At 34.0% G+C, this 144,179-nt stretch overlaps 10 protein-coding genes across 10 annotated transcripts; 5 read left to right on the top strand and 5 right to left on the bottom strand.

Moving 5' to 3' along the window:
• Nucleotides 1-31,012: 31,012 nt before the first annotated feature.
• Nucleotides 31,013-39,061, bottom strand: LOC123656963 (zinc finger protein 287-like). Its single transcript, XM_045592570.1, has 10 exons — nt 38,768-39,061; nt 38,237-38,366; nt 38,015-38,144; nt 37,713-37,909; nt 37,016-37,194; nt 35,718-35,913; nt 34,891-35,006; nt 33,541-33,800; nt 31,926-31,953; nt 31,013-31,658 (listed from the first exon to the last, which is right to left on the bottom strand). The coding sequence occupies exons 1-10, from the start codon at nt 38,890-38,892 to the stop codon at nt 31,589-31,591; spliced, it is 1,431 nt and encodes a 476-aa protein (XP_045448526.1). The 5' UTR covers nt 38,893-39,061; the 3' UTR covers nt 31,013-31,588.
• Nucleotides 39,062-40,352: 1,291 nt separating this feature from the next.
• Nucleotides 40,353-47,108, top strand: LOC123656964 (zinc finger protein 681-like). The gene is made up of 8 exons (XM_045592571.1): nt 40,353-40,660; nt 40,773-40,902; nt 41,061-41,190; nt 41,760-41,902; nt 42,677-42,822; nt 43,837-44,038; nt 45,251-45,369; nt 46,568-47,108. Exons 1-8 carry the CDS (start codon nt 40,572-40,574, stop codon nt 46,707-46,709), a joined length of 1,101 nt encoding a protein of 366 aa, XP_045448527.1. The 5' UTR covers nt 40,353-40,571; the 3' UTR covers nt 46,710-47,108.
• Nucleotides 47,109-47,962: 854 nt separating this feature from the next.
• Nucleotides 47,963-56,021, top strand: LOC123656949. Its single transcript, XM_045592557.1, has 2 exons — nt 47,963-48,227; nt 55,360-56,021. The coding sequence occupies exons 1-2, from the start codon at nt 47,963-47,965 to the stop codon at nt 55,956-55,958; spliced, it is 864 nt and encodes a 287-aa protein (XP_045448513.1). The 3' UTR covers nt 55,959-56,021.
• Nucleotides 56,022-56,193: 172 nt separating this feature from the next.
• On the bottom strand, nt 56,194-58,364 carry LOC123656943 (zinc finger CCCH domain-containing protein 10-like). Its single transcript, XM_045592550.1, has one exon. It carries the CDS (start codon nt 58,280-58,282, stop codon nt 56,771-56,773), a length of 1,512 nt encoding a protein of 503 aa, XP_045448506.1. The 5' UTR covers nt 58,283-58,364; the 3' UTR covers nt 56,194-56,770.
• Nucleotides 58,365-59,184: 820 nt separating this feature from the next.
• Nucleotides 59,185-63,850, top strand: LOC123656948. Its single transcript, XM_045592556.1, has 6 exons — nt 59,185-59,370; nt 59,440-59,754; nt 59,860-59,965; nt 62,227-62,342; nt 62,998-63,059; nt 63,697-63,850. Exons 1-6 carry the CDS (start codon nt 59,185-59,187, stop codon nt 63,770-63,772), a joined length of 861 nt encoding a protein of 286 aa, XP_045448512.1. The 3' UTR covers nt 63,773-63,850.
• Nucleotides 63,851-65,361: 1,511 nt separating this feature from the next.
• On the bottom strand, nt 65,362-91,300 carry LOC123656956. The gene is made up of 4 exons (XM_045592563.1): nt 90,867-91,300; nt 76,322-76,456; nt 69,790-69,976; nt 65,362-67,462 (listed from the first exon to the last, which is right to left on the bottom strand). Exons 1-4 carry the CDS (start codon nt 91,039-91,041, stop codon nt 67,405-67,407), a joined length of 555 nt encoding a protein of 184 aa, XP_045448519.1. The 5' UTR covers nt 91,042-91,300; the 3' UTR covers nt 65,362-67,404.
• A 3,443-nt stretch (nt 91,301-94,743) lies between these two features.
• On the bottom strand, nt 94,744-105,996 carry LOC123656962 (E3 ubiquitin-protein ligase SMURF2). Its single transcript, XM_045592569.1, has 14 exons — nt 105,844-105,996; nt 105,707-105,745; nt 102,548-102,689; nt 101,663-101,763; nt 101,131-101,383; nt 100,758-100,967; nt 100,139-100,245; nt 99,486-99,769; nt 98,957-99,139; nt 97,913-98,152; nt 97,260-97,447; nt 95,630-96,981; nt 95,359-95,360; nt 94,744-95,229 (listed from the first exon to the last, which is right to left on the bottom strand). Exons 1-12 carry the CDS (start codon nt 105,896-105,898, stop codon nt 96,333-96,335), a joined length of 2,451 nt encoding a protein of 816 aa, XP_045448525.1. The 5' UTR covers nt 105,899-105,996; the 3' UTR covers nt 94,744-95,229; nt 95,359-95,360; nt 95,630-96,332.
• Nucleotides 105,997-107,798: 1,802 nt separating this feature from the next.
• LOC123656959 (probable isoaspartyl peptidase/L-asparaginase GA20639) lies at nt 107,799-115,573 on the top strand. The gene is made up of 6 exons (XM_045592566.1): nt 107,799-107,997; nt 108,085-108,281; nt 108,362-108,475; nt 109,073-109,241; nt 114,900-115,001; nt 115,358-115,573. Exons 1-6 carry the CDS (start codon nt 107,811-107,813, stop codon nt 115,528-115,530), a joined length of 942 nt encoding a protein of 313 aa, XP_045448522.1. The 5' UTR covers nt 107,799-107,810; the 3' UTR covers nt 115,531-115,573.
• Nucleotides 115,574-117,366: 1,793 nt separating this feature from the next.
• Nucleotides 117,367-122,264, top strand: LOC123656946 (CDP-diacylglycerol--glycerol-3-phosphate 3-phosphatidyltransferase, mitochondrial). Its single transcript, XM_045592554.1, has 7 exons — nt 117,367-117,973; nt 118,120-118,281; nt 118,368-118,576; nt 118,852-118,922; nt 119,093-119,188; nt 120,275-120,401; nt 121,369-122,264. The coding sequence occupies exons 1-7, from the start codon at nt 117,397-117,399 to the stop codon at nt 121,492-121,494; spliced, it is 1,368 nt and encodes a 455-aa protein (XP_045448510.1). The 5' UTR covers nt 117,367-117,396; the 3' UTR covers nt 121,495-122,264.
• Nucleotides 122,265-125,093: 2,829 nt separating this feature from the next.
• On the bottom strand, nt 125,094-130,222 carry LOC123657156 (rhomboid-related protein 1). Its single transcript, XM_045592734.1, has 5 exons — nt 130,110-130,222; nt 128,620-128,737; nt 126,890-127,075; nt 125,953-126,225; nt 125,094-125,324 (listed from the first exon to the last, which is right to left on the bottom strand). The coding sequence occupies exons 1-5, from the start codon at nt 130,220-130,222 to the stop codon at nt 125,094-125,096; spliced, it is 921 nt and encodes a 306-aa protein (XP_045448690.1).
• Nucleotides 130,223-144,179: the final 13,957 nt, after the last annotated feature.

Genomic DNA, 144,179 nt, shown 5'->3' with positions numbered 1-144,179 from the left:
CCGTAACTTTGGCATTTATCGCAAAGCATTAAATTTTCTTTTATAAATTACATTGTCACAATTTTTTTTGACATTGTATCTTCTTCGGAAATCGTTAAAATAACTATAAAATTTCCATCGGGAATTAAGTATTTATAGTGTTCAGAATACACCATAATTTTTTCAAATTAAAAATATATTAAATACCTTAAATAAATTAATTAATGATCAAACTCGCTTTTGACTCTGCGCGCGCAACCTAAAAATGTCACGCGGAGAGCTATTTTTAGTATTAAAATAAAATTATAAATAATGGATATAGAGTTCCAAAGCTCAGGGTTTTTTTATTGAAAATTTCCTCTTCTTTCAGAACCTTCTTTGGAAATTTCTTAAATATTAATATTCTATAAAATATTAGCAAAAAACGAAATGCCATTTTTTGTTCATCTATAATTGTTTATAGCTATTGCAAATTTTTATGTGATAATACACGCTTTTAGAACATTTTTTTCGGCTTCATTCCGGTTCCAATGAGCTATAACACGTAATTTTAAGAGTAGTATCTCTATTTTCGACCATTTTCAACTTATCGACTAGACTGAGATTCCTGCAGTTGGAAATTATATTTTATTAATATTCGTGTTGTTTATTTTCTATTCAATTCAATTGTTAATGGTATGGTTTAACTGAGGTAGGACACAGCAGGAGTTTCCTGCTCAAAATATGACCAGACCGACTGGGTTACTACCTCGACCTTACAGAAGATCACAGCTACTCGTAAATAATACTGTTATCAAGCAGTATTGTGTTCCTATTGGTGAGTGAGGTGACCAGAGCTCCTGGGGGGGCAACGTGCTTGCGATGCTTTTGGTGTTCCAGAAAAACTGGCTGCGTGTCCGGCGTCGAAAGCTTTGACTGTCAGCTGCGGTACAACGCAATTACGAGCTGCAATCTACGTCCACAGTTATTAGATTCTCTCGTTTATTGGCTTCTCGAATTAAATTTTCTATGAGACGTTATTTTCTATATACATTATATATCAAATACGGTATACAATTATTAGAAATAGTTTTTGAATTTGTTTTAGCGTATTTGTACTAACATAAATATTAATATACATAAACGTACATGTCGATTTTGAACCATTGCCTTTGTTACAGGATGATCATGCGATTGAAGTGATACATAATCAGAGATTTAATCTCTATTATACTAAAATTCATTTATGTACAAAAAATTAGAGAGATGTTCTGATGCGGTTCATATATAGCTTGCTAAGGATATTCTGGAGAGATATAATAAAGAACGTATTTGTGCTAAGTCATGTGAAGAAGAAAGCGGAAGTTGTGTACGCGGTTAAGAAAAGAAAGCTTGTATAATTCGGCCACATCATGAGGAACTCAAAATACCAGCTGCTTCGACTTATTATCCAGGGTAAGATCCAAGGCAAGCGCAGTGTGGATCATAGAAGAACATCTTGGCTACAAAATCTACGCCAATGGTTTGGGAAAAGCACCCGTTCGTTATTCAGGGCCGCGGTCAAGGCTGCAAGTTGGCAAAATAATCGCCAAACTTTGTTAGAAGACGGCAATTTAAGAAGAAGAAGATATAGCTTGCGGAAATAGTACCTATTATATTTCGGAATATCAGTAAATTGCAATTATCTTTAAAATTCTCATATTTTCTCACTACTGTTGAATGAGATTATCTGGAAATCGCCTCGTTGTTTTTTTTTTTTCTTTGCTTTTAGCGCTACCTATTAACATATTGGAAAACAATATTTTCTAACAACTCAGAATTTCCTTGCAAATATGTACCTACTTATGTGTCTTGATTGTATACCTAGCAATTTGTAACTTTATTTTGTATTGTATTCATATATAAATCACAATACACGATATTTTGTTATTATTTAAAGAGCTGATCGTGTCTTAGCAAATAATTTATGGGTTGTCCGTCAGCCCGTTGGACCATCGATCTGTGCGAAAATGAGGGCGTGAGGTTAGGAACACTTTCATCCAGCAACGGATAACAATAGGTTGAAACTTACTCCACAAATACTAGTTTGGCTAAGCGTCATAATATAGAAAAATACCGTTACCTGTTAAATCATGCACTACATGTTTGCATTGAAGATGTCTCGTGTTTTTGTCCAAGCTCGTATTTCGACTTGCTAACTTTTATACATAAATAAATAGTGTTCAGCTAAAACGAAACAGTGCTCTCCAAATTATTATTTGATATTATAACAACACAAACATTGTGTAATCCAAAACCGTAATATATGAAAACAAACAATAATTTCAAAGCCTTGAAGCTGTTTTCATAAAACGCTTCAGTAAATGTTAGTATGTACAAGGTTTCTGTATAGACGTACAATTTGCTGAAGAATTGTTTACAAAATTATAAAATACCTGTTAATTTAATTCGCACCCCAGAGACTACATTATCAAACTTTAGGAACAGGGTGTAATTGGACTGTAATTTCGGACGAATATTTGTATAGCCAAGAAATTTGTGTAAAAAAAATTACCCATTTCCATCTACCTAGATAGATACCAATCTCTAACCAGTTCATCAATAAAATTTGTTAAAAAAAAATAAAGCTTCAAATCTCATATCTTCATAATATTATAAAAGAAGAAAATTGTATTCGATTGTTATTTTTATTGCTGTTATAGGACGATTAGGGTTGTAAATGAGTAAGATTTTTTTTTCGCAATTGTGGATACATTTTTTGCAAATAACTGACAGTAAAGAGGTTCAATATGCCTGTATTTTATCCTAAGTCATAAAACAATAGCCACAGCTTACAAACAAATTGTACCTTTACTTTCAACTACTGTTTTTGAAATCAATTCCATATAAAATTATCTATAATAATCAATGCAATATAAAGAGCAAACATTCTACACTCGCTGTATTTCCTTCTAGCAATAGTTTTGTCGACGGTCATACTGATTCGCGCTAACGTGGAGTAATTTAATTGAATTTTCACAACAATGAAGTCAAGTAGCGGTAGCCGGAAAAGTTTGTCGTTCCATCAAACAAGTAATCAACCCTGTGAGACAAACTAATTTTACGATTGAAGAATTATTTGTTAACCTCAAACGTTCCTATAGAATACCGTATGACAAAATGCACCGAATAAGGTAGTGTGCTAAATGGTAACATTTGATTGATCTTTTTTATACATGGATTCTGAAGTATAATTATGTTCCAACTCTTCTCCTGAATAGAAGAAAAGTACTTTTGTCAACCAGTGAGAATCTTACAGGATGGCAGGCAAATATATTTATTTGTATTAAATATAAAGTAATGAAAAGAGTGAAATCGACGTACAGAACATGATATTATTTAGAATACATGTAGAAAAACAGTACGTGTTCAGAAATAGGTACGTGAAAAATGAACAGAAATATTAAATTTTCGCAACAATCTTGAAGTTTATAATAGAGACTTGATGAGAGAGCGTTCCTATAATAAATTAAGATGTTTATTGAAGTCATGTTCACACTGTGTTACAAGTTAAAACTTTTGGATTTTGGCACAATCATGTTATACCATTTTTTATTTTAGTAATGAAAAGAGTGTTAATAAAATATCATCTAATGTTTTCTTTAAAAATTTGAAACTAAAACTTACTCTTAGTTGAAACAGTTAATCAAAAGAAAAAGATTAATGTATTAAATTCCTTTAAAAATAGCGTTTAACGTAAGATAACTCTTGGATGCTTTTTTATAAAATTAATTATTGGTGAATCTTAGTATTCTAAGTACGTGAAATTTTAAACTCTTATTTTGAAATTTTACAATATTATACTATATGGTAAAACCGGGAGAGATGCCGCTGTGGGATAGATGCCTCATGTTCTCAAAACCTAACATCCCGAACTCACAAATAAAAATTTATCGCATAAGTAGGAGTCGAAGACACCCCGTACCTCGGATAACCACAGATACTGTGTGGCAAGGACGCGTTTGGATCGTGTATGTAATTTTCTCCGTGGCGAAATTTAAAAACACGTCACCTTGTCACATACCGTAGTGGTCTACACTCTACCCAAATTGACTACATTCTTTTAAGAAGAAACAGGCTAAAATCGGCCAAGGACTGCAAGGTAATACCGAGTGAGAGTCTTGTCTCCCAGCATAGGCTACTGCTCCTGGATTTAACTCTGAGAGTTCAGAGTTTAAATAAGAGCCCGAAGCCCCCAGTTAGAACGAAATGGTACAGACTGGATGATAGGAAGATGGCTGCAGAATTCCGGGAAAGAGTGATTGGTAAACTGATAGAGATGGGAGATATGGTGGGGATGGGAGTAAACGAGTGCTGGAGTGAGATGGCAACGTGGGTGCGAAGTGTAGCAAGGGATGTCCTAGGGGAAACGAAAGGGAAAAGAAAGATAGAGAGGGATACATGGTGGTGGAATGAGGAAGTACAGACGATTTTGAAAGAAAAGAAGAATGCTTTCAAAGAATGGAAAAGAGTGGAAGATGGAAATGACAGAGAAAAGAAAATAAAAAGATTAGAATATCAAAATAGTAAAAAGAAGGCTAAGAAAGCAGTCGCAATCGCAAGGGCCAAGGTTCAAGATAAGTTGTATGATTCTTTAGAGAGCCCACAAGGTCAAAAAAATCTTTTTAGAATAGCGAGAGAGAGAGAGATGAATGCAAGAGATGTAAAACATATGAAATGTATAAAAGACGAAGCGGGGAAGATCTTGACGGACAATGAGGAAATAAAAGAACGCTGGAAGAGATACTTTAATAACTTGATGAACGAAGAAAATGAATGGAGCGGAGTGTTAGAAAATGTACGAAGTAATGAAGGAATGGTGAAAGAGGTAAGTATAGAGGAAGTGAAGATGGCAGTGCAGAGTATGAAGAATGGAAAAGCAGTTGGGCCAGATGGTATACCAGCGGAAGTGTGGAAGTTTTTGAATGCGGATGGATGGAAGTGGCTGACTTTATTTTTCAATAAGTTGCTGCAAGAAGAGGTTATACCCGAGGAATGGTGCTACAGTTCACTGGTGCCCATTTTTAAAAATAAAGGTGACATACAGGACTGCAGCAGCTATCGGGGAATAAAGCTCATGTCACATAGCATGAAGATATGGGAGAAAGTGATAGAGCGACGAATGAGAGAAGAATGTGAGGTCACACAGAACCAATTTGGATTTATGCCGGGCCGGGGAACTACGGACGCCATATTTGCACTCCGCCAACTCTGCGAAAAATATCGACTCGCACAAAAAGACTTGCATATGGTGTTCGTGGATCTGGAAAAGGCATACGATAGGGTCCCCCGTAAGGTTCTGTGGTGGGCTATGAAAAGGAAAGGAGTGCCAGAGAAGTATGTACGACTTGTTCAGGCGATGTATGATAGAGCTAGCACCCACGTCCGGTCCGAAGCCGGGGTAACTGACAAGTTCAGTGTGGCTGTAGGTTTGCACCAGGGGTCGGCTTTAAGCCCGTATCTATTCCTCCTGGTAATGGATGTTCTAACATCAGACATACAGGAGGAAGCACCCTGGTGTATGTTGTTTGCTGACGACGTTGTTCTTGTCGGAGATAATGTCCTTGAGGTACAGAGCAGACTGGGAAAATGGCAGGAAAGACTGGAGGGCGCGGGATTGAGGATAAGTAGGTCTAAAACCGAGCACCTGTTCTGCGATTTCAGCGGTTCGTCCAGTTTTTCCCATATTGCCTTGGATGGTGTATCCCTACCAGTCTGCTCCGACTTCCGCTACCTTGGGTCATTAATACAAAATGACGGCAACATAGACCGTGACGTGAAAAATAGAATAAATGCGGGATGGATGAAATGGCGACAGGTCTCTGGAACAGCTTGTGATCCACGAATGCCCCTTAAACTTAAGGGGAAAATCTATAAAACGATCATAAGACCTGTCGTAATGTATGGATCAGAATGTTGGGCAACAAAAGTGACGGATGAAAGAAGAGTGCACGCAGCCGAGATGAGAATGCTAAGATGGATGTGTGGAGTAACGAGGAAAGATCGGATTAGAAATGAGTATATAAGGGGAAGTTTGAAAGTAGCACCTGTGACAGAGAAAATAAGGAGCAATAGGTTAGCGTGGTATGGGCATGTAATGAGGAGGGATGACCGCTATGTCGGTAAAAGAATGTTAGGGATGAATGTCGAAGGACGAAGAGCGATCGGCAGACCGAAAAAGCGATGGATGGATTGTGTGAGTGAGGATATGAGAAAGAAAGGAGTAAGCACTGAAGTGACGAATAATAGAGAGGAATGGAAGAGAAAAACATGTTGTGCCGACCCTACATAAGTGGGATAAGGGCAGGAAGATGATGATGATGATGATGATGTCAAAGTTTTAAAGGTTAATATTTAAGGTTGTATAATTTTATAAATAGTAATAAATTCCGTTATATTTTTTATCACGTCTATATACTGGGTCATTGAGTCTGCATATAGTTGTAAATAGATGCTATTTTGTTTATAATTTACTTAAAAAATACGTGGGCATTTATCCCAATCACAAAGGATAGTTGCCCTGATTTTTTGAGGTATAGGTGCCTTTAAACTTGACGCAGAGTGATAAAAGGTACAGAAAGGGCTCTGAAATTAACTTTTCATAAATAAAAAATTCATTATATATTTGTACGAGTATTTTTTATTTTATGTTCCTAAATTCGTTTTTTTTTTGGGGTTCGTATATTCTATTACAACCTCTCAGTGGCTCATGCAGCCATGTATGCTCCTAAACATTGAGAGTTTGCTAATTCGATTCCCGCCCGGAAGGGGTGCTTGCATTTGTACAAATATTTCTTTCCAGTTTGTAAGTCTAGTCTTTAGCGTCTCCCAACTGTGCCTCGTAGATTACGTTAAGCTGTCTGTCCCGGCTGTTTTCATATACATCTGGTAGCGATCGTTACTGTCTATCCCTTCATTCACCATATACAGAGTAAGTTTATATGTATTTTTTTTTGTGTCTGTTAAATTTTTTATGTATTTAGGTATATTTATGTTTGGATGTTTTACTGATTCTAGCAGAACTATGCCACGAAAATATAAAAGAAAGGAAGAAATGCGAGCTCGAGTATGTTCTTGGACTATAGAAAACCTACAGTCAGCTTTCGATGAGAAAGTATGATTGTGCAATGTGCATGTTGACACTTGAAATGAATATTTTAGACCAACAATTAAGAATTTATACTTTTGTTGAATAAATGCTTGTAAAATTTAATTAAATTTATATATATATATATATATATATATATATATATATATATATATATATATAGTATAATCTGTGTGATATAAAAATTATATTCTAATTATAACAATTAAAAGATATAAAAAAACACAAAAGTTTTTTCATTGCCATGGCCCATGTTTCTTGGAGACAATCGATGTTTTAGGAGTAGCCTAACCTAATATTTGGTTTTTGGTTTTTCGTTTACACGGTTTAAAGGGCATCTATCCTACTCACTATTTTCATGGTGAGGCAACTATCCATATAGGCATATATCCTCAAAAAAAAGGGTTCACGAAAAGTTAATTTCTGCTTAATCTGCATTGGCTAGGTTGAAAAAAAATAGTCATAATTCAACATAAAGGATTGAGCTAGCTACATTAATAAAAATTATTCGTATAAAAATCATATTTTTAAAATTAGGTGACTATTTCAAAAAGTGAGGCATCTATCCCGGTTTTACCCTACATATTTACAATTCACAGCTTAAAAATATATAACAATTTTTTCGTTATTATTAAATATTATTCTGGTACGAATTATCTTTAAAATAGGGCAGAAATTTCTGAAAAGGTCACGACCTGATCTAATAAGAAATTATCTCAGGCATATTCGACGTACCTACCTTTGAGTATTATCGCTCTTAAAAGCCAAGCATTGAGTCTACATTCCGAGTTGGCGATGGTTTTGTATTAACATAACAGCCTTGAAGCGTAAAGCGTGAATAACGTATATTATGAGCTGTGCCCGCGACTTCGTCCGTGTGGAATTTAACAAAAAAGTTATTGTTCAGTTTGCTGAGTTATGAAATAAATAAATTTCAAAAAAAAAAAGTTGCCTAGGTTACTCCTTATTACATCAGCTATCTGCCAGTGAAAGTCCCGTCGAAATCGGTCCAGCTATTTCAGAGATTCATCATCATCATCATTTCAGCCTACCACAGTCCACTGCTGGACATAGGCCTCCACAAGTTCACGCCAAAAATGGTGTGGACTCATGTATGTTGCCCATAGTCACCACGCTGGGCAGGCGGGTTGGTGACCGCAGGGCTGGCTTTGTCGCACCAAAGACGCTGCTGCCCGTCTACGGCCTGTGTATTTCACACGTCCACGTGTCACACGTTCACGTGTCACACATTCATGTGTCACACGTTCGGCTGTTCCTAAGCTAAGCTGCTTAATGCTTTTGCTTTAAGTAATAGCCGACTGTTATAAGAATTTTTTGATAAGTAATTTAAATATATAAATACAAATAGTACACCGAGACTGAGGCAGGAATCGAACCCGCAACCTGCAGAACAGAAAGCAGAGCCACTACAAACTGCGCAAACGGATTAGTCACTTCTTAATTACTTACTTCGTTGTACAAAATCTACAATAATGTACAATATTTATTGATATACGTAATTTTTACTTTAAGTTATGACTTCATACGCGAAATAAATTTGTTATAATTTTACTACAATTGTTTGTAGAATAAATCCTCACAATGATCAGTTTTTCCGAATATCTCTCAAACACTAACAACGACCGGTTACAATTTTATTACATACATAAAAAAACATTTACTCTCAACTCTAGTATATTTTATATAATTTAAACCATTTGACTCACGACGTTACGAGTATATTATTTTGGTCACCGTGTCTGTTGGTTTATAAGACACAAACGTTTCAATCATTTTCTTTGATACCCGACATTGTTTGTAAATCTCATCAAATAGTTGAACGATATCTTGTGACGTTGTTATTTTACCGAAGTCGATTTGAGTCTTATTTGAATAAATTGACAAAGGCTAAAAGAGACGAACTTGTATAGGTATGTATTCTTATATAGAGATAAATTTTATAGGTTTATTTGTTTACAATTGATTCAGACAAAAAATTATTCCGCATTGATTTCAAGAAACGTTACTATAGATTATGTACCACAAAAAAACGTTGAATTTTAAAAAATAAATACAGCACAGCGGTTTCCCTTTCAATGTTCTCAAAGTATTAGAAATAATATAGTGAATTTCAACCATGGGGTAACATAATGAAGTCTTTATGAGAACATGACTCAGCCTCTAACATCTCACAGCCGGAAATCCGCCCTTTTTCTTCTCCACAAAAACGGACACCCAGACCACACACACATAACCCACTACACCAGAGCGATCTTTAAAAGAACATTGTAGAATAACAATATTAATAAAAAATTACGTCTGATAATTTCGTACAAGTATTTCTAAAAATGAATAAATATTATATTTCGTGGAATAACGTTAATGAACTTCCTAATATATAAAACATTTATTTGAATAAAAAACAAATACACATGAAATCATATTTGATTCAATAAGGATTATTTTTAGTGTCGTTCCGAAAAATTGTTTCCCAATAAAGAAAAGAATAAATGGAAATGGATATTGCGGGATCGTATAATTTTTTTGTTTCGTTTTTTTCGAGCTTTTGTTTTTTAAGCTCTCGGCAAAACTCTTTGTAGCAACGTTATATTTAGAAGTAATTCGCGCTAAGTGATTTTAAAAATGTAGAACTGCATTTTTTTCAAAATATCTCCTTATCTTCTTTGTGTGATATGATATTTATGCATTGTGAGTTATGTTGAATTTTCGAGGTTTATATTTTTAATTAGACACATATTTGTAGGTTTGATGAATATTTTTTTATTTAGAATACACATTTTTGTAACTACGTGTATTGCAGTTTTGTACAATAAAGACATAAGTAACATATCCACGTTATATTTATCTTAAAATTTCGATTTTAAATGTAGTAAAAAACTTTTCAAATACACACATTTTAATACAAAGCATTATAAAACTTTCTAAATTACTGTGAAAACGATTGGAAATTCACTGGAAAGACGGTGATCATATACCACCCCATCGACCCCGGTAAATCCGCATTAAAAGGGATCTTAAGACTTATAATGGTTCTCAAGCTCGTAAGCTATATTGAAGTATAATAGAATTCGCAATCAATTTCAAGCAACCTCTCACTTCTTTATCGAAAATCAGTAAATTTCTTTCATTTCTCGCGAATGTAAATTCAGTATGAAAGCCAGATGATTATATGAGGAAATCCTTGCAGCTAAGAATTAGACCAATAATCTTGAACCCTTTACTATTTACTAATAATATAAATAGCATAATTGGGTCTTTCACCGTTATGGCAATTTGCAAACATTCTAAATTCCTTATTTTAATAATACAAATCTTATGCGAGGTTGTACGTGTGTTATAAACATTTTTAAATCATTTGAGTTTGGTACATGTTAGGTTGTACTAAAAATGTTGAGTAAATATAAGCTACTGTGAAAATGTTAATGACAAATCTTAGTAATTATAGTATTTGAGTTCTACTGTGGCAAAAGTCTCTTCGCCTTGGTATAATGACACGCAGTAATCCGTACTTGACACCGCAATAAAACCTAAGATGTCAAGATTCATTATACCGAGATGACAATCCTCTCATTTGACATCGAATTTTTGGTTTAAATGTTGATGGATCGTGGAGTACAAGTAAAGTTACCGCGTGTGCGTAATATTATGATTTTATGAAGAACGTTAGTGTTCGTGTGCTTCTTGTAATGTGTTCCAGATACGGTTTCTCAATTTTAAACATTATTTCTAAATCGAATAAATTTTGTTAATCTAATGATTTAATTTAAATACAACAATCTAAAAAATTAAAATGCCTTTTTACGATGAATATTTTAAGCTTTCGCTTGCATCGACTCTTAAATAAGGTTTTTACTGTCATGGGAAATATTAAGAAATTATATTTATTTATTAATTATTCTCTATCCTCTAAACCAGCGTAAAAAGGTTCATAGTCCGTAAATTGTGAACCGTATTTGATTGATTACCAAATGATATGGATTAGGTACGGTCGGGTTGATCTTTTATAAGCATCCCAATCGAATCCGCGAAGCAAGTATTTATACCGGTGCGGTGCCCGTTTGCTACAGAAGAATATTAATCATTAAACAACTGTATTTGACTGCGATGTCAGAATCGATATTACAAACTAAATATGCTACTTATTTGCCCGAATCTTTTAATAAAATAATAAAATTATTTATTAAATAATTATTTTATACAAAATTTCTGTAATTTGTACGTTAGTGTCGGGTCACTGACCGAGTTACCTAAGTTTTACAGTTAGGTTGGTTATTTATAGCCATTTTCCCATGTCCTCTCACATTTTTTTTGTCGATTTTAAAGTTACGTAGTAACGAGCTGTACTTACTACTGCTTCATTTAACCTACATTGATTGATGTTCTCAGTTTATTACTCGTCGATGTAAATTGAAGATGATTTTTTTTTGTTTTTTACAAGCGTACGAATCACCTGATAGTAATCGATTCGTAGTTTATGACCTGCAACACCAGAAGCATCGCAAACGCGTTACTGACACAAATCCCAATCCTCCCCGGGAGCTGTTTGTGAACAATCACAATAATTAATTAGATTTCATTTTCATTTTCATTTAGGTTTCATATTAATACTATTAAAATTAATTTAAATCTCTCATGTTCGGTAAGTAGGTTCTTATTACCTCCAAATGGGGCTTGTAGGTGACTAATTAGCACTCTAGGGTAGTAATGTAGCTAGAAAAGCCCTAGGGCTGTAAGTAATTAAAAAAAATGACCAACAAATATCACAATCTCAAACTATTCCTATGTCCTTAAAATTTGAAAATTGTTCTCATTTCACTATAAATTTCAACAAATGAAATGTTTTATTCTTGTAATGCCGGTTTTTTTCTACTTACCTCACAATCGAGACGTAAAGCAGAATAGTTAGCTCGGGTGTAAGTATCAATTGCACCCTCGAACTATAGGCGCACGAGCGCAGCGAGGTTAAGTATCTCGGGCTGCAATTGATGCCTTACAGCCCTTGGCTACTAATCTACTGTTAATACAGGTATTTTTTTAATGTTATTATAACAGAAAAGATACGATAACAGTATTGTGTCAAAATTTCAAAGTTCTAACTTGTAACACTGTGAACACGATTTCAGCGACATACGTTGATTGCAATAAACATCTTAATTTAATAAAGGAACGCTCTCTCATGAAGTCTCTTTAATATAATTTACTTCAAGATTGTTGCGAAAATTTAATATTTATGTTCATGTCTCAAGTACTACGTCTGAACACATACTGTCTTTCTACATTTAGTCTAAATAATATCCTATTCCGTAAGTGTATTTTTCTAATGCTGCTAATGGAAAAGCCCATCAGGCCGAGAGTAAAATTAACATAAAGCACTTTGAAATAGAAAACTTGAAACAAAACAATAGGAAATGTTCGCAATTATTCCGAAACTAGGATAAAGCTTTTTGAATTATTTTAGGAGCATTGGATATTCCGCTACGAGTTCCGTTTATGAATTTTTTAATAATGTTTGCATAGTTTGTGAATTCGAATACAAGGTAAAGTTTTGTATTTATATTCACGTACCTCGCCTCACCTGAAAATACGAGTTTTATGCTGCATCAGTTATATTTTGTTTTCCACTTTTGTATTTATTTAGAGACGATGTCGGTCGCGACGATTTTGGTTTTGTCAACAACACAAAACTAACTTAATTTAAAATTCTATTTAAATCTCCCTTTAGATTTGTCAAACAAAACTGAACAGACATTAAAAATGTTGAGTTTATATTTTAGTTAGACTATAAATCTAACTTAAAATTAAAATACATGTAAATTTCCTATTTGAAAAGTGAAGACAACCCCGTTATCATTATACCCAAATCAAATTTAAACATTTTCAATTATACACACAAACACACGTGTGCTCCAACGTACAAACGCATGCACAACAAACACACACACGCACACACATATATATACCAAGACTAGTTAATCGATAGTACTAGAGTAAAAGCAATTCTCTGGATATCGTTAGTCAGTCTTAGAACGCTTAGAAAACATCTAAAATTTCTGCTTTCAATTTACGATTAGTAAGTAGGTATTTTGATCTGAGTCTAAAAATCTATTTTTTTTCCATGAATATTTTTTTTTAAATGTAAACCTTGTCCTAAGAATAACGAAAATAAAAAAAGAATTATCCGATTTGGTGTAATCAACAATTAAATTCATTCTTATTCAGAACGCAAGAACTTTATCTGTTTTTTCATTAATCTATAAACTAACATAGATGTTAAAGTTTCAGAAAAGTTGCTATCGTTCGTTTAACTAAAGCAATTAGTCAAAGTTTCTGGACTCAGTATTTAAAAGTGAAGGCCAAACGTAATCATTATAATCTATGCGACAGCGTGGAGATTATCTTTGTAATTTTTTTAATTAAAACTTATTTATTTTAACTCCGATGAGAAAGAGTAACAGATCCCAGTAAAACATAAATTATCACCATAAGCGTATCAATTAACCCATTGACAAAACGAATCGTTAAAAAAAGTAAATAATTGTGTTTGGTCGCAAACAAAAAAAAGCCGACTTCAAATTAGATTGACAAGTAATAACAAAAAAATAATCAATTAAAAACTATTAGGGATAACTCGAAAATTACTCGTCTGATCTTAATTAAATTAAAATAGGACCACATGACAAGTACTAGCTTTAATTAAAAAAAGAATCATCAAAATTGGTACACCTAGCTAAGTTATAAGCATACATATAAAATATAGTCGAATTGATGAGAACCTCCTCCTTTTTTGAGGTCGATTAAAAATAAGTACCTCTTATTTATACTCTTCAAACTTATTTTGAAGCACGCAGTCTGGAAAGTTTTATTGGCCGATAAGTGGGGTGTACTTAAACAAAAAGTGAAGAATCAAGAAACATTTGAGCGCGTAAGTATGACGTGTGGCGAGTGAGTATGATGATAGGGTAATGTAAAAATATATATATATAGTACATATATGCACTATAAGAAATATTCTTTTAGTCAGTCAGTCATTTCAGCCTATTGCAGTCCACTGCTGAACATAGGCCTCCCCAAGAAATTAAAATGGAAATTGGAATACAGAATTTATTGAAATTAAACGCCGCCCTCTTGTTGTTGAACATCTTCAAAGCACCTATGAATTTTTCATATAACCTATCACTTCTGTTTTAATGATTTTGGTCACTCTTTTTTTGGCTCTGTTCATTACTTTTGGTTCTATTTCACAATCTTTTTCACTGAAAAAAATATAATAGAGAATTTCCATCGCCTCTACTATACATACGATGAAAATTCCAATGAATAAAAAGACAAGTATTTTATTGTAGTTTTAAAAGATATTTTCTCCCTCGCTAATTTTTTTATGACAATTATTTACCAATGTAGTATCGCTGAAATTAAAATTCGCTTAAAAACTGAATTATGTTTCGGAGTAGAGTTCATTTCAATAAAGGATTCATTGCTTGCAGCTGTTACGCGTAGTTTAATTCCGACTATCACAGAGAGATTCTTTTCTTTTGATAAATAGCTTAATTTAACTGCGCAGTTTAGAAAGGGGGACATGTTACACTGAATTTTTAAATGTATTATTTGTAAAATAATTGATATGAACTTTAAAAATAATTCATGAACAAATATTAATGCTACACTGAACGGATGGTGTATAAATAATACGATTGTCAAATTATAACATGACCTACACAATTTACTGTTTGTTATAAAAATGTTAAATGTAGCAATTTATGCTATTTTTATTTGAAAAACTCTACTCAACTCACACTGTTTACCCGCGTTGTTATTCACAAGTGAAAGCTCAAAAATAAAAATCTCAGTCTGTCACGTACAGCTCATTTCATATTTAAAATAATTTCTATCTCGTAGCTGAATTATTTTTTAGTAAAAAGTTTATTATTCTGTCTTTAGCTAATAAAAAATATTTAACTGAACTGTAACAGTCTGTAATTATTCGACTGCTATGCAAAGTCTTTTTCTTAATATTGGAATAATCGAATCTTAGTCAGCCATGTTACACTTCAGACTCGTAGATTATTTCAATTATTTCCGTACTAAGAGTAACGATCTTTGTTAGTTATTATTTTATTTATTTGATATTATAGTACGCGACCTTTGATGTCAAAGGAACATTAGTACCTTTGCACAAGAACAAAAAGTGGAAATGTGGTTTTTTTTACAAACTTTCTATTTTACTTTTTCTAATATCTGGCAGATTTAAGGTATTAAGTTTAAAAAATTTTTCGAAACGAATCGTGTAGAATTTGACAAATCGAAAAATTTATACGAGAATTTTTTCTTGTACATTTTTCTTATAAAGAAATCAAAATCTCATTTGTTAGAATACAAGGGATGCGACATTTGAGACTTGACAAATAGCAACATAAATTACATCGTCTTTTTTAGCTTTTGTTATATTTTACTCCGCAAAATAAGCATTTAAGTAAAACTATTTTATATCCGATAATTTTATTACAACTTAAGCTGATTAGACTTTCTGTATTTAAAATGTATACAACAAGAACGGTAAGAATTAATTAAAATATTATAATACGATTTCTGTGTTTATAAATGTATTTTTTTTTATACTCACAAAAATAAAACAAGAAAAAAAACGCTATTTGACGCTACGCTTGACTTTAATGGTAATCAGTACGTTAATTAACTAATAAAGCGTCATGTTATACAGCCTATATAATATATTGCGTCTAGCAACAGTGATAATGTGTTTGTGTATCTAGGGTAGATTGCTAGTTTGAAATAGACGAAAATCAAAGATAACCAAGCAATAAATGAAATTTATTTGACCACTATTGTTCGTATATAAACGACTTGTGTTAATTGACACAATACGCGGTTAAATATCGGTGTAATGTTGCGTGTTAAATACACGGCGCTAATGTGATGATTCGCATGTACAATTTTACATTACATTAAAAAATTAGTTAAATAGAAGTAGTGCTTATTTTCCGTATAAGTAAGCCTATCTTGTGCCTAAACCGCGGCTTTGTTTAAGACAATTAGTTTTAGCTTAGTTTACGTAGTTTAATGGAATGCCGTTCGTCAGCTTTGCCCCTATTTACCTTGCTTACTTTGTTTCTAAATTTATTTATTTATTTATACTTTATTGTACACCACAACTACATTTTAAACAATAAACACACTTAAAAAAACATTTACAGACTGTGAAGTACAATGGGCGGACTTATGGCTATTTACTTTTAGTAAAAGTACTAATATCGTAGATAATAGAAGAGTCATTAGGTCCAATAAAATATTGTTATAAAAGTCTGTGACGAAATTTCTGGCCAGTCTTCATGGTAGTGATATATTTTTAAAAATTTTAAAGTTGTCAATTTTTTTTAAAAAATTTTTTTTAAAGAAAAAACAAATATTTGTGTTTTTTAAATTTAGAATTTTAATACGAATAAAAACGCTTCTCTTATTGTTCACTTATTTTAAAACGAAACGAAACCCACTATGATAAAATTCTAATATAAAGCTAAGCTGATATAAGTCTCATGCTTTAACAAGCTATTTCGTATTATCTCCAATGCTCGAAGCTAGAGATGATTTTCTACAAACGATATTGTCTAGCACAAAGCGTTTATTAGCACACTGTCCACTCTTGTATAGTAAACAACATCTCTCACGGATCCTGTAAAAATGGATTTCGAGAAAAATCTATGTAACCCTTAACGGGCTTTCAAAAGGGTGTAAGAATAAATTTAAATACAAAAATGCATAATGTACTTAGAAACACCTTAAGTTAAATTATCTAGGTACTCCTGTGATCAAAAAAAAATATATTTACTTAACTATTGTTTATTCAAACATAAACCTATATACTAATAGTTAATAATATTTATTTTAAAACTTCCCTGCTATTACCATTTGATTAAAAAAACAATAATCGAATTTGGTCGATCTAGTAAAAAGGTAAGAGGTATAATATAGACGTAGATCGACGAAAAAATATTCAAGTAAACACACATAATTAGCGATAACTGAAAAAAGTACGTGTCAGATCTCAATTAAATTCAAATGAGAATGCATGGCACGCACCACATTTCGATTAAAAAAAATTTAAATCGAAATCAGTCCACCCTTTCATATAAAGTAACATACATAAAAAACAGTCGAAAAAAACAGCATATGATCGAGTGAAGACACTTTATAGAAAATGTTAAAACCTGTTATGAGACGTATCACGTGCACATTCGTGTGCCCACGGACGTGTTCATGACAGCCGCAATCCATTTTTTGCCGTGTCTTTTATTTGTGAACTAGCTGTGCCCACGACTGTGTCCGAGTGGAATTTAAAAAATATTATTGTTCAGTTCGCAGAGGTACAAAATTTATTTCTTAATTAAAAGTAGCCTTAGTTACTCCTTATTACATCAGCTATCTGCTAGTGAAAGTCCCGACGAAATCGGTCTAGCAGACAAACGGACAGACAGCCAAAAATGGTAAAAAATGTTATTTTGTTATATGTACCGTTTATACATTTTTATTTATTTTATTTTATTAGAAAAGCATACAGTGATACATTACTAACAATTGCTTAAAAAAATGGAAATATCTAAGCACCATTTAGTTGCTTTCGCAAGTACATCCATATGCATTTAGTAAAAAGCGGTTATTTTAATATTACAAACAGACACTCCAATTTTATTTATCTGTATCGATATGTTGCTTTAATTTATATGATAATGATGACGTGCTAGTCGTCATTTTTTAAACATGAGCACTTACTCGCTTTGATATGCCAATACATTTTTATGCGATGCTCTACAAATCAAACACATATGGGTATCTTATGGGTGTTTGCAATCGATATTATCGAATAATACAGGGTTTACAATATAGTACAATAAATTGGTTAAATTGATATTTTTCCTTTTATTCATAAAAAAATATTTTTAAATTATTAAAACGAGCTAGACAGAAGACGAGCTAGACGCCGCGTTGGCGCAACGGTTACAGCCATGTAATGTACCTGTTGCGCTGGCGGTTGCGGGTTCGATCCCCGCACATGACAAACATTTGTATTGGCCATACAGATGTTTGCCGTGGTCTGGGTGTTTGTGCAGTCCTTGTGGGTCTCCCCACCGTGCCTCGGAGAGCACGTTAAGCCGTCGGTCCCGGTTGTTATCATGTACACTGATACTGATAGCGATCGTTACTCATAGTAGGGAATATATCCGCCAACCCGCATTGGAGCAGCGTGGTGGATTAAGCTCTGATCCTTCTCCTACATAGGGGAAAGAGGCCTATGACCAGTAGTGGGATATTACAGGCTGAAGAGATAGACAGAAGAGAAAGAGAAAGAGAGAAATTCAGTGACTCACCTCATACACTCATAAATAACATGTTAATATGAACCACGTTCTTAATTATAATTCGACTATTTATGGGCAGAGTACGTGGTGATGACAGTCATGTTGGCGTTAATAATCTATCATCACTGACATACTCTAAAAGTAATTAGAATTACTTATTGAATTACCTATTTAAATTTCCCACGATACCGCTTAAAATATATTCAATATATACATTAAATTAAATATTATTTTTATATTTATTTATAATATAGTAATAGTTTTTTATCATTCTATAAAAAACAATCTCAACAGGTGTTATTGGCTTATAATTTTAGTCTAAATACTTTTAAATAGATTTATTTTTCATTATTTAAAAAATAAAAAATAAAATCATTTTAAAATCATATTTCAGTTAAGTTATTGTTTGAATAGTGGCACTAGACCATCAGCTTTCTCAGTTTCCTGTTACCTGTAGAATATTTGAATTGACTGGCGCGGAGCCAAATAGACCTTATTATAGTTTCAATCGTCTCCGTCGGATTTGTATGAAGTATTCTTTGGTACAGTGACTACGATATTACAATTTGGAATTCTCAAGTTATGTATTGTCAAAAACGAAGAATTTCACATAAATAATCATTTTAAAATATTGGTAAATTCAAATATTAAGACGACGAGTTGATAAGGTAGTGGTTAACAGGCTGATGCCCTAGTAGTTGCGGGTTCGATCTTCGCTTGCCGTGGTCTAGACGCTTATTTTTATAGTCGATAGAAAAAAAGTAAATTATGATAACGTGAACAGTTCCCTATCACGAATTGGTTCAAGTACCAAACCAAGTGAGTTGTTTTTTTAGGGTTCCATACCTCAAAATGAAAAAACGGAACCACTTATAGGATCACTTTGTTGTTCGCTTGTCTGTCAATACCTTTTTCTCAGGAATGCTTAGAAATTCATACCAAATAATCAAATCTACTGTCCCTTAGAACTGTGACAAAAACAAACTTCTAAGCCAATGCAATCAAAAGATACAGTGGGTTATGCTGCAAATTTACGACACTCGCAAGGAAATAAAACCTAAAGGGCACTTTCCGTGAACTCAGAATCTTGAAATTTGGTACGAAGCAACGTCTAATAGCACAGATAAAGGAAAGATTGCGAAAAACTAGTTGACTCGGCAAACGTTGTCTTGTCGCTAAACGCTATTTAGAAATAGAGGGCTAGGTGGTAGAAGGGTGAAAATTTAGGTTTGTGTGTATTTTTCAACGTCAAATCATAATAAAGTAAAGAATAAATAATTTATCTAAAAATTAAAAAAAAATTTAGGGTGGACTACCCATAGGGGGATGAAAAATAGATATTGTTTGATTCTCAGACCTACTCAATATGCACACAAAATTTCATGAGAATCGAAAAAATTTCGAGAGAATGGAACCCTCGGTGTGCGAGTCCGACTCGCACTTGGCCGCTTTTTTTCTATAACATTTGTTGTGTTCGCTTTGACCAATGTTAAGCCTCCTAATAATAAGTTGGCAATAAATAACTACAGACTTATTATCAACGATAATACAGTTTTCTTAGGTATAAATTTGGATTCGAAACTTCAGTGGAATTCCCATTTGTCATCCTTCAATGGTAGACTCAGTTTGCTCTACAATTAGAAAGGTCAACAATATATCAACATTGTTACTGCGCATTTAATATATTTTAGCTATTTCCATATTGTTACGGATTTTGAGCGGCCATTCTCGCAGTAGTGCAGGATGTTTTTCATAAGGTAATATAAAATCCATCATTAAGAACACCAGAATAACGTTTTCATGAAACGCCCGAATAATCTGAAATCTAATATAGAAGCTGTCTGCATTGACGTAAAACTCAAAACTACTCTCTACGAACTTTATTATTTGAAAACAGAAACACAGGCGGATTCCATTCACACGCTTCAGCAACCACTGCCAAACTTGAGAAATTAATAAAACCAGAATTTAATAACGATAGAAAAAACACATTCCGACAAGTATGTACTAAATTATACTCCGCAAATATTACCAGGTAGTTTTGTTCAGGATAGAAGACTTAGACAGGAAAAATAAAAATAAAATGTTATTTATAAACGACAATTTAAATGACTTAGACTGTTTTAAATACCTATATAACAATATACGAATCAGACTACCTATAGCTTGAGGCGATCATTCCCGCGTCCGGCCCCTCAATTTTGTTAAAATTATACAGGATTACTTATAATATGTCACGATCCCAATTTCAATTAATTTTGAATATGGGACTCTTCATTACGAATATTTGTTCAGCAGCATTAATAATGCGAGTTTTCAATATTTCAGTGGTCGCAACAGGTGACTCATCATACACTATACTCTTTGTGTGACACCAAACAAACTCAACGGCCCATATTTTCTGCCTAAGGAGTCCAGACCTCACTCCTATGGACTATTACGTTTGGGGTAACAACGCTCCTCGCTGGCCATGGTATAGGGCCCCTTCGGCCGATCCAGCGATCGGAAAATTCCAGATCTAACCATTCTCTCACTGATCTGTATGTATCTTAAAGAAACATCTACTAAAAGATCTAATAATCTATTTAAAAAAAATCATAGTTTTCCCCGTTCAAATTGTTAGGTTAGGTTAGGTTAGGTTAGATCCTGACAGCCATGCTTGACAGCGAGAGATCGTGGCAGGCGGTGGTCTCCTTCTGCGAAGAGGTAATGACGCAGAAGGAGACCGCGGAGCGGGCCAGAGAGGAAGACGCCTCTGCTGGCGGCGCAGACGTACGGGGGCAAGGAGAAGGCGGTTTGCCCACCTCCTCCCCCCCTCGTAATAGTGGGGTCGGCGGCCGATAGTCGGGGGACTTCGGCCGGCTGGACGACACGACCCCATACGTCTGGGGGTGGCCTTGTTGTGAGCGAGGCCACCCCACCATCATGCCGGGGCCCGGAAGCTTTGTCCGGGCCTACCGCTGAGGCGAGATGGCGAATGCTAGCGCGACCCCTCTCGCCCCACCCAGGCGGATGACTGCTAACACGTGGTGGTTTTTAGTCAGTAGGAGTCTGACATAACCCTCTGGCGCCCCCGCGCGGGAGGGTATCCATGATGGATTTTCCCCGCGTTAAAAAAAAAAAAAGGTTAGATCCTGACAACCCCTTAAAGGGATCGTGACATATTACAAGTAACACTGTATATTGATTATTGTTGAAATTTACTGTAGCCGATGGAACTTATTAATTACTCAAAATTAAATTACGATTAAATGTATGAAACCTATTCGATTAAGGAACTAGGAATGACAAATTTTATACAAAAAAATTATCATCATTCATTATTACAGCCTATACAGTCTACTGCTGGACTTAGGCCTACACAAGTTTACGCCAAAAATAACGTGAACTCATGTGTCATGACTACTCCGACTCCGAACATCACTACGAGGAAAAAGGCTTTCAATGGTCTGAACTGACAGATTGACTGAATTAATTTCTCTTTTGATGAATTAATGATGAAGATGGCACAAAAACAAGCCAATTGAGTTTTACAACTTTCGGTCAAAGTTTTTATGAGATGTGTCTAATCGCATATATTAATCTTAAGGTTGCAGTTTATTAATTGAGGAGGAACAGGTCTTAATAGCTTATCCTACCTCACATTGTCAAAATTTATTTGTATCGGCATTCGTCAAATAGCGTTACCCACAACTGGCGAAAAAGACTCTAAATAATATTTATAACGTACCTTTACTTTGGTCAAAGTATGTTCCTTTGACGGTCGCTAAGTCATTTTCTCTCTACTATTATAAAAGCAGTTAAGATTTACAAACAGTAAGTTTAATTGCATAAGGCAAAGTATAAATCAACATACACAACACAACCACGTTTACTAATTGTTTTAATGCATAGTTTTTAAAAGGTTTGTGTTTATTTTGCTGCAACTGCGATAATGTTAAAAAAAGGCTTAGAGCTTGTAATGTAATAGAAATTTGATAAATATCACTATGTAGACGAGCATCATCAGAAACATGCTTATTTATTCAATCTACTTAAACATATCAAGAACATTATTAATTAAAATCCAAACCAATATTCAAAATTCTTGGATTTAGCCATCAAAGTAAGCCAATGAAAAGTTATATTGCTCCTTTCGAAGACGACTCAAGCAACCGCGACTCGTAGAGAGCGAAATCAACAGATTCAGGATAAAAGGTCTATTATATAAAATTCACGTATCACAATGTTAGTTACAATACTCCTCTGAAACGGGTGGACCGATTTTTATACAATTTTTATGAGGTTAGCCAATTCTCAGACCTACCCGATATGTACACAAAATTTCACAAAAATCGGTGCAGCCACTTCGGAGGAGTATTGTAACTAACATTGTGACACGAGAATTTTATTTACTCGTATAAGATAAATTTATAGACAATTGAGGCAATATATCTCAAACGCTTCACAAGATTTTCAATAACAAGGTATCGATGCTTAGACATTTATTTACAAAGCCTTTTTTTCAACCGGGTTTTTCCATGTTTTATTCATCAGACTTTATATAAAGTAATGTAAAAGATAAAATATTTTTTCGTCGAAACGTTACTCTCGTAAGAAAACTGTTTGAAAACTAAACCGATTTACAATTATTGTCCTTATTAATTTAGTTTTCGTGGCTACAGTGTTACAACATTTTAGTTCATAGTGTGTTCTTACCGACTATTAATATTTCAACCTGTAATATCCCACTGATGGGCATAGGCCTCTTTCCCCATGTAGGAGAAGGATCAGAGCTTAATCCACCACACTGCTCCAATGCGGGTTGGCGGATATATTCCCTACTATGAGTAACGATCGCTATCAGGTGTACATGATAACAACCGAGACTGACGGCTTAACGTGCTCTCCGAGGAACGGTGGGGAGACTCACAAGGATTGCACAAACACGCAGACCACGGCAAACACCTGTATGGCCAATACAAATGTTTGTCATGTGCGGGGATCGAACTCGCAACCGCCAGCGCAACAGGTACAATCCATGGCCTTGTCCGCTGCGCCAATGCGGCGTCACTAATATAATCTATACGAATAAATAAAATTAAGTGCCTGTTTGTTATTACAATAACTAAATTAAACTAAATGCATTTTGATGTATACACGGTACATATACCAAAATAACATTTTTTACCATTTTTGTTTGTCTGTCTGTTTGATCCGGCTAATCTCTGAAACAGCTGGACCGATTTTGACGGGACTTTCACTGGCAGATAGCTGATGTAGTAAGGAGTGACTTAGGCTATTTTCCTTTTAGAAATTTATTTATTTTATAACTCTGCGAAATAAACAATAAGTTTTTTGTTAAATTCCACGCGGAAGAAGTCGCGGGCACAGCTTAATATTATTCAAAACCTTTTGCACTTTTGCGAAAAATGATGAGAGTAAATTTTTACTATTCGCGCACACAACGTCACAAGAAACAACACCTGAAGCTAGTTACTCAACGAAGAAAAAGTTAGCAACGTTAGATAGCCAATGAAGTTTAACTTCTAACGTGCGTACAGAAGTATACACACACTTTTTTTCAACTACATTTTTAAAATGATACACATACATCTTTGTGTATAGAGAAGCTCGTATATTTGAAATTACCTAAATTCCCACTCCATGGTATATTAATTAATTTCTTAAATATCTAAAAATGTAACGTTATATTTTTAATCAAAAGCCAAAAAAAAGTATCATTTGTTGGCACTGAAAAATGGGACACAACAGACAACCTACGTAACTTTCTTTTCCTATTCCCATCTTTTAAAGGTGATTTTTTTTAAATGAACAACAAAAGTATCTTAACACCAAACAATATACCCTTTCATCTCCCATTTTACTGTCATATATGGAATTTACAAGGGTAGGGTTTTCTATGAAAAAAGATAATTCGATAAAACACAAAGGTTTTAGGTTTTGTATGGTAAGAATTTTTTCGGGTCACCTGCACACCAATAAAATTCTACGTTTTACTTTCAGACCTATCTAATTTTATTCTGATAACAACTTAACAAATCAAACACATATTTTAAAAAGTTATGTCAGAGTTCAAAGTTTTAATAATTATTCTCTAAATGTAGCTTTATCTCTGGGCATTAAAATTATCGTAATATCAACTTGGTTTTTTTTTCACCACTGAATAGATTAATAGATTGGCAAAATAATGTGTGCTTTCTTTGCACTAATTAAAACCATTCAATTCAATTCATAATTTCTATTTATAATTTATAATTTACCTTTAATAAAAAACAGTTACATATAACAGATAAATATACTAATGCCTTTCTGACCCAACGCAAGTTAGTCGCGACGTAGGTACTGTCACAAGTGTATATAGTATTCTACATGAGCTTTATAGTACGAGTATTTCCCGAGAGAAATTCCTCTATTCAGTGTGATAACGAGGTGATTTCGTTTTCACTTCCCGTCGTATGTCTTAGTCCTCGTGAAATACGGTAGACTAAAATTATGAAGAGATTACTGAAGCTTTTTACATGTTTCAATACTTTATGTAAGTTTTTCTTTTACGTAGGATAAGTTTACATATTTTTTTAGACACATAACCGTACTTATATGAGATAAACTATACTAGTATATACATATTAACTTATTTATGAATAAAGCAAGATTATTCTTTCTACATCAACACATATGCAGTACAGCTCTACGTAAGCGTAAAATATATAGATACTTCATAATTTATTTCCCTACATCCTAATGTAATGTAGCTAAAGATGAAGGTTTTGATTAAAATGTTTCTGTAAATAATAAAAATTATCGGGGATGCAACCGCTAGTGACATCTAGTTTCATATGAGTAAAGTAAAAAAGTAATATATCATATATGGTATATATAGTAATGTATGTCACACTCGACACCGCCGGAGCTTCTGAATAAACTTTAAATTTTATCTGTCAACTGAAATATACTGCAGCTTATTCCTTTGATTGGAAAAGTGATTACTATTCTAACTGCATACTTTACTAACACTATTTGAAAAAGTAATTAAAGATTTGCTATCATTTAGTTAGATATACTTACTTATCATTATTAATTATATGTAAAACGGGATATTTCCGTGTTTATTATTGATCGTTTCGATTTCAGCACTATGATATAAATGTTTCGGATGTCTGATATATGTTTAAAAACTTATATAGGTATTGTAGTCGATAAAAATCAAACAACAAATAATATTTTTTATAGTTTTTAATGACAAAAAATAATCCATGTATCATTCGACAATCGACAGATCCTTTTTCTTTTAAATCTGATTTTTTGATTAATCAAAATTGACAGTTCATAGGTAGATAATCGCAGTAACGAGCCGGTAACCTGTGTGGTCTCTGGCGAGCTATCGGTGTCGCCCGTGTTGCCTACATTACAATATATCATATTTAAAATATGTCTTAAAAAACAAAAAGAAATGCGTAGGTACGTAAGTACTGTGCGGGTTTATATATTTGAGAATATTATTTGACTGTGCACTTCTCTGTATAAAATATACGTTGAATATGCATGTTTAAAAAAAATACGGAACAGAAAACAAAACAAAGATATTAAAATAGATTGCTTAGATATAGTTACGTTATACAGTTGACAAGGATAAAATAATTAATTTTTAATTGCCAACAGTATAAAACTTCGCTTTAATTATGACCTTTTGTCTACCATCCACGGACAACTTACAGCACTGCAGTCACATAAATAATCTGAGAGACGAGTTACGACTTACATTTAGTAAAAATCCTCTTCCATTTGCCAACTGAAAACTCCCAAGGGAAATGGGTTAGTAACCCGGTCGTAAAGTCAACTAGAATAGATTTTCCCAACTTCCGCGTTTCTATTATATAATTTCGGTACAATGCTTGTCAATCAACGAAGTAGGTAAATAAATGCATTTGGTCACAAAGCATTCTGCTCTTTAACAATAAAAAAACTTATGTCTTTATTTTGTTTTTTAATTTAAAAACATGTTTTTTTTGTCGACAGTATAAAATTACATAAATAATTTAAAAAAAGTTTACTTGTAATATTTTAGTTTTACAAATGTCATATTATACAGTCGTGTGACTGATTTTACGTCACTTCCGTTATATATTTTTCTTACGGTTTTAGTATCACATTTTTTTCAGTTCGGTCGCCCAGCCAAATGTCAAGCCTGCCGTAAGGAACTTCGTTCCAACAATGATAAAATTAATACCGTATAATGAAATGATAGCGGTAGCTTTACTTGTCGATATTATATTCCGTGCGAGCTTACTTTCCACTGTGCAAATAAAACTGTAACAATGTCTGCATAATATGCATATGTATGTATGGTATGCATGTATGCGGTTTGCAAATATAGGCATATCTCGTCACCTTCGTAAACCTAACATTTATTGCGATACAGAGTTGTTTTTGCTTGACATTTATGAGCGTTTATAATCTCGAACAAGATAAGTATGTGTTTTATGTATCACTAAACATTAACGCGAGAGAGCTTCTTACTTTCCCTTATCTCGGCTACAAAATAAAATACGAATTACACAGGTATATTTTTTGACGCCCATTTTTTTGTTTTTTATTGATGGAACTATTTACCCTCCTCACCTTCTGTTTCCTTTTGGAAGTTATAAACGCTAAGATTTAATAGTTTATATATACTTTACGGAATATTTATCAATTTTTGAGAATTTTCTTTCATAACAGAGCATAATTACAAAAAAAAAAAAACAATACTAATTTATCGAAAAGTATGGCACAACATAGCCTATGATAGTTTTGTAGCAGCTACGAAAACGAATGTCTGTTTGGTAAATATATTTTTAAATAAAAGCTTGTAATGATTGAATTACTGGAATTTTAAAACTGGAATCAGCCATTATAAAGTAAAGATAGGCCCTTTATTACTAACGTAACAGTAGAAACTCCCGCTAAATATTCACAGCCACTTTTTTTATACACCTAGGTCGGCGCACGGCTCACCTGATGGTAAGCGATTACCGTAGCTTACAGACGTCTGCAACACTAGAAGCATCGCGAGCGCGTTCGACCCCTATCCTCGATTCCCCCCAGTAGCTCTAGTCACCTTACTCACCAACAGGAACACAACACTGCTTGAAAACAGTATTATTTAGCTGTGATCCTCTGTAAGGTCGAGGTACTACCCCAGTCAGGCTGCTCCATATTTTGAGCAGAAAATTCCTGCTGTGCCCTACCTCAGTTAGTCAGTTACGTTGCCGAATTATCGGGAGTTCCAAAATGACAATCGTAATAATTCCTGTATTAGTAAAAGCATTGATAGTGACCGTATAGTTTAAAACTTTTATATCAACTTTTAGTTAGTTCCTGTTTTATTAATTATTATAGGTACCTACATATTAATATACTGTGTGTGTGTGTATGTGTGTGTGTGTGTGTGTGTGTGGCTGTCACAAAGCCGCCTGCCAAGCGTGGTGACTATGGGCAAAACACATGAGTTCACGCCATTTTTAACACCAACTTATGGAGGTCTATGTCCAGCAGTGAACTGCGATAGGCTGAAAAGATGATGATGATGATGATTAATATTATATTATATACATTATATTATATATATTTATTTATATACGTTACAAAAATTGTTTAACGTATTAGCTCAATCAGGAAAACGGGCGAGTGAACGTGACCGCATTCATTATTCAGGAATCAAAATGATCAATGATCAAAACCAGACGAGCGTCCAGTTACGGTTGCGATTCGCTAATTTATGGTTACTAAAATATTACTAGAGGTCCATTAGCGAAGCACATTAGAGATTTATTTAACTTCGGTACATGCAAGTTTACGATAAAACACTCTCTATGTTAAAATTCGACAATAAAATCCTAACTCGAGATATACGAATGTACAGAAATTTACATTTATATTATAAAGAATATTATTTAAATAAATATATAGAGATTTATACCAATATCAAATTCTTTTATAACGTACTTTTATATTTATAGATCTAGCTGTACCCTGCGCGAGTTGCTACGCTTTTTTTATTTTATTTTTTTGGTCGTACCAACTCAGAAACCTTTGTAGACAACACTTTGCTGAAGATCATGACATGATCAAATGCATAGTTTACGATTCTATAAGGGACACACGGACAAATATTCATTATTTTATATATATAGATAATATTATGAGGCTGAAAAATTTATTTGTTTGTTTAAATGCGCGAACCTCAAGAGCTACTGGTTCGAATTGAAAATTATTTTTGTTCTTGGATAGCCTATTTACCGAGAAAGGCTATAGACTATTGTTTTCCTCAAATTAATGCGTGTGAAACCGCTTTTACAATTATAATTATACTGTACATTTCGCAAAAGGCGGATCTAAATCGTATCTACTTCGCAAATATAAGACGTGTGGTAGATGCGCAAAAGAAAATAGACTCGAAAATATACTATAAATAAAATAAGTAAAAATATTTTAAAGAAAGATTTATACCTACACTCGCAGTTCGCACTAACGTAATTACCTAAAAGGCAAACAAAACAATAATTAGGAGGTAAGTAGCGTCCATAAACTACATAGCTATGCTTTGTATAAAGAAGATATCCTAATAATCGATAGCTATAAATATAAAAATATTAGTTAGGCCCCGCGGTTTCACCCGCGTTGATTTGAGTAAAAAAAAATAGACTTCCTTCTTCTTAAAGCATACGTAACCTTCCTTTTTTAAATAATTTAAATTTTTTTGCTTAGATGCCGGTAGAGCATGCAATTATCTATAAAATGATATTAATTTATTATTTAAATATAATGTATAATATCGTAATATAATGTATAGTATCTACACAATACACACGGTCGTCTGTTGCTAATGCTTGCTTAATGCTTGTGTTATAGGTAACAGCTGACTGGTATAGCTACATATATATAATTTATGTGGAATAATTGTAAGTTTTTTTTCTAAAAAGAGAGGCAAACATCCTAACCTTAACGTATTAATATATATGATATAAATATATTAAGCAAAATTTATTATTATTCCTTTAATTTTTTTTTTAAATTAATGTAAAGTAAAAAGTAGTAAATCTCGCGAAAAAAACACGTTCCATTTTGTGACAGGAAAAGCTACGTTAGGCTGCATGAGGGAAGATAGGGGTGGAACTTCGGCTGGCTTGAGATCCCACGCGTCGTCGGGAGGGGTGGTTTTGTGGAGGCCGCCCCTCTCTGGGTGCAGGGACCCGGATGTTTTCATTCGGGCCGGCCGCCTGGGCGACGTGGTGCATGCTAACGCGACCCCATCTATCCTCACATAGGCGGAGGTCTGTTCACACGTGGATGGTCTTTATTCAGTAAGAGTCTGACTCCCGGAGGGTGTCCATGAAGGATTTTCCCCAAGATAAAAAAGAGGGAAATAGAAGAGGGGGTTAAAGAAGGGCTAATGACCACGTAGTTTATGGACACTCCATAATCAAGTGACTTACAAAAAATATGAGAAAAATAAATTTAAAAAAATTCAAAAGATAAAAGTTTTTAGGAGTGAGTATATCCGATATTACTGGTAACTCATTCAAAAGTCGTATCTAAGTAATAAATAACGAATCACCTATAAAATCAGATCTATGACCGGGAATAATATTGTTCTGGGAAATAGTACCGCTAGCAAATGTTTTTAAAATATGTTGTTTTATCATATTTTAACAGAAGCGCATTTTTATTATATTATCTACGTAACGTACAAGGGAAAAAGTAAATAAATGTAATTTAGGTAGTAATTTTCAAAAATAGTTACTTTTCCTAAATTCCAGATAACATTAAATGTTTATATTTTTATTTTATAAATTTATAAAGTTATAAGTAAACTCATTTTTGATAAATTTTTTTTTTTTTAATAGGGAAAACATATTTTAGGCGTTAACATTTTATTACACTCGGTTGAAAAGACATTAAATCGGTTATAATACTTAATAGGTAAATCTGAAATATGATTCAGATTGGAATATCAAACTGCCGGACATCGGCCTCATTCTCCAAGTAGTCAAATTCACTATGATTCCTTTAAAAAAATACCTCCTCGATTATTCTTTTAATTGCCATATGAATGGGGTTCAAATAAACAAAAATAAATAATAGAAAATTATAATAATAGTTGAAGTACGTCACAAAATAAAACCGTCTTGTGAATTATGTAGGTTTACCTTTATTGTTTCCATTAAAATAATTTTTACAACGCTTCGTAGATATAAGTACTAAAAGTTTTACACACCCTAACTTACTACTACTGAGCAGTGTACATTACAATAATATTTTCTCATTTCTCATTTAAAAATCACTTATAGCATATATATATATATATATATATATATATATATATATATATATATATATATATATATATATATATATATATATATATATATATATATATATATATATATATAAAGCGTTCATTCGGACAAGACAATATTTCTTTAATTATTCGTAATTTTTTTTTTGTTCCACTTTTGCGTCTCCGTTCACCTGGAGGTGGCAAAGACCAAATCCAATCTTTCCATTCTGGCCTTTCCATATATATGGCATAAATATATAGAATAAAAACTAATTTCAGGTTATTAGAACATAACAACGATTTTTAAAAAAACATTCTTAAAATATTTCAATCAGTATCGTTTCTCGTTTCTAAAACAATAACATTCAAAAATTAATTGCTAGTAAAACGCGCCATTTCAAGTTCAAAAAACAGAATTGAAAAATTTTGTGCGTGAAAAGAGAACCACTATACTCTTCGTTTTATATTAATGTAACCCTAACAAATAGGAAAAAGACATAAACATAAGTCTGTCTCATGTTTATCGACTGCTACGGTATTTGGACACGAAATAAAAATTTTATTCCAACTTTTATGACATGTCCTATTCGCCCCAAACTTCCTTTTAGAATTAACATTGCACTAGTGTGTGTAGAAACACAGATAAAATAAGTACAAAAACATTTAACAACCAAATTAATTACATTATAAAAATTCATTCGTACAATTTGAAAATGGCACAAGATTATTACATTTGATAATTTTCTGGAACTTTCTTGGATTAATAGTCACTTAGAAATACGCCATTCCTTGTTGAGCTTCGTACATTTTCACCTCATCTTTCTTCAACGTCAGCTCAGGTCTGTAATTAAGATTATTTTCGTACTTGTAAAAGTTGAATAAAATTTTAAATAAATAATAAGGATTTAAATAGTGACTAACTGACATTTAAATTAGTAATTTAGTGTACAATTATTATTTTTTAATTGCATAAAAATATTTTTTTAAAAATAAAAATCAAATATCAAAAAGATTTCATAAATTTCACTCTAAGAATTTATCTACTGAACGGCAATCGTTTTATTCTTACTTTTTTCCTAGCAAGTTTCAAAAAACTTAAATTACTTACAAAGTTAGCTGAACAGTTTGCTGCTGGGCTGGAAGAGAAAAGTGTTGTTAGTTTAATAAAAGATTTAAAGATTAAAAATATTAGCAAAGTTCTTTCATAATAATTGAAGTGCAAAATCGTTTGTTTCGAACATTACCCTAATCCATCATTCGTAATATGATCTCGTTGAGAAATATTCAACAAATATATTATTCACATAATTAGATACTAATAGCCTGGTTTAAAATAAATTCATAATAAAATAACTTATTTATTTTGATATAAAATGTAAAATGCTCTCGAAAAATGGATCTAAATAAATAATTGTTAAAATACAATCAATACGTTAAAACTAGACAACCCGCGTTGACAAAATAATTGTGTATACAAAACAATATTATGACGTCACTATAATTTTCTAGAGGACGCCTATACCAGGTTTTAAATTAGACTTAAGATGACAACTGTACTAGATTATAAATTCACAATTGTAAAACAATACCCAATTTCATGAAAAAGAATTTGCACGATGCCGGAACAAACTCAGACACACACATAGACAGACAGACAGACAAATTTTCAGAAACAAATTATTTCTAGCTTCTATTTCGATCATAAAAATCCTGACATAACAGGTGTAACTGCACAAACATCGACAGGTTAGTTTTATTATATATATAACAGTTACCAATATCTAAAATTTATATTATATCTATAATATAAAAATCAGTCGCTGAATGTGTTGCTAAGCGCAAAACTCGAGAACGGTTGGACCGATTTCGCTAATTCTTTTTTTAAAATATTCCTTGAAGTACCAGGATGGTTCTTACGGAGAGAAAAATTCTAAAAAAAAATTAATAAAATTAAAGAATCGACTGTTAGGCGATACGAAGTTCGCCGGGTCAGCTAGTTAGTAATAATTATTCATATTAATAATAAGTATTCTCATTTCAATAACCTCTTAAATTATATTACTTATAAAATCGAAGGGCAATTTATTTTAACGACGCCAACACAAATATCCATTACCGACCCTTTTAGGGCCGAACTTTTTCATGTCCATTTACATAATACGCCGACCACGAAAAACAGACATTAAAGAGCTTAGAGAAATAGTGCTTATGTCGGTTCATTCAAATATATATTTTAAGGAGATATTCTAACAATAAGCCTTGAAACAGAGATGGACAGACGTTGTTTACAAACTCCGGAAGATAAAGTTAGAGAGCGGGCTTTAAAATTAAATAAACAAATCAACCTAAGATTTTCTCCTGAATAAATGTTTATAATATATGCATATCATTTCATTTCATATCATTTCATTTCATTTCATTATCATTATACTTATTATACTTATAATTAAAGTCCTTATGTAGGATATAAATATGTAGACACAAATATATATATTTTTTATTATAATCATATTGGCCGCTCCATAATTCTCAACCACATATGAGACATATCAGATACATTTCAAGATCAAGACAAGATTCACACTAATCGGTTGTATCTTGTTTTAAATCACAATGCATAAGAGAAAGAGAGAAATGAGAGGGGGGAGGATGTTAATTTGGAGATTTGGAGTTTGTAATAAGTTTTTATAACAAATTAAAATAATATTTCAGAAGACACATACCAATAGGTTGTTGTATGATCCCCGTTACATCAGAGACATACATTGGATGGGTTGTTTGTATGAAGTCTTTTGTCTGATCAATGAAGGTCGCTTGCTGTGGTTGCGTGACCACGATCTGCTGTTGCCGCCATTTCTCCATAGCTTCGTTATCTTCCTGCATCCGTTGAAGTCTTTCGACTTGCTTGTACGTCGGTTCCCCGCCGATGTAATCGCGCTTCACGCGGTTGTGGTTACGTATCTCGTGCTTCCGTAGGTCTGATCTGTTAATTGATATCATATTTTAACAAATACCTAAGACGTCTGCTTAACTCTATGAATTAAATTAATATTCAGTAAAGCTAAAAGAAACGAAAAAGTCCCGTGCCCAGTAATAGAAAGTTACAGAGTAAATTAATCTGTGGCGACATCTATCGCGCGAAATACGAACGGCTACAAACTACGTAATTAGAGAAAACTGACGTATGCTACATCGCGCTATCAGAGTTTTCAAAGTGATTAAGTATATATACAAGATCCCGACAACAACCGTCGGGGCGTTAGCCCGCCAGACACAACACCCGTCTGGTTGGAGGATCCTCCCTTTTCCTCATGCTTCCAAACTGGTGACCCCGACGTGATTCTTCATACTCCCAAAAATCAATCAAAAAATAAAGTTATTTTTAATAACAATAATTTATTACACGAGCTCACTCCTCGCTTGGGTTCTCAATTTTACTGTTTTCAATACATTAGATATTTTACTGCTGAACAAAAACATAGCATACAAAATACTGTTTTCAGCACCAAAATGCCTAGCACTAAGCACACTAACTGAGATAGGGCACAGGAGGAAATAGCCTGCTCAAAATCTAGAGCAGCCAGACTGGGGAAATACCTCGACCTTACAGAACATCACAGCTAAATAATACTAGTTTCTAGCGTGTTGTGTTCCTGTTGGTGAGTAAGGTGGTCAGAGCTCCTGGGAGGGGATTGGGGGTAGGGTCGACAACCTGCTTGCGATGCTTCTGCTATAGCAGAGGTTTATAGGCAGTAATCGCTTACCATAATGTAAGAAGCACGTTTGTTTGACGACCTAGTTGTATAAAAATCACTCATCTCTCATGATCATCATCATCACATCATAGTTGTATAAAAAGAACGAGTGTGATTTAGACCACACAACTGAAGTAGCTTCTGAAGTAGTTCTTTAGCTCCATCTAACTTATATCGCCCTCTCAACATCCGTTCGCCTCGCCCAAACACACTTTTCGTAACGCTCTCGTCGCGCATTCACCAGCTTACTACCAAGTCAAGCGTGCGTAAAAAAGTTTTAGTCCAAAACGCTAAGCGTAAATAAAGCAGGTAGCCCACTTGTAGCAGAAGTTCCGCCCGCAGTAGGAGCAGGTGTGCTTGATGTTCATGTGCTTGGCGTCGTGGTGCTCCCACAGCGCCGTGCCCGTGCGGAACGCCTTGTCGCACAGCATGCACTGGACAGTCACCATTATTTATTAGCGCAATCACAGCACTGGCTTATGCCTGTTTCGCTGGCGGTTAATATGGCATACATTTGTATTGGCCATACAGTTGTTGCGTAGTCTGGGCATGTGTGCTTATGTATTCTGTGTTTCCAGACACATGGAGCAATTCCTAGTGGAAACCATTGAGTGTAAGACGTTTATTTATTTTATTTACTTTACCAACAGCTGTGTTGCAGTGCCTAGGTAAAACCTTTCACTGCTTTTACATTTCTTTTATGATTATTATGTATTATGTGAGTAGATTGTTTAATATGTTTGATATTTCAGGGCCTGCTAACTTTATTCACAGATATTAGCGTATACAATTTTTCATGTCGGCTTATTTACAGAGGTTTAAAGAGAAAACGAAGAGTGAAAAATAATTTAAATGAAGAAAAATTTTGATATCCGTTTCTAACATGCTTTAACTTTAAAAAAAGGAGGAGGTTGTCAATTTGATTATTTTTTTATCTTATTTACCTCATATCTTATTTACTTTTTACTGGATGAACCGATTTTGATAATTCTTTTTATAATCGAAAGCTAATGCGTGTCTGTTGAGTTATCTCTAATAATGCGTACTCAATTAATTATTTTTGACTACCTGATGTAAATTTAAGTCGGTTTTTTTTTTATAATTTAAATATTATAACAAAATTGAGCAACTCATTCATAATATACCTTAAACTGTTTCTCTTGATGCGTGAGCTTGTGTTTGTTCAGATTTGAGGGATTGACGAAGGTAGCGGGACACTCGGCGCACTTGTAGGGCTTCTCGCCCGTATGTGTGCGCATGTGCATCACCAGGTAGTACTTGTGCTTGCATTTGTATGGACACAGGTCGCAGAAGAAGTTGAATGTGTTTGTGTGGACTAACCTTCAAACAATAATAAACTCATCAAGAACATAAAATATACAAAAAGTAATAACTTGCATTGGAAGTACTTCATAAGCATCATGTATCTTATTTTGTTTGATATATGTTTATTATACACCCCTATACTTATTGCTTTTCTTTCTCTTAACCCTAACCCTAAAGTTGCCTGGAAGAAATTGCTACCGAGCGATAAGGCCGCCTCATTGTGCATTATTTACAAGCTTTTATTTAACTTGCATGATTGTATGTAAGTTCGGATGAAATCTTGCAACTCAATTTTGAAGCAGATATCTTCAACCAATTGAACTGAAATTTTGTATACAAGTTCAATTTGGATGACAATACATGGTTAACTTTGTGACGTCATTCTAAATCCAACATGGCGGCATATCTAAGATGGCGGACTTGTTATTTTTAATGCACTTCTACAATATGGGTATCAAATCAAAGGGGTTGTAAAGAATAATTCGAATAAAGTTACGTCAGTCAGTAACTATTTTAGTTCAGCTATAATAACAGTTTTTGTTTAAATAATAAATTGAGAAACTTTCTAGCATTAACTAAAAAGTCAAAAATAAATTGAAAGTAAAAGACCTTTTCAAAAAAAATAAGCTTTTATTTGAATGAGTTAAAACGAAAAAAAATTAATATTTACTTTAAAACTTTTACTATTTACTTATAAAGTCATTATATAGTTTATATGTTATATGATATAAAAGCTGTCGCGATATTTATTTATTTTTATTTATTTACTTATTTTATACTTTATTGTACATCACAAATATATTACAAACAAAGCATAAAGATAGTTACAGACAGTAAAGTACAATGGGATTACTTCAGATAAACAAGTAAATTAAATAACTCGATGGATCGATTTTTTAACTATAAAATTTTCAAACTAAGGAAATACGAGTACTTCATTACAAACAAAGCATAAAGATAGTTACAGACAGTAAAGTACAATGGGATTACTTCAGATAAACAAGTAAATTAAATAACTTGATGTGATCGATTTTTTAACTATAAAAATTTCAAACTAAGTAAATACGAGTACTTCAAATCTCGTGTGAAGTGAAATGAAAGGCAAGCGATTCCTCACATGTGGTTCTTGAGGCGCGCCACGATGGGGAACTCCTTGCCGCACGTGGGGCACTTGTGCAGCGCGCCGCGCTCGTGGCTGTGGCGCATGTGCTGCGCGATGCTGCGCACCAGCTGGCCGCACACGTCGCACGCGCGCCGCGCGCACTGCCGCTCGCGCCGGTGCGCCGCCAGCTTCTCCTGCGCCGGGCCTTACCTTCACTCGTGTCACTACCCTCTCTAGGCTTCCGGGGTGGGGGCAGTCGACGACGCTTACAGTTAGCTTTTTTTTATGTCACTAGGTCGACAAACAAGCGTACGGCTCACCTGATGGTAAGCGATTACCGTAGCTTATAGACGTCTGCGACACCAGAAACATCGCAAGCGCGTTGCCGACCCAATCCCCAATCCCCCCCACGAGCTCTGGTCACCTTACTCACCAACAGGAACACAATACTGCTTGAAAACAGCATTATTTAGCTGTGGTCTTCTGTAAGATCGAGGTACTACCCCAGTCGAGCTGCTCCATATTTTGAGCAGGAAATTCCTGCTGTGCCCTACCTCAGTTAATAGTTAGCTACGGTAATCGCTTACTATCACGAGAAATAATATAATTGATTACAATATATTAAATTAAAAAAAGAAAAAAGAAATAACACTCTCCTCTTTATAATGCTATACATAAAATGACTTTTCCATGTAAATAATTGTAAGTTTACCTTATTCAGAAATGTCATATCGCATGGTGAGCACTTAAATTCCTTCGTTTTAGGGTCTTTCTTTTGGATCAGTCTTTCTCTTCTTCTCCTTTCCTTCTCCGCTTTTTGTTCAGTTTCCATTCTTTTCAATTTCATCTGATGTAATATTAATTGAAAATCATGTTTTGAATATGGATATGAGTGCAATAAAGGGTCACCTATAACCATTTAAGGATACTATATTATTTGACTTCTTACAAAAATTTAAATTTATTTTAAATTTAATAAAAGTTGGTAATAAATATATAAATATGTAAAATTACCCATAGGATTTAATATTTTCCTAAATTTTTTATCTGATACTTCACAATTTTTCTTAAATCTCATCGCAATCCTCAATGATTCAAGACACTCATTGCATATATATTTCGGTAATGAGTCATCTACGTTTATCTGCAAAAAAATTTAAATGAACATAAGTTGACTAAAATATATCATTATTTTAAGTATGTTAAATCGTAATAATGGTATTTTTGTTAACTTACAGTTATATTAGTTATGCTACGTATAGCTCCCATGATATCCCAATCATTTATTTTAGTGGTCAAAGGTGTACAGCCATTTCTTGCACAAACTCTACAGATCATTTCCTTTGACAATTTTACACCTATTTTACTAAAAATCATAAATAATACTACAAACATACATTTGATTTTATTCATTGCAGTAACTTATAGCTTTGCTCATATTTGTAATAGATTAGCGATGATTATTTCAGCAATGTCTTGTTATGTAACATATTCTAACTGAATGAACAAGAGATCACTTTTGAAACTAAACAAAAGAATATTACAGATTTTTTTTATGCACAGGTACTTATGTAGCTGCATATAACATAGAAAAACGTTGCTTGAAGGTATGTTATAAATGTCGTGCTTTATTGTTTTAAAAAAAAATAATAATAATAAAAAACAAAAGCCTGTATTTTAATAAGTATTTTTAAAGTTTGTGTAGTCATTAGACCATACTAGTAGGTTAAGAGCTAATTAAATTTTAAATGTTTACTGTAAATTTACCTGTCCATCATAAGTTTTTCCCATTGATCGTTATAATTATTAAATTCATCCTCTATTGAACTCGTACTTGGATAAGTAACTTTATTTAATCTAGACATCATTGTTTTCGTTAAATAAACAGCCATGTCTGCTTAAGTGTTGGTATATTTATGGAATTATTATTATATTTTATGTACATGTATAAATTTGATTTCGCAGCACCAGCACAAACTTCATTAGTAAATTCCTTTGCATATATGTATAATCATTGTTGCTAAAAATTCTATGCTATTCTATAGATATTTTAATTTTTACCGGAAACAATTTTATTGAAATGTAATGTCATTGTTTATTTATAAAATAATATAAAGCAATCGATAATATTGTCATTAAAATTAAATTGAAAATACCTTTACCTACAATCTACAAGTGACAGTAGCAGCATATAGAATAGAGAAAAATAATATGCTTATAGACTATAGTAGAAAAATATTAGTGCTGTCACAGATTCAATCGTTCAACAGCCTTCGACTATTCGATGTTAAAATTATCGATATTTTATTCTCTGTCGATAGCTAAATTTAAGTACCTAACCAATGTTAGTATTCTAATTCAAGTGACAAAAAGACACTTGCTATTTTTTAGCCAGAGGAAACCCACAACACAAATTGTAATTATGTACAATATTGAATAATTTCTAAATAAAAAAAAAATACCCTAATAAAAATGTATTGTATTCATTTTCAAGCTTTTAAAAATACATTGGTCAGTTCTACTACCAAATCGTTGAAAACATTCCTTAACAATTTATATTCTTAGTTATACAAATGTAAAAGTAAAATCGCCATTCATGAAACCTTTTTCATAAAAAAGTAAAAAAGAAACCAACTAACTCAAACGGACCTAATTCACTTTTTAATTAGATTAACTAAACATTTAAACCATGGTCAGATATTTGACAACACTTTGGTGTCGTGTTCGCTATAAGTGGCTAGTGTGCATTGTGCTAGTCAGGTTCAATCCCAATCATGACAAATGTTTATATATAGACCATACAGATATTTCACGCTTGTGATTATACTATATGTGTATTTCCGGACCCTCATTACAGGATCTACACTCATTAAATATGATGTCCTTATTACCCTACTATATTAACTGTAAAAAAGAAGAAGATTCTCAATTCAATTGTATTTTTTATGTTTGTTACTTCATAGCTTTTTGCTAGTTGTAATGATTTTGATGAATCTGTTTTAATCGAAAGCTGATGCTTGTCGTGTAGTCCCATTTAAATTTGATCGTGATCTGAATAGTAGGAACTATGTATTTGAATTTTTTAAAGTGTCAAAATTAGTATTTTACATGTATTTTAGTTGTTACTAAATCGACAACCCTAAAGAAGCATTGAGCCTATATAATGTTAAATAAGTTTGTTAAATTTAACACTGTTATAATAAAGTAATAATTTTACTCGAAAAACAAGAGTTGGTAAATATTTTATAAGGATATTAATACTCATTCCGATATTTTTTACGTACGTTTAGCAGTTGTACGTTCACTGTACATGCTAATAGTAAAAAACTTCTGAAGTATCGTACATAAAAAAAGAGCACCGCTTCTTTTTTTTAAGTTGGTTAAAAACAAAGCTCTGTGGGGCCTGAAATCCAAAACCAAATGTAATTGTCAAAGTGACAGCAAAACAGACGCAGCTTGAGTGTTAATATTTTTTAAAAACAATGTTTTTTATGTAGTAAAATTATCACAACTCACAACCGTTATCGCCTACATAATAATTGTACTGAATAGTTTTTATATTTGTGATACAATGACTTCCTTATTACTACTAAAATCAATGTTATTCGCAAGTGTTCTGCAAAAAAATAAAAAGAAAAAGAAAATAAAAACTAAAAAATTGTAAGTTTCATCTTTGAACTGTTTCGGCCTTTATTATGTTAATATTTTAAAAATGTAATAATTTCTAAAGTATTTGTGATTACATTTATGTGTTTTAATTTATGTTTACCAGGAATCTAATACAAGAAATCGACATAAAAATGTGCAGAATATGCAATGCAAGTAAAGGAGAGATTTCAATTTTTGATAACTTAGCACATCCTAACATATCAGAAGACATTAAACATTTTTCCGGTGTATCTGTAAGTAGTTATACTACTATAGTTTAAAAATTACTATCTATCTATTATTTTATTTACTATCTATCTACCTATTATACTATTTTTATATAAAATTTATGCTGAAATTATGAAACTCAACTGAATGGGATAAATGGTATTAATTATAATATTTATTGCAGATAAGTAAAACTGACCACTTACCTAAACATATATGTCAGAACTGTCTCAATTTATTGAACGGTTGTATTTTGTTCAGGGATATGTGCCAATCTAATAACAAAATGTTAATTGAACTTTCGATTAAGAAAGGTAAGTTCTTAAGTAAGGTAAGGTAAGCTAATAGTAAACGTATTATTATACTATTTAAATCACTAATTTTTCTTGTAAAATACAACTTTACATTAAAATTAAATAATTAGTAGACTTCCCTTCTTTTAAAATACTATATTAGTAATATAATATGTAAGAAAAGGATCAGAGCTTAATTCACCACGTTGTTCCAATGCGGGTTGGTGGATATATTTCCTACTATGAGTAATGATCTCTATTACACTTGATAACATGATAACAAAAGGGACCGACGGCTTAACGTGCTCTCCGAGGCACGGTAGGGATACCCACAAGGACAGACATCCAAACTGGAAAGAAATATTTGTACAAATACAAATTTCCATCCCTAAATAAAGAAAATAAATAAATAAATAAATAAATATCCTTAACATACACACACAGTCGTCAGTTGCTAAGGTAAGCAACTTAATGCTAGTGATATAGGTAACAGCTGACTGTACCCACAACCAAAACTTTTTAATTTATTCTAAAATAGAAAGAGAAATCCTATGAATGTTGTGTCTTAAAAGAATATTTCATAATTTCAGAGTCAGAAATAAATAACAGTGAAGTAAGTACAAAATTTACACAAGAAAGTGACGATTCATACAACATTCCATCTCCGACATTTTCAGAAGACAATTCTGAGACCTGGGGATGCACCACATGTAATAAAGAATTTTTTGACATGGTACAAAATAATTAAGTACTTTAAATATTATCTCCAAAGTATTAATGATTGAACGGCTACATTTCAAGTTATGAAGGTTTTAAATCAGTAATTATAGAAGCCTACAAATTTTTATAAATAAGACTGACATACACTCCAATTATGGTTGTTAACTATTTTCTGACGTATATTTTTGCAGCAATATTGCTGAATATCTAATTATTTAAATTACTTGTTCACGCTGTAACTTGAGAATGACTATACCAATATCTTTTTTTTTTTTAATATTTCTTAATACTTTGTAGAATGATCTAATGGAAACAAAATTGAAAAAAAAAACGAATGTGCTTTAGACTACATGACTGAAATAAAACTTCTTTTTAATTGCCCCGACTAATATACAAAACATAATTTTCTCTTTCTGTCTTCACTAACTTATATCTCCCTCTCAACTTCTGTTTGCCTCGTCCGATCACACTTTTCGTAACCGTCTCGTCAGGCATTCACCAGCTTACTCCCTAAGTCTCAAGTCTCAGTCAAGTTTGAAGTTTTACTTCAAAAAATAAAACTGGAAAATTTTTGGAATACTTAATGATTATTTAAATTTCACGCTTTTGACAGTTTTTAAGACAGGAAAATGTGTTGCTGAAAGAATATTTTAATATGATGTTGAAACAATTTTAACTCTTCAAACTGTAATCCATACTAGTATATTAATGATATATATTTTTTTTTAATTATAATTTATTATTAAGTATTCTAATAACTAATTATAATGATTCAAATTTCTCACAGGTCTCGTATAATACTCATTTAAAAAGTTGCAATAAAACAATATCAGAAGGGCCGAAAGAACAATCAGAAGATGGTCACAAAAAGACATTTCTATGTGATATCTGCGGAAAGACTGCTCGTTCAAATGCCAATCTCCTTGTTCACATGTATGTTTTTTTTAATCCATATAAAACAGCAATGTTTGAAGTTAGATAGCCATTTTTAAAAGATGGATATAGCTAATGCAGATATTCCTATAGACATTAGAGCTGTAAAAATGAAATAACTTCGCGACTATATTGTTTTCTTCCATCAATCAATTTACTTGTTAAAATTTATTACACCTTAACCTCCCTCAGGAATCTCTCTTATCATCATCATCATTCCAGCCTATTGCAGTCCACTGCTGGACATAGGCCTCCACAAGTTCGCGCCAAAAATGTGCGAACTCATGTGTGTTGCCCATAGTCACCACGCTGGGCAGGCGGGTTGGTGACCGCTGGGCTGGCTTTGTCGCACCGAAGACGCTGCTGCCCGTCTTCGGCTTGTGTGTTTCAAAGCCAGCGGTTAGATGGTTATTCCACCATCGGTCGGCTTCTTAAGTTCCAAGGTGGTAGTGGAACCTTGTTATCCCTTAATCGCCTCTTACGACATCCACGGGAAGAAAGGGGGTGGCTATATTCTTTAGTGCCGTAGCCACACAGCACATAAAAATTCGTTTAGTACTTTTTGAGTTTATCACGAACAGACAGACAGACTGACGCGGCGGGGGACTTAGTTTTATAGTATATGATAGAGATACAAAGATTTATTATACACGTTAAAAGTGACCATGCTTTTGCTTCTTAAAATAAAAAGAAATCGACCATTAACAGGTACAACGGAGTTATTCGGTAAATAGACAGTTAAACAGGCATTGTTAGGGATAACTCAAAATGTACTCGTCAGACCTAGATGACCTAGACCTACCACGTGACAAGCACTAATTTCCGATAAAAAAAGAATAATCTAAGTCGGTACACTTCGTAAAAAACTACGAGGTAATAACACATAATAAAATACAGTCGAATAAAAAACCTTATATTTTTTTTTTAAATCAGTTCAAAATACCTGGCAACACCAACTTTACTAATATATCATAGAGTAAGAGGAGACACCTAAATCTTAACTTTTATTTCTAGGGGTATCCATGAAAACATATTCCCTTTCAAATGCGACCAGTGTCCATACCAAGGCCGTACAATGGATCTGTTAAAAGTGCACAAACGTACACACTTGGCGGATAAGCCTTTCAAATGCACTCAGTGTCCGAAATCTACCACTACTTCGAGTAACCTCGCGAAGCATATGCGACACGTACATAGTACTACTAGGCCATATAAGGTATGATCGATGTATTTGTGATTTTTTAGAGTTTACTCCTTAAAAATGATATAAAGCCCGTTGTATGAAAAAATATACTAACATATATATTACTAACTATGTACCAAAACACATCTTACTTATTATTTTCAAATGAGTAACTACGGAGTTTCTTGCCGATTCTTCTCTGCAAAATCTACATTTCGAATCGGTGGTACCTTTACTTTTAAAAGTAATAATTTAAAATGATAAATTTAATAATATTAATTTGTGAAACGACGATTCGAATGTGTTTTTGAAGCCTATTTGAATAAAGTTATTTTTGATTTTATGGAGAGTGAAATCGTGTGAAACAGAAGAGCAGAAAGCGAGAGAGAGAGAGAGATAGATATGTTTCACTGCTCAATGTCTCTTACGAGAAAAAGACAAAAATATTTTGAAACGTCACAGTAGGTAATTGTTCTCAAGTAATTGAAATGGTACCGTACGAGAAACACTAGCTTTCCATTAAAAACTTATTTCCCAAAGTCAAGCGTGCGTGAAGAAGTTTTACTTCAAATATATCATCGTATTGAGAAACTCCTGTTTTTTTTTTTTAAATATCATATGATGGTATATCCTAATGGATGAATTTTTGACCCAAAAATATATGTTTATCGAATGCTCTAGACTTAATTTGCATCTTAATACCATTGTACAAAACCGCTTAACTTTATTGAAACGTAAAGTTGTTTCCGACTCAACGGAGACCATTCACATTGCCTGTTGATGCCAAATGAAGGATTTTTAGCATAATATTAATTTACTAGCTGACCCCGTAAACGTTGTTTTGCCTTGCCTTGTTTGTTTATGCACACAAAATTTCATAAAAATCGGTCCAGCCGTTTCGGAGGAGTATGGTAACTAACATTGTGACACGAAAATTTTACACATAAGATTGTTTCCGAGATGTTGATGACAGATTATATATGTTTTAAATAAACGATAACATAAAAGAATGTGACCACAAGTTGCCAGGTGGCACAACCTTTTATAGGAGTCCCACTCGACAGGCGAAGGAAGGAGACTAAATTGCAATAATAAAACTGATCTGAAATTTTTAAAACTACTGTTATAGCATTACTACTAAGAATTATCAAAATATTACGTTTTCGTTTTTAATAATATAAAAACTTTTTTTTTTTAATAAATACATAATATAACGATCCTTAATAAAATGCCATTTATTTCCAGTGCTCTTACTGTGATAAGGCTTTTTCATACCAACATGACATGAAAAGGCACATTCGAGACATACATTTAAGGCAAGGCACGGTTGAATGTGATGTGTGTTTCAAGAAGTTTAATACCAAGTAAGTTTAAGATGTTGTATTATGTTTTACCAGCTGTGTTCCCCTTGCCCCTTGTTTCAGCCGCGAATATAGCGTATACCCCGCGTTGGTAAATGGACTATCCAACATAAAAAAATCGATTCGAACAAGTATTTCCTGACATTAGCGCGTTCAAACAAACAGTCACAGAAATCTTCATCTTTATATTATTACTATATATACAGGATTTTCGGTAATTAATGGATAACCCCGCAGGTGCTTGTGGGCGAGGGGGCACGGCGCCCACTCAAAAAAATATAATAAAAAATCTATCTGCAATGGTCTAGGATTTTTTATTTAAGTACGAAATTTGATGTCTTTGGTGAAACTTTTGCGCACTACGGCTGCAAATTCATAAATAACGGATTGATTTTCTCTGGAAATAACCTTGGATAATCGATTTTACTATCGCGCACTGCAAAATATTTCTAGCCACAACTACTTCTTTTTTTCAAATACTTAAAAACAAAAAATAGTGTATTCGAATTTTTTGTGATTAAGTTTAAGCACCTGTGGTAAAAAAAAAAACATAGGTAGACCTAGGTGGCCCATAGTTTAAAAACCATGCCTAACTCATGAAGTTTCTGCAATGAACACTCAATTTTTTTATTGGCAAATTACCGAGTTACTGTTACCTCTGTTTCTCTAGCCCTATTTTCTTATAACCAAAACAAATAATAAAATAAGAACTTTATTTCGAAAATCAGTGAAAGTGTATTTTGGGGTGGTTGAGGTGTTATTAATAATTTAAACAACAATTTCAAATAGGTAGATTCATAATACATGTTCAAATTGTTTGCCACCTACTCTAATACAGGTTCTACATCTTCTTATGAACGACCTTTATAATAGGCGCGAATAACTTTAACGCGCTTATTATAACCCTTTTATCGTCATGTTTTACATATTTCCCTGTTTACTATTGTATGTAAAATGTAAAAAAAAGATTTTCGGAAAAGATATATGTGTATATTTTAATTTTAGTAACACAATGTTTTGAAGTAAAAATGAAAATAAAAGATCATAAATTTTATTTTCTTGCATCTTGTTTATTAAATTGTCTCATGTTTGTAAAAAAGTGACAAAACTTTTGTAATACACTGAAAATTTCTGTCACACGTCAATCATGTTCAATTTAATTTGAGCTGCAATTTTATAACGACAATGTTGTTGTTCACAGGAAGATATTACAAGGTCACCGATGGAAAATTCATAAAATAAAAGGCGAACGACATGGAAGGTTGCCTTCTTATCTGCAATGTCAATTAGGAGATGACAACGAAAATAAATCTAGCGATAATGAACCGATCGTATATCGATAACTTAAATTTACACTAATTTATAATCATCAATAAGGGGTCGTCCAGAAAATACGTTCGCAAATAAGGGAATAGGGAAGCTTTGCTTAGTGTGGCAAGATATAAAAAATAATAATAAAAATCTTTATTGAACAAAAAGTGATGTACAGACATTTGAGTTTCGCATAAAATTGCACACTCGTACTTATTCAATGCGTACTGGCGTCTGAATTAGGCCTAGCCTGTGTCTCAGACGCTAGTCCTTTCCGATTACGTATGTAGGATTATGTAGGTACAAGTTTAAAGGATATGACATAAGAGTGACATTCTTAGTTCTTATTTTTTTTTTTTTGTAACTTGACAGTTTTTTAAGGCCGATGGTTGTCATGGAGTAATTCACAGTTTCATACAAACTTAGAATATATATATATAAGTCTTTCACTGAGGTAGGGCACAGCAGGAATTTCCTGCTCAAAATATGGAGCAGCCCGACTGGGGTAGTACCTCGACCTTACAGAAGATCACAGCGAAATAATACTGTTTTCAAGCAGTATTGTGTTCCTGTTGGTGAGTAAGGTGACCAGAGCTCCTGGGGGATTGGGGATTGGGTCGGCAACGCGCTTGCGATGCTTCTGGTGTTGCAGGTGTCTATAAGCTACGGTAATCGCTTACCATCAGGTGAGCCGTACGCTTGTTTGCCGACCAAGTGACATAAAAAATATATATATATATATTATATATATATATATGTATGTGTGTAAATTTATATATATTATATCTAGAAATAATTTATGAGGAAGGTTGACATTTTGTGACGTAATATTTGCTAGGAGGTCGCTGAAAGGGTTAGTTAAGGTGATAAAGGGAGGAGGAGGGTAAAGTTTCGTGTGACGTATTTTATGGACGGCATCAGTATTTATTCTGACAGTACCTAGGTACTATTTTATATTTTTATATAAATATCACATTTTTTATTATTTATTAGGCATTAAATTTTGAAATAATTATATAAATAAATTATTGTTTTGTTTTCCACTGACTACTGATTTATTCGTTTAATACCTACCTATTACAATGAATATAATAGTGTTATCATATAATAATAGCACTAGACTTTTTATCTTAAATGAGTATTTTATAAGGACAATAACTTCAATTAGTGTTGTTTTTATTTCTTCTAATAAATCGATATTAATAATAATATACTTAATAAAGCTACTCAAGTCTAAGACACATTTGTCTCTGAGAGTCGGGAGTAGTAACGTCAAGAAAAAAAAATGAAATATATAATTTTGTTATTGTTCATACATAAATGTGTAACGTTTGATGTACCTAAAAGTGGTTGTAAAACGGACTTAACGATAGACGATGACCATTATAACGTGACCGAAACATATAATGTAGGCGATGTATATCCAACTGATGCGCACTACGATCCTTACGGAAATCTCTTCTTCGTCGAGTACGGTCGCAATTATAAGGGCTACTTTTTTAATATTAAAGTTATAAAACAGAACACAACTGATGCTCAAAATATTCCTGGTAAGTATATTACTTATTTTATTTTTTTCTAAATCTAGGATTATTTCTTTTACCTGAGAGCTCTTGGATGAGGGTTTTATAACTAACTAGTTGAACCGCGTCGAATCTGTCCGCATAGGCGTACCCAGAATCTTGTAAAAGCGGGGCCGGATTTAGGGGAGAGCAACCGGGGCTACAGCCCCGGGGCCTCCAAAAAAGAGGGACCCACAATAGACTTCGGAAAAAAAACACCAGTAAAGAACTTTCCCTTTCATATGTTTTTTTCGTGATTTAACTTTTAAAATTTTTTACATTTTATTTAGAAAATAATTTAGGTCCTATTTAGGTTATATTTTAGGTCCGAGACCTCCAGACCTCTAAATCCGACCCTGTGTAAAAGTGGGACCAAAACAAATAAGTGTAAAACTCGATAAGTAATAGAAAATTAAGTTATTTTTGTTTGCTGCAACTTCTCATATTTTTTTTCACTATCTACACTACTACCATAATAGCTTGCGGAGGTTTTGACTAAATCTACCCAAAATATCGTTATAAAAAAAATCTAAAATATCAGTACGTCTACCATGAGTTTTTGTTACAAGCGCACATGACATAACTACAGTAGTAAACGTAGAAACGCAACAGGAATAGTTATCTATACCATACCTATTATGAGTATTTCTAAATTTCACTATAGAGTCTATCGAGCACTCGATAAGACTTATAGTTTTAAATCCGTTATATTGGTATTAGTTACTAATATCTTTATCTCTTTCTTCCGTATAGAAAAAAGAAAGAGTAAACATGATGACTTTCGAATGAAGTGAGGTCTAAACGAAGTTTAAAATAATCCGACAAAAATGCAAAGCAGCATATTACAGTGTATTCATGCGAGCTCAAGAACTTCTAAATTTTTTCAATTTATTCCGTCAGTTTAAATGTCTAACTTAAGTTGTTGTCAAACACTTGTGAAACAATAATATTGTTTAATTGTTATACAATAATTCTAAAACAACAAAATATAAAAAATGAGAACTAATGCTTCTCAGTTCGAACTTATGGTGGATTATATGAAAAAGTAAGTGTTTATTTAAGTGTTATGGTTATTTATCTCTTTCTTTATTAACGCAAATCGTGATCATAATTTTATAAATAAATTGTATAATTTGTATTATATTATTATATTATTTCGTAAATTGAATATAGAAAATAATATTGTTATATCGTAAATTGTGTTTTAGGAACGGGACTATGTTCTACCAAATATAATGCAATTAAATAGTATATAAACCTAATAATTTTAAATTTCTCGCACGATTTTTTCAAGTGAGTGACGCAACTATAATAGTAACGTTAAACAGGGTGACATCTGTCAAATATGTTACTCATGGTAGCGAATTGTATGAAAATATCGCCGCTCTAGAATGACATTTACGATTGTAGTTAACTTAACTGTCCTGAGAAAACTTATGGTACCAAATATAGTAATGATAGTATCCGTTAGAGGCGCTGCTCAACTTGCCATACAAATTTTCTACTACACTCGCTAACGTGTATCGTCTCTGGAAACTCATGGTAGACGTACAGTTATTGATTTCGAGACAGGGTGGGGCAAATGACCTTACTCCCGCGTGGGTTCGCCTACGGCTGGGCGTCCAAATATTTTATGTAGACTTCGGATTTATTGACTACACGTTAATATCAGTGGCGTAGCGTAGTTGTCGGCCGCCCGGGGCGGAAGAAAATTTTGCCGCCCCCTTATTTAGGTATTTCAATTTAAAGTATACTAAAACTTACTGAGCTGAGTGGCTACGACATATAGAATTTAGCCACCCCCTTTCATCCCGTGGGTGTCGTAAGAGGCGACTAAGGGATAGAAAAGTTCCAATAATAATAATAATAATAATGATAAAGCTTTATTTAATTCATACAAAATTCATCAATCCTTATCTCAATTTGCCCAAATAAAAAAATAGCAATAGTTTATTAAACATTATACATGTGGTGACATCTATCACGCGAAATACAAACGACTACGAAACTACGTAATTAGAGAAAAACTGACGTATGCTACATCGCGCTATCAGAGTTTTCAAAGTAGTTAAGTATATATACAAGAACCCGACAACAACCGTCGGGGCGCGGTAGCCCGCCAGACACAACTTCCGTCTGGTCGGAGGATCCTCCCTTTTCTGCACGCTACATACATATTGGCATAGCGATTCGACGGGGAAATGCTGCCAGCATTCTTGGCACAATTCCACGCGGACATGATTTATACCAAAACTATCTGTAAATATTTAGTTCTTAAGTTGTGAGTTGTAAATTTGCCCAAATCAAAATTTCAATCAATTAAATAACAATACAAAATAATTAATAGTACTTATTAGATTTTATTAGATTAATGATCATTATTTAGACATACTATTTCATGTAAAATAAATAAATTAATCTAATATATAAAATTCTCGTGTCGCGGTGTTTGTAGTTAAACTCCTCCGAAACGGCTAGACCGATTCTCATGAAATTTTGTGTGCATATTGGGTAGGTCTGAGAATCGAACAACATCTATTTTTCATCCCCCTATAGTCCACCCCTATTTTTTTTTTTTTTAGATAAATTATCTATTTATTATTTATTTTTTTATGATACAACATTAAAATTTGTCTGAAGTTTGAAGAAAGGGCGAGGACACGATGATCCTGGACTCCGGGCACTGGTTCTACTTCCGTGAAGGTGATGGGCTTTCCCAAGGTGGACTCGATTTTCTGGTCCACAAGACTCTCACTAACAACGTTGTGGAAGTCAGCAATATGTCGACCCGGGTAGCGTACCTTGTACTTAAACTCACTGAAGGTACTCCCTAGAAGTGATACAGATGTTATATAGATGATAGAGTGATAGATATTACTAGGGCCATGCATGGGACTACTTCGGCCTTCTACAACGTTGTTATGGGAGACTTCAACGCTAAAGTGGGAATACAAGACCGCGACGAATCGAGAATCGGACCACACTGGTAGGGGCGCAGGAATCGCAGGAGGCAGATGCTCGTCAACTACTACGAGTCAGAGGGGCTCTTCTTGATGAATTCAATTTTTTGAGAAGAAGCCCCAAAGGACATGGCAAACCCCCGATACTGTGACGAGGAACGAGATAGATTTCATCATAGCGGATAAAAGGCATATATTCAGAGATGTCTCAGTGGTTAACAGGTTTAACACCGGCAGCGACCACCGGCTAGTACGGGGCACACTGTATCACTAGATATCTCGAAGGCCTTTGACAGGGTTTGGCACGCAGGTCTCCTTAGCAAACTTCTTGCTTACGGCATCTCTGCTGACTTTTGTAGCTGGATTTCAGACTTTTTGAGTGAACGGTCGATCAGAGTGGTCGTGGACGGCTGCTCCTTTGACCTGATGGATATAAACGCCGGCGTCCCTCAAGGTTCTGTTCTCTCTGCAACTCCTGCTCCATATTAACGACATGCTGCGACCAGGCATTGTTGGATACGCAGATGACAGTACGATTGTTGAGAGATATTTGTCCAGCGCAAGAGACAGCAGGGACGTAATACGTTCTCAGAGGGAGGCCATGGTTCAACGAACAAATTCAATACTGGGGCAAGTATCCCAATGGGGTGATTGCAAGCTGGTCACGTTCAACGCCGCCAAAACGCAGGCTTGTTTGTTCTCCGCCAAACGGAGTCCTTTCAACTTGACTCCTACTTTCCGTGGTACACCTGTCCCTGTGTCCGATACCCTCGACCTCCTTGGCATAGAGTTGAATTCTAACCTCAACTTTGGCAACTACATTGAGTCCAAAGCGCAAACTGCGGCCAGAAAGCTTGGCATCTTAAATAAGGTTAAGCGATATTTCACGCCTGAACAGCTTCTTATGCTGTACAAAACTCAAGTCCGATCGGGCATGGAATATTGCAGTCACTTGTGGGATAGCTCAGCTAAATATCAACTCGCCACACTAGACTCAGTGGAACGCAGAGCCAAGCGGCTAATCGGTAATGCCAGTTTGGTGAAATCTCTTCACACTCTGGCTCACCGAAGAAAGGTTGCCAGTCTAACGGTCTTTTACAGGTTGTACTTTGGGGAGTGTGCCCTGGAGCTGCACGAGCTCATACCCCCATCTCCTTTCTTCCATCGGACTTACAGACGTACCGCAGGCTTTCATCCCTACCTGATTGATATACCTTTCATACGTACAAAGCGCTTCGAATCATCTTTTTTAATGCGCACAGCCAAGGAATGGAATTCCCTGCCGGCGTCTGTATTTCCGAGTTCATACAACCCGAACATGTTTAAAACGCGAGTGAACAGGCTTCTTCTGGGCGAACTCGCTCCATCTTCGACCTCGTCTGTGCTCTAGAGCTAGACTGAGGTCAAGAGTAAGCCCATAACATAATAAAAAAAAAAATGTCTCCGAAAGGAGCGGACCCCGACGTACGCTGCTCCAATTACTATGTGGCTCCGAGCAGTTTCAATGGGAACTCCAAAACCGATTCGATTCGCTGGAAACTACTGGAAACGTGGAAGAGATGACCGACAACGTGGTGAAGACGGTATTTACACTAGGTCGTAGGCACTTTCCGCCGAAGAAGTCAACGAAGCAGTCCAACTCTTTTCCGAAGCCTTGGATCTAATGTGGCGGAGGCGCGAGTTGCTCACTGCTCAAGCAGCTTTGCCAGAACAGGCTCTTTCCAAGAAGATACGAAAAATTTGTACGCCGAGACCTCCACTGCTCAAATACGAGATAGATTGCTACTCTGATTGAGCAGAATAGGGATGACGTAGTTACGACTGAGCTACTTAAAGCCGCAGGGCGACCTACCCTAAAAGTCTTGGCGAGACTCTTTCACGCCGTCACCCACCGAGGTATCACGCCGGAGGTGTGGTCCAGTAGTATGTGGTGCTGTTCTTTAAGAGAGGCGACATGTCTCTGTCAAAGAATCACACATCGATCTCACTTCTGAGCCACATCTATAAGCTGTTTTCGAGTGTTGTTACGAATCGTCTCGCCAGAAGACTCGACGAATTCCAACTACCGAAATAGCGGGGTCTCAAAATGACTACAGCACTGTAGACCACATCCATACTGTTCGGTAGATTATACAAAAGACAGAAGAATATAATCAGCCGCTGTGTATGGCATTTGTGGACTACGAAAAAGCCTTCGACTATTGCTTCTCAAAATGGAAAAACAAAAAATACTATTTATCCAAATGTTTTGGATTAAGTTTTAAAATAGCTAACAATTAATATATTTTTTTTGTATTAATAAATGAATTTGATGTAATTTTTTTATTATTATTTCACTTTATATGTAGCGAAGCACGTACCGGGCCGCTAGTATTTACTAATTGTTTTTATTATTTAAGTGTTGTTCAATTTTGCCGCCCCCTAAAAAGTGCCGCCCGGGGCGGGCCGCCCCCCCCCCGCCCCCACTACGCTACGCCACTGGTTAATATTCTTACTACCTATTTCAAAAGGAAGATTAACCTTAATTACTATGCATTAAAATTATAAAACTAATGATGGTTTTAACGAAGTTTTACGAGTCTAAAATTCTTTCACACTTACTACATGTTTTCATATAGGTAACCAGATACTTAAACGTTATCTATACAAATAAATAAAATTGGAATGTCTGATTGTAATATTAAAATAGCCTCTTTTTACTAAATGCTTATGGATATTATATATGGACACGGTTACATATACCAAAACATTTTTTATAATTTTTGTCTGTCTGTCTGTTTATTCCGGCTAATCTCTGAAACGGCTGAACCGTATTTGACGGGAATTTCACTGATATAGTAAGGTGTAACTTAGGCTACTTTTATTTTAGAAATTTATTTGTTTTATAACTCTGCGAATTGAACAATAACTTTTTTGTTAAATTCCACGCAGACGAAGTCGCGGACACAGTATAATATATAAATACAAAAACGTTATATATTGTTTAAATTTAAGTAGGTACTTGAGAATATTTACTATTGAATCGGAAAGCAGGGTCATTGCACACCGCGACAACGGGATTTTATTAATATTCATTCATATTCAAAATTTGCGAGATACGCATCATATGATCAGAGAGTATTGAACTACTTAATTACATTTTGGCGTCGTCAAATGTGACTAAGGAAATTAACTAATATAGTAACTAAATAAGTAAACATAACATTTATTTTATACCAATATCATAAACACAATATTCATTTTATATTATATTTATAATAATTGTGTCTATTTAAAAGTAAAATAAAATTTATATTATACAAATCTAGTTCAGTTTGTTTTATATACATACTTTATATACGTACCTACTCGTATTAACAAACTGTAAATTATATACGTATTACGTATAGTGTTGTGGTCCAACACTTAACCATCTAATTTTCTGATCATCATAGCTCGTAATTGGTACTTCAAAAATATATGATTATCTATCTGCATGGGTCAAAGAAGTGGTTTATTGACTGCATATCTGCATTTCAGTCAGTCAGTCAGTTCAGCCTATCGCAGTCCACTGCTGGACATAGGCCCTTTACAAGTTCGCGCCAAAAAAGGCGTGAACTCATGTGTTTTGCCCATAGTCGCCAAGCTGGGTAGGCGGATTGGTGACCGCAGGGCCTGGCTTTGTCGTACCGAAGACGCTGCTGCCCGTCTTCGGTCTATTAAATCAGCAGTTGGATGGTTATCCCGCCATCGGTCGGCTTTTTAAGTTTCAAGGTGTTCGTGGGACTGTGTTATCCCTTAGTCGCCTCTGTGCTGTGTACTGTGTAGTTACGACATTAAAGAATATAGCTACCCCCTCTCTTCCCGTGGGTGTCGTAAGAGGCGACTAAGGGATATCTAAATTTAAGTGTTAAACTTACTGCAGGGAAAAAAAATTGGGATTGGCTATTTCTATACTATAGTATCCCTATTAACCACAGTTGTACCACGGTAACACAACGGTTGAGCGGGAGAGCTCGCTGCTAACTGAGGGAGTAGGGAGAGTAACTGTTGCGGCAACTAAATTTTAGCACGCACAGGGCGGCAACCTCGCATTTAAACAAATGAACGTGAATAACTTTTTACGAGTGGCTAACTGTTGGACTACCGATCCTATTATATAATATTCTTTCTTTTTTTAGGTTTACCTGATGGCGAAAGCTACTCTATCGCTGTGGACAAAAAGAACGCTAATGTATACTTTGGTACAAGTAAAGGAATTTTTGTTTTCAATTATTATCGGAATGAAGCCACTTTGGTCTCAAATCCTGATTTCAAATTAAACATGATTTTTATTGACAAGGATGGAAATAAATATATTACGGATAATCCTAATGACACTGAAGAATTGTACTTGTTAGCAGGTGATAAAAAAATTCGGTTCAGAAGTTTCGAGGCTCTTAATGAAATGGCGATTGATGACAAAAATAATTTTTACTACATCAAAGATGAAAAACTTTTTGTGTTAAAGTCTAATCTCTCAAAAGCTCAATTCATTGGAAATGTATCTTATAAAGGTTTTGCACAAATATCCTTTTATGAAGAAGTTGTTTTCGTTGCAAGTGAAACTTTAACGTATATCCACGAAAATGACACTGGTTCGTTGAAATTGGTCAAAAATATTCCAGGAAAAGTAACAGCCATATCGTTTGATAATTCTGGCAACTTTATACTTGGAACTTATGGAAAAATATTCAAGTACACAGCAAACAACAATGAGTGCTACCATAGGAAAAATTAAAAAATACATACATATATGCATATTAATTTGTGAATAAAATTTTGAATAATAAAAAAAACGTATTGGAAATACTCCTTTTAATAATACAAAATAAATTACCTATCTTACAACACAAAACAAAAATTAAAACCACATCATAAAATGTCAATTCAAGCAATTTTTTGAACATAAAAAGGTTCGTAAACCACGAAAGAAAAACTAAACTAAATGTAATTTTAATAAATGACAACAAATCTAAATTATCACAATTTATTTAGAAAAGCAAACAATGTAATTAGTACATATTTTGTAAGCTACATTATTTCTTTTCTATTATAGCAAGTATTCATCAAAAACTGTAACCTCGAACATTCAGTTTTAGCATTTCACTTACTTATACACAAAACAACATACTTTCACGACAGACAAATATGTAATAAAAACATTTACTAAGATAATAAGGCTTAGTTCCTACTTACTCAATGTTTATAATAAGAACATAACATATATTCCTTAAAATCTGTAGATAGTCTCATTAACTAGTTACAGCAAGACTTAATAATTTATCCATCTCTGACCCAACAGACTTCTGATAGATTTCTGACATTTTGAAAGGAGTTTATGTCAACATACTATCTCTATCAGTAAAATTAGAAAAAGATATATTATTAAGACCACACTTTAATCTCTTATGCAAAGATCAATTATTTTACTAACATGAATAATGTAAACAGGAATTTACCCATCTAAAAAGTATGGCTGCAAAAAAGAATTAATACAACTATAATTATCATCTAGCACTTACTCTACTATCCTCACACGTAAACTTTAGTTCAATGGGGCAAAATACTCTGTGAAATAATAGGGAATGTAAGTGGCTGAGCTTGTGAATTAGGCAAAGCCATTGGTTGACTAGTGCTAGAAATTGTTATTTGTTGTGTAGAAGTTTGATGCACCAACTGTGGCGCTCCAGGAACTAGCTGTTGTTGTGCAGATTGTTGAGCAGCCAACTGTTGTGCAGACTGCTGTGCTAATTGTTGAGCGGACTGTTGAGCTGCTGCAAGGTGTTGCGCAGATTGAGCCAAATGTTGAGCAGATTGCTGTGCAGCAAGGTGTTGTGCCGACTGCTGTGCTGCTAAATGCTGAGCAGATTGTTGTGCAGCGGCCAAATGTTGAACTGATTGTTGAGCCGCTGCATACTGGGAAGCTTGGTGTTGAGAAGCCAATTGTGGTTGGAGTGCCGATGTCTGAACCAATTGTTGTACGGCAGTTTGGGGCCCATTGCTCATTAATTGTTGTGTTGGGGGTGCTAAAGTTAGCTGAGCTGGTGTTACAGCAACTACAGTTTGTCCACCTCCCATCAATGTACCCGAATCACTAACTTGCATTAACTGTTGAGCCCCAGCACTTGTGACAATTAAAGCCCCTGAATTTCCTACAAGTTGCTGTGTAGTACTAACAGTGAGGATTTGGGGAGCTGGAGTTAATAACTGAGCTTGTGAAGCTGCTGGTCCTAGAGCCAAATTTGGTGTTGCTGCTGCAGGTACCAGAGTTGGTAGAGCACCAGCAAGACTTACAACTGGTGTTACACTAACTGTGGCCAAAGACACTGGGGCTGATGTTCCATGTCTTGAAGTTATCACACATCGTTGATCACTTCTAACAGATGAAGTTTGCTCTAACAAAAATTCATTCATTGTAGTTAACTGGACATTCTTCTCTGTCAAATCTGCCACTTTCTTTAACAACACACTTATATTATCATGTAACAATTTTACTTTATGATCTAAAACTTCACAGTTAGTGCACAAATTAGTAGCAGAGAGGGTTTGTGTATCTAAGCCTGATTCCTCATAGGCATATCTTCTAAATTTAGCCTCAGGTGGGGAGTCATCGTCTCTCATGTGGAGTTGATTTCTATTATACATAGTAGCCTGAATACTACGCTTAGCAACAATCTCATTACCAGGTCCATCCCTTACGTGTATGTATTTGCAGTCTTGATTTAAACAAATTCCATGGATATGCGCTTGACATATGGGAGGCGTGTTTCGAGGATCACGAGGAAATATTCCAGTAGCATAAAAATGCTCCTCATCTTTAACGGTACAATGCAAAAACTTACAGTTAGGTCGAAAACAGCCTTTGTTTTGAAAATCGTGACAAAATCGAAATAGCTCCTTTAAACAGGACTTGGGTGGTATTTCATGTATAAATCTACAATTATCACGAGGACAACAGCCTCTAATAAAATCTCTACAAAAGCTGCTGGCTGCTGGAAATGAATTGTCAGAATCTTCTAAGGAACTCATTGTATCTGAATTTGTTAAGCCTTTGCCAATCATGTTTTTATTGCTATATACTTCTAAATTAATATTTTAGAATGGATCTTAAAACCCGTTAGACCTTTAGATTAATTTGATGGAATCGAATCTTTCATATTTTATTTTTTCAAGCCAATCCATTTTAAAAAAAGATGCGCTTTAATTTTAATCATTTTGTTAATTTATAGTTGCATGCTTCATCATTACGTAAAATAAGTTCTTTGCAAAATGTTATGGATTTAAGCATCACTTTTTCACAAGGATATAGATAGTTGTTTGTACACCTTTTTATCTAGACATTTTATTTCAACTTTTAATAGGTATGAAAAAAAATCAGCGTGATTAAATTACGGAAACAGAATCACAGAATCCACAGATCATAACAGTTCACAGACGTTTTAGCCACAGACTATTGTAAATTCCTTCCCAATAGATTTGTATTTTAAAGTTTAAAATTGAAACTGTAGTCTGTTCTGTTGGGTTTGGGTATACCTAAGTTCCTTGGTTCTGTTATAGAATAGACCGTTGTCCTATTCTACCAAATACCAATTCACAATTGTATATTGTACTAGTTAACTATTTTCTTTCATGGCAGCATTAACTAAATATCAAAGAAAAGGAATTGGCCGTTGGCAACATTGCCAACATTTCAGAATCATTTAAAATGGCGTAGAAATATATTCATTATTCACTTCATAAAATGATTTCGTATTAAATACCAATTTTATTATTCACTTTACAATATTTATTTAGCATGAAAGGTATTTATTAAGTGTATAATAATATCGCAAAGTAAATAATTAAGTTGATTATATACAAAATATGATGAGGTAAACCGCATTACATATTTCAGTATTGGTTATTTTGTTGGAATTGTAAACAAAATATAATTATTTAAATTCTAGGTAGTGCAAGTATATAAAATGTTTAAACAACAATTATCACCGCGGAGTGTCCATCCTTACCAAACTACTGTGGTTCCACGTAGTGAGAAACAATTCGTATCGGCCATACAACAAAGAGCAAAATATCCTTGGGTAGAAGATATTAATACGCCAGTGTCACAATATTTAGGAACGGATAGTTCGAATTCTGAAAATGCCTATCATGTATGTTTTGTAAAGCTAATTTTAGTTTTAATACTATGCAATTGTATTGTAAGTCTGTTTTAACCCTAGGTTCCTCACTACCAAAGCACTCGAAGAGATTATGGCCCTCCATCGCCTGTTTACCAAACACCATATGCTACGGGAACATGGCATAATTATAAAAGAAGTGAGAAATCCCCTGTAAAACCGATCCCGTCCAGTACTTACTCATTTCCTCAGTGTTCATCTGCATTTTCACTGCCACTCTGTGATACGGGACATGGTATACCTGTTAATCGCTCCCCCGCCCCCACGGTGCCATCAGTTAGCCCTGAAGTTCCTATTATTGGTGCTTGTGGTGGACACTGTCCAGGATTTGAATATGTGTGCTATTATATTTTACAGGTAAATATGCAAATGTTATTTAATAATGTCAAAAATAAACTATCAAATAATATCCAACACATGTTATAAATATTGTATATTATATAATTTTATGTAATTTTTCAGGTCATTTTTGTAGTAGGAGTATTAACAGGAATCTCTTTATGTATTGCTGGAATTGTGTTAAGGAGAACAAATCGTAATGGTGATTTAGGTGTGTTAGTTTACATAGGCGAGTATTTTTAAACATGATATATATGATATTATTATTTTTATATAATATTATTGCTCAATAATAATTAGAAGTTACTCCAACAATAAATAATACTTTCTAATTAATGATTTAAGTATACTTAAACTACTAAAGTTACTTATATACAGCAAATTATCAATCCATTGATTTCTTATATTTGTTTAAAATCTATAATTTATTCGGTTAAAAATATGAACAATGTAAAAAATGTATTTTTAACTATATATAGGTAATAGGTAAATTATCAATGGTACCCAATATAAAAGGGCCACGGTTATTATTATTATGAAATAGCTTTTTTAGTGAAATACCTGTACTTTTGATAATTTTGTATTTTTTCATGTACAGACAATGTACAGATTGAACACGTGTCATTATTTAACATAAATGATGAAAAATGAAATGTAAGATTAAACATAATTAAAAATATATATGATCAAAATTAGTAATCAGCTGAAAAACTTCATTCACCTGATACACATAACTCTGTCACCGAAATCAAAATGGTTCTGTATCTATGCACTGCAATTGAGATTTAAAGGAATCGGAAAAGAAAGGAAACTGGATGCAAAATACACTGATCCTAAATAGACTAAAGTACTGTTAATTGTTTTTTGATGTAAAATTACATTTCGTGACTAATTTGATCTTTTCTTTTAAAAGATTTATAGATAAACTAGCGACCCGCCCCGGCTTCGCACGGGTGCATTGCTGATGCTAAATACACTACAGAAATACAATATATCTTTGGAATATACACTACGTTTTTTACTTTAGAAACAAAAGATAATCAACGATCATGAAAAACAAAAGATACCTATTCTATTCAGTTTTTTTTTAACTGAAATACCTCAACTTAAACTACGATTTTAATTTAATTAAAAATACTTTGCTATTCGTTCGACTAAAAACAAAAGATAATCAACAATCATCAACAACAAAAGATACCTATTCTATTAAGTTCTTTTTCTGAACTTACATACCTCAACTTAAATTACGATTTTTGAAAATAATTTCCCTAATATTAAATTGATCTAACTCTAAATTTTAACCAAGATCTTAATAGAAAATTCCAATACAAAAATTATGGTTAATCTTATCTAACCGTATGTACTTATACTAATTATTACTATAAGTGCGATTTAAAAATTAACCTTACAATAAAATGTAATTTATATTTTAAAACTACTATCATACAATTACTTATCGTAAGTTACTTATAATTACTGATACGTTGTCGCGCTGAAAAGCACTGTTTTATTAAGTATTGTTATTTTCCTCGCTAGAGAGCTCCGATAATAAACGCATCCGATCGCTGCTAAATTCAAACTTTGCCGCCACCGCCCGCCGGCCGGTGCCGCCGCAAACGCTACGTCCCGCAATTTTTAAATCTGTGATATCTTCGAAAATATTCATTTAAATCATATGCTGTAAAATGCCATATAGATCTATATTCAATCAACAATGTATTTAAGGTATTTAATTGGATAAGGATTAATGCTGTATTGGTTAAAATCGCTTCGAAAATTAGCCATTATTTGTCGTAAAAAGTAAATGACAAAAAAATGTTATTGTGGGATATCCATAAGAGATAGGTATATACCATCGCGGAGTTTTCTGTAGACCTTTTCAATGTATACAATACTTAGTACATTATTTTGATAAATCTCGTAGGGTTCAGCCTGCGTTTGCAATTTAAGCGAAAAAAATAATTATTATTTACGACATAACATTAGAAAACTCAAAAATAACTGTATTTCTCCACTATTTAATGGATGTTATTATACATATAAACCTTCCTCTTGAATCAATCTATCTATTAAAAAGAACCGCATCAAAATCCGTTGCGTAGTTTTAAAATTTTAAGCGTACATACATGTGCAGGGACAGAAAAAGCGACTTTGTTTTATACTATGTAGTGATATATTGAATTTCATGAATCAAATCAATTCAAAACTATAGGTGTTTTTATGTTTATATGTGGAATGAAATAATAAATACATTCTAACCGTCTCACAAAATGACTTCCTTTTTTGTCTCCTCGTCTACTTTTCATCATCTAACTCAATTGAACTGTATTTTTTTAGAAAACAATTATAAGTAACAATTTTAAATATTTTGTAGCAAAGTATAACGTTACTTCTTAAAAATTATGATTATTAAACGAATTTTTGGAAAAACATCGTATCTTATGAAAATGCCAAAAAGTAATCATGAACTAATATTTTTTATGTCCTTAGGATGCCTCTCATCGTGTGTATGTGGCGTCCTCCTCGGCGTGCAGTGTTGCGTGCGTCGCGAAATTAGACAAAGGAAACTCCGTGCCAACTTGCATATTCCCATGCAACCAATACAGGTATTGTATTTTTTTAAGTAAAAAATCTTTACGCACGCTCGACTTATAGAGAAAGCTGGTGATGGAGATGGAGCTAAAGAAGCTTTACTTTAGTTGTGTGGTCTAAAGCACATTCGTTTCCTTGTGCATATTGAGACATTGCTCTAGTATAGTGGTGCGTGAACCGTGTAGACACACCGGCGATTGCACTGGATAGCGATCTTTACTCATATTAGGGAATATATCCGCCGACACGCATTGGAGCAGTGTGTTAGATTAAGCTTTGGTCGTTCTCCTACATGGAGAAAGAGACCTATGAGATGTTACAGGCTGAGTTGTCGTCTATTGTATATTGAGCCGGTTGCAGTTCCTAGAATTTAGATGTTTTTCTTGGAGGTTGCACCTTATGAAACGATGTAAAGCCTGTGGTACGACAAAAATATGGGAGCAGAATTGTGTAAAAAACTAATGCTGATGTTCAGTGAGAGTAACGTTTTATAGCGCTTTAAGCTATTTATGTAAATATAGGTATAAAATATAGCCACATTTACTGTACCTATACTAATAGCAAGCGTCAATTTATATTTGTGATTGATAAATAGGAGGAAAATCACCTAATCTTAAGAATAGTTGTAGTACACGGAATTTGATTTTTTGTAATTATAATTTATTTCAGGAAGCACCAGTCCAAGTCTGCCCCTTACTGCCGTCTACTTTACCTCATAGTCAAGTTTACAGGTAAAATTTCTCAATGTATCTTGAAGAGAGTAAAAAAAAAGCACAAGAAAAATCACAGAAATAGAACTATATTTAAAATTATAAAAAATAAAATGTAAATGATATCACGATAATTAAAATACTTTAAAACTAGTTTGTTAAATGTTATAAAAAATAAAATAAAGAGTACAAGTCGTACTGCTTATTTTTATTTTTAAACAAATAGTATTAATTTGTTGTTCGTCACAAGCAAGTTGTTTATTGACTCCTATTTAAAAGTCAGTCTTTTTTTATATAAATTTTGTATTAATTCCTGATTTAATGACTGACTCAGTCATCAAATGTTCTGCTGGACTTCTATCACCTATATTAGGGAAGCATTGCAGCTTTATGTGCCAAACCATGGATTAACAAATAATTTACAACAACTGGGACCGATGGCTTTATGTTATGTGACAAACACCCAAACCATAAACAAAAATTTAAAGAAATATCACTAAATAATTCATTAATATTAATAATAATAATTGACATTTTTTCCAAAAGAGTCAACCACCATGGTTGGCTTTCCTGGCATTTTATATCAACACTCCATCAAATGATTTGGTGTTATGATTCTTATGATAACAATTAATGCATGTAATTTACCTTTTTTCAGACCATCCATTGCCAATGTTTACTCCGAAGAAGATATAACCGGTGTTCCATGGTGGCGCCGAACAACGAGAGACTGATTAGTTTTAAGTTTTTTTACAAATGAATACTTTTATATCATTAGCGCTAACATTATAAATAAAATAATATGCTTGTAACTCTCGTCTTTTTTTTCTTTGTTGTTTAAAGTACGTTGTTTATTTCATTACTATAGAGTGAATCGTTAAAACTGATCTTAATGAGATTAATAAATTTAACTGAGGTAGGGCACAGCAGCCCGACTGGGGTAGTAAGTACCTCGACCTTACAGAATATCACAGCTAAATAGCACTGTTTTCAAGCAGTGTTGTATTCCTGTGGTGAGTGAGGTGACCAGAGCTCCCGGGGGGAATTGGGGATAGGGTTTCAATTCGAAATTAAAAAAAAATAACATTTTCTTTTGAAGGTTATATAATAAAAAGGCTATAAGATACGGTGATATGAGCAAAAACATTAATGTCGACGTGCAGATCGTTGTTTTTAACGGACTTCAGAAAAGGAGGATGTATGTTCGAAGATAACTTCGTCGTTTGTGAACCGATTTTGATCATTCTTTTTTGTTAAAAAGGAGATATCCCAAGGGTGGTACCATGATAAGAAACTAGGTTCTGGTGATGGAATCCTAAAGAAATTAAGGGGAACACTCGAAAATCGTAGTGATAATCGATTTCTTTCGTCTACTTACGTTGGTATTACTTGTCGATGTAATTGAAGTCGGTTTTTTTCGTTTGCACACGAACACAATTAGTTATTCTGGTTTATGAAATACATCAATATGTTTGAGTTATTTTACATTAACAAAACCTTGTAAAAATAACTAAGAGAGCGTGTCTCATTAAGAAATTATTTGTGAAATCGGTCTTTAAATACATAATTACGCTATAAATGACGTTAGTCATTTTAAACAATAAATTCATTGTTACAAAACGCGAACACAAAAGTTTTTGCATAGTAATATTGCAGTGCAGGTTCAGTGCCTGATGTATAAAAAGGTGATGAAAAGTATCAAAAAAAAAATCAGCAGCAGTTTTAATCTATAAAATACGACAAAAATAAATTAACCTTCATTCAGCTGTTCTTTACTGTCTTTCTTGTAAATGAAGTCGGTACTTTGATCTTTTAGACTTTTGTGATTACACAGAAAAATAACAGCTGCTTCATTCGAGACATTTCCAAAGCAATAATTGAGTACTTATCAATAAAACAAAAAAGAAGTGTGTACTAACGTATCATTCTTTGTGCCTCTGTTACTGACTGGAAAACAATTGACTAAAAGCCGGGAAAATAGGATTTTAGGGCAATTATTTTTTTTTTAACGTAAATAATACAACATTGATTCTTTATTTATTTATTTATTTAAATGGAGATTGGAGACAGTAAGTACACATAAATATTATAAAATAATGTACTTTAAGTACTAAAATTAAGTATAACTTAATATAAATTTTCACACCATAAAAATCTCATATGCGCACCACAAACAAAAATTAAATAATATTGTATATAATGTAGCAGAATAATACATAAACAGTTTCTATTAACTTGATTAATAAAATATAATATGCTTATGGCTAACTTGTGATTCACTTAGCGAAATATTTTCTTTTTATTTACATCCTTAGTGACTTTCATTTCTTTTTGTCTACACAATTAAGTAGGTATATGTTTGTTGTTGTATATGAAATTCGAAATAATTTGCAATAATATTGAAGAGAGCCTAAATTAAATTTAATATCAACGATTACCCTTTTTTATTAAATGCTTAAGTACAGTCAACACCAAATTAATAAAGTTAGTTGTCACGCAGATACTAAAAGTATAAATCGAATCCCGTACATTATCGTTCATAAAACGTAATACCTATAGGTAGGTACGTGAATAGGAAATTGCACAATGCCGGTAAGGCGTACCTTTATATTTAAATATTCATCGGAATTCATTTGTATATTACGTCATCGGTTGGACATAAACAACCTACACTTAAAAACTAATCAGGACGGTCTCAACACAAAATTAACACAACATTTATATTATGTGTCTCAATTTACCTACAGCTAGTTCCAATCGAATAGAAATGTAAAAGATTATCAATAAAATAATATTAAAATATTGCAAATAAACTTATATAAGATAGCAACTTTGTTGATTAATTGTATTGTTTTAATCGTAAACTAAAATAATTATTAGTGATGTAGGAATATTGCAAAAAAATATATATATCGAGCCATTATAAAATTAGTCTCATTCTTGCTGATTTTAAAAATATTTATTACGTAACCACACATGATTTTGTCAAAAAATATGTATAATTCGGTGTATTTTTTTTTTACAATATTTCTTACGTCACAGAGTTAAGAGGATAGGCTTAATAGGTATTCTCGTTTTAATGCGTATTTTGCGCCAGCGCTTAAATAAGTTTGCTTTTCCGTATACTATATTCTTCCATTATAACTATTAAATACATAATATGTAAATGCCATTACTGCGCATAATAAAATTATTTATATTAGCTATGTATGCTACCCAAATCGATAATAAAATACTAAAATTGTGATGATCTAAATAAATAAGTCTTGATATATTGTTGTTTATCATTTTCTATGGATTTATAATATTAAATTAAGAAATATCCGAATAAACGGCTCAGTGAAAGCTGTTAAAGAAGAAAGTCATGGAAATATTTTTACTTCAATATTAATAGAGTATAATCATACAAATAGACTAAAAGCAAAGGAAAACGTTAAAAATCAATAAGAAAGTGTAGCCTTTTTTAAATTGAAAATATATATTTTAATCTTCACTGCAAAAAAAAAAGCGCAGCGGAATAAAAGTAAAATAGAAACGATAAAGTAACAGGTACTTAGAAAAATGCCAATTTTCGTTTTTTGTTCACCGTTCTACATTCGTGGTATTCTATATCAATTCTATTGGAATGTACAATTTGTACAAAACCAAAAAAAAATACTACATTTTACATTTCAAACATTAAGAATACACTACAATCAGATGCCATTACACAACTATAAAATCGAAATGTTCACATAATGGACATTTAATCTAAACTTTTATAACTGGACGATAATTTGGCCACGTGTCTTTCTAAATTACTATTACCAACTACCAAAACTATACTTTTATTTTGATTATTGACCGTGTGTATAAACATCAAGAAAATATATCTGATATTTATATGTTATAATAGAATTACATAATAGTTCTAAATTGAACACTTGACAAGAAATACTTAAAGATACACGGAATATATCAATAATGTCCATCGTTTTATCGCTTAACTCAATTCGTGTTGTACAAGAACCAATTAAATAATTCGTTTATTACAAAAAGAAAACGCACGTAAATAAAATATCACAAACAAAACTGTCGCATATAATTTGTACCGTAAAATCAAATCAAACTAGCAATAAGTGTACATTTTAATAACTCGTCAAATAATGTATTTTCTTGGTTTCGATGGTACGGTAATATGTCCGTTACCATAAAGATTTGAAAACCTAACCGGAGGAACCCGAGGAGCCGCCACATTTTAAAATTAATTGAATTTTTAAAGATTTTCGTAGAAATGTATCGTTTAAGGAATAAAATAATTTTAATAGGTGGACATTATTTTTTCAGGACTCTAGTGAGGGGAACAATTTTTTTTTTCACCTCGTGTTTACGCCACAGACGGTCGACCGTCGAGCATTTTGTCGCTTTCTTCTGCACTGCTCAAACTGCAAAAAATACATTTAATTGTGTGAGCAACATTTAGAAAGTTATATGATGAATATTGACGACTGGTTTTTGACTATTGCTATGAGCTTTTTAATACGGGTTTCCATTAAAAAAATTGTACAATATATAATAATAACGTCTTTCTATTTCGTATCTTGATAGATACTCTTTTGAGTCATTAAAGTATTTTATTGAAATTCATTAATACAAACAAAACCCGTAATATTATATTTTTTACTAGGTATACTTTGGAGCTTAATAATATTAATTCGAGTTTTATCTCTACTTGCGAGGTTTATATCTTTTGACTGTGTGGTTACGGCAGTAAAGCATATAGCCACCCCCTCTCTCCCCGTGGGTGTCGTAAGAGGCGACTAAGGGATAACACAGTTCCACTACCACCTTAGAACTTATAAAGCCGACCGATGGCAGGATAACCATCAAACTGACTTTGAAATACACAGACCGAAGACGGGTAGCAGCATCTTCGGTGCGATAAAGCCAGCCCTGCGGTTACCAACCTGCCTGCCCAGCGTGGTGACTATGGGCAAACATTCACGCACATTTGGCGCGAACTTGTGGAGGCATATTCCAGCAGTGGACTGTGATAGGCTGAAGTGATGAGTTTTATCTTCCAAATACAAATATACTTTATTGTACACTAAGAGATACAACATGTACCAAAGACGGCGTAATAAACGAAAAATATAAATATAGAACCAGAAACATAAATAAATATATGTATTACAGAACCAATATGTTACTCACGAAGAATTATATCTGAAATAAAATTGACGTCACACTTGAAAACGTGATTCTCAGTAATGTTAAACGTAAACATAGTAGACAATAGAGATCGAGACCTGAACCTTAGCTCCGCGTGAGCGTTATATCACAATACAGCTGAATACGCTCTCCGCCCTTTGTTTTGTAAACACCGTTTCCTGACCAACCGTTAGTGTCGTGGTTTCCACTATTTGTTATTTCATTATATGTAATTATATGTATATTGTAAGTGTCTGTTAAGGAATATTAACAGCACAATATCTGCTGTTAATATTCCTTAACAGACAAAACAACAACCGCACCGGTGTGTTAAGTTTAAAATCAGTAAAAATATAAATATAGAAATTTACTTCAAAACTTTCGATTTCTTTGAATTAAATAATTGCTATTATAATGTTAATATAGATCTAATAAAATAGATTTCGAACTTGTTCCACCGGTTGCCGTTAACGCTATTTGACAGATAACGGAATTCAACAGATAAAATTTTATGATATTATTATTTTTCACCATTGAATTTCACAATATTTCTGGCAACTGTGAATCTAAAAGTAGTTATTTTTAATTGAGGCGAAACAATTCTTAACGGCCTCCTCTACCTCCTGTTGTTAAATCCTATTCGTAACTTATGTGCAAGATAAACTCTATCCTCAACCGGTAAGACAGGCTAGAATAGGCCCTTAATAATAGGTGACGAATGTTAGCGCGACCCTATCTTGCCCCACCTAGGCGGAGGTCTGCTCACTCCTAGTGGTTTTTAGCTAGTAGGAGTCTCGTATACCATCTGCGGTAACCTCGCGCCGGAAGGGTCTCCATCATGGATTTTCCCCACGTTAAAAAAAGACCCACAATAATACATTTTACAAATGCAATCATAAAAGGAATACAACAACAACATGGAATTATTTTCTTTTGTCGACCTAGCAATTGCGATGACCCACATTCCAGCGAGTCAATTAATACTTTCGACATTATATGCCTATTATTCGTTTGGTCTCATGCCTCATTATTCTAAAATGCCCAGGGGGACGCTGTATAGTTATGGCTCTGGTTTAGACGGTCTTTGATATACGATAACAGATTTTATATCCACTTCTTTTAACATGATGTTACAGAAATTATTCCAGAAATTCTACCCCAGCTATTTCCCCTATAGCCCCTATTCCTAGTACAGTATTATACGGAATTAGTTTTAAATTCAGTGAACAGCAGATGTATCTATATATCGACGAAAATAAGATATATATCGACGAAAAAAAACGTAAGTACGGTGAACCTAAATAAACGACAATTAAGTAGCAATGTCTTTTGCAGTCAATCAAAATGTCAACAGGGTACAATGGCGTGGGATTTCATTTCAATTAAATAAATTTGAATAGACATATAGAATAATCTTGATACGTATTATGTGTTTAACATGCGATGCGATGGTGTTTTACTTTTTTTGGTTCAAGGAAAAAAGATAATACCATCGTATGTTTGAACAAGTACCTAAATATGATGGTTGATAGAAAATGAAAGGAATTATTTTGGGACGTACCACTCTTTGTTGTCCATGAGGTTACGCATTTCATCGTCGGGTGCGGGCGGGGCGTCCCTTACAGGCGCGTACTGTGCCGCCACCAGGGGGTCCGTGGACGGGTTGAGAGCTGTCAACGCCGCGGCACCGCCAGCCGGGGCCTCCTTGCCTCCTCCCCAGCGAGCAGACCATGCCCAACCTCCTACACCTATGAAAAAAAAACAATAATGTACAATTAGTACTACTATACCGCTCATGCGCACACGCACATACGCATACGCAATAAGTGCTCTGGTGTAGTGGTACGTGTGCTATGTGTGAGCCTGAACACCTGCGGTTTTATGGGTTCCATTCCAATTCGGGATGTATATTTGCATATGTATTGCATTCAGCAACAGTACACCAGAGCGGTTGTTATACATAGCACCACAAGATCACGGCAAACATCTGTATGATAAATACAAATGATTACCATGAGCGGGAATCGAACCCACAACCGCCAGCGGAACAGCCGCAAACTACTGCGGTGATCGTAGCGCTAACGCATCGTCAAGTATTACAGGTCAAGACTACCTACAATATATGTACGATGTATATAGCGTAAACCTTTGCATAAATCAAACAAACTTTGTTATTAGACCGAAACGTGACATTGAAATATATCACGCGACGTCCTTGACATCACGACAAGCAAAAATGACAAAATATCATATACTTTGTCATAACTGCTTACAACATTATAATTCATTATTCTTCTTTAACTATTAATGCACGCATTCATATATACAATCATATAATATTCATGTATATATATCAATTGCTGTTCGTTTGTCTCGCTAAAACTCGATAATGGCTGGGCCGATTTGGCTTATTTTAATCTTGAAATATTTGTGGAAGTTCAGGGAAGGTTTAAACGGTGAAAAACATAAATAAAAGGTAACGGAAAATACTAAAAACGACAATTTAATTTTGCAATACGAAATGTTCCTATCTGTGACACATCTGATGTCTTGTCTTTTGTCAAAAAAATTGTCACTTGGTTGTCAAATATTTATAGGTGCGTTCAGGAAGTGTTTTGTCCATATTTTTCATAAATATATGTGGGTTATACGAAGTTCACCGGGAATTCTAGTCAAAAATAAAAATAACTTTATTCAAATAGGCTTCAAAAGTACCTTCGAATCGTCATCTTACATTGCTTTATAAAACACTGATTTATAAAAGGTTTTTTTTTATGAATCAATGCTTTATTAAAATTTTCATTATTGTTAAGAGCCATTTCACAATTTTACGCTCTGCAAGTTTAGGTAAATTTGGTCGCATCGCGCGAGTCGTACGAGCCGCGCGATCTTTGTGCTAGTAAATATAGTGCGACAACCAAAAGACCATCTTGATCATTTTCTGATGTATAATAAAAATTATAACTATGGTATAAAATGTTTTTTACATAATTAATTTGTTAAAAATTTCAAGTATGTTATATAACAACAGTCAATAAATTTAAAATAAAAATAAAAAATCAATTTTATGAAACAATTTTTTTTTAATTGATTTAGTTTTTTCAGTTTACGAATGAATCTAATATTTAAGATATGAATAAAATAGCATTTTATGACATCGACACCGACAAACATATTAATTAACAAATAACAAGACAAACAGATTGAAATGCCTATTTGTATTGATAATGTGAGAAAAGAAAATTAAATAATACATTTGTTTACAGAAATTATCATTATATTATTTTACAGTCATTTTCGTAATATGTTTATTTTATTTATATTTTATTATGAAAGTATCAAATGCGGTTTATCTGCTATAACAACGGGCGCTTGGCGCGTGTGAGCGAAAGAGACGGCTGCGCAGAATTTGGCGTGGACCTTACCTCTAAGAGCGCTAGCGCTCGACTGATTTACTGGGCTTGATGCGTGGTAATATATACTATCTTTTTATTATTCAATATAAAATGTATTAAAAATGATTACATCTTTTAATTATTTATTTTGTATTCCTTAATGATGTAAGTTTACTTTGATGAAGATAGTTCGTTAAAATTTCTTAGTTTTCTAAGAAAAATATCGCTTTTAAAATTGTACTTATTTTGAAAATATTCGTAACTTTAAATTTTTTTTATCGTTTAATAGAGATACAAATTGAATAAAAATCTGCGATAGTGCGCAACAAAATTATATTCCACATATTACGTATTTTTTTAAAATTTTTTCAACGTAGAGGTTATTGAAAAGTAGGACTTCAAAGTATACATTGCGACCGTTTACCCAGGGAGGAGGCTGATGAAAAGATTAATAATTTTATACACATAATATAAATCAAAATTCTGATCTGACTATGGACTACAACAAAGGTTGCTCTATTATATTTCAAGAATATAAATTACATTATTGCATCCAACACTGAGATTAACGACGTGAAAATATTACAATTTCGCGGATTGTTACCGATTTTTGTGAAATGGCTCTTAAAAGTAAAGCTACCACCGATAGTCACATCGTTACCTTTAATAACTTCTCGTTTGGCATTTTTATATAAAATAACAAAAAGTATAAACAAAATTACAGTCCTAAATTAATTATTTTTTTCGAAATTGTGTAGAAACCGTGAAAATAATCCATACAAACCCAATCTACAGAATATATGGCAACCAGATAGCTTAAGTATGTAACTTCAAATAGCTCAATAAGGTAAAGGTCAGGGAAAACGACGCGATTACTAAGCTGACCTTACATAAATTCAACGGATGTGAAAATTTATCGATTCTACAGATGAAGCTGATAAGATTTTTTATCTTTACAATATAACTACAATCGTTAGACCTGTACATAAAACAAAATTATAATTTACTTTATTTAACCAACTTCCAAAAAGGAGGAGCTTACTCAATTCGACCGTATATATTTATACCGTATACGGTTATATTACCGTATATACCGTTTTTTATTCATGTAGTATCAGTTTTAAAAAAATTAAGTATTTTTGGTCAAAATTTATTAGAGATAAATTAGGAAAGTAAATCTTAAAAATAATTATAAATTTCTAGGATTGGTTTTATGGAAAGGAAAGTTATTCGTTACTTTTTAACCGACTTCAAAAAAAGAGGGGGTTACGTTGGGTTAGCGTGCGTATACGTGTTTTGTTTACGTTACGTTTGGTTTTTTTTAATAATTCTGCGAACTGAAAAATAATTATTTTGTTAAATTTCACGCAGGCGAAGTCGCGGGCACAGCTAATCATACACAAGAATGAATAGTCAAAATGTGGGCGCAAAAATTTCCTAAGGACTGCATTAAATTATAATGCTGTACCATTAATACATATAATAAAAAATGTAACGAGTCGCTGTCTGTACATTTAAGGTATATGAGAAAAAACATTACTGGGATCTGTATCAACGCAAATAGCACCCAAAACAATGATTGTCAGAATTTTTGTCTGTTCTGTCTGTGTCTGTGCTTTTGTACTCGCTAATCTCATTAACGGCTTGTCCGATTTAGGCATGGTTGTAATGAATATATTGTGGCAAGCTTAGCTTAACATTTAGTGTTTGTTTCATGTCAATCGGTTCATAAATAAAAAAATTATGCTAATAGAAAGAATGACGTCGAACATGTAAATACCCAAAACGCGGACGAAGTCGCAGGCACAGTTCGTATTATCATAAATGTATATTATCTTCGACATTGATTTGAGGTTTTTTTTTGAATTATAAAAAAAATATTGCAGTACGAAGTTTGCCGGGTCAGCTAGTATTAATATATAGACATTAAGTTTTTTTTTATATGCAATAGAAATAGTCTCGCCGTTTCGTTTCTCATGTTTAGCCTAGTTTTCGTATTTCTCACTTCTGAGCTAGATCAGCAGCTTTAAATTTTATGGCAAAACGAATACAAGCGCGGTAAACTGTGTCGTCGACTGCATATTGAGTAAGTTTTTTTTTACTTTAAACTGTCCGTGAATCCGCGATATTTAGAAAGAAAGAAAGAAAGAAAGAAAAACTTTTATTCGGAGCATCACTCAAAACGCAGACAGTTTTTACACAAAAAAATCACAGTTAAATAGAAATAATAATAATTAATAAATAAGTACATATGGAAAAAAGAAATTTACAAGATCAGTAATATAGACTACAAAAAAAACAACATAAAAAAAAAACTTAAAAAAAAAATTGTAAATAACAAAACAAGAAATGTGAAAATATGACCAAATAATACCGCCTGCGGTTAAGTGCTGTGCCCCAAATTTCAAGATCACGTTCCTATATCATCCATACTATCCATACTAAATTGCTTTAATTTTGTACAAAACATTAGATAAATCTACAAATTCTCTTTTTCATAAATTAGCTTCATTTATGCGGAGGACGACGAAACATGAAATTGATTACAATTCAATTAGGAACTAAGTTAGTACCTGGGTGACCGAGCTTAGCTCGGTATTATTTAGTAAATCGTGTTTTTTGGAAATAATATTTAAATACGAATTACATATTGATAAAATATGATTAATATTTTCCAATTTTCCCGACATAATAATAAAAAATATGAGCTGGTTATTTAAATAAAAAATCATGAGTGCAATTAGAAAAAAAATAATCGATCTGGAGACATGGGGATCTGAACCGTGGTCTTCTCGATCAATCCCGACCGGCCGATTTCCCACCTGAGTTATTACAACTTTATTGACAATTGCGAAATTTACCTTCGTATTCTAACGATATTGTAGCCATATTTTTATTGCCTAAAACGATAGTGATAAAAGACATTTTCTAAAAATGAATCCTAACTATATCGATTTATCGCCCCCGAAATCCCCTGCGTCCCTGCATACTAAATTTCATGAAAATTGTTGGAGCCGTTTCCGAGATTTAGATTATATATATACAAGAATTGCTCGTTCAATAAACATTGGTCCAATTATTGATAGATAGAGTTACATTTTTGTTTGGTACATTACATTTTGATTTTGGTTTTCGTAATTTTATATAATAAACATAACTGCATAATAAATGCGTATTCCTTTTTCAAAAAGATGTATAATGCTTTATATGCAAACTCAATGGTGTAAACACAGATGTAGTTCAGTATAAAATTCGGTAAGTATTCCAAATTTAAATCACATTCTCCCCCTAGAAGATGAATGAAATTCAGTACAATTTTCTTTCCCTGTTTTTAACAGATTAATAATTGTGTTTGCTCGCAAACGAAAAAAAACCGACTTCAATTACATCGACGAGTAATACAACGTAGATCGACGAAAAAATAGTCAAGTAACTACGCGTTATCAAAGATTACTCAAAAAGTAGTTATCAGATCTCAATAAAATTTATATGTGACCACATGACAAACATCAGCTTTCGATTAAATTAAAAATTATTAAAATCGGCACAACCAGTAAAAAGTTATTGCGGATTTTCACGAAGTTTCCTCGATTTCTCTGGGATCCCATCATCAGATCCTGGTTTCCTTATCATGGTACTAAACTAGGGATATCTTATTTCCAACAAAAAAAGACTTATAAAAATCGGTACATCCAGTAAAAAGTTATGTCGTATAATACAACGTAGGTCGACGAAAAAAGCGTCAAGTAAAAACGCATTATTAGATATAACTCGAAAAGTAGTTGTTAGATCTCAAATAAATTTAAATGGGACCAATTGGCACACAACGCCTTTCGATTAAAAAAAAATTGTCGAAATTGGTCCACACGGTCAACTCTCTACTGGATATACGGATTTTGATAATTCTTTTTTTGTTGGAAAGGAGATATCCCGAATTTAGTACCATGATAAAGAAACTAGGATCTGATGATGGGATCCCAGAGAAATCGAGGGAAACTCTTGGAAATCCGCAATAACTTTTTACTGGGTGTACCGATTTTGATAATTCTTTTTTTGTTGGAAAGAAGATATCCCTAGTTTAGTACCATGATAAGAAAACCAGGATCTGATGATGGGATCCCAGAGAAATCGAGGGAACTTCTTGAAAATCCGCAATAACTTTTTACTGGGTGTACCGATTTTGATAATTTTTAATTTAATCGATAGCTGATGTTTGTCATGTGGTCACATATAAATTTTATTGAGATCTGATAACTACTTTTTGAGTAACCTTTTTATAACGCGTAGTTACTTGACTATTTTTGCGTCGATCTACGTTGTATTACTCGTCGATGTAATTGAAGTCGGTTTTTTTTTTCGTTTGCGAGCAAACAAATTATCACAAAACAATACAAATTATATTATTTTACTAAGAATGTATAGTAGTTTTAGTTTAAGTAATAAATGATAGTAACGATTAATTTAAGTTATTTTGCAGTACCTTTATATATCTTGAAAATACACATTGAACAATATATATATATAAGCCAAAAAATAAAATTAACGGAAGGAATTTATTTGGATCAAGACTTCAACGAGTTACTCATTCGACAAATATGGGTCAAAATTAACTTTTCATAAGCCAAGTAGGTCGCATTGGCGCAAATCATGAATCATTCTGTACTCTTTCATGAAATTAGTCAAAAGTCGTGAATATACCTGCAAAAAGCAGTCCGAGACACAGTATGACCCCGCCGGCGATGAGCGCCCCGAACCCGTTATCCGCGTCTTGCGGCGTGGGAGTCGCTGGCGTGTTGGAGTACTGCACGCCGCCTGCTATTAGAAGAGCAAGACCTGAAAGAGAAAACGAAAATTAAACCTCAGACATATGAATATCTTTAATACGTTACTTTATTATAAACTTGACAGGATGTTGCCTGATAATAAAAAGCTATAAGCGAATGATGATTCAAAATCCATAATAATATTTGTAAAATATAAAATGTATCAACATCAAAAAAAAAAAATAACGTCGAATGTAATGGCATCCATCAAATCTTGTTAGTTTTATGTAAACTTGATTCACAAGTTACATTAACCCGTTCACGAATAATGTAATATGCGATTGTACTAAATACGTAGAGACGCCGAGATCAAGTTTGTAATTATCGCCATTTATAGAATTAAACCTAAAAACTTAAATGCAGTTAGTTCTATTTTATAATAATCTCTAATCCAAGCAAGGTACTCGAAACAGGTATGACTAGTGCAGGATCAGACCTAAAATAGTATCTTTGATAAGTCATAGAGATAGGTATGAGAAAAATTGCCTATTGAATTTTATTTGCAAGCGTAGGCGACTGAACTAGCCGTCAAGTAAAAAAGCTTTTCTGCTCATTTTTTCTTTTATGCTCTAGTAATTAAACTGTGAACTATTTTAATGAACTAAGAATATATTCTAGATATAATAAAGATTAAGTTATAACTACTTCTTTATATTAGTCTCAATTTTAGAAAATAAATAACTAAATTATAGAATGCGCATTTTTGCGCCCCATCCCACACTCCTTATTTAGTCCTCTGCCCAAAGGTTACCTGGAAGAGATCGCTGTATTAGCGATAAGGCCGCCTGTTGCAACTGATGCAAATTCCATTTTTACATATCATTTGTAATACTGTTAAAACCTTGTATCGGTGTGATAAAGTGTAAATAATAAATAAATATAATGTATATGTGGGATTTGGGATTGCGTCATTCTGTAAATGCAGATTTTATTGTAAACAAGTTGACGTTTTTTGAATTTAATATAATGTAAATTTTGCTGTATTTTTGTTTAATATCAAATGTTAACCTTCATTTTTGTGATCCTTTTTTTTTATATTTCGTCTTATGGAGACCTACCTAATAATAAAGCTGTCAGAATACCTTTTGCGTTCGAGTGATTCATGTGATGAATTGAATTATATGTTAATGATTAGAACTAGTTTTAAACCAGGTCAAAGATGTTTTTTAATATTAAGATAGCTCTAGAAAAATATTGTTATGGTACAAATTGCGAATAATTGTTCACATTCAAATAAAGTCCACTTAAATGGTAAGAAATTTTGTATAGGTCATGTTTTAACTAAAGATAGCAGATTTGAGCCGAAAATAGGTTGTATAACCCATTTTTGTCATAAAGATGGATATCTGAAAATTTAGAGAAGGCTCGAGTGAGCCACCGGCCTTTAAAGAAAATATGTCTTATGGGAAACCTCGGGAGAAAGGTCATTCCACAGTTGTGTGTATTTTTTTTTTGCAGAATGAAGGACTGAGAAGATTCAGTCACTAAGGATGCCATTGTGAAAACGTGGCATTCGTCCCATATTGAAGAGTTCTTGAAAACACTCCCTAACAGTCGGTAAAAAACATACAGAGACAACATCTCTTCTTATACTTAAAGGTTCTACACCATCCATAATTTTTTGTCGGTCGTCGACAATGAGAACCGCCCGGCGTTGAATGTGTTTGAAGTTGCTATATGGGAGATACCGTAGCTTATGGACGTGTGCAATATCAGTTGTCAACCCTAGCTCAGATCTTTTCCAGAAGCTCTGGCTACCTTACTCATTACAGGAACACAACACTGCTTGAGATTATTTACATGTGATCTTCTGTAAGGTTGAGGTACGCTCCAGTCGGGCTGCTTCAAATTTTAACCAAGACATTTACTGTTGTTATTTTATGAAGTAGACTTATTACACTAAGGGCCTGTTTCACCATTGTGGTTAAAGTTTATCCTGCGAGTAAGCTACGAATATACTTTAACAGCAGGAGGTAGAATACGCCATTAGGACCATTTTCTCCTAAATTAATAAACTACAACTTTTATATTCATATTTGCGAATAGAAATATCTCAGAAATTATTGGTGAAAAAAAATAATATATCAAAAACTTTACCTCATGTATATGACGGTTCATCTGTCTAATAGTTATCTACAACCGGTGTAACAGGTCCTAAGTTATTTATTTTTTCAACCCTATTCTCGAAAGACAACAACGAAAATCAAATATTTTAAATATTTTGGACTGTTATAATCTGACTCAATTGGGCACATATAAAAGTACAATACAACAAAAGCAATCACTTTACATATTATGTAATATAAAATTTGTCAACATTTGATGATGCATTAGCGCAGTGGTCACAACAAGTAACGTATGCGATGGCGGTCGCTGGTTATAAACCCGCTCATAACAAATGTTTGTATAGGTCTTTTAAGTTTTTGGAAACAAGATTCGAATCTTTGTGGGAACCGTAGTGTGAAGTGTTCAGTATTAAATAATGAGAATGTAATGATAATTATAATTAAATATAGACAAAGTAAATATAGAGAATTAATCACACTGTCTAGTCATTTTGTATAATATCTAGCGAGGCTGACGAAAAAATAACATACATAATCTTAGTACTGTTTATTGATACGTAAGGTAAAACGTGACATGTAATGTAATGAGTACGAAACAAACCCAAGGCTATCTGATACTTGTCTGTATTAGCCATTAAATATTTTTTATGACTTTGAAGATACGAAGCGAGCAAACGATACAACTCGTCCAGATCAACAAAATCAATCTTTAAAAGAGCTGACGATCTGGAATCGCTTTAAAAATCGTAATAAACTAGCAGAAGACTATCACAATCGTTCCATTCGTTTAGGAGCTACCATGCCACAGAAAGACACACCACAAAGATCCCAGTTTTACGCAATCCTCATCCTCGGGGTTAAAGTCTAGTTATTAATTAAATATTAGTTCGTATCATTGATTCAAAACGTGGTGGAAATAGGTATTAAAAAAAAACACAAAAAATCTACCTACTTAAACAAAAGTCTCGTGTTACGATGTTTGTCCGGGCTAATAACTCCGAAAGTGGACCCGTTTTAATGTAATTTTGCACAAATATGTAACTTTGTCCAACTTAAAATATAGGCTATATTTTATTACGATTAATGACCGCGAGTGAAACCCGCGGCACTTAAACACAAAACATACTATCGGACTATTACTATTACATTATTTATAACTAAATGCTGTATTTTGTTGTTGTTTTTTTTTTATTCTTTTTTATACAACTAGGTCGGCAAACAAGCATACGGCTCAATTGATAGTAAGCGATTACCGTAGCTTATAGACGCCTCTAACTCCGGAAGCGCCGGAGCTCTGGTCACCTTACTCACCACAGAAACTGCTTGAAAGCAGTATTATTTAATTGTGATCTTCTATGAGGTCGAGGTACATCTCCAGTCGGGCTGCTCCAGATTTTGATCAGGATATATCCTACTATGGATATACCCTATCTCTCCTGCTATGTCCTAGCCTTTTGTTAGTTAGTATGTAAGCAGTGTGTGCGTTACAAATATATTTTCATTTTATTTCATTTTAGAACTAAAGTAAAGCTATTGCAATTAATGTGTATATTATATCGGTAAGTTCTATAATTATTAATAATTAATAAACACTTTCCACTACACACTTTACAAATATTTTATCGATTCAGTACAACGCTTGTATGTATCCAGCGTGTAGATTGATAAGCGTTTAAAATTAATTATAGTATGAAGAGTGAGTCATCCTTAGGAATAGGTGATAAATGTACCGTTTGAAAATTTATTTTCAATTTATAAAAAACTAGCGACCTGCCCCGGCTTCGCACGGTTGCAAAAACTATCAGTGTTGCTCTACTATATTATGCGTGTATTATACAAATTAACCCTCCTCTGGAATCACTCTATTTACTAAAGAAAACCGCATCAAAATCCGGTGCGTAGTTTTAAAGATCTAAGCATACAGACAGCGGGAATCGACTTTGTTTTATACTATGTAATGATATGTAATGTATTTCATATCAAACGAGTTTTAATTTGCCTTTTTTTTAAGTATAACGTTATTCAAAGGATCATCTACGTCTACTGACTGAGAAGAATCAATCACAAGGTATTAGAAATATTTTAAAAATAACATTTAGAGATAACAAAATGTTTTATAAATTTATTACTTGAAATTTGAATTATTTAATTACTCATCTAGAAAGAGAATGAAAATTCTAGATGAGATTTAAATCGAAGTCCAATAAGGGTAATTTGTTTTGAACAATTTAAATGTTAAGCGATTCGCCCTAAATTGCAGGAATATTCCATCAGCTAAATTACTGAAGCCAGACAAACGCTCTAAAACTTGGGACAATCGGGTGAAATTTCGTTCTATCCGAGGAAGCTCAGATTTTTTTTCTATTGTAAATTTTATTTCCGTTTAGGATTCTTTTACCTACTCATTATGGTTTCCTGTAAGAAATGTAATTCATTTATTTTTAAGTTTTTCAGCTTTGTGTAGACAGACATCAAATTGTTATATAATAAATATTGACTAGATCTGTCGCTACTAATTCTGAATTCCCAGTGAGAGATTTTTTTGGCATGGTCACGGATCATCATCACTTCAGCCTATCGCAGTCCACAGCTGGACATAGGCCTCCCCAAGTTCGCGCCAGACATCCCGGTCTTCCGCAATCCTCATCCAGCCCACACCGGCAATCTTACGTAGATCGTCGGTCCAACGGGCCGGAGGACGTCCCACACTGCGTTTGCCAAGACGCGGTCGTGGAAGGCAAAGCAATTGCCCTCCGCGTGATTTATATTGTATTTTAAACAAAAGAAAAACGGCTCTATAAAATACTTACTAGCTTTACAAAAGTAGAATCAGACAAAGTAAACTAATAAATAATAAAGTAAACATTTTAATTTATAGTAATTTTACATTTTCGTTAAATTGTTGTATGTTTGTTAGCACCTATATACAGCTGGTTAAGCGTTCAGGGCAACATCAATGATTAAAAATTAAAATTACAAAGACGCATTAAAACTAAAAAAAGTTTTAAAAAATTGGATTTTTCTCGAATCGATAGAATTGTGACAGTAATTAATGTTAAAACAAACATCATCATTCAGTATAAATTCATTCAATTCATTCAGTGACCCAGTTAATACATAAAATAACCCTCGTGCATTCATAATGAATATCGATTTCACGACACTGTGCACTTGTTCGAGTAAACCGCTTCTTTTGTCTTTACGAGTATATTTTCAAGGATTCGTTTAAAAGTAAATATGGATATTATTATATCTTGTTTACTTTAAAAACAATACAATAGCCTATAATTTTTGACATCACTAGTTGTTACCGGAGACAGTTTACATGGACTACTAGATCGAACCATGTAATCGGACATTGTTCAGAATGTTTTTGGTTTTTTTTTTTTCATTCTAATTTAGTTGCAAAGGTATTAATAAAACTGTGACTGTATTACTTGCATAAATGTAGAACTATTAATTCATATAAAACCTCCTTTTTAACATTCGCCAAGGTTGATTGAATCAGTAATCAATCTTAAGTAGTTTTTAGATTTAATTATTCTAATAAAAACTTGTTCTCTTCTTTATTATATCATCAATCAGTAGCTTAAATAAAAATAAGGTTGACGCAAAGTATTAAATTAAAAGCGTCATTGTAAAAAAATATTTATACATATCACATCACTACTTAGGGTCTGTTTCGACAGTTGTGGACAACGCTATTTGACAGACGCCGATACAAATAGACTTTGACAGCGGGTATAATAGGCCAGAAGGTACGATGTTCTCCTCAATTTATAAACTGCAACTTTTAAGATTAATACGTATATGGAATAGAAATATCTCATAAATGTAGGAGAATTCGATTCGGTAAAAAATAATAATTAATCAAAAACTTTTTACCTTCGGATACGGTCGGATTTCATCCGCCAAATAGCGTTATCCACGACTGGTAAAAAGGGCCCTTAAGTTATGATATTTTTTTTTTTTGAGACTGACTACAATATGACGACGGGTCGACACACCGGTCACAGCATTGGCTTGTCTGAGTGCTGGCTGGTAATCTGGCGGTCGTGGGGATCATGGCAAACATTTATATAGGCTATACTAATATTTGCCGTAGTCTGGGCATTTGTGCTTGTGTATTGCGTGTGTTTCCGACCTTCGATACAGAAGTAAATCCTAGTAGAGGCCGTTGAGTGTAAGCATGTGAGACGTTTAATAATACTGGTCTACTACTAACATTGGTCGCGAGTTTCCGCTCGAACCGAATATTTTTATTCTTTAAAATATTGGTTTTTTATGTAATTATTTGTCCTTGTACTTGTCCCTAAAAGGACAGGAAACCCAAGGTGATCTCGGAGAGCGAATAAAGTTAACGTTCGCGGTTATTCAGGAACGCTCGACCAGTATGAACTTTAGACTTGGTAGGAAAACTTGAAATGTTGCGTAGTCATAGACACTGGGCAGACTATGGGCCTGTTACACCGCTTGCCGTTACGCTATACAACAGTTGACTGTATCCCACGCATAAAAGTTTATAATATATATTTTTTTTCACCATCAAATTACATTATTTTTAACCGACTTCCAAAAAAGGAGGAGGTTCTCAATTCGACTGTATTTTTTTTTATGTATGTTACATCAGAACTTTTGACCGTGTGGACCGATTTCGATAATTTTTTTTTAATCGAAAGGTGGTGTGTGCCAATTGGTTCCATTTAAATTTATTTGAGATCTAACAACTACTTTTCGAGTTATATCTAATAATGCGTTTTTACTTGACGCTTTTTTCGTCGACCAAGGAAGGAAGGAAACCAGGATTTGATGATGGGATCCCAGAGAAATCGAGGGAAACTCTTGAAAATCCGGATTAACTTTTTACTGGGTGTACCGATTTTAATAATTTTTAATTTAATCGAAAGTTGATGTTTGTCATGTGGTCACATATAAATTTTATTGAGATCTGAAAACTACTTTTTGAGTAATCTTTGATAACGCGTAGTTACTTGACTATTTTTTCGTCGATCTACGTTGTATTACTCGTCGATGTAATTGAAGTCGGTTTTTTTTTCGTTTGCGAGCAAACACAATTATTATGAATCTCTGACCTAATTGCAACATTTAATTAATACGCACTTTTATCAAGGAAGATTATAGGCTAATATAAATACACATTACTTAATAGACAGTAACAATGGATGACAACAAAATACCACACAATTTATGAAGTATGTGAAATAACGTATTTTAAACAAAGTACTTCGCTTGTCCTTGAATCTATCTAATAACTTTATACTTAGGATAACATATTTAACAAAGAAATACTAACAATTGTCTGACCTGAATCGACACACACCTCAGCCCTTATATAGGTGCGAGAGAACCGTTATGGGAGTCTTTCTTTAAAGAAAGTAGCCAGTTATAGTAAGTTCGCAGTAAGTTGTATGGTAGCAAAGATAAGGCCGTGCGTATCGTATACAATTAGCTATAGACCAGTAAAGTATCGAATGTCCGGTGCGGCGCTTGCGGCCGGTGACTCATCCGGTGGCTGCGTGATTGGATCACGAGCTCGACGCTCTGTACGAGACATATTTACTGTCTAGACACGGCAATACACGACTATTACTTTTAATGAGCACAACTCATTGTAAAATATAATAATAAAGTCGGGTGGATTAATTTTATCATATTACATTATCACCAAAAGAAGAAGAGAAGAAAGAGTAGAATTATGAATTAAGTGGATAAATGGACCTGTTCCAATTAATATAATAGAACTTTTAGATTTATATTTGCGAATAGAAATACATATGTCATAAATAGAAATTCGATTATAAAAAAGAATAATCATTATGACTAAAAATTTTATTTATTGGATCCCGTCGTCTGTAAAAAAATGTTATCCACAACCGATAAATCCCCCTAACAGTTATAATAGTTAAAGCAACCATTTATTGAAAAATAAATATCCCCATATTATCAAAATGTTGTACGTTCTAATATCTACGAAAGCAAAACAAAATCTCTTTATGTGAGTCAGAAAATTCTGTTACTTAGTCGTTCTGTAGTTACTTCTGTTAGCCTTCAGATTTTTTTTTTACCCATACAGGCGCACGAAGGTCGACAAACTCGTCATAGTGCGGTTCCAACACGTTTCCGTAATGTAAGTACCTCTTACTTCCTCGCCCCATGCGGTAAACGATCTGAATTTTATATTACACTCATAACAACAGATTTATTATACCAATTACACTTATTTAATAGTAATCAAAAAATGTACATTTATCTGTTAGTATTTTATCATATTCTGTACAAGAAGTCACGCGGTTTTACCCGCCTGAATTCTGATACTTTGGGAATTTCAAGATATAATTTTTAATCTGTGTACCTTCAGCTGTCATCATTTAGTAATTTTTTCGTAAAAAAATACTAAACATCAATACAAAATTGCCACTTTGAATTCGTAATTTTAGTTTGATTACTTACTAAAATATTTTTTGGAAATAGTTGTTAACTATCTTTTTTTTTAGAAAAGCCTGGTCCGACGCTGACGGTCGTTTAACTAAGTATCCATTATTACGACTTCTTTATCACTATTGTGCAATGAACATTTCAAAAATTCCAATCATTATGAGTTAATTTTTTAATAATTACTTATTAGTAATTTTTCCAATTATTTTATTCTTTGTCGTTAGGTTAGGTCATAATTTATTATTGAAGTAGTCACGACATATTCTTGTTATCGTTGAAATATCACATTTACACACATACACATTTCTCTTGAACTTAGAATAAATAAAAAAATTAAGTAATTAAATAATCTTGTAAAGGTTTAATGTAAATTATAATGCTAGAAAATATTTTTTTAACACTAGAAAATGTTATCATTTTGAATGTTTGTTGCTTCAATGTGTAGGAGTAAATATCTTCGTATTTTTTATTAAATACTTTTTAGATAAAAAAGTTGATATGAGTCATCCTTAGGAGAAAGAGACATTTACGTAATCGCAGACTTTTCTCCAGACTTTTTGAAGATCTATAAATACACAGTGTATTTACATAATATACCTTACGTTCAGCTTACGAAAGCCATTAAAAGAGACAAGTGGAAATGAGTCAAACATTTAAGGGGTTAACAGCTAGTCAGTAATTTCGAAAAAAAAAAAAAAAAAACGATTTTTCGTTACCTACGTATTCTTAAATTATAACATATACAAAAAATATTCTTTTTAAATTGCTAGTCGATCTATTCAAAGTTGTCTGACAAGTAGAGGGTACGAGGCTTTTAAGATGAGACTTTTTGTAGAAGTAGTACTCAATTAGAGTGTTTACACTTGAAAATATTTCCGGCTAATTCTAGTTTTATATTTAAAAAAAAAACAGCTACCAATCGTCTGTCGAAAAAAAAAACCCCTAAAATGTAACCCCTAAAATTTCTCTATTACATCAAAACTTGAATAGTTATTAAAAATCTTCGATAAAATCCTCAAATGACAGTAAAACTCTATCAAAAAGCACTGCTTTTGAGGAAAAGAAAGAGATAATAAATAAAATAATGAAATAATTTTAAATTATGCAATAATTTAATTAAAATTATAACATAATTATTATAATGATTATATTTACAATTATAATGGCTATATGGAAATACATGTAGACTTATCAAGGTCGTAATAACAAATGTTACCACGGCGTTATATTACATACATTTTTTAAAAATATAAAAAAGCAATAATTTACAGATATTTCAAGACGTAGCGAAACAGGTTCTCTAATAATCTTGTAGAAATGTTTTATAAACCTCGCAAATTAGCCGACAGTTGTTAAGTGGGAACAGTAACAATTTACGGTATAAAACATTTCAATGTAACTTTCAAAATTTAAATGAAATAGTGCAGTAATACTCTCGTAACTTTTACATAATTATGAAGTTACAATGTAAAGTACAAATAGACATTTACATTCGATTTTTTTTTTCATGTGAGAGAAGTCAGAGACATTTTGGTTCAATTTAGATGAACCAAACTGTTATTGTGCTTTTCTTTAGAAGAATACAAAGGCAAATGGTTGATAGAGATTGTATTATCATATAATGATTATTGTTTGAACGGTCACATTGCAAGTGAAAGCCGTCTTTCGGCACTAATGTTTCGCTGCCCACTCCTTCAACCTACTACTTCCGCTGCCCTATTTTCACAATCACTTCTCATTTAGCTTTGCTCATTATTATCCCAGCTTAATGAGTCTTACAAAAAATATAATATGCAAACTAGAACTAGGTATATATACAAACAAATCACATTCACGTTAATGTTTAAACATGAAAGAAACATATTTATAGTTTTATGCGATTTTAAAAAAAAGGTAAAAGAGGTTTGCAATTCGACTGTATTTTGTATCGATTCAAATTGATAAAAAAAAATCATTAATCATCTGTACTTTTTTATCGATTCACATTTACTATACTTGTTCATGTTAATTGAAGTCGTTTTTTTTTGTTTGTTTGAGAATAAACACATACATTACTATTACCAGAAACTTTATCAAATATTTTTTCCGTTTATTTCTTTGTTTTGTCTTTTCTCCAAAACTTCTAACGCGGTATTGTTGGCATTTTCACTAACAGATAAAACAAAAGATGACAGAACTGATGTTTTAAAAGAGTAACTTTTATGCGCATATAAATAATAATAATAATAAAGCTTTATTTATTCCTTACACATAGTTTACATCAATTCTAAACATTATTTGTAGTGTTAGTATTATACTTATTCTAGTTTGTTAGTATATGTATTAAACTGCGTTAACGCGTTTTGTTAACCGACTTCCAAAAAAGGAGGAGGTTCTCAATTCGACTGTATTTTTTTTTTTTTATGTATGTTACATCAGAACTTTTGACCGGGTAGACCGATTTCGACAAATTTTGTTTTAATCGAAAGGTGGTGTGTGCCAATTGGTCCAATTTAAATTTATTTGAGATCTAACAACTACTTTTCGAGTTATATCTAATAATGCGTTTTTACTAGACGCTTTTTTCGTCGACCCACGTTGTATTATACCGCATAACTTTCTACTGGATGTACCGATTTTGATATTTCTTTTTTTGTTGGATAGGGGATATCCCTAGTTTGGTACCATGGTAAGGAAACCAGGATCTGATGATGGGATCCCAGAGAAATCGAGGGAAACTCTCGAAAATCCGCAATAACTTTTTACTGGGTGTACCGATTTTGATAATTTTTAATTTAATCGAAAGCTGATGTTTATCATGTGGTATCATATAAATTTTATCGAGATCTGATAACTACTTTTTGAGTAATCTTTGATAACGCGTAGTTACTTGACTATTTTTTCGTCAATCTACGTTGTATTACTTGTCGATGTAATTGAAGTCGGTTTTTTTTTCGTTTGCAAGCAAACACAATTATTGTAAGGACCGCTCTGGCGCATGGCGGTGAAAGCCTCCTCCAATACGCGCATATAGGTAAATTCAATTTCAAATAAAGATACCTTTCAATAAAAATATTATGTTTCATCAGCCTTTCTCAAATTTTTTTTAAATCACTTAGTCCTGTACTTTTTGAAGAAAGGCATAGTTACTACCAACTAAAAACATCAACTAATCTAAAATTTTAATAATTACAAGGGCGTCACAAAGCGAACCACATATTGCGCAGAATATATTTTAGTGTTATTTACATCCGGTAATATACTTAAAATTCTAACTTAAAAAAATATATTATAGTTTAGTATAAAAATCAGATTTTATTCACGACTAACAATGCAATTATATATTTATTTTTATTACTAAGGATTCGTTGATGTTTTATATGTTCAAGTACACGAACAGATTGTCGGAAAATAATACATATGCAAATGAATTTTTTAACGGAATTATTAATATAAATACAGACAAAAATTAAAAATAATCTTGTGAGAAGCAGACAGAGTACCGTTACTTTTATTATACTTACATTCAAAACATGTCGTCACAAATAAGTACCTACAACGTACCTTATTATAAATAACATTATTCAAGGATGTCATGCTCGTGGTATTCAAAGTTCCGTACACTATAAAGTACGTTCAGGAAACGGAAAGGATAAAAGGAAACAATGGTAAATACTCAATCAAAGATATTCATACCATAGGTACTATTAGAAATTTATGACTGGACATTCTTAATACGTTCAATTACTAACAATTTTTATTCCATTTATTAATTTATTGTTGTGGTAAAATAAAATTTATTGTATTAATATCTTCTACATTAAGATCAGCAGGAGACGCATATCTTTACGTATTAATATTTGTTTTACGTAAAAGTTTAAACCAGAGATGAAACGGATAGCGGTTTGGCCGGATACCGGATATTCGGCCAACCATGTGGCCGGATAACCGAATATCCGGCTGCCGGATATCCGGCGGAACTTAGCTATTTGATGTATCGTACACACACACACACTCGCCTTTCTTTCCATGGGGGTCGTAAAAGACAACCGAGGGATAAACCTGGCTCAAAATCTTCAGGGTCCTGGAGAAGGAAAACTTCATTTGAAACCCGGAATGGGGTCTCCGTCAAGCATTCGTGGTATAGCTATAAAATGCGAAAGACTCCTGCAGCCGAACTGGCTCCACACGTATCGACTGGTCGTTCCTGTAGGCTTAGTCAGTGAGGTCGAGAGGGTGGCGCAGAGCTTAGGCAACTCTGCGTTTTCCTGAAGAGTGTCTTAGGCGACACAGTGTCTGTCTGACATTGTGTAAATCGTATGCAATAGACGGACTAAGGCCAATGATGATGAATTACTATCAGGTATCCGGCCGGATACTGAATTACTATCCGGTATCCGGCCGGATCGTGAAAACAAGGCCGGATACCGGATATCCGTTTCATCTCTAGTTTAAACCCTAAGTATGCGTTATGGTTATTTGAATAAATGTATTTTAATTTACCAAGTTCAAATATTCAGTACAGTATGTTTAAAAATAACTAAGGTACAGTATTGGTACCCAAATATCCAGTACAATGTCTACTACATTGTTAGTGTGACCAGTTGTGACTTACCAATTTTAGTTTTAGTGATAAATTTAGGGCAGAATATTATGTTGAACCTAACCCATAAAGATAGATTTAAAAAATATTCTTCTTCTTCTTTAAAGACTATGGCTCCATCAGCTTTTCACCGATGATTTTGCCAATGACAAGTGCTGAAAGTGTATTGAAGTCCGGAGACAGGGTCCATTTTTGACAGTACAATAGAGGGATAAGCTGCTTAAGCTGCGGTTAGTTGAAAATATTTGACATGATTATTTAATTTTAATTTAAAAAAAATGTGGGAAGATGTTAGTCCTTTCAGCAAATAGATTCAACAACTTTACAGCGAGCAAATCGAAAATGTCATTGAGAGTGAAGCTTCACAAAAGAGTTATTCAATCAATTCATAATGCCGTCATCACTGTTTGCATTGATGCGTTAGTGCAACAGTCACACTGGCTTATGGCTGTAGCACTGGGGGTTGGGGCTTGGATCCCTGCACCATCTATCTGTAGGTTATATTATTTTAGCCACTAAAATCACAAAATATATTGCAGCTAAAAATATTTTTGCTGGTGTCGAGGTTTAAGCTGCTTTAAAAAGTCTCAAGCTAAGGCTTTTATTTTTGAAGAAGTAGCAACATTATATTTGAAGTAGTAAGTATGAATGAAAAAAAAAAGTAGAGCTAGAAACATTTCACACTAACAAATAAAGAAACGTTTGCCTTAGGTTAGCTCACAAAGAAAAAGCTCTTTATAGGATAGACAAACGATATGCTGGTTTACGAGCTGGGTTATGTTTTACTAAGACTATTCATATATATAAATGTAATGTATGTACGCACCTAATTATCAAATGACTGCACCAAATTGGATAGTTCTCTTTTGTGCTCATTATTTGCAAGGGCAATGTTTATATAAAAAGAAAGTAAAAAAAACAATAAGTATATTCACAAAAAAATATGGCAGTATGAAATTCGCTGGATTACCTTTATTTAGAAAAATCAACAGCACTACACTATACTAAATACTAACACTGAAATAAATCAAAAATTATACAACCTGTAGTTTTCATACTTTGAATTTTTTATAATAAAAACGGAGGCATTACTTATACGGAATGACATAGTTGCTTCTGACTCTTAAATAATGTTTTTACCTATCGTAAACTAATTGCATTTTAATAAACATAATAATCTTAAGAAAAAAGTAATGTCTGAAATACAGAAATAATTTAATTCTTTAAGGTCCAATTAGATCTGATAATATCTAATAAGAAATTTCGTCACGGCATTAACGCACTTGTTTCAATAATAAAATAGTTTCTTCACTTACCTATGATAAATAAAGTGCTGCCAAAGAGACACAAAGCAAGTCTTATGCAGAGTGCCCGGTTCAAGCTACTTGTCACCCTTCGTGAGAAGTAGCTGATAGGGCAATTCCAGCGTTGATCATTAGGCTGCTGTTCGTAAGTCACCGTTGTAGGCTGATAAACCGCACTGGTAGGCATTGTGATAGTATGAACTAAAAATAATCCTCGTAAATAGTATCACCACTTCTATGCGCACTCACTTCACTACTAATGAATCATCAATTGTAAATATCGAATCATATACGTGTTGTATATACAACAATTACGCCTTGCTTATTAAATTGTGTAAATTTAAACGATGACCTGTTTGTGATCTGCTTTACAAAACAAGGAGATTCAATGAGGCGCCAGACATCGAAATAAACGCAGCGCGTCCATAAACGGACAAACAATTATCATTAATGACAACTCCAACTGTGGTCAATCATGACATTTCCTTGACACTTGACATTTATTTGACAGTAACAAAAATGTTACCTACTCATTTTGACATTTTAACCATGGAGCAAGCAAGGCTGGTAAAGTTACCAATTATGATTACGATTAAGCCTGTAACAACCCAGTCAGACATAGTCCGCTCTGATTCGTCTAATTATAGACCAATAGCTAATATAATAATAACTTCCTTGTTCTCAAAGATAATAGAATTCATAATCAACTGCCTGCTCCAGTGGTATTTAGAGAAGCACCAGCTGATTAGCGATCACCAAAATATTGACATATGGCTTTTAACAGTGTCGCTCGGCTGGTAATCCTTTGATATTCTTAGCTCAGTGATAGGTGAAGGTAGTTGAGAGCAAGGGAGAAGCACTGGCGGTTAGTTTGGATATAACAAAGGCCTTCGATCGGTTATGGCACTTCTATAAGCTTCCTATGGGCTTCCCGAGAAATTTTGTAAATGGATCACAAGTTTTTTGACAGACAGGACAGCCCGACTGGGGTAGTACCTCGACCTTACAGAAGACCACAGCTAAATAATACTGTTTTCAAGCAGTATTGTGTTCCTGTTGGTGAGTAAGGTGACCAGAGCTCCTGGGGGGATTGGGGATTGGGTCGGCAACGCGCTTGCGATGCTTCTGGTGGTGCAGGCGTCTATAAGCTACGGTAATCGCTTACCATCAGGTGAGCCGTACGCTTGTTTGCCGACCTAGTGACATAAAAAAAAATCAAGGTCGTTATTGACGGTGCATACTCCACCTTAAGTCTGTTAATGCTGGTATTCTCCAATGGTGGGTACTATCTCCTACCTTGTTCCTTATGAATATTAATGACCTGTTGCAAACTAATGGCATTCATTGTTATGCGGACGACAGCACCGGGGATGCCTTATAAACAGGCAGTTCTAATATTTTTCGGGAACAAGTCGATGAGTGTCGAAACAAACTTGTTTGAAATCGAGTCTCTTTTAGCCAAAGTCTCACACACAGAGACACATCAGGCTATCGCAGTCCACTGCTGGACATAGGCCTTCACAAATTCGCGCCAAAAATTGCGTGAACTCGTGTGTTTTGCCCATAGTCACCACGCTGGGCAGGCGGGTTGGGGACCACAGAGCTGACTTTGTCACACCGTAAACGCTGCTGCTTGTCTTCGGTCTGTGTATTTCAAAGCCAGCAGTTGGATGGTTATCCCGCCATTGGTCGGCTTTTTAAGTTCCAAGGTGGTAGTAGAACTTTGTTATCTCTTAGTCGCCTCTTATGACATCCACGAGAGAGATTGGCTATATTCTTACTGCCGTAGCCATACAGCTTAAGGAGTTAACAACTAGTCAGTATTTTCGAAAAAATCGATTTTTCGTTACCTACGGATTCTTAAATTATAACATACCACATCTACCACGGGGAATGTTCTGAAGAATTGTTCGAACTAATACCTGCAGCAGAATTCCACCCCACTGGACATCACGACAAAATTCCAAATTTCACCTACATCACCTCGATGTCCAGAACTCTACGACAACTCGTTTTTACTCTATTTCCCGCCTCGCACGATCACTATATGGAACCGGCTTCCACCTACGTATTTCCGAACCGATACGACTTAGGAAACTTAAAAAAAGAGCACTCTTATTTGAAAGGCCGGCAACGCACCTGCTAATCCTCTGATGTAGCGGGTGTGTATGGATGGTGCTTTCACTTACCGCCAGGACAATTGTCCGTTTGCACCAATTCTAAAAAAAAATATCTTCATATATCATCAGGACGGTCACCAACCCGCCTGCCCAGCGTGGTGACTATGGGCAAAACACATGAGTTCACGTTATTTTTGACGTAAACTTGTGGAGGCCTATGTCCAGCAGTGGACTGTATAGGCTGTAATGATGATGATGATATCATCAGGAGTTACTGCGAAATAATATATTGTGGGCCTCAAACCAATGACAGGGATGCGACCATCCCTCGCTGCTAAGACCATTATATACTACTTGTGTAAAGCTAGATTTATTTATTTTGTAGGTCTGAACTGAATAATAACTTTTTTATTAAATTCCACGCAGACGAAGTCGCGGGCACAGCTAGTAATAAATAAAGCACCCCACACTGAACACTACAAAATTTACTCATGTTTCGCTGGTCCGTCAACAAGCACAACACTAGCACGAATGCCTAGACCACGATAAATACCTTTATGGACTATATGTTTGCCGTGTGCGGGATCGAACCTGCGGCCGCTAGCACAACAGTCAGTACTGTAACCGCTGCACCAACACGTCCGTAATAATGCACCCAGAAGAAACAATTCCTTTGTTATTATTAAATTTAAAATGTGACTAATTTCTATAGAATCAATTTAATAATTCTTTACCATCAAAATATTTTTTAATATGTTATATCATAGAATAAGGTTTATTTTTTAACCGACTTCCAAAAAAGGAGGAGGTTCTCAATTCGACTGTATTTTTTTTTTTTTTTTTATGTATGTTACATCAGAACTTTTGACTGGGTGGAGCGATTTCGACAAATTTTCTTTTAATCGAAAGATGGTGTGTGCCAATTGGTCCCATTTAAATTTATTTGAGATCTAACAACTACTTTTCGAGCTATATCTAATAATGCGTTTTTACTTGACGCTTTTTTCGTCGACCTACGTTGTATTATACCGCATAACTTTCTACTGGATGTACCGATTTTGATAATTCTTTTTTTGTTAGAAAAGAGATATCCCTAGTTTAGTACCATGATAAGGAAACCAGGATCTGATCATGGAATCCCAGAGAAATCGAGGGAAACTCTTAAAAATCCGCAATAACTTTTTACTGGGTATACCGATTTTGATAATTCTTTTTTTGTTGGAAAGAAGATATCCCTAGTTTAGTACCATGATAAGGAAAGCAGGATCTGATGATGGGATCCCAGAGAAATCGAGGGAACTTCTTGAAAATCCGCGATAACTTTTTACTGGGTGTACCGATTTTAATAATTTTTAATTTAATCGAAAGCTGATGTTTGTCATATGGTCACATATAAATTTCATTGAGATCTGATAACTACTTTTTGAGTAATCTTTGATAACGCGCAGTTACTTGAGTATTTTTTCGTCGATCTACATTGTATTACTCGCCGATGTAATTGAAGTCGGTTTTTTTTCGTTTGCGAGCAAACACAATTATTTAATTATTCTTCATTATGTACTGAAATAAAGAAAGCTAAGAAAGATACAGAACAAGATGTATAAAAGCGATCTTATCGCTAAATAGCGATTTTTCCAATAACCTTTGAGCATAGGAAACAATGCAGTAGCAGTGATCAGAAGTGTACAAATATTTTATCTCAGCAGTTCAAAACATTTTTTTTTATCTGTAAAATTGTCAGCTAGGATAAAAATAAAAAGTAGGTATTATTAATATGTGCAAAAATATCATAGTTTATTTTGATGAAAGTTTGTTACCATTAAATCATTTTACATATCTAACAGTTATACATTTCTAAAGCTACGTCTATGTAGTTATAATAGATAAAGGCACTCATTCTTGTTTTAAATATTGAATATCAACTCGCATCACCTCGTCTAATATAATTATTTTACAATGATACATTTATGACTACACTTATGTAAAATTGTTGAATAAATGTTAAGTAAATTAAATAATTAACTGAATAATTCATTTGTTAATTGTAAAAGTATATACATATAATATTTATAATTCCTGTTTTCAAATCATAAGGCACCTCACTATCAATTGCCTCAAATCCAAATAATTTAGTATTAAAATTAATTTAATACGTTATAACAGAACACATCATTTGTGCTTTGTACTCCAACAACCATTGATAAACGACAACATAGTTCTAATACTATTTTCAAAGACCATAGTTTAAAGAAAATCTTATATAGTCTTTCAACGAGAAGAGATACCAAATGTCAACAGTCATCCATCATTTTTTCGTAGCGACGACGGAACAAACAAAATGTAGTCTATCTCTTTCTATCTTGTTTGTTTGCTATCTGCTGCACGTCTCTCTGCAGGGTCGAACGATATTTTAGCTGGCCTTGAAAACAATCGGACCGCGTACGGCCCTTTAAATTTTTATATTTCGATAATTATTATTTAAGAAGTATCAAATCTTAAATACATAATTATATTTAATTCAGTAATTACAAAATATAAATATATTTTACATTTAAATTTTTTGTGCAAGTAAAAAAAAGGTTACAAAACCCTGCATAGTTGAATGACCTCGCATTTGGTTTGTTTACATTTGGTATCTCGGCTTGTTGAACGCACTATAGACTACATTAGTATTTTTTTTTTGTTTGAGATAAGTAGGCCATAATAACAATTGTTTAACTAAAAATGACGTAAATCAATTTATTAAGACTTTCTCCTCCAGTTGTGTTATATAATAAATGAATTTAGAATTACGTTCGATCTGTTTCACTCTCAATTGCATCTTATAACTAATTGTAAGATTTTTAAAGTATACTTTTATTTGAGCATTAAATATTATTTTTGTTAGCAAATATCATAAATGCTTTAAACATTCTGCAAGTGCAAAACAATTGTGATATTTTTGTCACATAAAGAGTACATTTTTTTTTATTAAACTCAACCAGTAAATAAATAAGGTTGAAAATATTTATAAGTTAAAAATAATGGAAGTAATTCTTAACTGTAAGGTGTATATTATACTATGGGTAATATATTTTTTTTTAACAAAGCTATAATTGATTTCTTTAGTGTAAACTCTTGTATACAATATACTTATTTTCGTCAGACTTTTTGTCCCCATTAAAAAAAAAATCATTTCAAAAAATTTTGTCATGTCAGAACAATCAATCCTGTTACTTCAGTCTCATAAATTACTTAAGCTTTTTCGTTTCTGTGTCTCATCCTTTTCCATCATCACAACTGTAATAATAAATCATGATATATTTACGAATATAGAACACAAGATCAGAGCCATATAATTGTATAATATCATATAATATCATTCAACGGCAAATCCAGCCGTTTCTAAGACCGCTTGTGTAAGCTTGTCGTGTAACTTTTCTTTATTTGGATACGGTGGAAGATCGAGACGGTTAAAACAGGTATGTGCTTTGGGCAGTGAGTCCGGTGAGGCATCCGCTACCAAGTGTAGAGTAAACAGTCTAGGAGCAGCTGCCCCCGTCGAACCTTGCAAAGCACGAAAACCAGCAAGAGGGACGCGCCTAGAGCCCGTTACGAATTGCAACAGTCTAGCTCGCATTTCGGCGTCGAACTCCTCGACTATCTCCCAGAACCAGCCGACTATAGGAGCGTCTGGGTTAACGTGTTTTAGGCGCGTGTGCCGGCGCCAGTCGGCCGGGTCGAGGTCGGCCCTCCCCGCCAGCAAGGGTTGCAGGTCTCGCGGCGACAGGGGCCGAAGGAGCTGCGGCGGAATGATGTCAGCGAGGCCTCGTTGTAGGGCGAGCCACTGTCGCTCGGCGCCTCGAGTGAACCTGTGCGCGACGTACAGTCGCACGTAGTCGCGTTTGTTCGTGTCCGTGACGGGCTCGTTCGCGCCGCCTGGCCTCAACTCCACACTCCGCACCGCTCCAAACGACGAACATTCAACCGAAAATGTCGTATCGATGACACCCGCTATGCTGTTTTCTCTGAAATTATATAAAATCGAAAAATACAAAAATTTCAATTTAGACAATGAATGAAACGTTTGTGGGTTCGATTCCCGCACAAGACAAAGATTTATATAGCCCATACAGATGTTTGTGCTTTCAGATTCACATACTAAATGAGTGTAAGGAGAAAATAAGTGTAAGTAGTTTAATTTTTTGTTATTGTCATTAAAATACGCATTTTTTTACTAATATAATTAAAGTATAATTTTCATTTTTGCAATAAAATTCATTAATTAATTGTCATATATACTCACAGCATCCACGATAAAGATCGATGCAGTTCAGGATCAACATCTCGTATATCTCTCAGAGTGATAGGTCTACCAAGCAACTGTTTGTAGAAAGGCGCAGTGAACGCTGCGTCTAATTGATGGCCGTGGAACAGCGCGACACCCAGTATACGACCAGCAAAGTGGAAGTACGACAAATGTTCGGGGTTTACCTGAATTAGAAACCAAAATAAATTTCCATTCATTAATACACATACGGTAATATATAAATAAATAAAAAAAATATAGTCAGATAAAAAATATAGTAAATATATAAATAAATAAATATAGTCAGAGTTCCCAGGGAGTCGTGAATAAGGTCAGCAACATGCTTGCAATACTCTTGCAGTTGGTGGCATTCATAAGCTACGGCATCCCATATCTCCTGGCAGGTGCAATGCTTGTACAAAGAAATAGCATTTTAATATTGTATACTTACGCCTATGCTTTTTAGCCATGCTTATGCTTTTTGTAATATTCCACTGCTGGGCATAGGCCTATTTTCCCATTTAGGAGAAGAATCAGAGTTTAATCCACCACGCTGCTCCAATACGTGTTGGCGGATATATTTCCTACTATGAGTAGCGATCGCTCCACCAACCAGCCGTCATGACCAGAGCGATCGTCTTAGTACTTACACCTGAATCCGCATTAATTTGTAGCGCATATCTATCGTCGCCGGCGTTCGCGTACTGGAACAGGCCGTAGTGCGGGTTGAACAGCTCGCCACCCAGCAGGTGTAGCCACTCGCGCGCCACGCCGCCGTAGTCCAGGCCCTCCTCGCCGCGGAACTTGACGAGCAATCGTTTGCGCAACTCCTTGCCTCGTAACTTCATCACGAGTCGGTACGATTCTTCGAGTACTTCGTTACGTGATACCTGAAAATTTATAAAACTTATAGTATAAGAAAAAAAAAAAATATATTTGTTTTGCTTTGATCTATAAGAGTTTACTGTAGTTTGTTTTCAGTTTTCTTTATGTATAATCCGCCTTAATTCAAATACTTAAAACATTTAAAGTGACATGTTAACTATGTAAAGAATATATCAATCTCAACAACTCTAAAAATTTGTTTGAAATAAACACCAACCACATTAGTTTCATATCAAACAAATCTATGTCATCAAAACTAAACAGTGGTCCTCCAAGTAACATTTAATTTATTTGTGGACAGACAGTTAATTAAACATGTCATAAAATGAATTTTAATTTTCCTCGACTGACACAAAATATTCTTCAAATACATAATATTGATAACACATTGACGACGCGACGAGACGGCGGTCGTGGGTTCGATCCCCGCTAACGACAAACTTTTGTATATGCCATAGAGATGTTAGTCGCGGTCGAAATGTTTGTGCTTGTGTATGTGTTTTTTCGGACCCCTAGATACAGGAAAAAATTCTACTGAAGGCTTTTTGAGCGTAAAGCGTTTATTTATTATTTAATGTTATTATTTATTACTAGCTGGCCCTGCAAACGTTGTTTTGCCAGATATGTTATTAACACCCTTAATCTCTTCCCCCCCCTCTTATAACCTAGGGGTATGAAAAATAGATGTTGGCCGATTCTCAGACCTCCCGACATGTAAGCAAAATTTCATAAAAATCGGTCCAGCCGTTTCAGAAGAGTATGCTAACTAACATTGTGACACGAGAATTTTATATATAAGATTAGTACACCTCGATTCGACAGTGGCCGGTTTGCGGTTGCAGCGCCTGCAGCTCGGCGCGCAGCACCCGCGCCTTGGCCGCCAGGTCGCGCTTGTAGCGCGGCAGCGCGTCCGCGTCCGCGGGCTCGGCGGGCGCGGGCTCGGCGGGCGCGGGCGCGGCGGGCGCGGCGGCCGCGGGCTCCGGCGGCGGGCTCTGAGGAAACCATGTCTCTTGAAAACGAGCTTCCATTAAAGTGTATTCAAATTATAGACATGTGGCGACATCTATTACGCGAAAATACGAACGACTACAAACTACGTAATTAGAGAAAACTGACGTATGCTACATCGCGCTATCAGAGTTTTCAAAGTGATTAAGTATATATACAAGATCCCGACAACAACCGTCGGGGCGTTAGCCCACCAGACACAACATCCGTCTGGTTGGAGGATCCTCCCTTTTCTTCACACTACCAAACTGGTGACCCCGACGTGATTCCTCACACACCACGTTCCTCTCATCCCCAAAGACAGTCACGTTTTATCGACTGATGATAAACAATAGAGAGGTACGGAGGTGGGTCGAGCCACGTCGACGTGTGGGTACTCACGAGGCGCGCGGAGAGCGCGAGGCGCGGGTCGGTGAACTGCGTGGTGCGGTTGTTGTGGTCGACGAAGTAGACGCGGCCGGAGGGCGCGTGGCGCAGCTCCCAGCCGGGCGGCAGCGGGCCGGCGGCGGGCGCGGCGTGGCGCAGGTGCGCGGGCACGCGCGGGTCGTGCCACGTGGACGCGCCCGTCACGCTGTTGTAGAAGTACACCTGCCCCTGCGCCGTCGTTCTCATCTCTGCAACAGAAATAAAACCTCTATTCAATTAAGTTAGTATGAGCATTTCAATCGTCTCTTTATAAATTTATACTAAAGTGAAGTTACTACTGACTAAGAAAGGATGTAGATCATCACAATCGACAGCCAAGTGAAACGATCAAAATTTTCGTTTTATATTACACGTAACTTATACAAAATGTTTTTTTTTTTTTTTTTTGTAATCTTCCTGAGTGAAATGGTTTTCAAACTACCCATTAAATAAATGGATTAATTTTGTTCAGTTGTGTATGCCAACAAAACCCTTAAATGTATCTGTAGTCAGATTTGTCTTTGAATCTACTAGACCAATTGGTTTTGATAATTTACAAATTTTAATGAATATATTACCATATCCAGGGGGTAGGTCAGTTGCTGCTATCGGTGTAACAGGGGCTTGTGTTGCTGGTGTTGAAGGCTGGCGACATCGAACTGCCGTTTGAGGTTGTGGTTCTGGTCTGAAAACCACAATTTTTTTTTGTAACATAGTAATTTAATTTCTTTTGAGGAAAATCTACTTAGAACGTAGTTAAAATGTATAGTCATAGTACTTTGTGAGCTATCTAGTTATGCTATTAACTTAGCCATTTTGTTATAATAGCCAAAAGATGTCAATATCTGTATATTGATTTTTTTTCGGTATTTTAGTATCTGCTATTAGCTATATTAAAATCCTATATATATATAGGCCATAGCAGGAAATTTCTTGCTCAAAATATGGAGCAGTACCCCGACTGGGGTAGACAGATCACTTACAGAAGATCACAGCTAATTAATACTGTTTTCAAGCAGTAGTGTTCCTGTTGGTGAGTAAGGTGATCAGAGCTCCAATGGGGATAGGATCGACATCGCGCTGCGTGCTTCTGGAGTTGCAGACATCAGGCCAGGGTAATTGCTTACCATCGGAACCGTGCGCTTGTTTGCCGCCCTAGTTATATATAAAAAAAATCTGTACATTGAAATTCTCTACCTTAAAGATATGGAAGCCGAATGACTAACATCACTTTCTGATACAGGTGAAGACGGAGACGCAGGTGACATTGGTGTGGTGGGAGTGACAGGACTGGTGGGTCCTGGTGATGGAGAGGATGGAGGCGTTGTTGGTGGGGGAGAAGCGGGGATCTGTTCAGATGGACGATCCCATTGAGTACGTCGCAGTGCATGGTTAACATAATATGGCCTGAAAGTATAATGTTTACTTATAAGCTACATCTGTAGTTCAAAACATAGTTACTAATAAAATATGGAAGCTGATTCATATTTTTTAGATCAAAGTAGACTTATAATTTTTTCAACTTAAAGCTTTAAATACAAAACCATTGAAAATCTGTAGTCATAAGTACCTGCCATTGGCCGTAAATCTCTCTTCCCAATGTGGAGGTAAAGGTAAATTTGAACTGCTAGAATTATTAACGGGTGGATCTCTCGGTGCTCGTACTTCTCCAGCTGGACCGACCACAGCTAGTGGTGATCCTTCACCAGCGGCAGAAGCAGGCTCTCCTCTCGTTCCATCACGAGATAGCAGAGACACAATCACTTGACCTCGGACACCACATGTTTCTCCTGAATTGTCTTCGCATAATTCCAGACATTGATCTGAATAAGGCCATTATACGTTGGATTAACACACTTAGCAGTGAACCTGCATTAAGCTCCAGGGGTTGTGGGTTCAATATCATGTGGGGGAAGGGACATATATTTATTTATACATAATACCTATGAGGAACAGTTTATATGTGTGTATGTCAAACGTACTTATATGTTATATTTATTTAATTTCTTGATTATTATTATATATACAATTCTGGTACAATGTAAGAAGTTGGTAAAAATGTTTTTATTAGCGCAAATAAACTCATTTAAATTATAACTTACATCCTGTGTCCTTTAACTTGTGCACTGTACTTGGCAAAATTCGAACACAACCTAGAAAACCAGAACCCTGTCGTTTGTGAACTTTACGTTGATTCCACACACTGAAAATATTTATAAATATTACGAAAGGTTAAATTTAACAACCGCTCTGCTGTACTGGTGCGGTGAGAGAGTGCGGTGGTGGTACTCGCCTAAAACACAAATAGTTCGAATTTCGATTCCTAATATAATATATTATAGAATATTTCCTTCCAGTTTTTGACGGCTGTCGTTGTGGGTCACCCTAAACCTCGGAGTACCGTAGGTCCCGGATGTTATCGTAAATATCTGATAGTGACCATTACTCATAGTAGGGAACATATCCGCCAATCCGCAGCGAAGCAGCGTGGTGGATTAAGCTCCAATCTCTTTCCTATGTGGAGAAACGAGGCCTATGCCCAACAGTGGGACGTTACAGACCGAATGTATGAAAGGTTAAACATACAAAAATTTGTCAATTGTTTTAAATATTATTTAGAATCACCACCAGAAAGTACACGAAACTTTTACAAAAATTAAAAATGAGTAAAGTTTAAGTTGCCTTCCTAATTATAAACAAATACAGTTTAATTCGAGAAAGCACAAAAAATAACTTACATGAGGAAATTTTATTATAACTAGCTGACCTTGACTTTTATTTTCGTGAATATAATAATTGTATATATCGAAATAAAATATAGCCTATATTTTAAGTTGAACAAAGGTGTTTAGACAGACAACGGACGGTTTAGTTGGACAGATGTATCTGTGCAATATTTCATTACAATCGGTTAAGTAGTTTCGGAGATTAGCTGGAACAAACATTGTGACACAAGATTTATATATATATAAAAATATAGGTCATACCTGATTGTGATTCCGTCACCTTTAGTAAGATAAAGGTCATAATGTGTATTCCATTTTGGATCTAATGTAGCTTTCACTGCATTTGTTGAGTAAACTTGACCACTACCATCGACTGTAATTTTTGCAAATGGATCTGGTAATCCTGAAAAGTAGAGTAACCTCATTGATATTTAATATTTGTACACCGTAAGGTAGAACATGCTTGGACTGTACTAATCTTAATCTTGTACAGCTTCAACACCATGTTCGTGCAAATAAACAATTATTATTATTATTATAGTAAAATTTTTTAACACCATACATAATATTATTAATTAACTTTAATTACACTGTAATTTTTTTTCAAATATTAGTGATAGATTGAATTACCTTATACCAAACTAAGATTTAAAAAAAAATGCTCGCAAACGAAAAAACCGACTTCAATTACATTGACAAGTAATACGAGGTAACTAGACGAAAAAAATCAATAAACGCACTAGTCATCACTACGATTTTCGAGGGTTTACCTCGATTTTTCTGAGATTCCATCATCAGGTCCTGGTTTCCTTATTATGGTACCTCCCTTTGAATATCCCCTTTCCAACATAGAAAGAATTATCAAAATCAGATCATAAACAACGAAGTTATCCCCGAACATATGTACATAAATATATATATACTAGCTATGATACCCGGCTTCGCTCGGGTGTTGATATGAGATTACGTGGTAGTTGAAATAAAAAAAATAAATAAACTATGACGTAAAAAGTAAAAAAAAATATTGAAAACATTTTCTCATTATTTACACTACTTGTTTCTAAACAACATTTTTCATTTTATTGTCTGGGGTATATATATATATATAAATTTTTCTAATTTCCTACTCTTGAGCAAGCTACATAAAGAGAAGCAGGATTCTTTGAGGTTGATGACACAATATTTTAAAGTTTGCCTTTGCACTTTGTTAATTGTAAAACTAAAGGCTAATTTAATTGGAAACTGCAATCTTTTAAATTGAAATGGCTATTCAGAAGAGATCAGTGGTATTTTAGGTATAAATACTGTGTGTCCTTTGTTCTTTCCAGAAATAAGTTCAGCTTCAATGATATTATTCAATAGCTGTTTTACAATCATCCTTTACAATCCTCCATTACATAGTTTGGGGGAGTTGAGATTTTTGAGTAGTATGATTGGAGATCCAATTTTCAGACGAAGGCAGTGTAATGGCTTTCCCGGTACTTGTAAAGAGTTTAGAAATTCAGTAGGGAAGTTGACACTTCCTTCAATGGATACCATCGTGTCGATCGATTTATATATTTTCTCTTCGCCAGGTATTTTCTTTAGAATATTAAAATTGATATCGTCAACAATATTAATTAAACTTAATTTAAGACTTTATTGAAATTGGAATTTTAAATTTCATGCCATTACTACCCTTATATCTTTAAAAACACGCCCTTTAGGTTAAAATGGGAACTTTCTTGTTTGAGGGGGGATAAAGGGCTATCACATTATATAAGTCCCTATATCATGTCGGGAATCCTTTTTAAGTTTTATTGGCATGCACATTTTATCAACTTAGTTTTATTATATATAATGATATATTATGGTCGAATACCTCCTCCTTTTTTTAAGTCGGTTAAAAATAAATCTTATAGGGCGATTTCTATATGTTACATCATTATGAATTTAACGTAGTTAATTTTTATTAACATACTACGGAGACTAGATTAATCAAACTTAGTTGTGACTCGTCACTTAAATAAATAAATATTTGCATATAAATAGTAATTTAAAAAATATTTGTATTTATAATTTTCTAGAAAAACTTAACTAACTAACTTTTACTTTTACACATTTTTGCTTTTATTACTTTTTTTTTTTAAATGATAACATAATAAAGTATTCATTACTTTTGTAATTATGTTAGAATTTGCTATTTATTTTACATATAAAATCATTTACTTTGTGGTTGATTAAATCTATGCAGAAGAAATCTAAATAATTAGATCAAAATTTCTAAGTTTTTTATCTGAATGAAATAGTTATGTTGCATATGAATTTATGTAACTGTAGTTAATATTAAATAAATAAATAATGTGGTGTCATGGGACACCAGGTAGGAACGAAGTTCCTTCGGATAGTATAGAAGCAACACAATTTGAATAAAAAATGTTGAATTTTATATATATTTTCTTGTTCCTGACTTTTTTTTTAATTTTGTTCATTGGTTTTTAATTAAGTACATAAAAGTATTTAGGAAATTTAGTATTTTAGAAAATAACAAATACTGTAAAATAAATTAAATCGAACAAAATAATAATAATAATAATAATTCAAACTATTAGTGAAATAAAAAAAAAATATGTCTTTATTTATTATCGTTGACAGTATAAAATTACATAAATAATTTAAAAAAAGTTTACTAGTAATATTTTAGTTTTACAAACGTCATGATACAGTCGTGTGACTGATATTACTTCACTTCCGTTATATATTTTTCTTACGGTATTAGTATCACATTTTTTTGAGTTCGGTTGCCAAGCCAAATGTCAAGCCTGCCCTAGGAACTTTGTTCCAATAAAATTGATATTTATTTATCATTTATTAAAGCTGTTTTAGTCATAATTCCGAAGAATTGTCACGCTCATGACGCACAAGTTTTGATTGATAACTTAAAGCTCGATTACCATATATTTTACCTTCTATAATTATATATGGTTTACAAACCACAATACTATTATTAGCGATTAATAATTAGGTATTACATTTTGAATATAAAGTACAGACTATTTTGTAGCATTTATTAGTTACTTAAATGATAGTATGCATATGCATCTCTTTATGAATTTAATTGTATTCAATATGCAATATGCTTATATAAGTATACTTTTATTTTCATAACTTCATACTTTATGAACACATTCTTACTTTTAACTATTCTTATTCTTACTTGAATATGACAATAACAACATACAAGTTGCAAATAAAGTCCTTTAATATTGTGCGATTATTTTTGTTTGTAAGATGAAAGTAACGTAAATATGAATAGGAAACTCTAAGCCATTAAATGTTTGTATCATATGATTGCAGTACTTCTCGTGACATTATTCAATAAAAAATTATTATTAAATTATCTACAAAGATATATGAAGAAATAATGTGATAAAAACTTACGAAATAAATCTCTGCGAACTAAATTCCTTGCGCACAGAACTAAAAAGAAAATAATCACGTTAATTAGGGAGTGACAGTCATTCTAAAATTCACATCAAGTTTTGGAACACAAATTAGTGAAAGGATCAATTACTTACTAGTGAGTCGAATCTTTTGTGCTCCATATTTACGATTCGACACTGGAGTAGACATTTTCTTCTTCAAATAACCATCACAACAAATAATTATTTCTTTATTATTAAAATAATACCCTTTTCAATTTACAAACTTACGGACCACCATTTTTATTCACATCTAATTTTTTATTGCCAGTTACTGTTGACAAGTTTGCCACTCGTTATATTTCAATATTTTCAATTGAATAAAAAACTGCTTTTATTTTATGAATGTTTTAATATAAATTAGAAAGAATTATAAACCAAAAATATTACAAAAATCTTACTTTAACATATAATAACAGGCATTATCACGTGTAAGAACGTAAAATATATCCATAGCTTTATTTCAAAAATATAAGTCAAAATAGTTTCCATAAACTATAAAGTATGCAGAGCTAAAGATTGTATAAGAATTGTATTCTACAAGCTTCTATACTAGGGCTGTTGATATTTTTTAAAATATCGGATTGTCGATATATCGATATTTTTAAATATATCAATACCGGAGTTTGATATATCGAAAAAAATATCGATATTTCGATATATCGATATTTTTTAGATTTAATTTCATCGGCTTTGTTTTTAAAAAAACAATCGTAAGTCGGCTCAAAAATAATTTACACAGTTCATATTTCAGTATATATGTTAAACAAATTAAATTATAAGTGTATTAAAATTTAAGATTTTAAGTAATTATTGTTCAATTTTAATAAAACAATAATGCGTACCAATATTCAGTAAGAGTTTAAAAAACACTCGTTGTTTTATATGTTCAATTGATTGATTATTACGATTATTAGACTCTAAAATATTGATTACAGAAGCAATTCGTTCAGATGCTATAGATGTAGCAGAAGAAATCAAATATTTAACAGCGATTTCTGATAGCACAAGAGTGAAATGTTTTCAAAATTTTATCAACCCAGTATTTAATGACCTTGAGATATTCGGTTGATCTAAATACTGCTGCAGACATTGTAACAAAAATTGTGATAAAAAATTCATTGGCATTAGACAAATTTTTCAAGAGCATATCTTCATGTCTGTTCCATAATAATGTAGTATTTTCCTTTTCTCTGCGTGGAGAAGTGCCTACGAAAATTACATTTTGATTTAGGATAATTACTACTAATATTATAAATGTGAATGTGTTTGTTTGTTACGCTTTCACGAGAAAACTACTTATCATCATGAAACTTTGTACATATATTCTTGGAGGTATAAGAAGTAAAATAGAATACTTTTTACTAAAAAAAAAAATATTTTACGAAAGAAAAAAATCTCTACTTATTTGATGATTTCAGTTCGAGCGAAGCCGCGGGTAAATCTAGTATGTAAATGAATAAACTAAAAGAGGAAAAAAATAATGTAGTGTAAATAAAGTTCAGTAGATTAAGTTTATGATGTTCTAGTTTAAATAGTTGACGAGAAAAAATAAAAAATAAAAAGTTACTTAAAAATACGAGTAAGCTTTAGACTACACGACGAAAGCGTTACGAAACATAAGTCTCTCCCTCTTTCTACTTTCACTAACTTATGTGTCCCTCTCAACTTCCGTTCGCCTCGCCCGATCACACTTTTCGTAACACTCTCATCACGTATTTCCAAGTTTACTCCCCAAGAGAAGCTTGCGTAAAAAAGTTTTACTTCAAATTTCTGAGTGTCGATATTTAATTTTCAATATCGAACTATCGATATATCGTCCAAAAAAGTATTAGTAATAAATATCGATAGTTCTAAATAGTAATATCGATATTTCGATATATTGATATTTTATCAACTGTCAATCAAATGTCAAATTGCAGTTTTCTTTGATTTGTTTGAACTTTTCAAATTTACTCAGCTGTAAACTTTGTTTACTTATAAACTGAATCACAGAACACATATAACCGTTTCAACCAGTAAGGTCGTCAAAGTTGTTACAAGAATATTCTTATATAAAAAAAATGGAACCTATAATTATTGTTCATGGAGGTGCTGGAGATATTCCTCAGAGCCGTGTTCAAGGGAAATTAAATGGAGTCAAAGCTTCAGTGGCTGTTGGGCAAAAAATCTTAGCCCAAGGAGGCAGCGCCTTAGATGCTGTAGAGGCTGCAGTTGTACTCATGGAAAATGATGAATATTTTAATGCAGGTAGGCTTATTTAAAAAAAATAAAATAAAAAAGAGCTAATCATAACTAAGCATAATGAAGCTTGAGATTGAACTACTTTTTTCATAGGATATGGATCTGTTTTAAACTTGCGGGGTGAAGTAGAAATGGAGGCCAGTATGATGTGTGGAAAGAATCTAGATGTAGGCGCTGTTGCTCTAGTCAAAGATTTTCCACATCCAATAAGCATTGCTCATAAAGTTCTTACAAATTCTCCACATTCACTGTTAGGCGGTGAAGGTGCTAAAATTTTTGCTTTAGAAATGGTATGTATATATATCTTCAATAATGTAATTCATAATTATACTATTGAATTATAATTAATAAATATTATTTATTGTTTTAGGGATTTTCTACAGTACCTCCAGAATCTTTAATAAGTGAAAATGCAAAGAACGCTTTAAATGATTTTTTAAAACAAGGAGAGTTTGGTAGAACTGAAATAGGTGTTAAAGATGAGGTATAATTGATAGTCTCATACACACTGTTATATGACTATGATTCTGGGCACGGTAGTGTTTTAATAGTGTGTAGCAGTAATTTTTTTAAATAGATTATTATAATGTTATTAATTTATAATATTATTAATTTTATTTTATATTAATGTACAAGTTTTACTTTAACTGAGGTAGAGCACAGCAGGAAACTTCCTGCTCAAAATATGGAGCAGCCTGATTGGAGTAGTATTTCGATCTTACAGAAGATCACATTAACACAATCACATCACATTACACACACATTAAGTGCTTTCAAGTGTTGTGTTCTGTGGTGAGTAAGGTGACCAGCATATTAAGATAAAATACCACCAGTTTTTAAGTTACACGTAAATAAACTGGGATAATCTTATGAAATTTCATTCTGTAGCATTTTCTTGATATATAGACTGTTAAACAATACAGACAGCTAGATAAGTATTGTAAAAATACGCTTCATAAATTTTTCCTCAAAAATGTATACATAAATGAGTTGCATTTTTATCTAAAAATGTATAATAAGTGTGATATAACTTAAAAAAAAAAAACATAACTTAAATAAGGTAGTTCCCATATCTTTATAGGGAGGTGTTGGGACAGTAGGTGCTGTTGCGGTGGATTGGAACGGTCATGTGGCTGTAGCCACCAGTACGGGGGGTATGAGTGGCAAAGTAGTGGGTCGTATTGGTGACACCCCACAAATTGGTAGTGGGACCTACGCTGATGATAATATTGGTGGAGTATCTACAACAGGTGTGTAATTTGTGTTTTAACTATATTCGCCTATGAAATAAATATTTGATGGGCAAACAAAAAAAAACAACTTCAATTTTTATTGACATGTAATACAACTTAGGGGGATTTTTAGGGGGATAGTGCTGCTCGCGTCCGTAGGATTTACCACCTTTTCCTAGGCCCACCCTACACGCGTCCCCTGGTTGGTGCCAAATGAGCAGCAACGCCGAGCAACAGGCGGCGGCAAATAACCTGTCTATAGGCATTCGCGAGCCTCGGAAGGATTAAATCCCTTCCAAAAGTGCGACAACGGCACCTTGGGAAAGTGCCGTGTGTATGTCCCAAAAATCTAATATGGTACTATGAGTGATGTTGATAATGTTCTGTCATGCGATCCGGCTAACGCCCGGCGCTCGCAGGTACCCGGGCCTGCGAGTGTGAAATTGGTTAACGAAGTCTGCACAGAGGCGGGCGACCAGGCCTCTGTGACAGAGAATGCTACTGGCAGCACTAAAAGAAATCTTGTTCAGCAGGCGTTTCATCCGAGCCTCTTCACCTCAAGGCCTAGATCTTCCTCACTCGGAAGCAATCCTAGCATAGCCAGCACCACAAATATAAACCTGGCTCCTACAGTACCAGGGGCGACCTCAATAGACAATGATGCCCACACTTGCCCACCCATCTTCTCGACGGAACCATCACGTCAAACGGCTAATCTACCTCCACCCTGGCAAAAAGCACTGACTGCTCATAACCACAAACGAAGAAGAACCTCCAACTCCCCTCCTTTGGAAAATACGATTCAAACCAGAAACAGCTTTAGCGGCTTACCTTTAGACCAACCAGACAGTGATCACCATATACCCAAAACTTTACCCGTTAGCAAACCACCCCCCCCAATTATTCTCTATGGTATCGAGGATGTAAATGAATTGACAAAACTCATCGAAACTGTTAGTGAAAAAAGGCACTTCAAATTCAGAATCGTCAATAAGAATCTAATGAGAGTATTGGTAGATTCTGTAGACGAATATAAAAAAATAATCCAGCTTATTAGAGAGAAAGGCCTAATAGGGCATACTTTTACTAGAAAGGACACCAAATGCTATCGGATAGTCATTAAAAATCTCCACCACACTACACCTCACGATGCCATAGTTGAAGAAATAGAAGCAACTGGTAACAAGGTAAGAGGCGAAATCATAAACGCTAGATTTCGACCAAACAAAAACCCTACTTCAACCTTTTTTGTAAACATAGAGCCAAGTCCAAACAATAAATCTGTAAAAAACATTAAGTATATATATCACCAACACGTCAAAATTGAAGATCCACGGAAATCCAAGACCATAGTGCAATGTCAGCGGTGTCAACAATATGGCCACTCAAAAAATAACTGTATGAGACCGTATAGATGCGTAAAATGTGGGGATGGTCACAAAACATCCGAATGCAGAAAAAAAGATAGAAATACACCCGCTAAATGCGCCTTGTGCTCTTGCGACCATCCGGTTAACTACAAGGGATGTACAGTATACCAAGAGATCTTAGCAAGAAAAATAAATTCCTCTCAGAAGAAATCTAGACAGTTTGAAAAAACCCTGCCCCCTAGTAATGATAGAACCTCTGACAGTACCGTTACCATGTTGGGTAAAATGACTCGCCCAAACATGTCATATGCCAGGGCAACTGCTGGAGCCTGTTACAATATGCAGTCTATCAACGACAACGACGACAAAACAAGAACAAACATATTACCTCAACTACAACCACAATCATCTAACTTGGAAGCCTTGCTCCTAAAGCAGACTGAAAAAATGGACATACTATCTCAACAAATAGGGTCTCTTCTGGCTCTACTGACTAAGCTTGTGGCTAAACTAGCGCCATGATTGACTTACGCATTGCGGCACGGAACATTAACGGCCTATCTCCCAACACACATGAATTATCAACATTCATTCGCTCAAATAAACTAGACGTGGTTATGATCTCGGAATCCCACGTCACCAACAAAAGTAGCATTAACATCCTCGGATACTCCACTTATCTTTCACCTCACCCCGACGGCACTGCTCATGCCGGATCAGCTATCGTTGTTAGGAAAAGTTTAAAACACAATCTGCTAGCTCCTTACGATAAAGAATACCTACAGGCTGCGTCCGTCATGGTGAACACTCGCACTGGATTCATTACCCTCTCAGCAGTTTACTGTCCGCCAAAGCACAAAATAAGCGAAGCCAACTTCACAGACTTCTTCAAAACGCTTGGCAATCGCTTCATTGCGGGCGGTGATTGGAACGCCAAGCACATTTATTGGGGATCGAGATTGACTACATCTCGAGGCCGCAGTCTTAAAGAATGTCTGGATTCCAACCATCTTCTTACACTATCGACAGGTAGTCCTACTTACTGGCCTAGTGATCCGGAGACGACGCCTGACTTACTAGACTTTTTCATTACCAAAAACATCTGTCCACAATACACATCAGTGGAGTCAAGCCTTGATGGTTCGTCTGACCACTCGCCTATTATTCTGACGATTAGCTCAATAATTCCAACCTCTGATCGTGGATGTGAATCTCTCCACAATTACAAAACCGATTGGTACGGCTTTCGTGACCTCTTGAATGAGGAAATCAACCTTCACTTTCCCATGTCATCGGTTGATGAATTGGAAGACGCCAGCCTCTATTTCACAAACTTGGTCCAGGTGGCTGCGTGGAAAAACACACCAGAGCTTTGTACGGGGAACTTTTCTCCAACATTACCAATGGATATAAGACACAAAATCGAACAGAAACGCAGATTGCGCAGAGTCTGGCAACACTCGCGTCACCCCTCTGACAAATCGGCTCTCAATCGAGCAATTAAGGAGTTGAGGGGTCTGTTGAGAGCTTCTGCTAATGAGACAGTGCGACAAGCATTAGAGCTTATGTCACCTTTGGGCCGGGGCGAACGTTCCCTGTGGAAAGCAACAAAAAACTTAAACAAAATGCAAATTCCGATTCCCCCTATCCGAAATGGAAATACCTGGGCACGTACAGACATAGAAAAAGCTGATGCTTTTGGCACTCATTTAGCCGCAATATTTAAACCCAATGAAGCACAAGGCGATGATGATCCGCATATAGATTTAATCCTGAATCAAGATTTTCAACTCAGTATTCCGCCCTCACCAACATCACCCAGTGAAGTATTGAGAGAAATAAAAAACATGAATGCCAAAAAAGTGCCTGGTTTCGATCTCATAACGCCAAGGCTCCTGAAGGAATTACCAAAAAATGCGTGGTGTTTTTAACTAATCTCTTTAACGCCACATTGAGACTTTCTCACTTTCCCAACGTCTGGAAGGTCTCGCAAATAATTATGATCCACAAGCCCGGAAAACCAACTCATGAACCATCTTCATACCGGCCCATCAGTCTGACTCCCGTCCTGTCAAAGCTGTGGGAGAAAATATTTCTCGCTAGACTTTCCAAATGTATCAACGAACGTGATATCATACCGCAACATCAATTTGGTTTCCGAAAACATCATTCAACCGTGGAACAGGTTCACAGAGTCTATGATTCCATTCGCCACTGCCTGGAAACCAAACAGTATTGCTCTGCAGCATTTTTGGACATTCAGCAGGCCTTCGACAAGGTTTGGCACAAAGGATTGCTTTATAAAATCACGAAGCTTCTACCACATCCTATATATTCCACTATAAGGTCTTACTTGGAAAATATAGTTTTCTTTGTTAAGCAGGGTGAAGCTAGATCTGGCTTATTCAAGTGTCTTGCCGGAGTGCCCCAGGGCTCAGTCCTCGGACCGGTCTTGTATAACATCTTCACTCACGATCTACCACAGTCAGCGGATGTCACTATTGCTACCTACGCTGATGATGCTGCCTTCCTTTCATCTTCTGTGGACCCAATAAGAGCAACCGCAAAACTGCAAAGACAACTAAATGACACTCACGCTTGGCTTAACAAATGGCGAATGAAAGCTAGTGCCCCCAAATCTTTTCACATCACTTTCTCACTACGGCAGGGAGATTGCCCACCGGTCAGGCTTGACAACACAATTCTGCCACAAACAAACTGTGTCAAATATCTCGGTTTCCTTCTGGATAGACGCCTAACCTGGAAGGATCACATTAAAGCCAAAAGAGACGAAACAAACCAACGATTCAGAAATTTGCTTTGGTTACTCGGTAGACAATCAACTCTATCCACTGACAACAAACTGCTCGTTTACTCTACTATCCTAAAACCGATCTGGATATATGGAATCCAGATTTGGTCTACAGCCAGCAAATCTAATATAATGTGTCTCCAAAGAGTACAGAACAACATTCTGCGTGTCATTGCTGGCGCCCCGTGGTTTGCTCGAAACTCAGAAATCCATGATTATCTTGGGATTCCCACTGTAACGGCGGAAATTGAACGTTACAGGAAAAACTACATGGAGCGTCTTTCTGCACATCCTAACCCACTAGCCTACCAGCTGACGACCTCTAGGCCTGTAAAAAGACTGAAGAGAGCACATGTGCTCGCTACCTAAAAGAGGGCTGCAGCCCAATCCTGCAGCCACTCTAATCGCCATTCTCCTTTTAACAAATTTACTTATAGTCTGGCGACTGATTGTAAATTACAAAAAAAAAAAAATGTAATATAACGTATTTATTTATTTTATTTACTAGGCAATCCAACAGCGTTATGATACAATAGTATGTTACAATATAAAGTATGAATATGGCCAAAATAGGCTCACACTGATATGGACAACCATACCTACGTTCATTATCACTACATAGTATAAAACAAAGTCGCTTTCTCTGTCCCTATGTCCCTATGTATGCTTAAATCTTTAAAACTACGCAACGGATTTTGATGCGGTTTTTTTAATAGATAGAGTGATTGAAGAGGAATGTTTATATCTATAATAACATCCATTAAATAGTGGAGAAATACTCTTATTTTTCAGGTTTCTAATGTGATGTCATAAATAATTACATTTTTTCCGCTTACATTGCAAACGCAGCCTGAATCCTACGAGATTTATCAAAATAATGTACTAAGTATTGTACACATTGAAAAGGTCTACAGAAAACTCCGCTATGGTATATGTCTATCTCTTATGGATATCCCACAATAACATTTTTTGTCATTTACTTTTTACGAAAAATAATGGTTAATTTTCAAAGCGATTTTAACAAATTAAATACCCTAAATACATTGTTGATTTAATATAGGTCTATATGGCCCTTTACAGCATATGATTTAAATATTTTCGAAGATATTCCAGATTTAAAAATTGCGGTACGTAGTGTTTGCGGCGGTTCCGGCCGGCTTTTACTCTAAAGTTAACGCGTGCGGGCCACGGGCAGTAATGAATAAATCAAAACTACTGGATCGATTTTAATCACTTTTTCAGTGAATGACCTAGGCTATAATTATATTTTAAACCCGTGCGAAGCCGGAGCGGGTCGCTAGTTAGGGATAACTCAAAAAGTACTTGTTAGATCTCGATCAAATTTCAATTTTAAAACATAGCTCTCTATTTAAAAAAATGAACCATTAAAATCAGTATACCTAGTAAACAAATTTGGTGCCTCTATTTTTTTTTTGAAGTCTGTTATAAAAAAAAATGTGAAAGACAATGCATATTTGTAAATATTTGATCCAGGTCATGGAGAATCTATTTTAAAATACTGCTTAGCACACAGCATAATCAAGCTGATGGAAAGAGGAAATGATGCTAATACTGCGACTAAAATGGCAGTTGATGGTAAATATAATTTTTTATATTCTTTAACAAATATTTAGGGAACGTTCATTAATCATGTGAGACTCGAAAGGCGGGAAGAGAGGTGAACACCCTGCAACCTTCTAGAAATTTGCATCAGAATGCTTAATTTCCCAAACTCTCAATCAAATGATACCTTTGATATTTTAAACATAATATTTATACATTTCAAATTACTTTGCACAGTAAAAATTCACGTGATTTTTGGGTTGAGTGGGGGGGGGGGGTCTAAGCTTGTCACATATTATCAAGGGGCAGTAGGGGGTTAAATGCGAATGGACGACCCCTTATTATTATTTATGTCTTTACATTAATTATTATTTGTGTTCCATTCACAGGAATGACTAGTCGCCTAAAGAATACAGCAGGTGCAATAACTTTGTCCAAGACAGGTGATGTCGGAATTAGTTTCAGTACAAACAGAATGGCCTGGGCTTACATAAAATCAAACAAGATATTTTATGGCATAGAAAAAAACGAGGTTCACGAAGAAGAATACATTTCAGCATAGTTCTTGTGGTCTTATGATTAAATACATAAATAAATTATACAAATATGAAACTTATAAATCAAAGTACTGAAAATTAAGACGTATACGTTAGATAGTATATTAATATATAGTGCAAAGAACTTTTATATTTATCAATCATAGAGCAACACGGAGGGGAGTAGCCATGCACAAGGTATAAGTCCAAATGGTCCTACGCGTATACACATACACACACACACACACACACACACACACACACGTTGCGTGATTGAATCAACGTCCTTCAAAAAATGCCGAATTGTTCTGTTTTCTGCCACGTCAAATTTACTAAAAGATGTCGTTACCTTTCATATGTAAGTATTTTTTAATTACGTTATTATTGTATACTTTTTTAAAACCTTTTTTAAACTTAAAAATTACAAATGTGGTCGTGTTGTTTCGGATTTGTTTACCAACACAGGCCACTCATCCTCATACAATATGCGGACCGGCTGAGCGACTTTCCTATATATAATAAAGTACTCTGTGTGAGCGACTGATCCGAGTCTATTTCCGAGAAGTTGCTGTCGCCGAGCGATAGTGTTGTTACCGGTTTGTTTGTAAATAGTTATCGATAAAAACGGCAAAGGAGGAGAGAGATGTATTTGAGATTCTGATTTATTTATAATATAATATTGCGAGCTTAATTTTAATACACATAGTTTAATAATAAAATTGCATTAAATTAAATATAATACAATTCTAAAGAGTATTAGCACATTCTCTTCGACCATAATGTTTTATATTAATTTTTTGCAGGTTTCCTAAAGAACGAAATTTAAGGCATACTGGAAAAAAATTTGTAGTAGCAAACTAACCTGAACGCCCACAAGAAATAGTGTCCTTTGCTCAAATTATTTCAATACCTCTGACTTTCAAATGTGGAACTGGCAAGATTAATAATGGAAAAATATACCGGCACAAGCATTTCTTTCTTAATGAAAAAAGGAAACCCACAAAAATGTATTCGACATATTTATAGAAAACTAATCCATTTTAAAAACTAGTAATAGATACAACTGTCACTGGTTTTTAAAATGATATAAGCATTTACTTTATTTTTGATATGATAATTATTGTAGTACATATTAAATAAAGTCTATTTTTATAATAACACCTTATCTTTATATCACTTTAAAATCCTAATTTCAGTTGATACAATCATGGCTGTAAGCAACTTGTCAGTCAGTGTAGTTGCGGCATGTCATTATACTGTAGTCTGTAATGACACAGAATGTATCTATGTGTGTGTGAGAAATGTGTGTGTTTTTAATTTAGTATGTGCGAGTTTCGTAGTGACACGATTATTTTTGTGTGGGAGTTAGATAAAGTGTGCGTCTGTGTGATTTCCTCCCGCAAAAAATGACAGACAATTTTGTATCGGTAAAAAAAACCTTATGGCGACTCCCCTCCGTGTTGCTCTGTTATCAATAAATTTTTGTACTCGTTTTCATAAGTTGTTTATATAATTTTATTTTAAAAAAATGTTTAAGCACGGTCCTAATTTTTTTAATTCTACATTTAGAATTAGAGTTTTACGTACCTTTCAAGTAAATAGTTATATTTTTATATTGTCTATTACAAATATAAATAAATGTAACTATAAATTTTTCGGTTTTATTTTTGGTTTAATTGTAATAAAATATCTACTTCGCTAACATCCAACATAACTATAAATATTTTTATTTGACAATCATATGTTTTTGACGTAGCTGTCAAAAAGTGCTTTTATAAATATCGGCTGCTATTCGAGTGCAGATTTATACACTTGATTTATACACAAAAGATTATAGAACTTCAAAGTTATAATTGTGATATTAATGTTAAATCAAGTCCTATGAATTCAAAATGTCATTTCGATTTAAACCAAATGAGTTACAACATTTTAATTGGATATTTAATTTATCACCGTGTTTTCCTGTCAACGCATCGAAAATTAATGTTATTAATGACCCTAGTAAATTTTATGACACAATTTACGATAGATTTAAAAATGCGAAGTGTAGAATTTCATTAGCAAGTTTATACATTGGAACAGGCGATTTAGAGAGAAAATTATTGGAAGTTACAGTTCATAATGTTAGAAATAGAAAAGATTTAAATTTTAATGTTTTACTAGACTATCAACGAGGTACTAGAGGCAAAGTTAACTCACAAATATTATTTCGCCAGTTTGTTAATGGTATATCTAATAAATGTCACTTGGCCTTGTATCAAACTCCGAGACTGCATGGGGCATGGTCTAAAGCTCTCCCCTCTCGCTATAATGAAATAGTTGGTCTTCAACATATGAAACTATATATTGCGGATGATTCAGTCATTTTAAGTGGAGCAAACTGTTCAAATGATTATTTCCAACAAAGGCAGGATCGTTATATTGAAATCGAAGATGAGGACTTAGCAAATTTTTACTGTGAACTAATAGGTATGAAAATAGTAAGTTCTTGTATTATTTTTAATAAATTGTTCTTTTTTAAGTTTGTATTAGAAAGATAACATATTGATAGTCTATAAACTTAGTAATATGGTAATTGCTTTTGAATGGTGAACATATTGTGTCTGTTTTATTAGATGAAATAGTAAATTGTAGTAAACAAGATGGAGACCATCCCAACACTAAAACTGGTAACATGTCAAAAGAAGTTATTTCTAAGCAAGTCAATAAAAATATAGAAGACTTAATAGAAAAATGGAAGTATCGGCAAACTTCTAAGCTCACATCACATGAAGAAAGTGAGTATGGATGTTAATAATTATTTATCATTAAATATCTAATTTTTGGTATTTATGCTATTCACTATTTCTTATAGGTTCAAAAGACAGAGATACATGGATATTTCCTCTCATACAAATGGGTGAATTCAACATAAATCAAGATGAACAAGCGACTTGTAATATTTTATCTTCAGCGCCAGAGGGATCCTTTTTTCGTTTAGCTACTGGTTACTTTAATTTGACAGAAAAATATGCAAATATTTTATTGAGAGATTGTAAAGCTTCAATAAGCCTATTAATGGCACACCCAAATGTAAATATTATTTATATAACTTATTCAATTCAACTGTTTGTTGTGTTTTCTTAGTTTAGCTATGTCAGTTAGATACAAATAATTTTGTCAGAATGTCTTGTGGAATGCAAAAGACACATGCAGTAGAGATTGTTCAGGGTGGTTGAGAATACAACCTTAATAAATTATTTAAAAATGTTTCTTATAATTCAAAACAAATGGTTACCTAATTCTATTAGATTTGTTCTTAATTTTTCTTTAATCTTATAAAAAGTATTTATTTATTTATTTTTAAGGCTAATGGTTTTCTGGGAGCTGCTGGTCCAGCAGGTGGCATACCACATGCATATTCACTAATAGCCAGGCAGTAAGTTTAAAATTATGTTTTACTTAACAAAACACCTAGTATATGTTTTCTTGTTTGAAATTCTAACATTGAATGCTTATTTAAATATGGATGTTCTGACTTATTTTGATTTTTTTTTTGTATCCTAATAGCCATGTATTATGCTTACAAACTTTTTTATTTGATTTCAGATTTTGGCAGAAAGTTAATTATTATAATCAGACGAGTAGAGTACAGATGTTGGAATATGAAAGACCAGGCTGGACTTTTCATGCAAAAGGACTGTGGTAGGTTTTTTTTAATATAAATATTACAGAATAAACGACTCTCATTAGGAGAAAACACATCCAACAGGCACAAATGACATCCAAACAACTAGAATATTTTTAAAGCCTATATAAACAATGATCTTAGAAAAAAATCTGATGTTTTTTTTTCTAAGATTAATGTATATAAATGTCAAACTGCACATAATATCAAATATTTGGTCAAATATTTGGCATGTCCAGATATTGAATCCGCGACCGCTAGTATCAGTCTGACACTGTGACCATTGCGACAACGAGTCAAACTTTAAATTTTTATTGTATGAATGAGGTTGTGTCCATTATATCGAGACAATGTCTTCTCACGGGAAACAACCGAAACAAAACACAAAGGCGTCTCCCGTGAAACATTTCCATTGAAATAAGACATGTATGTTACTTCAGTGCTATAAAATTTTTACTTTTAGATATTTCTTACGTCATTAATAACTGGTCAAGTGTGCGTCGACTGTCACACGAAGAATTTCAGTGTAGTAATAAACTCAAGGATTACGAAACAAATTTTATGTGTAATTAATTAATAAATAAATATTTTCAATAGACACCTACAGTCGTCTGTTCGTAAGCTAGACAACTAAATGCTGCGTTATAGGTAAAAGTCGACTAATATAGCTATGTGTATATTACATACTAATAAAGTCGACTAATATAGCTATCCCTAATTAATATTATAAATGTGAATGTAAGTTTGTTTGTTACGATTTCACGCGAAAACTACTTAATCGATCTTTATGAAACTTTGTACACATATTCGTGGAGGTTTAGGAAGTAACATAGGATAAATTTTATTAAAAAAAATTGCAAGCAAAGCAGCGGGTAAAAGCTAGTATATATATATAATATTTTGATAAAAATACTTAAAAATATTACATATATGAATAAGCACATATATTACACCCAGACTCAGGACGGGAATCGAACCCACAACTGGAGTAGAAAGCCAAACAAGATCGTGGTAAATCTCGTAGAATAAAAAGTATTCATGGTGCTCATGTGAGTTTAAAAGTAACATGACATCATCTAGTTTTAAATAATATACGTTTTCAGGTACTACCCTCCCGGGAGCGGTGTTCCGTGGGCGACTGTGGTTGGTTCCGCGAACTTGGGGGAACGTTCCGTGCGTCGGGACCTCGAAGCACAGGCTGCTATATTTACTTCATCTCATGATTTACAGGTAACGTTATATTGTATCTTTTATCACTTCATCACTTCAGACTATCGCAGTCCACTGCTGGACATAGGCCTCAACAAATTCGCACCAAAAATGGCGTAGTGTGTTGCCCATAGTCATCACACTGGGCAGGCGGGTTGGTGACCGCAGGGCTGGCTTTGTCGCACCGAAGACGCTGCTGCCCGTCTTCAGTCTGCGTATTTCAAAGCCAGCAGTTGGATGGTTATCCCCCCATCGGTCGGCTTTTTAAGTTCCAAGTGGTATTGGTGAGAAGTGTTTTATGATATTATTTATTCTTTAGTCGCCTCTTACGACATCCACGGGAAGAAAGGGGTTGGCTATAATATTCTTTAATGCCGTAACCACACAGCAAATATATCTTTTATTAAAAGTATAAAAGTTAGCCCCCCCCCCCCCCCCCCCCAGGAGCTCTGGCCACCGTACTCACCACAGGAACACAACAGTACTTGAGCAGTATTATTTAGCTGTGATCTTCTGCAAGTTTGAGCCACTTACCTAGACGAACTCCTCTAGATTTTGAGCAGGATATACCCTGATGTGCCCAATCTGAATAAAATATTTTCTATTTTTTTTGAAGTAAAACTTCTCAAGGCACGCTTGACTTGGGGAGTAAGCTGGTTAATGCGTGACTGGAGCGTTACGAAAAGTGTGATCGGGTGAAGCGAACGAAAGTTGAAAGGGAGATATAAGTTAGTGAAGACCGAAAGAGAGAGAGTTACATTTCGTATATTTACTGTAGGGGCAATTAAAGAATTTTTACTTCAGCCGAGTGTTATAAAGCACACTCGTTTTTTGCACTTCTTATCATTTTCAAAAGCTTTGACAATGACCTATCATGATCTGATTAATATTGAATGTAATTGAACATCCGAGTACTATAGACCGAATTTTGAATGAATTATACAATGCTGTTTGTAAATTTTATTTATATACATTAATATCTTTACAGGAAAGACTGCATGACGAGTGTTCAAGACTTCACAACTATGCTTCTGAATGCACCGAGGACTTACAAAAAAGACAAACTCCTTTGTGGGTACGCGCTACTGTAGGATTGTTTAGGACTTATTTTTAAAAGAAGTGAAATTTAAGTCTTAAAGTATGGGGGTGCTAAACACCTTGAAACTGAATTATTTAGATACATATGTTAAATGTTGCGAGTTTCTAATGCTTTTTGGTAAAAATATTAAGCTTATAAAAGACAAATGTAATTAAAATCTTCCAATGTTTTATGGTGCGTACAAACAGATAATATTTAGTAAAATGTATAATAATTTCATGTACAGTTTTTCTTTTTAAATTCTAAGCAAGTAAAAGTGCTAACTGTCGGTATTATAGTGGAAATAAGATTCTGATTTTGACGTGTTGGCACAGTGGTTAGAGCAAATGACTGATGCTAGCAGTCACGGGTTCGATTCCCACATAAACAAATTCTTATATGGGATTGAGTGTTGTTTCCGGTCCCCTGACATAGGATTCCTATTCTATTGGAGTGTAAAAATAATAATAATAAACTCCTTACACTCAATGAGTGAATTATTGTTAAAAAATTTCAAACAATACATATTCTTAATTTTTTAAATAATTGTTATAATTTTAGTTTAAATTAACTTTTACTTGTTTTATTATACTTATGTTAAGAATTAAAATGGAAATGTAATTTACATGACAGAATGCTTTTGATGCTGATAATTTTATTTAATATTATTGTTGTAATGATTCAATTATAATATTAAATTCACACAAGTGATTTTTATATATTTTATAAGAAACTACAAATTAGTAATTCAGTATTATGTTTGTTACCAATAAAGTACATAAAGTTTTGTTTTTATTTTCATGAAAGGGAATTTTATTCAAAATACTAGCGACCCGCCCCAGCTTCGCACGGGTGCAATGCTAATACTAAATATACTATAGAATGTCTTTATTTATAGTATGAAGCTAGCTTATAGCATGGTTATTAACATAATAACAACAACATTCAAATATGCGTCGTTAGATTACACGTTGTTACAGAATGTGTTGAGGAAATAAAGGTTCACTGCTCGTTCCCGGTAGGTGATAGCATGATAATATGTAGCCTATATGTTGACCCGACTTCTTAATAATATTCGTGCCAAATTTGAAGTAAATCCATGCGGTACTTTTTGAATTTATCCCGGACATACATACAGACAAACAGACAAAAATTCTAAAAACTATATTTTTGGCTTCGGTATCGATTGTAGATCACACCCCAAGTATTCTTTTAAAAAAATATTCAATGTACAGTTTTGACTTTCCTACCATTTTATTATAATAATATGTATAGATTACTATTACTCAAACATTTAAAAAGGGCTTAGTGTATATGTAGTGTGATGTTGAAAAATAAAAGTACAGAATTAGTTATCAATCACTTTTAATCATATTCAATCTTATTTTCTTCATATAATCACATAATTATAATTATCTCGATTCACACTTAAAATAATTTTAAAATAAATTAAATGAAAACACTCTGTAATAATTTATACAAAAACAAAATTCAGTCGGTTCGTGACATTATTTGATCCATATTAAAATTATACAATTAATTTTTACATTAATAGGAATCAGGCACATTATATAAATTATTTATTTACTAGTGAGTAGTAACATGTATTAAAACATTGAAGCTATATACCGTAGAGGTATGCAAAGTAAACTGCACTTGGACGAATTCACTTCAGTGGTTCAGACATCGCAGCGAACGTAACGATCAAACACAAAATATGAACTCACTCTTGAGCATAACAATACCAAATCAATAAACGTTGCAATTGAGCAATCACATTACAACTTAAACGTTTTTAACATTTCGTAAGCATTTTTATTTAATGAGCAATTATTTGAAGCAAATTTTCGTTTATATAAATCAGTTTCGATTGAACTCTAATAAAAGACAGAATTTTCTACTCTCGAAGTATGGACGATTTATTCTAATCTTTGGTGTGCTAATAACAACGCTGACGCTCAACAAAATGCCTTCGACGGTATCATTACAAAAATCATGTTCACCTACGTATGTATAAAACACCTATAATTAAATAGACACGGCATTTGGTCGAGTTGTCAGTCCACACGGAACATATACTGTGTTGCGGTAACGCCTTCAACCTAATACTACGGACGCAGATAATAGGTACAAAAATAGTTCACCTATCCAATACAATTAAGACTACTTAACAATTAAGTATCGCGAGGAGGCCTAGCTAGGGAATAACAGTTCAAAATATAATGGTACGAATACTCGAAAACGTCGAGAATACGATAATAGCAACAAAGATTCATAAATCTTCACTAAGACGGGCGCAAGTCGGCAGTCGACAATGAGCCTTCGGGCCTCCTCGAATAATGCTACTTATCGCGTATCACACTAAGGTAAATTGACTAGGTGTGTTGTGAGTCTGTCACACTTACGTGACTGTGACGTTGGGCTTCGACTTACGACCGAGATTGCTCTGCAAATAACCGAACTTCGATACTGTTTAAGCGTAATTTCGCAAAATCAACGTAAGCTTTCGTATCGTACGTAATCATTAGTCTGCGTATATCATTAGGTACATTTTTAACACCACTGTCTAACGACTCTGCCATTTTCGTTGTTTTTTTTTAAATATATATTTTAAATCTCACTCAAACCTGTCTACAAGGCCTGTCTGATTTCGGGATTTTGTGTAGTGACAGCTCAAGTTGCACTACACAATCAATGTACGTACGGTACGAAAGTGTAGATCGAAGTCGCTCCATGGAGCTTAAGTGCGAAAGGTAAAGCGGCTCGTCAAAGCCTAAAGGCTAGTTCGTACTAGGCTGTTTTTAGTCGTTTTGGAACAAAAAAAAATCAAGTAGATAAGTAATTTAGTTTGGTTGATTTTTTTCTATACCCTCACGTCTTAGTGACTTAGTTGAGAATAATTTAGTTACATTATCGACGAAACTAAATTACCAGTTCAGTGCGAAATGGGCGCTCGTCGGCACTTGGTTTTGTGAGTTGGACACTGCTGACTCTTACTGACCTACTTGACTCAACGGCCTGGTACGAAATTCGGGTTAAGGAATATATGGGTACAAATGTATTTGTTTAATGAAAATGATCCAGTATATATGCAAAATAATAGGTTTTAGGACAACGTTAATTAATTAATAAAGTACATAAATCAAGTAGGTAACTTAGTTCTGCAATCACGTGGAGCTCGAGGGGGGGTGGGGTGAAAAATATAATGAAATATAAGGGAGCAGATATATAGAGGTATAGAGATATAGAGAGGGAATATTATAAGCTATGTTGAGATATCACATGTATTTACTGTCCGTTGAATGCACGATTTCTCAACAACAAAAATAACCAAAAACAATGTAATCTCGATGCCTGACTATCAGATTATATCTGTATTTTGAAATGTCGATTTCGATGTACGAGAAAATACATGTGATTTTTGCGTAAGGGGGGAAGTAAAATCTTACACCACAAAAATAAAAATAAAAACGTGTGATTAATGGATGGTTTATACAAAACTAACCTACCTTCTTAACTTATTAACTAATTAACGTCGTCCGGACGCGATTCCCTCGGACGAGCTATCAGACACTGCGCATGTGTAGTGCACCACCGTCACTGATACGAGGGTAGACCCCGGGCGGGCGAGTCGGTCAGAAGGCGTCGGGCGGCTCGGGCGGCAGGTAGTGCAGCTCGGCGGCCGGCGCGCCGCACACGTTGTACAGCACGGCGAACAGCGTGCAGGCGGCGTACGCGCCCAGCGCCGCCCACCACAGCAGGCGCTCCCACAGGCGCGCCTGCGCGTGCTTCAGCACCAGCAGCCCGATGGTGAGCCCCGCCAGCGCGCCCGCCACGTGCGCCGCGTACGACACCGGCGGCGCCTCCTGCACCGCCGCCATTTGTTATTTTGATTCTATCGCGGTTTATTATGTTTTTTTTTACATTCCCGACATTTCGTGTCCTCGTCCTCCTCTACCCGTGCCGACATGTAAAAAAAAATTAATAAACCGCGAAAAAATCCAAAAAAGTCGTTTCATTATAATAAATGAAATTCGCGTAAACATTAGAAGACAATATTTTTAATTAGATCTTAATTATTATTTTTTAATTTTCTTTACAACATACACACGCGGTCATCTGTTCCTAAAGTAAGCAACTTAATGCTTGTGTTATAGATAATAGACGACTGGTATAGCTAATTTTTTTTTTTTTTATAAACTTACATATAAATAATACATACATAAATAAATATATATTACACCCAGACTCGGGGTAGGAATCGAACCCACAACCCCCGGAGCAGAAAGCAGGGTCAATACAAACTGCGCCAACAGGCTAATCTTCTAGTAGTTAACATGAAAGAAAATATCGTAACGAAACCAGAACACTGTATGTAATTGTGAGACTTGTGCATCCGCCGACGATGAAGTCATGCAATAAATTCACCTCTACACACCTCCTTTATAGAAAAAGACTACTCGTAACTAGAGAACGGTATCGAAAATATCTCACCTTCGTGTACCTCGCGTGGACCGCGAAGCCGACGTCGCACGAGGCGACCGCGAGCGCGGCCACGAGCCTCACGGCGCCGTAGCGCATGGCGTGGAAGTTGAGCAGCGCGTTGGCGAGGTGCGCCGCCAGCAGCGCGTACACGCCGCCCGACGCGCCCGCCAGGCACACGTCGGGGTCCAGCACGGACGCCGCCAGCGAGCCGCCCAGCACGCCCGCCAGGTACACGGCGCCGCAGCGCAGCGCGCCGTGCACCATCTCCAGCGGCAGGCCCACCTGCGCGCCCGGTCATACCGTGTCGTCCTTGTACGTAACTGACGTTACTCGCTAATTGAAATCGTCCTAGGTGACACTATTCGTCACTTCTCTTTGTACGCTTCCCTACCGCTTACACATGCCGTATCCTATACGCTCAAAGGTTGTCTGGAAGAGATCGCTATGCTAGCGATACGACCTTTGTACACTGTTCCTTATTTGTAATATGTTATTGTTTTGATTTTTGTTGTGTACAATAAAGATTATAAATAAATATATGGGAGCTAATTACGTAGTGCTATGATATGGGGATTGTCTACGTTGCATTTCATGCAGCAATGGCATAATGTCCCCACGGATTTAGTTTTAATAATTATTTGTATAAAAGCGATCATTCCATATTCCCAAATCGAAGTGGAATCATCGTTTATAGGATTAAATTGTTTTAATTAAAATATTAATAAAGTTAGTTTTAAAGTATTTCGGTTTTTTTTCCGATCTTCTGTCTGTCGCAAACGTAATTCTTAGCTCTTTAGCTTCTAAATAAAAATTGCGATACGTCAAAATAGATTTAAAAAATCCACCTGATGTTAAATGTCTACCATCACGATGGACATTTGCAAGTTAGATCAAAGAGAGACGATTCGAAAAAACAAATAAAATATCTTTAAAAAAAAGAACTCACCGCCAACTGCACGAGGAGGTTGAAGGCGAGGTGCAGCCAGCCCGCGTGCACCACGCTGTAGGTGAGGAAGCGCCACAGCTCGCGGCGCCGGTCGGGCCGGTACACGAGCGGCGAGTCCACGGGCACCGGGCCCGCCGCCGCCGCCACCCCGCCCGCGCCCCACGCGTACCACGCGAACACTCCCAGCTACACGAGACGGTCAACGATAACTTAGCTACTTTGATTGCTACAACTGACAATTGAAGAACTGAGGAAGGGTATCCTGCTCAAAATGTGAAGCAGCCCGATTGGGGAAGTGCCTCGACCTTGCAGAATGTCACAACTAAATAATACTGCTATTAATCAGTGTTGTGTATATATGAGTAAGGTGGCCAGAGCTCCTTAGGAGGGTCGAGGGTAGGGCTGGCAACGCGCTTGCAATGCTTCTAATGTTGCAGGTCTTTAAGCTATACGACTAGTCGAAGACTTCTTTGTCGATCTAGCTGTATAAAAAAAGGGGTTAACTCTTACGACGTCTTGAAACTTTACAGGAGAGCGATTTTCAATTGTTAGTGAAAATGTATTATACGTTTGTTAACAGCGCAGTGCATGAAACTAAAGTCGCGGGTCACCTCCTATGCATTAGTGCATTTAGTGGCAATGGCCACTAATGGTTAATAGTTGCTGCAAATTATACGAAAAAATTTTTTCCGATTAATTGAATTGAACGAAATTATACGAAAAATTCATTTTCAGACATGAGACAAAATTTGCTATAATCTAATTTTTTTTAAAAATAAATTCCAAAACATCTGAGTCTTCTTTTACAGCTAATAGTTCAAATGTGTATATTAATGAAAATATTTTTTTTTTTTGTTACATTTATACTTTCCTACGACATAAAATCGAGTAAAAGAAAAATATTGTATCAATTAAAAAAGGGTTACTTCATAATATTCTCCTTCACCATAAAAGTGTAATTAACGTTATGAGAAATATGCGTTAAACACGCAAAAAGCAATCTAGTGAAATTTCTACTTCTTTATTATCAGATGAAAGTTTCTAACGGTGAGGGAAGCTTTATCTGATTTTCACGGATGCGTGTAATGACACACGGATGAAACAATGAAATATCCATATGACGGAATTATTTAATGCAAATATAAAAAAATTAAATAGTGTTTAGTGACGAAATAGAATAGGAATCGTTATTCATAAAGGAAAAACCATCCGCGCAGTCTATGTGACTTATCTCGCGCTCGGTGCACCTTGCAGAAATCGTGTATTCGGAATGAATCAATGTGTGACGAGGTCCGTGGGCCGCACACGCCGAACGGTACGGCCAACTGTTATGTTATGATTCACGTAAACCGCTTGTTTGCACGGATGTGAAATCCACAATTACACTTTTTAATTAACCGAGGTAACTGGAGCGGGGATCGAACGGCGGTGTTAGCCGCGTAGAAAGTGATGCACCGATTTTCTAGTTCCCCTAACGGCAAATAAAATTCATATTCATAACAACTGTGCATAATTAAAATGATCAGATTTCTTTTGAACGTATAAACGCTCGTGGGGGGATTGGGGATTGGGTCGGCAACGCGATTGCGATGCTTCTGGTGTTGCAGGTGTCTATAAGCTACGGTAATCGCTTACCATCAGGTGAGCCGTACGCTTGTTTGCCGATCTAGTGACATAAAAAAAAAAAATTACGGATGTTTAGAAGAACCATAGGGTTGTATGTGGCATACCTCTAGTAATGTGACGCAGATGATGAAAAGGGGCGGCGGACAGCACGTGTATCGTTCCTGGTAGTATTTGCGGTCCCGCTCCTCCGGGAGCACCTCCATGGCTACGAGGTGCACCATCCTAAATTAAAAAAAAAAACGATTCTAAAACATACGTCATCATTTATTGGTATAAAGTAAATTTGTTTGTTGGTACTCTTCATAAAGACTGGGTTGGGTAACTTTTTAAACGTATACAGATGAGTTTCTAAAGAAAACACGACAACTATTACATTACTTAAGCAATTTTAATGAAAATTGCAATCTTAGTAAAGTCACAGGATTTACTATTAGAAACATTATATTGAGACATTTACGGCTGTTGTTTCCTTAAAAATACAAAATATTAAAAATTCATTACAATTCGCTTAGATATAATTGTTGAGTAAATATAAAATAAATAAGCGCTTCACACTAAACATATCCTGTTAGGATTTTCTCCGTCCGGAAACACACACAATACACAAGCACAAACGCCCAGGCCACGATAAACATCGCTTCAGCCTGTAATAGCCTACTAATGGGCATATACCTCTTTCCCCATGTAGGAGAAAGATCATAGCTTAATCCACCACGCTGTTCCAATGCTGGTTGGCGATATATTACCTACTATGAATAACGATCGCTATCAGGTGTACATGATAACAACCGGGACCGACGGCTTAACGTGCTCTCCGAGGCACGGTGGGGAGACCCACAAGGATTGCACAAGCATCCAGACCACAGCAAACACCTGTATGGCCAATACAAGTGCTTCTCATGTGCGAGGATCGAATTCGCGACCGCCAGCGGAACAGCCACTGCTATGATCGCTGCGCTAACGCGTCGTCAGCGTTACAATGTCATATAAATTTTTTTTAATAACGTTCGAGTATACATAATTATGTATAATATTTCAAAATATTATTAATATAGGAAAAGTATTAAACTCAGTTGTTCATTACGTAGAAATATATGTTCAACATAATATCAAACAACTAAATGAGTAGAATAAAATAAAATTCTTACATTTACTTTATTTTTGGTTTACTGGTGCAGTAATTTATTAACCGTTTTATTACACGAGCACATTACACGTCAGGTTGACATGATAAATCGACATAAAATTTTTATAGGAACGTCAATCGAAACATGAGTTAATTCAGAAAACGGAAACACTAATAATTTTGTTGATATAATTTAATTGTTATTTCATGTTTCACTGGAAATTTTATGCATCAAACATTGTAATTAGTTTTAAGTTGACGTCAATGAGAATCACGGCGTATCTGACCAACGTATAAAAACTTTTCGGTGAGTATTTTGTATAAATAAAGAAAACCCATAGACTATAATTATGTGTCGATCTACCGAGGAAGTTAACTGTAATCATAGGTGATAAGATGTTGGAACTTGGAAATGCGGCGTCCGTCATTGGTAAATTCAATCAATGATACTATTATTTCTGGACTCACCTTGCAAAAAGTGTGGGATCTTCTAAAAGAAGATGGAAGTCGTTTTCCGAACTGACTTCTCTATCTCTCTGGTGCACTGCGCATCTATAACTTCGTGTGCGCTTGCCGCTCATCTGAAAAATGATACCTTGATTCATACACTTATATACAGACATTTTAGCACTTCCAGTCAATAGTTGCAAATAAAATAATGTAAACTGTGTTAACAGGAAGAATCGTACTAGATTAATGTCTTTATAATATTATATCTAAATTTAAAACTGTACATATTGAATGTTTTTACGCTCTTAACCTACATCCTTGATTAAATGTAGGTCCAACATAAGCAAATACTGAATGAACAAACTAACCACACTTCAATGAATATAATAATGGGAAAGATTATAGGAGGTAAATAAATAATTCCATATTACGTCAAACGACGAATGTAGTCACTGTACAAGGACTTTACGTTACATTCATTACATTTTTATTTTTGTATTAGCCATTCCTGGTATTATTTGCCATTTTTTTTTCAACTAAAGGCTTTTTTTTTAATATATAGACTAGCGCTTGACTGCAATCTCACCTGATGGTAAGTGAAGATGCAGCCTAAGATGGTGCGCGCTTGCCTAGAAGATGCCTGTTCACTATTGATTTAAAGATACCCAAGTTATAGTTAGTTGGAAAAACGGAAGCCAAGGGCATTCCAAATGTTTGCAGTGGTTTTAGGAACGAGGAAGCAAAGCGCTTAGTGCGAGATCCTGGGATTTCAACCACGTAGCGGTGCAGATTCATGCGATGCCTTGCGGTTCGGTGGTAGAGAGGTATTAGCGGAACCAAATTGTATAGGTCTTGAGCGCACTCTCCGAAATATATCCCATAAAATACCGACAGACAGGCAACCTTGTGCCGATGTTCCAGACTTTGAAGTCTAGTCTCTACCCATAAATGGCTGCATTACTCCATGCACGATCGAACTTGTGCTTGGTACAGAGTAAGAAGTTGTTCCGGTGTTAAGTACTGCCTGACTTTATTCAGGATACCAAGTTTCTTACCAGCAGTTTTTGCCTTGGATTCTATGCATTGTCCGAAGTTCAGATTAGACGAGACATTTATGTCTAGAAGATCAATACTATGTGATCCTTTTGTCCTTTACGTTTCTTGTCTAACAAATGTTCGATTAACAAACTAACAAAAAATATATATTTTTAAACGAGTCCTGAGTTTACCGTTTTAAACAAATAGTAATTTAACTTGATTTTATATTATCTATACAAATAAATAAAATGGGAGTGTTTGTTTGTAATATTAAAATAATAGCTTATTACTAAATGCATATGGACACGGACACGGCACATATATCAAAATAGCATTGGTTAGAATTTTTGTCTGTCTGTTTGTTCCGGCTAATCTCTGAAAAAGCTGGACCAAATTTGACGGGACTTTCACTGGCAGATAGTTGATGGAGTAAAGAGTACCTTAGCCTACTTTTATTTTACAAATGTATTTAATTTGTAACTCTGCTAATTGAACAATAACTTTTCTGTTAAATCCCACGCGGACGAAGTCGCGTGCACAGCTAGTACTTTTATAAATATAATGAGAAACTTGCGTGGACATATTAATGTCATGTTGTTTTACAATAAATGTGTGGAATAACGAAAAAATAATTATAAATTCACAACATTATTTTTACGTGTACCTATTTACATGTATAATGTATGTTTTAAAAATTCCTCGGTCTAGGTTGCTAGGTACTGATATATACTCGTATGTGTATGCAATAACAATTATAATTAAAAATAGAAGCTCCGTCAGCGTTGAAATCGATTATAGGCGAAAATGTTGATACAGAAAGCGTTATTAGCTTTTGTGTAGCGATTATATCTAGCTAATTTTAGATATTATGAAATTTAGGTTATTCTTCTATCGGAAAACAAAACAAACAATGTGCCTAATTATTCATCACAAGGGTATTTTGTAACTTGAAAATAAGTAGGCAAAAATGAGTCAATCTAAAAAAATCCAGATACAGATAACTAAGTCTAAGTCTCGGTTACCTGTCTTCTGAGTAAATTATTTGCAAAACGGTATACTCTACTTTAATCCCTTGCAAAGGACGTATCGCTTTTTGCAATCAATATAAACTATGGAAATAAGATATTGTAAAAAATACACATTTATTATAAAGTAGATTGCAGTAGACGTTGCGTACATTTTCTTCACGTTAGGAATTAAAGTTTTTAGTAAATATGTATAAAAATATAAGTAAAATAATATATTTAAAGTATATTCTTAAGATGTTTTATTCTAATTTAATATTCCTATTTGTTTTTTGCGGCGTGACAAATAGTATGTGAACCGGCACTTAAGCTTTACGAGGGTGGATTAATGTCGCGTCGAGGCAGCCGCGGGCCGGCGACAGCGGCGGCTAGCTGGCACGCGTCCAGGCCTATCGAGTTATCGACCGCCACCCTCGACGGCAGCGACATCGATAAACACATTACTAGCTTTTTCAGTAACTTTTGAAGCTAGACTAGCACGAAAATTTTTACGTAACCTCTTGGAAGTCATTACGTTAAGATAATATGTAGTTATACAAGGTTAAAGGCTTCAAGGAGAGGTTCTTTAGGTGTGATACACGTACATTACGTATCGCGTGAAAATTCATAGTTTTTATTTTAATTTCATTTTTTATTTAAAAATCAAAGGTGATAGATAGGGTTTTCGCAGAAAAATTAAACTGCTTGTTATTTATTATATAGATTATTATCAACTATGGACTAGCATATGTGCTATTAATTACAATTACAATACCAATATACATTAAAAATTTGACACCTGTTCCATAGCATTTTTAAACAACTGTTAACTACTTAAACTTAAGTGTAACGTAGTATAATTATATTATAGAGCGATTCAGATCCAGTTAAAAAATGCCGTAATTCGTTTATACTCAAATTCGCATAGTTATGGGGCAGTGGTAAAGAGCAGGTCGCAGGTGGGCGGCGCGGTCGGTGCGCCAGCGCCGGTGAACGACTGGTCTCGAGTCGCGGCCTGCAATCCATCGCAGGCCACCGCATTGTCGCCGCAGTCGTTCAACTCAGTTTCCCACGACACTGCAAATGCCCAATGCCAAAACCTAAATAGCCTAGACGCGCCGCAGACACCGGCTATATCTGTCGCGGCAACGGAGTACAGCGTGTAACTATATTTAATTTTGAAAACAGTGACGTGATCCGGACTTGAGAATACTATATTTGTTGTCTTGAGATATATTGCTTGACGCTTAGCTTGTATCTACTTAGACGTTAATAAAAATTTGGCGACAGAAGAAAGTCAAGTTAATTTAATATTTAAATATCGTATTGATTTCAAAGTTCTCAATTAAATCAAAATAAATCGATATTATCATAGAACAATCGATACAGCGCGGGATTTGCGCGGGCTGGGCGCCGGTGGGCGCGCTCAGCCCAGCGTGGGCGCCGCGTGACTCATGCCGACATCCGACACGTCCGATTCGTATCCGGAACCACTAACTAGGCACTATTGCCGACTCGTTCAGACGAACACAGGCCTACGCGACGAACTACACATTTCAATATCCCACATTGTTATTCATAATGTAGCTTTACAAATATGATTATATTCTGGAGTGCATTTATTTGTCATTGATAATTAAAAAAATATTTATATTCTAGTATTTTTAACTATTTTATTTGTTAGAAAAGCAGTATAAATTTGGCTCTTATAAATGCAGAACGTTTTCATTACACACTAGCTGTGCCCGCGACTTAGTCCGCGCGGAATTTAACAAAAAAGTTATTGTTCAGTTCGCAGTGGAATAAAATAAATAAATTACTAAAATAAAAGTAGCCTAAATTACTCCTTACTACATCAGCTATCTGCCAACGAAAGTCCCGTCAAAATCGGTCCAGCCGTTTCAGAGATTAACTGGAATAAACAGACACGACAGACAGGCAAAAATTGTAAAAAATGTTATTTTGGTATATTTACCTTGTATACATCCATATGCATTTAGTAAAAAGCCAAACAGACACTTCGATTTTATTTATTGGTATAGACATAGATTATAAATGTACCTATTATTTGAAAAGGTTCTTTATTCCTTCTTAGAATTATTTGATAATTTAATTAATTTTTGTCTTATTTAAGAAATAGAATTTTATTTGTATACGGTTTATTTTAGATACCTAAATTATTTTTAATTACATGCATTATATTCTTTTTTTAAGTAATATGTTTCATAGTTGTTTTTGAGTAACACGTTTCCCAGAGCGAATTAGAAACCTTTTTATTCTGCAATGTCATTACGCCTATGCGTGCTTATTATTACTTATTTTTAATAGAATATTTGTGATAGTTAACTGTTTAAAGACAAGAATATAATATAGTTTTTTTTTTTCAATTTTCTCTTTTAGATCCCGATGTTAACACACAAAAATATATGTAATATCAGCAAATATATAAAAAATGTACCTATATAGGTATATCATTTGCATGTTAATTTTGTCATTCATAACTTGACAGAACTCGTACGTTAGGGGAAACGTCTAATCTAGTATATCTATAATCTATAATCTATAATCTATAATAATATATATAAAAGCGAAAGGTCACTCACTCATCACGAAATCTCCGAAACTATAACACCTACAAACTTGAAATTTGGCAGGAAGGCTCCTTATAGGACGTAGACATCCGCTAAGAACGGATTTTACGAAACTCGACCCCTAAGGGGATAAAACGGGGGCTGCAAGTTTGTATGAAAGTCCTATGTTTTTGAAGTAAGAGTCTTGAAATTTAAAATGTATGCTCTATAGATGGTGAGAAGGTGTCCAAATAATGTATCTTTAGAAATCAATTCCTTTTTGGTGTTAAAACGGGGGATGGTAGGTTGACTCCCTCATCACGAACCTCCGAAACTATAACAGCTACAAACTTGAAATTTGACAAATAGGCTCCTTATAGGGCGTAGACATCCGCTAAGAACTGATTTAACGAAACTCGACCCCTAAGGGGATAAAACGGGGGTCGGAAGTTTGTATGAAAGTCTTATGTTTTTGAAGTAAGAGACTTGAAATTTAAAATATTATGCTCTATAGATGGTGAGGAGGTATCCAAAAAATGCATCGTAATCTATATATATAAAAGAGAAAGGTCACTAACTCACTCATAACGAGAACTCAAAAACCGCTGGATGGTCTATCCATCCAGGTTGGACAAAGATAAAATTTGGCAGGGAGGTAGATTGTAGTTAGCAGACGTCCGCTAAGAACGAATTTTACGATATTCCACCGCTAAGGGGGTTTCATTGGGGTTGATAGTTTGTATGAAACATATAAAGCCTGAAAATAAAACTAAAAATGTGGTGTTTATAGAGGTTTTATAAAAATAACTATTAAATTATACTAAATTGTGCCTTTTAAAAAGTTACTCAGTGTGATAAGCATTTCAAGTGACTGACATAAAAAAATAATTTGCGTTTAACATCTTAATACTGTGTGGCTACGGTACTAAAGAATATAGCCACCCCCTCTCTTCCCGTGGGTGTCGTAAGAGGCGACTAAGGGATAACACAGTTCCGCTACCACCTTGGAATTTAAAAAGCCGACCGGTGGCGGGATAACCATCCAACTGCTGGCTTTGAAATACACATGCCGAAAACGGGCAGCAGTGTCTTCGGTGCGACAAAGCCAGCCCTGCGGTCACCAACCCGCCTGCCCAGCGTGGTGACTATGGGCAAAACATATGAGTTCACGTTATTTTTGGCGTAAACTTGTGGAGGTCTATGTCCAGCAGTGGACTGTATAGGCTGTAATGATGATGATAATGATGATCTTAATAGTAATGCATATCTTCATAACCACGCGGACGTAGTCGCGGGCAACAGTTAGTGTATTATAAAACGAAGTCCCTAGAAGTGTATGTTCAAAATTTACTAAACGGATTTTCATGCGGTTTTACCATTGGAGAGAGAGCTCCACCATTGACAAGAGGAAGATTTACGGAACGGCTAAGCCTATTTTGATGAGAGTTTCACTGGAACTTTGCCGGGAAAACTTTGTAACACACTAATTTCAACGCGGGCGAAGCCGCGGGCATAGCTAGTAAGTGTATAAATCTATGGGTCTAACGCCGAGTTGCACGAAAAGAAATTAAAATTTAAGTAGTGATTAAACTAATTTAATTGCAAGAATTGTATGAAATTCTTGTGATTAAATTAGTTTAATCTCTACTTAAATTTTAATTTTGTTTCGTGCAACTCGGCGTAATACTCTTGTTTGTTTATATTTATATCGTTTACCAGTTAATTTTGACATATCATCCTTTATCAGGGAATGCTATTTCGTGAACAGGAACGAGATTGCACGAGACTTAAGCAGTTTTTACACGAGATTACAAGATTATAGATGTCTAAATAAAAAAATAAAAAAAAGAGATTCATACAGCGATTTTTGGCTGCGGAAATATGATTAAATAACGAGTCAATTAAATGACTGTAATTAATCTAATAGTATCTATTATATAATAGTACAAACATTTTAATAAACAAATGATGTACATTAAACAGGTTTTAAATTATTATTACAACAATCATTAAGGAAAATAGAATTACTTGAAGTAAAAGGGACTAAATTTTTCAAGATACAGCATGAGATATAATTAAATTTGAAATCATAAAAAAATTTGCGATATTTCCTTTCGTTTCAAAATCTTACGAGACTGTATGAATAGTTATAATCATATCAACATTAACTTTTTTTCGTATTTTTTAGTAAGATTTGTTATATTTTGATGTCCGCTTGATGTATGTACTTACTTAATGTAATCTGTGGTAAAACAAAAAATAGAATTTGCATTCTCATAGCATCAAAACTGACCTTTGGCCTTTATTATTATAATTATTATAGATTTAACGCCACAGTTACAGCGTTTCGCTAGAAGTTAATGACTTCTTTAACTGTAAATTTTAACGAGAAGTTTATCTAAATCTAGCATATTAATGGTAGATTTAGTATGGTGAACTGATGTGTTGGGCACGTGAACGCTGGGAGCGTTCCCACGCGCCCACCTCCGCACTATTATGTTTTAATCTCTTCAAGTCTCTTTGCATTATTACGATACTGTGAAAGTACCTCATACATTTTGCAAGCGAGAACTTAATGAACTGCAGTATTTGAATTACAGTTTAAAAATCTATCAGAGTACTCACAAATGCATATCAAGGTCAGAATTTAGGAGATCGAGTAATGTATATATTTTTAATCCGGTATTTCGGTATGCTTGTTGCGACATGTTGAAGCTAGTTCCGGCGTTTTAGAGGCGTTGTTGCGTCACTTTTTATTATATTTAAATAAGTGTTATGTTTTGTTTCTATTAAAATGACGATTTTAATGAGTAGATACATATTTCAATACTAAGTAGGTACTTACTACAAAATAATAATAATATTTTTTATAAATTATCCGCAGTTCGTCTGCATGATAAAGTAAATGTACCTCAGCTATTCGGTATTGATTTCGTGTTGCTAATATTACTTTAGACCATTTATGTAGTTCAAAGTAGAAAACAGCTTACATATTGAGCAGTCTTACTTAATTCATTGCGAAAAACAGAGTGCACGTAAACTTTGTAGCGATTGTTTTTTTTATTAGTAATTTTTTTTAACGTTTAAGTACCTAATATTGCATCTTATTTTTACTTTATAGTAACGGAATGTAGTAAAATGTTATAAAATAATCATTAATAAATCAGATTTATTTCGCGTGAACTAAATTGGAGCATCAGTATCGACTGTATATCGTCCCAATATCGTCCCGAAGCGAATGGGTCAACAAATTGTTGCATAAAAGTAGATGAAAGTTGAAATTGTCATTAACGATTAAATTTGAAGTTTATGAATGAAAGAATTAAGTAAGATTGAAACAAAGTAGGTTTAGGTTTCTACGTGTAAGTACAAGAAACCAAATTTGCGGAAATCAGTATATTGACTAAATATTTAAAAAAAATAGTTAATATATGCATATAACAAAATTCTTATACCTAGCTATTTTATAATTGTTGCAAATTAATAAATTGTATTTAAAGTACAAGTAGTTTTTATTGTTGCTGTAATGCTGTTATACAATGAAAATAAAATACAGCAATGTTTTCATTACATTATTCTATATATTATTTTTTATTATAATAAATTGTAAATTTATTATAAAAGATTGTCTACGTTATGTGATTATTATTTTCGTCAAACCGTATTATTGTCAAATGTAAACATTTAATTTTAATATATAAATAAAATTTAAATTTGATGTCTAGTTGCGGTTAAAGTAAAAATATCAATTTAATAATTAAGAATAAAGTTGTCAGCTGTCAAAAATAACATAAAATATTTTTAATCTTACCCATCACGTATGTTTCATTTATTTTTTATTGTCACTAAAAACTATTCTTCTTTCACAACACCTTATTAATGTCACTTTTAATGAGGTAGATAATTATTTGTTTATAATATCAATTTTGGTAAGTTAACTTTAAAGACGCGATCGTGAGTAGTAGTAGTTGGGAGTGTGCGATCACAACCTCCCTCTACGAACGCTCTGCGCAGACTGATTTGTCGAAACGAAACAAAACGTCGACGATCGTCCGAGTTTAGTTTCGTTCGGTATGGTTCGAAGGTTTTTTTTATGCTAAGATTGGTGGTTGCTATTTAAAAGGGTGGTTCCGGTTCCGACGGCAGATAATGGGTACTTAGGTTTTTTTTTTCTTGTTAAGTATTAATAGTATTTATATACAGTTGATCAACCAATGTAATAATTATACTAACTTACGTGACTCTAGAGATCATTGGGATAGGAAATTGCACCTTTCAGCCTTTTTTACCCTATTACGAAAAAAAGAAGGTTAAAAAAAGAGGGTTATATTTTTAACAGTGGGTATGTATGTATGTTCATCTGTTCTCTCATGTCTCCCAAACTACTGGTAATATTTAGACAAATTATTAGAACCGTCTCAATTGTCCGCTTCTTTATCTTGTTTCTGCTCTCTCCAGAGAAGGAACAAAGTTCCTATTTTGAAAAAAATAAGAAAAAATAGTAATCACTTTAAAGTTATTTATATTCATAATGCGTTATAATTTTTTCATCCGACAAATAAATTACCGCTGCTGCCTAGTCGATAGAAATCAAGGGCACTATGGCTTATTAACTCAAATAAGTACTCATAATATGTAATGTTCTAACCTAACCTAACTTATTCATTTTCTAATTTTTCTATAACGTCTTAATTAAAATTTAAAATTAAATAAGTATATAAATTTAGTAATCCGGTTGGTGGATTCGGGTTAATTTTGTTATAATATATTTTAAATAATTTTTAAGAATAATTTCACTTTGTTATAATCTATAACGATTTAACGTAATTAACACAATACAATTTATTTTCTCTTTTTAAAGTTATTTTTATATTTGAACGGCGTTAACACGAAGTTTGAAACTGATTCTCAATTCAAAAATGATTCTCAATTTTTGACGATAACAGGTACAGACTAAACGGGTATGAACTGTTTTCATTATAAGTAGTTAGGGGAAATAGTAAAGAAACGTTGATGAGAAAAGTTAACAACCGCTCTGGTGTAGTGGTGCGAGTAGTCGCCTAAAATACTGACGGTTTGCGGGTTCGATACCCGCTCGGGATGGATATTTGTATTTGTACAAATAATTCTTTCCAGTTTGGATGTTTGTTCTTGTGGACCTACTGTGCCTCGTAGAGCACGTTAAGCCGTCGGTCCCGGTTGTTATCATAAATACCTGATAGAGATCGTTACTCATAGTAGGGGACATATCCGCCTACGCGCAGTGGAGCAGCGTGGTGGATTAAAATCCAATCCTTCTCCTACACGGAGAAAGAGGCTATGCTCAACGGTGGAATGTTACAGGCTAAATGCTACCACACAAGTATAGATCAGTACTACACATAGTATTTGGAAAATGTGTGTCTAAAAAATACATATATTATGTTGCAATTTTTTAAGTCTTTCACCTCAATTAATTATCTTAAGTTTTAAATTCACAGATAGCAAATAAAATTCCTAATTCCACGTTATTACATGTTATAAAGTGGAATTCGATGGTGAAAAAAATATTGATAGTAAAATTTTATCTGTTGGATACCGTCATACGCCATACAGCTTTAACGACAGCCGGTAAAACAAGCCCTTACATAAAGAGCAATTTACCTGACAACAATAAAAATAGACGGGAAATAAAACCACGAGGGACATCTAGTATTACACGAAATTTAGGTATTCAATAAAATTACTGCTTTATGTTTAAATTGCTTTTATAGTCTGTATAAAAAAAAAAAAAACATTGTACAGCACATCAGTAATTACACCTTTTACAAAATATTTCTTATCCATTCCAGATGTTTAACACTGTAGATAAACATTGACAATAGTATAAGAATGAATAATGCATTGTCTCCGGTAGCTTCGTACAACTAATAAAGAAACTACAGGTATACGAGTATGAATCGTCTCTCATAAAAATTTATTCTTCTGAACGAAAAAATGGCATGTTTTTGTTTTTGTTGCAACATTAAGGCAGGCGGTGTATCTGATGTTAAGTGATTTTAGACGCCCCTAAATACTTTCTCCCCCAGAGGTAGCAAATGGTTGGTAGCTAAAGGGATAAAGGAGAGTGGAAGGGTTTTACTGATAGTTACAATCATTGTTACGAATGTTCCAGCCATGCTCTAGTCATGTTGTTGATTTTCTGTGAGGGTATTGTACTATCATCATATTGTAGCCTCACCGAGTGAAGCCTCAGCCGTATTGAAGTATTTCGATTGTCCCTACGTACAGTATCGAAACTGAAAATTTTCTATTTTTTTATTGCATGAAAAAACTAGTTTTTATGTATATTTTTTTTAAAGAAAAAAGAGAAAATGCTATAAAATACACATAAAATCACATTTTTCATCAGCTTATACTCAATATCGATACTTAACAAATCATTCAGCGTAAAAAATGTAAAGTGCCTTTTTTCAATTTCGATATTATACGTAGGGACAGTCGATTTATTTCCAATATTATACGAATTGTATGGTTACCGATTAATCTCCTTCGTGTCTTCTCCATTCTACGTGACATTGGCGAAATCATCTGTGCTAGTTTGGCACTGTTGGTAGCCATTAATCTGAATGAATGAATTGTATGGTAATAGTTATATAAGTGTTTTTTTTTAAACAACATTAATAATATAAATTAAGCTTCTTAACGATTCTACTCTGCTAAACGTACATTCCGAGAAGGTGATAGCATTGTAAATGTAATTAAATTATTAGAAATAAATATAATTTTAACTTGGAAAACGACAATTTAAAAGAGCTATTGAAGCCTACTTGAATCAAGTAGCTTTTGTTTTTGATTTCAAAGTATAGTTGTTTAAAAAAATTAATTTAGATATATTAAAAGTAAATCAATAAGAAATAATAACAGGTTTACTTAGGCTATATACAATTTTAAAATACATTGATCTAGTCCAAACCATGTTTACTTATGTACATTTTGTAATAAATATGATTGTTTGTCTATATATTTGGATGCCAATCTTAGATATCATATTAATTAAAAGTTTAGTAGAAAAAAATGTAATAAAACCATGACGGGTTTAGTTTGAAGGCTTATAAACATCACCTTACACTTGTAGGTTAAAAGCAATAACAATAGATCTTTATAACAATAATAGTAATAACATTTTATTGTACACCAAAAAAAAAACTAACAATAATCAGTAGAAATATGTGTACAAAAGGGGGCCTTATCGGTAAAAAACAATCTATTACAGGTAACCTTAACCTTTATACCTGGTAAAGTGGCACAGAAAAGTCTCGTTTTAAAATATGATAGTTACGTGGTAAAGGGCCTTTTTATTAGCGATTGATAAAGTAAATCCTGCACATAAGTTACCAAGAAGCTTTGACCGCAGGAGGCAAAATATATCGTTGGGACCTGTTTTACCTCAATTATTTAACTGCAATTTCTAGATTAACAATTGCTAATAGAAATATCGAAATAGAAATTCGATACTGAAAAGGAATAATCTTATATACATACTCCTTACTTAAAAAATTCTCGTGTCACAATGTTAGTTACAATACTCCTCCGAAACGGCTGGACCGATTTTTATGAAATTTTATATGCATATCGGGTAGGTCTGAGAATCGCCCAACATCTATCTGTCATATCCCTAAGATATAGGGGGGGGGGGGGGGGTAATTAAGAGGGTTAATAACATATATCGCAAAACGACGTTTGCGGGGTCGGCTAGTACTTTATAAATTTTTATCTGTCATACTTCAGATAGGTTTAACAACAGTTGTGGATAACGCTATCCGATAGATGATTTCCAACAGATAAAAGTTTTTGATATATTATTCTATTTTACTACCCAATTCAACCATATTCATGGCATATTTCTTCCCACAAATATGAATCTAAAGTTGTCGTTTATTACTTGAGGAGAAAAGAGGTCCTATTCAAAAGTCCCTAAAAAAGAAAATAATAAAAAAAAAATACTAAGTGCCTATTTAATGTCATTTCAGCGACAGATGGATGGATCGACAAAAATGTTTCATCTTCGTAATGACGTTTCACGGTTTGTTAACACAATTCCCAAAGAGCTTATCAGTCAACACATGGGTGCCTAGTTATTAGCAACAATGGCAGGTGGGCGCCATGAGGTTAATTTGCCCAATATTTATTCGCAAGATGGCGCGGGCGTCGACGCAAATCATACGTCATTAGGATCGCCATTTGGTGAGGTGGCTTTACTAATGTGCTTAATATGTCCGAATGTGAGAAATAATATCATTCACATTTATCGTAAAATCGTGTATAATGTAAAAAACGCGTAAAAGCGATATTGTGTAATTGGAACCATTTAACTAATTTCACCTATAACTTGCGAACTAATTTACTAACTAAAGTCAGTTTTAGTTCACAAATTATATTTTGAGAATAATTACGACAAATTGACGTTTAATACTAGAGGTGTTCTTGTTATGATTTAATTCATCTTCAACAAAAATTCTAGGTTCTTTATATCAAACACTGATTTTTTTTTTCAAATTGATTAAATAATAATATTAGTGTTTATATTTTAATTTAGATTTGTTTAAAGAACCATGACGATATACTTTCCAATTGACTTCCAGTTGCTTGCTCACAGACGAAAAAAAACCGATTTCATTACATCGTCCGTAGGTAATCGAAAAAATAATCAAGTAAATACGCGTTATCAAAGATTACTCAAAAAGTAGTCATTATACCCCTTCCCCATCCCCTTTAACCAACTTCAAAAAAGGAGGAGGTTCTCAATTCGACTATATTTTTTATGTATGTTAGTTAGCTTAGAACTTTTTAGTGGGTGGACCTATTTAGATGATACTTTTTAAATGTAATCGAAATCTGATAAGTACTTTTGAGCTATCTCTAATAATGCGTAATTGCTTGACTGTTTTTCCGGCAACCGTCGTTGTATTACTAGTCCATGTATATGATGACTTTTTTGTCGTTTGGGAGCAAAAACAATTGTCAAATTGAATATTGCAAAATATTGCTCTATTTTAATTATCATGAAAACTATATTCTATTTTTACGTATAGTGTTGTACTAGAAAAGAGTATTTACCTATTTAATAAAATAAAAACTGTAACATATTTTTAATTCATGTTACATAAAGGAGAATGATACGATTCCATACATTCTTGGGCCAAAATGTAATGAAATGAAAATGGTATCAATTAATGCATTTAGGCTTATTGATCCCTCGCTGAAAATTATCTATATTTTGGCTATCTGAGAGTGGAGTTATTAGACTTTTTGTAAAAGTGAGGTTATGTTACAATGTTTATAAAAAAACCCGATTACTAAGTTCTTGTAGAACTAATGTTTGTTATATTTAGTGAAGAATGTTTGAAAACTCATTACAAATACTGATATACACTTGAAACCATAAATAAATATCAGGAATGGACTCAGAATGCATCGGAAAACAGTAAACATCG

Source organism: Melitaea cinxia, chromosome 10 (assembly GCF_905220565.1).
Source record: "Melitaea cinxia chromosome 10, ilMelCinx1.1, whole genome shotgun sequence".
Taxonomy (NCBI): domain Eukaryota; kingdom Metazoa; phylum Arthropoda; class Insecta; order Lepidoptera; family Nymphalidae; genus Melitaea; species Melitaea cinxia.
This window is presented reverse-complemented; position numbering and strand designations above follow the sequence as displayed.

Bases quoted from the DNA above. Each gene is read 5' to 3' on its own strand.
- LOC123656963 (XM_045592570.1), bottom strand. From the start codon at position 38,892: ATGGCTGTTTATTTAACGAAAACAATGATGTCTAGATTAAATAAAGTT. The intron at 35,007-35,717 runs GTATATTATGAA...GTGACTGTCCAG, and splicing joins ATCAAGAGAAACAGTTTAAG to TGCATGCTGTGCGACAAGGC. The intron at 31,954-33,540 runs GTATGTGTCTTC...TTTCTCTTCCAG, and splicing joins GATCATACAACAACCTATTG to CCCAGCAGCAAACTGTTCAG.
- LOC123656964 (XM_045592571.1), top strand. From the start codon at position 40,572: ATGACTTCCTTATTACTACTAAAATCAATGTTATTCGCAAGTGTTCTG. The intron at 40,661-40,772 runs GTAAGTTTCATC...TATGTTTACCAG, and splicing joins AAAATAAAAACTAAAAAATT to GAATCTAATACAAGAAATCG. The intron at 42,823-43,836 runs GTATGTTTTTTT...TTTTATTTCTAG, and splicing joins GCCAATCTCCTTGTTCACAT to GGGTATCCATGAAAACATAT.
- LOC123656949 (XM_045592557.1), top strand. From the start codon at position 47,963: ATGAAATATATAATTTTGTTATTGTTCATACATAAATGTGTAACGTTT. The intron at 48,228-55,359 runs GTAAGTATATTA...TTCTTTTTTTAG, and splicing joins TGATGCTCAAAATATTCCTG to GTTTACCTGATGGCGAAAGC.
- LOC123656943 (XM_045592550.1), bottom strand. From the start codon at position 58,282: ATGATTGGCAAAGGCTTAACAAATTCAGATACAATGAGTTCCTTAGAA.
- LOC123656948 (XM_045592556.1), top strand. From the start codon at position 59,185: ATGTTTAAACAACAATTATCACCGCGGAGTGTCCATCCTTACCAAACT. The intron at 59,371-59,439 runs GTATGTTTTGTA...TTTTAACCCTAG, and splicing joins ATTCTGAAAATGCCTATCAT to GTTCCTCACTACCAAAGCAC. The intron at 62,343-62,997 runs GTATTGTATTTT...AATTTATTTCAG, and splicing joins TTCCCATGCAACCAATACAG to GAAGCACCAGTCCAAGTCTG.
- LOC123656956 (XM_045592563.1), bottom strand. From the start codon at position 91,041: ATGCCTACCAGTGCGGTTTATCAGCCTACAACGGTGACTTACGAACAG. The intron at 76,457-90,866 runs GTAAGTGAAGAA...TTTCTCTTTCAG, and splicing joins CAGCACTTTATTTATCATAG to GTCTTGCTCTTCTAATAGCA. The intron at 67,463-69,789 runs GTACGTCCCAAA...TATTTTTTGCAG, and splicing joins CTCATGGACAACAAAGAGTG to TTTGAGCAGTGCAGAAGAAA.
- LOC123656962 (XM_045592569.1), bottom strand. From the start codon at position 105,898: ATGTCTACTCCAGTGTCGAATCGTAAATATGGAGCACAAAAGATTCGA. The intron at 100,968-101,130 runs GTACTTATGACT...TTATACTTTCAG, and splicing joins AGATTTACGGCCAATGGCAG to GCCATATTATGTTAACCATG. The intron at 100,246-100,757 runs GTAGAGAATTTC...TGTGGTTTTCAG, and splicing joins TCGGCTTCCATATCTTTAAG to ACCAGAACCACAACCTCAAA.
- LOC123656959 (XM_045592566.1), top strand. From the start codon at position 107,811: ATGGAACCTATAATTATTGTTCATGGAGGTGCTGGAGATATTCCTCAG. The intron at 107,998-108,084 runs GTAGGCTTATTT...CTTTTTTCATAG, and splicing joins TGATGAATATTTTAATGCAG to GATATGGATCTGTTTTAAAC. The intron at 108,282-108,361 runs GTATGTATATAT...TTATTGTTTTAG, and splicing joins AAATTTTTGCTTTAGAAATG to GGATTTTCTACAGTACCTCC.
- LOC123656946 (XM_045592554.1), top strand. From the start codon at position 117,397: ATGTCATTTCGATTTAAACCAAATGAGTTACAACATTTTAATTGGATA. The intron at 117,974-118,119 runs GTATGAAAATAG...CTGTTTTATTAG, and splicing joins TTTTTACTGTGAACTAATAG to ATGAAATAGTAAATTGTAGT. The intron at 118,923-119,092 runs GTAAGTTTAAAA...ATTTGATTTCAG, and splicing joins TATTCACTAATAGCCAGGCA to ATTTTGGCAGAAAGTTAATT.
- LOC123657156 (XM_045592734.1), bottom strand. From the start codon at position 130,222: ATGAGCGGCAAGCGCACACGAAGTTATAGATGCGCAGTGCACCAGAGA. The intron at 128,738-130,109 runs GTGAGTCCAGAA...TTTTTAATTTAG, and splicing joins GATCCCACACTTTTTGCAAG to GATGGTGCACCTCGTAGCCA. The intron at 126,226-126,889 runs GTGAGTTCTTTT...CCGGGCGCGCAG, and splicing joins ACCTCCTCGTGCAGTTGGCG to GTGGGCCTGCCGCTGGAGAT.